The 136,131-nt window shown below is 46.3% G+C and overlaps 1 protein-coding gene across 1 annotated transcript; it reads left to right on the plus strand.

Moving 5' to 3' along the window:
- The first annotated feature begins 36,904 nt into the window (after positions 1-36,904).
- On the plus strand, positions 36,905-121,034 carry HSPA12A (heat shock protein family A (Hsp70) member 12A). The gene is made up of 12 exons (XM_040361505.1): positions 36,905-37,039; positions 78,592-78,680; positions 80,344-80,468; positions 83,706-83,892; positions 87,346-87,450; positions 89,522-89,638; positions 99,531-99,681; positions 105,759-105,845; positions 108,166-108,270; positions 110,452-110,710; positions 116,075-116,178; positions 119,516-121,034. Exons 1-12 carry the CDS (start codon positions 37,012-37,014, stop codon positions 120,148-120,150), a joined length of 1,992 nt encoding a protein of 663 aa, XP_040217439.1. The 5' UTR covers positions 36,905-37,011; the 3' UTR covers positions 120,151-121,034.
- Positions 121,035-136,131: the final 15,097 nt, after the last annotated feature.

Here is a 136,131-nt window from a genome sequence, read left to right on the forward strand (position 1 = left end):
TGTTAAAGTAAACCGACCATTAAAATTATAGACTGATCATTTGTCAGTGGGCAAACATACAAAATTAGCAGGGGCAATTGTTAATGGTGGTGATGTCAGAGCATCTTGGGGTGTACTGGACTTCATCCCATCCAATCCTCATTATTTATACTACAGAGAAGGACCAGCAGCCAGGGGAAATAAATTGATTGGATAAGGACTGTAATTCAATCAATCTATACAAGGATCAGCGAGTTGATGTCGTCACAATTGGTCAATGTTGTCATTAATGTTACAATATAATAGATTCACTCTGAGTGGCACCATGATGAATCTTTGTCCAGAGCACCTTTCTGTGATAGAGTCAGGGATATATAGAGAAGGTCACACAATAACCTGTTTTCCACTGCTAATTACTCAATACTGACAGCATGAAAATAAAAGGGAAAGCCATTACCTGGATAATTGACGATATAAAGAGCAGGCACACCACACATCAAAAGATTGCTTTTGCAACAGCATTGTATTCCACATATTTAAAAAGCACTTTAATAGTACAATAGGTACAGATATCCTAGTATGGCGTGTTACAACGGACATCAGACAAGAAGAGTGTCTCCTACATTGTTTATTCCAGTTTATATTCAGGAGAATACATGCATGCATATAAACAAAGTCAGCGCAAATCTTATAGCAGCTCATGGTGCAAACACACAAAAAAAGAGTAATATCCGGATAGTGTAATGGGGAGGATAGCAGAGCCAGACTCTGCTGAGAAGAGAGGAGGAACCCAAATAGAAGCAAAAAGGTATGGACAGCCGCACTCCGATAAATGTAAAAAACAATAAAAGCCTTTAATCCAGTAAAAAAAACACTGCACAAACAGAGAAACAGCAAACGGCGGGATGATATAGCTGACGTGTTTCACATTGTTATACAATGCTTAGTCATAGCCATATCCGGATAGGGTAATGGGGAGGATAGTGTAATGGGGAGGATAGCAGAGCCAGACTCTGCTGAGAATAGAGGAGGAACCCAACATTTGGGGGGAAAAGAACCCCCCAGAGCCATGGTGCCCAAAGGCCCTCTATGTGCGGTCCACTGTGGGCTTGGCTGGGTCCATCACCTGTTGGTCAATAGGGGAGTGGAGGGGCAGAGGGGTGCAGTGCACTGGAAAACTCTTTGTGATCCAACATTTGGCTTCGCGGCAGCCCCCCCCCCACTTCTCAATTTCAGGTGGCAGCACCCCCCCCCCCCCCTGTTTCTCTGCTCCAGGGGGCCCATGCCTGAAGCTGTGTAAGGGGCCCCATAATTCCTGATGGCTGCCCTGAAGCCACTATTGCATCCCCTGACACCAATGCTGGGACTATTATTGCATCCCCTTACAGCAATGCTGGGGGCTATTTATACATCCACTGACACCAATGCTAGGGGTTAATATTGCATCCAATGACATCAATGCTGAGGGTTATTATTACATTCACTGACACCAATGCTGGGGGTTAATATTGCATCCACTGACACCAATGCTGGGGTTATTATTGCATCCACTGACACCAATGCTGGGGGTTATTATTGCATCCACTGACACCAATGCTGGGGGTTATTATTGCATCCACTGACACCAATGCTGGGGGTTATTATTGCATCCACTGACACCAATGCTGGGGGTTATTATTGCATCCACTGACACCAATGCTGGGGGTTATTATTGCATCCACTGACACCAATGCTGGGGGTTATTATTGCATCCAGTGGCACCAATGATGGGGGTTAATACATTACCTTTGCAAAACAAAACACCCCCTGACCACAATATAAATTGAGGGGATGGAGGCTGTCAGTGTATTTTGGGGATCCAGAAGCAGCAGCAGCGCACAATATGGACAGAACTGCTAGAGGGAAACATTGTATATAAGATATTACGCGTCTCCCAGCGTCTTGTATTATTTAATCATTAATTTACATTACACAGAAAAAGTGTAAGGGCGGAAGCGGAGAGGTCCAGGTAACCTGCCAAGGATTACCGCCCTTATAATTAACTCCCCAGGATGCAGCCTGAGCGCCTAATCCCCTCCGGCCTCAGTCACCTGCTGCATGTTATGGGAATTAGTGTACAATGTGCAGACTGCAGTGACTCCGCAATCGGCTGCAATGCAGACTGCGCCATCTAGTGTCCACACAGGGAAACAGCCTGGCAAGAACTCTCAACCTACACAACTGAACACATAGGGCCAGATTCAGAGAGACTTACGCCGACATATCAGTAGATACGCCGTCGTAAGTCCGAATGTGCGCCGTCGTATGTATGCGCTCAATCTTAAAATGAGATACGCCTGCATTTTGCCAAGATACGACCGACGTAAGTCTCCTACGCCGTCGTATCTTGGGTGCATATTTACGCTGGCCGCAAGGGGCGCTTCCGTTGATTTACGCTTCGAATATGTAAATGAGCTAGATACGCGGATTCACGAACGTACTTGCGCCCGTCGCTGGAATCTACGTCGTTTACGTAAGGCGTTTTTCCAGCGTAAAGTTAAACCACCAAAAAGCTGGTCTAAGTCGTTTAGGGCAGGGATATGCAATTAGCGGACCACTAGCTGTTGCAAAACTACAAGTCCCATCATGCTTCTGCCTTTGGTAATCATGCTTGTGGCTGTCAGAGTCTTGCTGTGCCTCATGGGAGTTGTAGTTTTGAAACAGCTGGAGGTCCGCTAATTGCATATCCATGGTTTAGGGTATGAACGTCAGAAGTGCCGTCGGATTTTACGTCGTTTACGTAAGTTGTACGTGAATGGGGCTGGGCGTAAGTTAGGTTCACGTCGTATGCATTGAGACCTCGTATCGTAGGGAGTATTTGCGACGCGATTCTGAGCATGCGAGCGCATGCGCCGTTCGGCCATGCATTCACATGGGGTCACGATTCATTTCAATAAAACACGCCCACTACCAGCCTACTTTGAATTACGCGGGCCTACGTCGGCCCATTTACGATACGCCGCCGTAACTAAGGGAGCAAGTGCTTTGTGAATACTGTACTTGCCTCTCTGTTACGTCGGCGTAGCGCATATGAGATGCGCTACGCCCGCTTAAACATACGCCGCTCTACGTGAATCTGGCTGATACAGTGTACAACCAGTTTATAACAACTCACTAGGGAGGGGCATACAGGGGTGGCAATTACTTACACGTGCGTTAAAATTTTTGAAAAATCTTTATTCTTTTATATAGCGCTGACATATTCCGTAGTGCTGTACAGAGAACACTGAGCCAGACACATCAGACTCTGTACCCAAGGAGCTTACACTCTGATGTCCCACCACAATCATACAACATTATTATTCATGGATATAGCTCCGCCATATACCGTAGTGCTGTACAGCCAAAACTCGGCCATTCACATCAGTCTCTTCATCAGAGGAGCTTACACTCTAATAGATCCCCCCCTCCCCCCACCACAGTTACTGACTATTATTGTTCTGATATATACTGCAACGCTGTAAATATAACTCAGTCATTCACATCAGTCTCTGCATCAGAGGAGCTTACACTCCAATCTCCCCATCAGTTACACACTATTATACTTTTATATAGCGCTGACATATTCCATAGTGCTGTACAGACAAAAACTGAGCCAGTCACTTCAGGATCAGCACCAGAGAAGCTTACACTCTAATGTCTCATTACAGTCACACTCAATTATTATACAGCTTTATAGCTCCAACGTATTCTGCAGTGCTGTACAGAGAACACTGAGCCGTATACATCAGTCTCTGTACCCAAGGAGCTTACACTCTAGTGCCCCACCACTATAGTCACTAGGGCCGAAACAACTAATCGATTAATCGACAACTAATCGATTATGAAAATTGTAATCGATTAATTTCATAATCGATTAATCGGCCAGTAACATATTGGGGTTAAAAAAACTAAAATTTGCCCTTTATAGTACAAAAAAAATTGCTCTTTTTGTACTAATTTTTGTTTTTTTTAACCCCCATTATGTTACTAAACATCTCAGGTCTGGATTCACACCTCTTTGTTTTTTGGTGCTTTTTGCAGAAACACACTACAGTTCATTTACATGTTTTCCTATGGGACACGTTCACATCCATGATTTTTTTTCAGCTGCTGCGTATTTGGAAAGGGCGAGGACTTTTTAACGCAAAACGGTGCTATTTTGTTTTTTTTTGCTTAAATATACTTCAATGGAGAAGCTGCAGAAAAGCATGTAATGTGTTTTTGCGGCAATTTGTGTTTTGTAATCTGCCCAACAACAAATTGGCCCAAAAAATGTTTAAAATGCATTTTTTTTTTTTTTTTTAAGGCTATTATCCGATTAATCGAAACAATAATCGGCCAACTAATCGATTATGAAAATAATCGTTAGTTGTAGCCCTAATAGTCACACACCATTATTATACTTTTATATAGCGCGGACATATTCCGTAGTGCTGTACAGAGAACACCGAGCCACTCACATCAGTCTCTTCACCAGAGAAGCTTACACTCTAATGTCTCAGCACAATTAGAGGAAATATTCTGATGTCGGATAGTTCTAGGTAACTTGGCAGATCTGGCAGAGGCTTTATCCACTTCAGTCCTGGACCATTTGGCTGCCCAATGACCGAGTCACTTTTTGCGATTTGGCACTGCGTCGCTTTAACGGACAATTGCGCGGTCGTGTGACGTGGCTCTCAAACAAAATTGACGTCCTTTTTTCCCCACAAATAGAGCTTTCTTTTGGTGGTATTTGATCACCTCTGTGGTTTTTATTTTTTGCGCTATAAACAAAAATAGAGCGCCAATTTGAAAAAAAAATGCAATATTTTTTTATATCTTTTGCTGTATTAAATATCCCCCCCAAAAAAATATATAAAAACTTTTTTCCTCAGTTTAGACCGATATGTATTTTTCTACATATTTTTTGAAAAACAAAAAGCATTTATTGATTGGTTTGCACAAAAGTTATAGCATCTACAAAATAGGGGATAGTTTTATGGCATTTTTATTGTTTTTTTTACTAATAACGGCAGCGATCAGCGATTTTTATCATGACTGACATTATGGCTGACACTTTTGGCGTTATTTTGGGACCATTCACATTTATACAGCGACCAGTGCTATAAAAATGCACCGATTACTGTGTATATTTGACTGGCAGTGAAGGGGTTAACCCCTAGGGGGGAGGGGTTAAGTGTGTCCTAGGGAGTGATTCTAACTGTTATGGGGCGTGAGCGACACGTCACTGATCGCTGCTCCTGATGAGAGGGAGTAGATGATCAGTGTCCTGGTGGAACAGGGAGATGCTTGTTTACACTGGCCTCTCCCCGTTCTGCAGCTCTGTGACCCGATCGTGGGATACCGGTGGACATAGAGTCCGCGGGTGCCGCTGGCATGGAGCTGCACGGCGGCAAATTCAAAGTGACGTAATTATATGTTGATTTGCCTGTCCGTGCCATTCTCCAACGTATATCCACGAGAGCCGGTCCTTAAGTGGTTGAGGCCGGGTTCACACTGATACGACACGACAGTCATCCAACTTTCATCCTACTTTGCTCTGTGACATTGGTCCTACATCCATCCGACTTTCATGAACAGGATACTACTTTGAACTGACTTTGTGATAGTCTGACTTGTCTCTTGACCAATAAAAACAATCCCAGAGTGAGATAAATTCCTTTTACTGCTGCTGTAATCACATGTCAGATGTCAAAAGTCGGATGGTAAGGACAAGGATCCTACTTTGGTCCGACTTCAATGATATTCAATGGGCTGAAGTAGGATCAAAGTCGGACCAAAGTAGTACAGGGAGCATTTTCAAAGTCGGACCGACTTGTATCGGTCCAGTTAAGACAGCTCTCATAGGGAAACGTTGATTTTCACACGTCATGCGACATGAGCTCCCAATGTCGGAGCGTTTGTTGTACCAGTGTGAACCCGGCCTAAAGCAGTATTAAACCTAAAAGCAGATGTTTTATTGTAGCTTACCAATTATTAGATCGGGTGGCTGCATTTGTTTTTCTTTTGGCTTTCTTTCTTTTATTTTCACCTGGTGATCTGACCAGTAAGGGCTCTTTCAGACGTGCGGATCCCGTAAAGATCCGATTTTAACCATCCGCTTGCTCAGCGGGGATCGCTCCGTTGATCCCCGCTGAGCCGGCAGATGACAGGGCGGTCCCCGTACACTGTGCAGGGACCGCCCTGTCAGATCTCCGCTCTCCTTTATGGGGGCATCGGATGAACACGGACCGTCTGTCAGTGTTCACCCGATCCGATGACGGATGGAAAAATAGGATTTTCAAATCTGCTAGTACATCCAACACTCCCCTCCCCCCAAAATAACAATCCTGTCTGCTCTGCCTCCCTGGGCTCCTTCATCCAGAGTGGGGGGAACTTTATTACAGGAGGTGTGTTACCGGTCAGATCACCAGGTGAACACAGAGAAAAAAATTCAATAAAAGGGAAAAAAAAAACGAATGCAGCCACCACATCTAATGATTGGTAAGCTGCAATATATTACATTTATGGTTTGGGGTTTAATATCACTTTAACTCTTCTTTACTGTATCCAAATCCTAAATGCGAAGTAAAAAAGTATGGCGTTTTACTTTAATGTATATTATAGGCTCTCCAGTACTGTAGTAGTCATGATAGTTAAAGGGGAGTTCCGTGTCTGGTGTTCTGGTGTCCTCATCTTAACTAATGATAAATTAGTAAAAACCTTTGGGGGGGGGGGGTTTTGTAGCACCCCATTATAAACCTTCTACATTACTTTGTTTGTTCTTTATATCTATGTATACAATGTTTTGCAGTGACATTCATTATGTGTGCACAACACAGGAGATGACAAAAGCGGCTTGTCTATTGTACATTGCTGACAATGACAGGTCCTCTTGTTTGTTTGGGACACAATGGCCCTTCAGTATTTGGCCTCCTCCTGGGACCTCTGGCCTGCACCGATCAATATGTTTATCAGACTTTTGTCCATACGGCAGCTGACTCCTCTTCTGTGCCCCCTCCATCCTCATTCTTACCCCAGCGCCAGATGTGACCGTCATTTCAGACTCCCGGAAGTGCAGCACTACGGCATTCTGGGGCTTGTGGTTTGGCGCTAGAGGGATTTCGGCTAAATTGGTTTTGCCTGCATCTATTTTTAGTTAGGTGGGGCTACTTAGATGAAATATGGAACCAAAGGATGGATCTATCTTTAGGAAAATATTTTCCATTTTGCTTTGCAGGCTCCCCGACATCCCCAAGCCAGCCCTAGCCGTCGCAGCCAAAACGCGGCATACAATGGAGGCGTGAATTGGGCCGCGGTAAACGCAAGGGTTTTACAATGCCGAAACTTGGAAATAATATTTGTCCTGTTGGATTGTGGTGACGGGTCCTCTAGACCTTCTATTGTAGTTGTATGGTCCTCTGACTGTACAATAGATAGGCAACAAATGGCAATCCTGACAATATACAGCAATGGTTACAAAACACTGAGCTGGCGCCTCTTAGAACAGGGGTCTCCGAACCTTCTAGGGGCCAGTTTACTGTGCTTCAGACTTTAAGGGGGCCGGACTGTGGCCATTGGGAGTAGAAAAGGTCCACTGTTGGGGCTCAAATTCCTCCCAATGAAGAGGCACAATTTATACCGAATGACACCAACAACGGGGCACATTTCCTCCCAATGATACCAGTAATGGGGCCCAATGATGGGGCACAATTTCCTCCCAATGACACCCATTTAAAAAAAACGTAGAAGCAAGGCCAACCATCTAACACATACAAATGAGAAACTTAAAATTACAAAACGGACATCTGGAGGTATGAACTTTTTTTGTATTCTTTTTCATCATACCCTTTCATTATATTTAATGCTGATCCTTTTTCATTTTTGTGATACAAGTTTTTATATGTGACCCTTGGGGTTGACCATGTGATTTAGTCTACACTATTTAAGCGGTTTTGTGTCACTTACGTGTTAACCATGATTAAGGCCTGATGGCCAAAACGTGTCAGGTTTCTTTTTGACTGTTCAAATGCAATAATAAAACAATGTTTTAGCCGACTTCCATGGCACCAGCCTTTCTCCTTTTTTCCCCCATTGTTGAGGTCAGTGGGAGCAAATAGTGCCCCATCCTTGGCGTCAGTGGGAGCAAACAGGGCCCCATCCTTGGCGTCAGTGGGGGCAAACAGGGCCCCATCCTTGGCGTCAGTGGGGGCAAACAGGGCCCCATCCTTGGCGTCAGTGGGGGCAAACAGGGCCCCATCCTTGGCGTCAGTGGCAGGCATAGTGACCCATCCTTGGCGTCAGTGGCAGGCATAGTGACCCATCCTTGGCGTCAGTGGCAGGCATAGTGACCCATCCTTGGCGTCAGTGGCAGGCATAGTGACCCATCCTTGGCGTCAGTGGCAGGCATAGTGACCCATCCTTGGCGTCAGTGGCAGGCATAGTGACCCATCCTTGGCGTCAGTGGCAGGCATAGTGACCCATCCTTGGCGTCAGTGGCAGGCATAGTGACCCATCCTTGGCGTCATTTGGAGGAATTGTACCCCATCATTGGTGTAAATGGGCTGCATTGTTGGTGTAATTGGGAGAAGTTCTGCCCCTTTATTGGTATCAGTGGGGGAAATTATGTTCCATTGTTGGTATCAGTGGATGAAAATTGTGCCCGAGGGCCAGATTAAAGCAAGTAAAGGGCTGCATCTGGCCCCCGGGCTGCAGTTTGGAGACCACTGCCTCAGTACTTTGGGGTGCCATTCAAAATTAACTCAAAATAACGGCACCATAACACACATAACAGGGGCTTGTCCACAATGCTGCGTCACCAAAACGCTTTCCTCAAACCACATCTTTTTTTTTTTGTTTTGTGGTTTAATGCCTTGTGGTAAAATGTAATACCGGACATGCTTTGTGTGCATTTTACATGCGTCTTCTTCCTGCAAGCGCAGGGCAAATATTGACACGTGACTTGAAACGCATTGCCATGGACTATAATGAAATGCACATTTTTACCCAAGTGAACCTTTGATGCAACAATCGGGATTTTAAAAAAATGCTATGAGAAGCGTCATTGATTCTAATGGGAACGAATATTCATGCGTTGTGATCCTGTGAATGGACCCTGAAAAAGCCCCATGTGTGCTGCGATTTCCAGCAGAGCCGATCATCCATTGGGACAGATTGCAGCAAATACACCAAGGACGCAATGCCGCCGCAGACGCAATGCCGCCGCAGAAAACAAACCCCATGCTTTATAGACACGGCTGAGAATTTAAATACATTTTTACTTTTCATTCTACATTTTAGATTATGATTTTCAAGCCATCGACAGAAAAACGATATAAAATGCCCACCCTCAACCAATCACAGTTCACCTTTTATCAGATAACAGCCAATCAGAGCATCTTTCTCCAAATCGCACAGAAGCGCGTTGCAGAGGAGTGAACGGGCCCCATAGACAATAACGGATCTCCTCTCCATGTATAATAACAGCCATTATTATAATAGAGTCACCGGTGGTGAATAATATCAACCTGTAACATTATCTGTTCTGTGAACTGCTGCACATCCTGTGCTCTTTTCCTGGAGACAGGTCCTCCCTAGGGGTGAGCTCAGGAGTAGCTGTGCAGCTCTCAGCCACTAGATGGCAGCACTGCACTGGAGAAGAAGGCTGGGATGGAGAAGCCCTGTGCATTGGGGTCTTGTGTGGAGGGCGTGGGGGGGAGTTAATAAAATTCACAAATCTATGTTTGATCTTGTTGCCAGAAGCTGTCAGAAACATGCAGATTTTCCTGTAAATATGGATCCTTATTCTGCTGTGTCAGCTCTGTGAATTGCAATGGAAGATAGTGCATGTGTAAGGTAATATTCACACAAGTGTGCTCGCCGCATTATATGCAAATACTGACCATGTATGTCCAGGGTTGGCGAGATTTGGCAGCAAACAAACTGGCCGCAGGTAATCAGGATAGGATGGAAGGAGGGATAGATGGAAAAAAGAATAGAAGCTGGAAGGATGGAAAAGTAAGGGAGGGATGAAAGGAGGAAAGGATAGAAAAACCAAGTACAGAGGGGAGGAAAGAATGGAAGCAACTGGAAAAAGAAAGGAAGGGAAAGAAATGTGGAAGGATGGAAAAGTAGAAGGGAGGGATGAACGTATGGAAGGAGGAAAAAAATGGAAGGATGGAAGAGGGAGGAAAGGGAAGGACGGAAGAGGGAGGAAAGGGAAGGACGAATGAGGGAGGAAAGGGAAGGACGAAAGAGGGAGGAAAGGGAAGGGAAGGACGAAAGAGGGAGGAAAGGGAAGGGAAGGACGAAAGAGGGAGGAAAGGGAAGGGAAGGACGGAAGAGGGAGGAAAGGGAAGGGAAGGACGGAAGAGGGAGGAAAGGGAAGGAAAGGACAGGACGGAAGAGGGAAGGAAAGGACGGAAGAGGGAAGGGAAGGAAAGGACGGAAGAGGGAAGGGAAGGACGGAAGAGGGAAGGGAAGGAAAGGACGGAAGAGGGAAGGGAAGGACGGAAGAGGGAAGGGAAGGACGGAAGAGGGAAGGGAAGGACGGAAGAGGGAAGGGAAGGACGGAAGAGGGAAGGAAAGGACGGAAGAGGGAAGGAAAGGACGGAAGAGGGAAGGAAAGGACGGAAGAGGGAAGGAAAGGACAGAAGAGGGAAGGGAAGGAAAGGACGGAAGAGGGAAGGGAAGGAAAGGAAAGGACGGAAGAGGGAAGGGAAGGAAAGGACGGAAGAGGGAAGGAAAGGACAGAAGAGGGAAGGAAAGGACAGAAGAGGGAAGGAAAGGACAGAAGAGGGAAGGAAAGGACAGAAGAGGGAAGGAAAGGACGGAAGAGGGAAGGAAAGGACGGAAGAGGGAAGGAAAGGACGGAAGAGGGAAGGAAAGGACAGAAGAGGGAAGGAAAGGACGGAAGAGGGAAGGAAAGGACGGAAGATGAAAGGAAAGGACGGAAGAGGAAAGGACGGAAGGGGAAAGGAAAGGACGGAAGGGGAAAGGAAAGGACGGAAGAGGGAAGGAAAGGACGGAAGAGGGAAGGAAAGGACGGAAGAGGGAACGGATGGAAGAGGGAGGGAAAGAAAGGACGGACGGAAGGAAGGGAGGACCGATGGAAGAAGGAAGGGAGGACCGATGGAAGAAGGAAGGGAGGGAGGACCGATGGAAGAGGGAAGGAAGGGAGGACCGATGGAAGAGGGAAGGAAGGGAGGACCGATGGAAGAGGGAAGGAAGGGAGGACCGATGGAAGAGGGAAGGAAGGGAGGACCGATGGAAGAGGGAAGGAAGGGAGGACCGATGGAAGAGGGAAGGAAGGGAGGACCGATGGAAGAGGGAAGGAAGGGAGGACCGATGGAAGAGGGAAGGAAGGGAGGACCGATGGAAGAGGGAAGGAAGGGAGGACCGATGGAAGAGGGAAGGAAGGGAGGACCGATGGAAGAGGGAAGGAAGGGAGGACCGATGGAAGAGGGAAGGAAGGGAGGACCGATGGAAGAGGGAAGGAAGGGAGGACCGATGGAAGAGGGAAGGAAGGGAGGACCGATGGAAGAGGGAAGGAAGGGAGGACCGATGGAAGAGGGAAGGAAGGGAGGACCGATGGAAGAGGGAAGGAAGGCAGGACCGATGGAAGAGGGAAGGAAGGCAGGACCGATGGAAGAGGGAAGGAAGGCAGGACCGATGGAAGAGGGAAGGAAGGGAGGACCGATGGAAGAGGGAAGGAAGGCAGGACCGATGGAAGAGGGAAGGAAGGCAGGACCGATGGAAGAGGGAAGGAAGGCAGGACCGATGGAAGAGGGAAGGAAGGCAGGACCGATGGAAGAGGGAAGGAAGGCAGGACGGATGGAAGAGGGAAGGAAGGCAGGACCCATGGAAGAGGGAAGGAAGGCAGGACCGATGGAAGAGGGAAGGAAGGCAGGACCGATGGAAGAGGGAAGGAAGGCAGGACCGATGGAAGAGGGAAGGAAGGCAGGACCGATGGAAGAGGGAAGGAAGGCAGGACCGATGGAAGAGGGAAGGAAGGGAGGAAAGGATAGATGGATGGAAGAGGGCGGGAGGGAAGGAAGGAAGGAAGGAAGAGATGAAAATATAAAAATGCATGAAGGATGAAAGAAGGAGGTATAGAAGGAGAAAAGGAAGGGAGAGGAGGAAGTGAAAGTGAAAGATGGAAGAAGGAAGAAAGGCGGTGGGCGGAAGGTAGGGAGGGAAGGATGGATGGATGGATGGATGGATGGATGGATGGAAGAGGGCGGGAGGGAAGGAAGGAAGAGATAAAAATGCATGAAGGATGAAAGAAGGAGGTATAGAAGGAGAAAAAAGGAAGGGAGGAGGAAGTGAAAGTGAAAGATGGAAGAAGGAAGAAAGGCGGTGGGCGTAAGGTAGGGAGGGAAGGATGACAAAATGGAAGGATGCAAGAAGGGGGTATAGACAGATGAAAGAAGGGAGAGGTGGAACGACAGAATAGAAAAAGGGAAGGTGGAATGGAGGGAAGGATGAAAGCAGGAAGGGATAAAAAGGAAGAAGCAATGCATAGGAGGAGGAAAGACAGACAAAAGGGAAGACCAAAGGAAAGGGGGGGCATAGAAGGGGGGATGGATGGAAGAAAGTAGGGATGAAAGGAGGGAAAGATGCAAGAAGGAAGTATAGAAGGAGGAAAGGACAGAAGATGGAGGAAGAGATGGAAAAATTGAAGGATGGAAGAAGGGATGAAAGAAATGATGTAAGGGTGAGTGGACAGAAACATGGAAGGATGGAAGGGAGGATAGATGTAAGGAGGGAAGGAAAAATAGAGAGGGGAAAAATGGAGGGAAGAAAAGAAGCAAGAAAAGTACAGAAGAAGGAAAGGTTGGAAGGCGGGAATTATTGATACAGAAAATGTAATGTCCAATCTGTGCCATGTGAGCTCATCGGAATCCATTATATTCTATGGATGGAAGCCGAAGGCCAACCTTTCCTTACAATAGAGAAATTATTTCTGCTCTTGTCCTCATGCATGCAGGGCGTTAGAAAAAACGAGCTGCAAAGCCACTACCGACACCAGGGGAAAAAAACGTCTTTTAGCCACATTAGCATTTAATTACGTTTCTCTGCCTCATCTAATTTTCCACTCTTACCACAGAGCATGACATATCCAAATCAATGGTTCACTATGACAGCCTTCTTAACTGACTTTCAGCCCATTGATTTGAATTGTAAGCTCCTTGAGGGTAGGGACTGATGTGAATGTACAATGTATATGTAAAGCGCTGTGTAAATTGACGGCGCTATATAAGTACCTTAATAATAAAAGTTGCATCCATGACAGATCATCATGATCTGACTTGTGCAAAAAAAAACACCACGACGTGGGGTCCAATCCAAAATGCATACCTGAACCTTATCTGAGCAGGCAGGTCAGAAAAGGGGAACGATCATTACCAACCTACTCGTTTCCTTCGTTCCCCCCAAGACCTCCTGCTCTCTAGTTCCCTCATCACCTCCTCCCATGCTCACCTCCAGGACTTTTCCAGAGCCTCTCCCATCCTCTGAAATCCCTACCCCAATCTGACTATCTCTTACTCTGCTGTACTTTTACTTTCTCCATCAGATCATCCCCCACAGCTATTACCTTTTGTACCACCCTCCCTCCTAGATTGTAAGCTCTAATGAGCAGGGCCCTCTGATTCCTCCTGTATTGAATTGTATTGTAACTGTACTGTCTGCCCTCATGTTGTAAAGGGCTGCGCAACCTGTTGGCACTATATAAATCCTGTATAATAATAATAATAAATAATAATAATACCAGGCCACATGGCCTCAACATGGTTCCCATGATGACGGAGACACAGGCCTCTTCCCAACAACCTTGTGCAGTGGTTGTGGGGGTCTGTGGGAAGCTTATCGAAATCTGACCAGATCCTGTCCCCCTCATGTGAATGAAGGTAACTTGTACCCCATAGCGGGAGAAGACCGGAGAAAGAGGGCATGTTCAAGAGTTTTAACAAAGGACTTGTCAAAACCGTCTCTTGTTTTGATTTACACTACACTGCCCTTTCTTGGGGTGAATGTGTAAGGGTCCAATGAACCCCATACTCATTCACATGGGGGGGCGATATCTGGGGGCCCCCCCTTGTTAAAGGGGACTTTCAGATTCCACAACCACTGCCCAGGGTTGTCGGGAAGAGGTCCTTGTCCCCTTCAACATGGAGACAAGGTGCTTTGGGGATGGGGGTGCAGAGCCCACCTTGCCCCGAAGCACACTCCCCCCCCATGTTGAGGGCATGTGGCTTGGAGGGGACCTCATGCCCCTCCATTTCCTGACCTGCCGCATGCTCGGATAAGGGTCTGGTATGCTCTTGGGGGGGGGGGGGCCTACACCATTTCCTTTTTTTTATTTTGGTGTTGGGTTCCCCTTTAATTTCTCAGAGCACAACAGTCGCATGTCACAAGTCAGGTCATGATAATCTGACTTGGATGCAACTTCCATTCAAATCAATGAGCTTAAAGTCGGATCAGTTAAGACGGCTCTTATAGGGAACCATCGATTCGTTTTCCTTAAACCTTTATTTTACATTTACTTTTTTTTCATAGTTACTATTTGGCATTCATTGTAATTTTCTCTGTCCAAATTCTACGAGATGAATCCGGGTGACCCCGATCTAGAGATGAATCCGGGTGACCCCGATCTAGAGATGAATCCGGGTGACCCCGATCTAGAGATGAATCCGGGTGACCCCGATCTAGAGATGAATCCGGGTGACCCCGATCTAGAGATGAATCCGGGTGACCCCGATCTAGAGATGAATCCGGGTGACCCGATCTAGACATGAATCCGGGTCAGGTAGGATGGCTCACTTTTGAGGCGGCGTAGCGTATCGCATATACGCTACGCCGCCGTAAGTCAGAGAGGCAAGTGCTGTATTCACAAAAGCACTTGCCTCCTAAGTTACGGCGGCGTAGCGTAAATGGTCCGGCGTAAGCGTGCCTAATTCAAATGAGGATGAGGGGGGCGTGTTTTATGTAAATTACTTGTGACCCGACGTTATTGACGTTTTTTACGAACGGCATGCGCCGTCCATGGACATATCCCAGTGTGCATTGCTCCAAAGTACGCCGTTCCGACGTGAACGTAAATTACGTCCAGCCCGATTCGCGTAGGACTTACGCAAAACTACGTAAAAAGATAGGCCTGTTCTGACGTCCATACCTTGCATGGGCTGCGCCACATAGGGAGCAGCTTTATCTTTACGCCTGCGTATCTCTAACGTAAACGGCGTAACTAATTGCGACAGGCGCACGTACGTTTCTGAATCGGCGTATTTAGTCATTTGCATATTCTACGCCGAACTCAACGGAAGCGCCACCTAGCGGCCAGCGTAAATATGCACCCTAAGATACGACGGCGTAGGAGACTTACGCCGCTCGTATCTTAGCCTAATTTAAGCGTATCTGGTTTCCAGAATACGCTTAAATTTACGACGGCGTAGATTCAGAGTTACAACGGCGTAAACCTATATGAATCCACCTAAAAGTATCTTTAGAACTGGCCCCCTGGATATTAGGACTGGTCAGATGTGTATAGGGGAGACATACGAGTCCCAGCTGGAAGCTCTCGCAGTGCCATAGTCCTCCACAGATATGAACTCTGATACAGACCCTCTCTGTGTGTATGGAATGTGTCAGCCGTCTTCTAACAGATGACAGTCTTACATATTGGGGGTGGGGGGGGGGGCAGATACCAGAGCCTTCTGCTCCTCCCTGGAATGCAAACATCCACCTAATGGATTGCAGGTTTCTTGGGAAAGAGTCTCATGGCTGGGAATAGCTCAGATTCCATCCAATCAGCTCAAACATCCAGAAATAGTAGTCTCGGGACTCCTCTCAGGGCCCATTTAGGACTCATTCACATGAGCGGTGATGAGTTGCGTTGACTATTGCGGAGGATCAATACCAAGACACAGACAAAAACAATTGTTTTCTACGTGCCTTGTTCACATCATATACACACATGATGTCCCCAAAAAATCCCAGAGTGCATTGCTCTAAATGACGTCGCAAGGACGTCATTGGTAGCGACGGGAACGTAAATTACGTCCATCCGTATTCGCGAACGACTTACGCAAACGACGTAAAATTTCAAAACTCGGCGAGGGAACGACGGCCATACTCAACATTAGCTACGCCTCATATAGCAGGGGTAACTATACGCCGGAAAAAGCTGAACGCAAACGAGGTAAAAAGTAAGCGCCGGGCGGTCGTTCGTTTCTGAATCGGCGCAACTCCTCATTTGCATATTCCTCGTGTAATAATACGGAAGCGCCACCTAGCAGCCGGCCTGGAATTGCAGCCTAAGATCCGACGGTGTAAGTCACTTACACCTGTCGGATCTTAGGGATATCTATGCGGAACCTGGTTCTATGAATCAGGCGCATAGATATGACGGCCGGACTCAGAGATACGACGGCGTATCAGGAGATACGCCGTCGTATCTCTATCTGAATCCGGGCCGTATTGTACATTCATATCAGTCCCTGCCCTCAAGGAGCTTACAATTTAGGGCCCCTAACTCACACTGTTGCTACTTTGAAATCACACTTCACTTGAAGTAACAAGGTCAGTGCGATTTCAGCTGCTACTTGATAGACGTGTGTGTGGCTTCATACACAGATGTCTATTGAAGTCGCCCCTGAAATCGGCAAAAGTAGTGCAGGAACTACTTTTGCAAATCGATGCAGCGCCGCAAAATCGGTGTCGCACCAATTGGAACATTGCCATTGCCTCCAATAGGCTGTGACTTGTCATGCGATTTGATCTCTTAAATCACTCCTATGTGAACCTAGGCTCATACACACACATACATACTAGGGCCAATTAACCTATCAGCGTGTCTTTGGATCAACCCTAATGTGATACAGTGTATTTACTAAAGGCAAATCCACTGTGCACTGTTGTAGTCGCTGTAGATCTGAGGGAGACGTGCAAGGAAAATAAAAAACAGCATTTTAGCTTGCACATGTGATAGAGACTCATTAAAATATAAAAAGAAATTAAAAGAATATAAACCGATAAACATTTAGTGGTTCTAATAAAAGAATAAGCTCAACTTATCAAATAGGAATTTTTCCCTAATCCACCACACATGATTGGATGATTGAAATCAGCAGAGCTTCCCCTCATTTCAGATCTTGCCATCGGATCTACAGCGACTGCACTTCCAAGTGCACAGTGGATTTGCCTTTAGTAAATCAACCTCAATGCCCTTTGCACCGCACTGTTGTACACAGAGTTGAGTGATGTGCTATTCTGTGACATGTTACTAAAGTTAAAAAAATAAAAAAATAAACAGTGTTTTGTAACAATGCATTGCACGCCCCCACACAATGCACACAGCATGCATTATACCGAGCGATGAGATGAGACATGTGCTGAAACACATGTCTGTTGGCACAGTGCGTTGAGGTGCCATTCAAAATAAATGGCATTACACTTTACCAATGCATCCTCTGTGCATTGCGGTAATGCAAGCAGCAACGCATGTGTTACCACCGTGCATGTTGTGAACAGGCCCTTCGTTTTTGTTGCTGTGCGTTCAGTTCATGTACATTGTGACGCACGTTAACCACTTAAGCCCCGGACCATTTTGTTGCTAAATGCCCAGGCCAGGTTTTGCGATTCGGCACTGCGTCGCTTTAACAGACAATTGCGCGGTCGTGCAACGTGGCTCCCAAACAAAATTGGCGTCCTTTTTTCCTCACAAATAGAGCTTTCTTTTGGTGGTATTTGATCACCTCTGCGGTTTTTATTTTTTGCGCTACAAACAAAAATAGAGTGACAATTTTGAAATAAATGCAATATTTTTTACTTTTTGCTATAATAAATATCCCCCAAAAACATATATATAAAAAAAAAAAATTTCCTCAGTTTAGGCCGATACGTATTCTTCTACCTATTTTTGGTAAAAAAAAAAAAACGCAATAAGTGTTTATCGATTGGTTTGCACAAAATGTATAGCGTTTACAAAATAGGGGATAGTTTTTTTGCATTTTTATAAAAAAAAATGTTTTACTACTATTGGCGGCGATCAGCGATTTTTTTCGTGACTGCGACATTATGGCGGACGCTTCGGACAATTTTGATACATTTTTGGGACCATTGTTATTTTCACAGCAAAAAATGCATTTAAATTGCATTGTTTATTGTGAAAATGACAGTTGCAGTTTGGGAGTTAACCACAGGGGGCGCTGTAGGAGTTAGGGTTCACCTAGTGTGTGTTTACAACTGTAGGGGGGTGTGGCTGTAGGACTGACGTCATCGATCGAGTCTCCCTATAAAAGGGATCACACGATCGATGCAGCCGCCACAGTGAAGCACGGGGAAGCCGTGTTTACACACGGCTCTCCTCGTTCTTCAGCTCCGGGGAGCGATCGCGATGGGGCGGCTATAAACGAATAGCCGCGACGTCGTCCCGGATCGCTCCCCGCAGGAATCCGCCCGCCGCACGCAGCGGGGGGGGGGGGGGTCCCGATCGGACCCCCGACCAGTGGAAAGGCGGGGACGTATATATACGCCCATCTGCCTGTACGTGCCATTCTGTGGACGTAAATAGGCGTGCGGCGGGCGTTAAGTGGTTAAAGCACATGATTGTAGCGTCACCACAAGGAAAAAATATAAATGGGGCCTCACTGTATCCTCTATCCCCCTTCACACACTGGTCTTCTTCTGGATATACTACAATGTCTGGGTGTGACCTGACATGGGGTAAAACAAAAAAAAAAGGCACATTTTAGAGGCTTTGCGCTGCGTCCTGTACCTGAGCGGATGTAGTCAGAGACCGACCATGCATGCCCAATGGTAACTGAAGACCTGGCAATACACTGTGCAGAGCAAAATGCAGCCAATAAACAGGACGATAATAATGCCCGATAATAAAAACAGAGATCTCAGCGGTGTCTATGGCAGCCACACACCATTGAATAGCTGTAGACCGAGGTCCTACCCTAATAAATGGGAGTACCAACGCTGAGCCTTATATACTATTACAGAGACTGACAGACAAATAACTCCGGGGTGACTCTCGCTCTTTAAAGTGTAATTCCACTTTTATTTGGAGAGAAACAATTCCTCCCCCATCACTTCTATACATTGCAAGATATTTAGCAAAGTCTCACCTGCTTCTGCTGATACCGACACCTGACTCCAGTCACTTCCTGCTTCCTGTGTGGGCGGGTCTGTTATAATCACATGACTATTCCTAGTGCTGGGAATCAAAGGAAACTCAGGCAGCCAATCACATGAGCTGGAAGCAACGCTGATAAAGCAAAACAGGGAAATACACTATGGGCTAGATTCAGAAAGAATTTACGCCGACGTATCTATTGATACGCCGCGTAAATTCAAAGCTGTGCCGGCGTATCTTCTTTCTGTATTTAGAAAGCAAGATACGCCAAAATTAGGCTAAGATCCGACTGGCGTAAGTCTCTTACGCCGTCGTATCTTAGGGTGCATATTTACGCTGGCCGCTAGGTGGCGCTGCCGTCGATTTCAGCGTAGAATATGCAAACGAGCTGGATACGCCAAATTCAGAAACGTACGTGCGCCCGGCAGATTTTTTTACGTCGTTTGCGTAAGGCTTTTTCCGGCGTAACGTTACTCCTGCTATATGAGGCATAGCCAATGTTAAGGATTGGACGTCGTTCCCGCGTCAAATCTTTTAAATTTTACGTCGTTTGCGTAAGTCGTTCGCGAATAGGGCTTTGCGTAAATTACGTTCACGTCGAAAGCATTGACTATTTGCGACGTGATTAGGAGCATGCGCACTGGGATACGTTAACGGCCAGCGCATGCGCCGTTCGCGAGAAACGTCATTTACATGGGGTCATGTTTTATTTACATAAAACACGCCCACCTCTTGACAATTTGAATTTGACGCGCTTACGCAGACAGATGTACGCTACGCCGCCGTAACTTAGGGTGCAGGTTCTTTGTGAATCTAGCCCCAGCCTCACAAAGTTACGGCGGCGTAGCGTATCTGAGATTTTGTAAATTTATGGCGCAGGTTCTTTGTGAATCCAGCCCCAGCCTCACAAAGTTACGGCAGGCTTTCTGAATCTAGCCCTATGGGGGTTATTTATGAAAGGCAAATCCACTTGGCGCTACAAGTGCAAAGTGTACTTGAAATTGCACTTGGAAGTGCAGTCGCTGTAGATCCAAGGGGGACAGAGGCGGCTCTTTAATTAGGCACATTAGGCGGTCACTTAAGGCCTCGCATTTACAGGGGCCTCATGGCCGCCTAACTTGCCCAATGCATTACCCCAGTTTTGAGTGACAGGGGACCTTAACGCTGCTGCGCTATGAGCCCTGACTCAGGAGCGGGGCCGCCAGTGTCCCTAGCAACCAGTGAATATCGGTGACACCACTCTTTGTGACGTCAATGACCTCAGTGATGCCCTCATCACCGGGTGGCCCCCGTCCCTTTGTTATTAAAGAGCAGGATCTGGGGGGGGCGCCTTGTTAAAGGGGGCTTCCAGATTCCGATAAGCCCCCTGCCCACAGACCGGCCAGGGTTGTGGGGAAGAGGCTCTTGTCCTTGAATTATTTTTCCCATCATGGGCGAGTGGGGCCCCATGTTAAGTTTTGCCTAAGGCCTCACAAAGCCTAGAGCCGCCTCTGAAGGGGGACATGCAAGGAAAATAAAAAACAGCATTTTAGCTTGCACATGATTGGAGGATAAAATCAGCAGAGCTTCCCCTCATTTCAGATCTTCCCCTCAGATCTACAGCGACTGCACTTCCAAGTGCACTTGTAGTGCAAAGTGGATTTGCCTTTCGTAAATAACCCCCCTATATTACCAAAAGTACTGTCTTTACACACACATGAACGTTAATGGCATCCCAGTCTTATAGCTAGATTCAGGATGGCGAGCGCATACTTGCGGCGGCGTAGCTTAAGGCATTTAAGCTACGCCGCCGTAAGTTAGCGAGGCAAGTACATGATTCACAATGTACTTGCCTGCTAAGTTACAGCGGCGTAGCCTAAAGCGGGCGGGCGTAAGGGCGCCTAATTCAAATTTGTCTGAGGGGGCGTGTTTTATGATAATGAGGCTTGAACCGACGTGATTGACGTTTTTTTGAACTGCGCATTGCGGCGGGCGCCTACATTTCCCAGTGTGCATTGTGGCTAAGTCCGCCGCACGGGCCTATTGATTTCGACGTGGACGTAAACGACGTAAATCCCTATTCACGGACGACTTACGCAAACGACATCAAATTTTCGAATTTCGACGCGGGAACGGCGGCCATACTTAACATTACTATTCCATCTATTTGATGGAATAACTTAAGGCCGCTAATGCGTTACGTAAACGGCGTATCTGTACTGCGTCGGCCGGGCGTACGTTCGTGAATAGGCGTATCTACTGATTAACGAATTCTACGCCGACCGCAATGGAAGCGCCACCTAGCGGTCAGCCTAAAAATTACACTTTAGGATACGAGGGTGTAAGACACTTACGCCGCTCGTATCTGATCCTAATTTAAGCGTATCTGGTTACCAGAATACGCTTAAATTAGCGCCAACGCAAATTCTGACTTAGGCTGACGTATCTACTGATATGCCAGCCTAAGTCTCTCTGAATCTGGCTATTAGTCCGTAGGGTTCAATATTGAGCTGGCCCTCCCTTTGCAGCTATAACAGCTTCATCTTCGTCGACAGAGTAGACCCCTTTCACACTGAGGCGGTTTTCAGGCGTTTTAGCGCTAGAAATAGCCTCTAAATAGCACCTAAAAACCGCCTCCCATTCCAACATGAGTGCGCACCAGTGCACAAAGCAAGGTCCATAAAGACATGGATGAGCCAGTTTGGGGTGGAGGAACTTGACTGGCCTGCACAGAGTCCTGACCTCAACCCAATAGAAGACCTTTGGGATGAATTAGAGCAGAGACTTCAAGCCAGGCCTTCTCGTCCAACATCAGTGCCTGATCTCACAAATGTACTACTGGAAGAATGGTCAAACATTCCCATTGACACACTCCTAAACTTTGTGGACAGCCTTCATAGAAGAGTTGAAGCTGTTATAGCTGCAAAGGGTGGGCCAACTCAATATTGAAGCCTACAGACTAATAGCTAGATTCAGGTAGAGTTAGGTCGGCGTATCAGTAGATACGCCGACCTAACTCGGAATCTGCGCCGACCTATGTTTAAGTGTATTCTCAAACAGAGATACACTTAAACCTATCTAAGATACGACGACTTGCACCATCCTATCTTAGGGTGCAATATTTTGGCTGGCCGCTAGGTGGCGCTTCCATTGCGGTCGGCGTAGAATATGTAAATCCATAGATACGCCTATTCACGAACGTACGCCCGGCCGACGCAGTACAGATACGCCGTTTACGTAACGCTTTATCAGGCCTAAAGATATTCCATCAAATAGTTGGAATAGTAATGTTAAAGTATGGCCTCTGTTCCCGCTTCGAAATTCGAAAATTTTACGTCATTTGCGTAAGTCGTCCGTGAATAGGGATTTACGTCACTTACGTCCACGTCGAAATCAGGCCCGTGCGTCGGACTTAGCCGCAATGCACACTGGGAAATGTAGGCGCACGGCGCATGCGCAGTTCCAATAAAACGTCAATCACGTCGGGTCAAAGCGTATTAACATAAAACACGTCCCCTCAGCCGAATTTGAATTAGGCGCGCTTGCCCCCGCCGCATTTACGACACGCCGCCGTAAGTTAGGAGGCAAGTACTTTGAGAATACAGTACTTGCCTCTCTGACTTAAGGCGGCATAGCGTAAATACGCTACGCTACGCCGCCTTAAAATTAAGGCAATCTCTGTGAATCTAGCTAAATGACTGGGATGCCATTCAATTTCAAGTGTGTGTATAGGCAGGCGTCCCAATACTTTTGGTAATATAGTGTATGTCACAAGAGACACAGAGAGGCTGCCACTGCTGAGCTCAATAAAAAATGCTGCCTGCCTGGCTGTCATGCTGATCCTTATGCTTCAGTACTTGAATCTCTAACCTTCAAAAAATATAAAAACAGCCAGGCAACTAGTGTAGCCCCCTGGATTTGGTCAGGGAGCTCCTCACCAAATTCCTTGCCAGGAGTAGCTACTGTAGATAGTTCTTAGATATCCATTGATTTCTCCCTAAGTTTTGCCTTGTTGTACTTCTCTCTTCTGCCACTAGGCGGCCGGGTACTTGGTGGCATTAGATGTGAGAAGGACATTTCAAGGTTGAGTTATAAGTATATGGGATATATCAGCCAATGGGCAGGGGTTTTCTTGGATCCCTTGGCCTGCTGGGAGAGCCTATATATTTGGGAGAGGTCAGGTGATCTATGTTCTTCTGTGCCACCCGGAACCCTGTCTGGGTGGACATTTGTCATCTGTCTGCCAGGCTGTCGGAGGGCCTATCCAGAAGTAGGGTTGGGAGTGCGGCTTGCAGTCCAACCAACACTGACGGTTCTGCCGGCCGGAGGACCAGTGGTGGTCGAAGGTAGAAGGGAAGCTGTTACCACTAAGGGACCAACTACCTTTACCAGGGACCACAGTGAGTAACTGAAGCAAGTAACTTCAGGCGGTGATCAAGCCAGAGACCCAATCAGTGGAGGTGATGCTGGCAGAGCAGCTTTGTGTGTCAAGCCAAGAACCGAGCCAGTCAGCAGGGGTGAAGCTTGAGTTCAGTAAAAGGTGTAGCAAGCAAAGTTTGATGTGCAAAAACCATTGCAACTAATCAGAACTCCGCCATTGTGGGAGGGGCAGAGACACAAACTACTGCAGGAAATATCCCCATTGTGGGAGGGGCAGAGACACAAACTACTGCAGGAAATCTCACTATTGTGGGAGGGGCAGAGACACAAACTACTGCTGGAAATCTCACCATTGTGGGAGGGGCAGAGACACAAACTACTGCAGGAAATCTCCCCATTGTGGGAGGGGCAGAGACACAAACTACTGCAGGAAATCTCACCATTGTGGGAGGGGCAGAGACACAAACTACTGCAGGGAAATCTCACCATTGTGGGAGGGGCAGAGACACAAACTACTGCAGGAAATCTCACCATTGTGGGAGGGGCAGAGACAAACTACTGCAGGAAATCTCACCACTGTGGGAGGGGCAGAGAAACAAACTACTGCAGGGAAATCTCCCCATTGTGGGAGGGGCAGAGACACAAACTACTGCAGGGAAATCTCATTATTGTGGGAGGGGCAGAGACACAAACTACTGCAGGGAAATCTCATTATTGTGGGAGGGGCAGAGACACAAACTACTGCAGGAAATCTCACCATTGTGGGAGGGGCAGAGACACAAACTACTGCAGGAAATCTCACTATTGTGGGAGGGGCAGAGACACAAACTACTGCAGGAAATCTCACCATTGTGGGAGGGGCAGAGACACAAACTACTGCAGGGAAATCTCACCATTGTGGGAGGGGCAGAGACAAACTACTGCAGGAAATCTCACCATTGTGGGAGGGGCAGAGACACAAACTACTGCAGGGAAATATCCCCATTGTGGGAGGGGCAGAGACACAAATTACTGCAGGGAAATCTCACCATTGTGGGAGGGGCAGAGACACAAACTACTGCAGGGAAATCTCACCATTGTGGGAGGGGCAGAGACACAAACTACTGCAGGAAATCTCACCATTGTGGGAGGGGCAGAGACACAAACTACTGCAGGAAATCTCACCATTGTGGGAGGGACAGAGACACAAACTACTGCAGGGAAATCTCACCATTGTGGGAGGGGCAGAGACACAAACTACTGCAGGGAAATCTCACCATTGTGGGAGGGGCAGAGACACAAACTACTGCAGGGAAATCTCATTATTGTGGGAGGGGCAGAGACACAAACTACTGCAGGAAAGGAGATAAAGGGCCATATTCTGAGTAAGGATACGATGGAGTACCTCAGGATACTCCATCTCTCTTTTTTGGCCCGTGTATCTATGCGACTGATTCTTAGAATCATTTTCGCATAGATACACTTAAGATCCGCCATGTGTAAGTCACTTACACTGTCGGATCTTAAATGTAATTACGCCGGCCGCCGCTAGATGGCGTTTACGTTCAGGTCTCATTTGTTTATGCAAATGAGCCTGATACGCCGATTCCCGAACGAATTTGCGTTGCGTAACCGTCGCTAACGTCGTTTGCGTAAGCGTAAACTTACCCCTGCTATATGAGGGGTAAGTTTACGCAAGTCCCACATAGGCCATGTTAAGTATGGCGTCGGGTCCGCGTCGTGTTTTTCCGTCGGCTACGTCGTTTCCCTAAGTCGTTCTTGAATACGACTTTACGTCAATGACGCACACGTCGGCGTCATTGACGTTTTACGCCGAGAACTGGAGCATGCGCACTGGGCTATTTTAAGCCCGGCGCATGCGCAGTTCGTTAGAATCGGGGGCGCGCTTAATTTAAATAGAAGCCGCCCCCTTGGAGATACACGTGGCTACGCCGGGCCAAATACACTCCGCCGCCCCAAACTACGGAGCAAGTGTTTGGGGGAATACAGCACTTGCTCCTGTAGGTTGGGGCGGCGGAGTGTAAATGGCTTACGCGCCACCCGCGGGAAATCTAGGAGAATATGGCCCATAGTGATTTTTTTTATTCATTTTTAATAATGACTTCCTTTTTATACACTGTTGCATTTTCCTGTTTGACACCCCCAGTGCTCTGGGCATACTTTGGTCTGTAATGATGTTTATTTGTAAAACAAAACTTATATATAAATAATAAGAACAGGGGGGGTTCGCGCTGATTGTTTATCAGCGCAGCCCACCCTGGACCACCAGGGAAGGGCAAACAAAAAAAAAGGGGGCAAAAAAAAAAAAAAAAGTCCGGAAAAAAAAAGCATTAAAAAATAAAAAAGATGCCAATCAGTGCCCACAAATGGGCAATGACTGGCAACATGGGTAAATCAGTGCCGCCCCACAGTGTCCATCAGTGCCACCCCACAGTGTCCATCAGTGCCACCCCACAGTGCCCATCCATGCCCAGTGCCCACCTATCAGTGCCCATCTGTGCCACCCATAAGTATCCATAAGTGCCGCCCATGAGTGCCCATCTGTGCCGCCTATGAGTGCCCAGTGCTGCCCATGAGTGCCCATCAGTGCCGCCCATGAGTGCCCATCAGTGCCGCCCATGATTGCCCATCAGTGCCACCTATGTGTGCCCATCAGTGCCACCTATGTGTGCCCATCAGTGCTGCATACCAGCGCCGCCAATCAGTGCCACCTCATCTGCGCCCGTCAGTACTACTTCATCGATGTCCATCAGTGCCATCTCATCGGTGCCCATCAGTGCCGCCATATCAGTGCCCGTAATTGAAAGAGAAAACTTACTTATTTACAAAAAAATTAACAGAAAAAAATAAAAACGTAATTTGTTTTCCAATTTTTCAGTCTTCTTTTAGTTGTTGCGCAAAAAAAAAAATCGCAGAGGTGATCAAATACCACCAAAAGAAAGCTCTATTTGTGGGGGAAAAAGGGTGACAATTTTGTTTGGGTACAGTGTAGCATGACCGCGCAATTGCCATTCAAAGTACGACAGTGGTGAAAGCTGAAAATTGGCTTGGGCGGGAAGGTGCGTAAGTGCCTGGTATGGAAGTGGTTAAAAAACATAATTAAACATAATGTTTATTACTTTCTGCTATAATATATATCCCCCCAAAAAAATGTATAAAAAAACATTTGTTCATCAGTTTAGGCCAGGGGTCTCCATACCTTTCAAGCAAAGGCCAGTTTACGGTCTTTCAGACTTCAGGGGGGCCGGATTCTGACCAGTTGGGGTAGAAAATGCCCCAAGGCCGAGCATCAGTGAGAATAAACATGGCCCCAGTGTTGATGGGTAGTAGGAGGAGGAATAGTGCTCCATCATTGCTATTTGTCTAAGAAATAGTGCCCCATTGTTGGTACCATTGGGAGGAATAGTGCCTCATATCATTGGGAGCAATACTGCCCCAAGGGCCGGATGAAAGCTAGCAAAGGGCCACATCCGGCCCTCGGGCCGCAGTTTGGAGACCCCCGGTTTAGGCCAATATGTATTCTGCTACATATTTTTGGTAAAAAAAATAAGCATTTATTGACTGGTTTGCGCAAAAGTTATAGCGTCTACAAACTGTGGGATAGATTTATGGGCCGAGATTCTCAAAGACTTACGACGGCGTATCTCCAGATACGCCGTCGTAAGTCCAAATGGGCGCCGTCGTATCTATGCGCCTGATTCATAGAATCAGTTACGCATAAATTCTGCCAAGATACGAGCGGCGTAAGTCTCCTACGCCTTCGTATCTTGGGTGCATATTTACGCTGGCCGGTAGGCGCTTCCGTTGATTTCCACGTCGAATATGTAAATGAGCAAGATACGCCGATTCACGAACGTACGTACGCCCGTCGCAATTAGTTACGCCGTTTACGTAAGACATACACCGGCGTAAAGATAAAGCTGGTCTCTAGGTGGCGCAGCCCATGCAAGGTATGGACGTCGGAACAAGCGTATCTTCTTACATCGTTTACGTAAGTCGTACGTGAATGGGGCTGTGCGTAGGTTACGTTCACATCACAGGCATTGAGCCGGCGTATCTTTGGGCATAAATACGACGTGATACTGAGCATGCGCGCGCATGCGCCGTTCGTTCGGCCATGCATCTACATGGGTTCAAGCTTAATTTAAATACAACACGCCCATGACCTGCCTACTTTGAAATACGCACGCTTACGCCAGCCCGTTTACGCTACGCCGCCGTAACTAAGGACGCAAGTGCTTTGTGAATACAGCACTTGCCTCTCTAAGTTGCGGTGGCGTAGCGTAAATAAGATACGCTATGCCTGCGCATAGTTACGCCGCCCTACGTGAATCTGGGCCATGGACTTTTTTTTTTTTTCTGGTAATGGCGGGGACCCGTGACACCAATACAGTGATCAGTGCTATAAAAATGCACTGATACGGTATAAATGGCACTGGCAGGGAAGGAGTTAACACTAGGGGGAGATCAGAGGGTTCCATTTTTTTTAGGGGGGTGCTTACTAAGTGTAAGGGGCAGTGTCACACTGAAGGAAAAGAGAGGTCCGTGATTCAGCTTAGCTGATTCACAAGATCTCTCTTTCTCTTTCTGACAGATCCGCCATTTTGGCTTGTTTACACAGGCTGATCCGTCTCTACTGTGAGCGATCAGTGGGTCATGGCCGCCGGACCTGCTGATTGGCTCCAGCTTTGTCCAATCACAGCGGGAGTGGCGCGCCCCCTAAACTGCGCTCATGAAATCACGTACAGGTACGTGATTTTTTTTCGCAGCTGGCCCGTCCTGCCGCAGTAAATGTAAGTGGGGTGGTCCAGAAGTGGTTAAAGCGGAGATCCAGCATTTAAAAAATAATAATTTAAAGTCAGCCGCTACTAACACTGTAGTGGCTGACTTTTAATAAGGACACTTACCTGTCCAGGGTGCCCACAATGTCGGCAGCCGAAGCCGAGCAATCGCTCGGGTCTCGGCTGCCCCGCTGCCATCCTCGGTGAGGGAATCCGGAAGTGAAGCGTTGCGGCTTCACTGCCCAGTTCCCTACTGCGCATGCGCGAGTCGCATGGCGCTATGTGAATGGGAGGATGTCTCCTGGGACACACACAGGTCCCAGAAGACACCGCTCCCCATTTCCCAGCACGAGGAGGAGAAGAAAGAAGGCCGCGGCGGACGAGGAAGTGGCAGATTTGGACGATCTGCCTAGTAACAGCCACATCTGGTAAGTATTAAAAAAACTTTTTTATTTTTTTCAGGGTGGGCCTCCGCTTTAGAGAGGAAGTAAAGTGTTCCTGTTTAATTGTTCCTACAGGTGAGTCTATAATAAGGCATTTTAGGTAGGTACTGTAACTATCTCCTAAACCGAGATATTTACTATATACGCCGCCGCCATCGGCACATGCGCACTAAAGAAATTCAGTTTCTTCAGGATCCTGTGCCATGACTGGCGTCATCGCGGCTCTGGCCAATCACAGCGCGCGAACCCGGAGGAAACACTGGGGAAGATGTCAGCCGCGGTGTGCGGGCGCCGCTGAGAGAGCTTTGTTCTAAGGTAAGTACTTCATAATGAGCTAGTATGCAATGCTTATTATGCCTTTGTCTTGCAGGGTTTTTTTTATTTTGGGTTTACATCCTCTTTATGTTCACTCTGTGGGCCATTTATGTATTTATATTATAGTGATCATATCCGCCTCTAATGTATGACTAAAGGCAAAACTTTTTATTTTTTGTTAGTTTTGGAGAGAGTGAGAGGGATTAGAACACCTGTCAGTTTTTATTGCTGTCTGTACTCCCAGTAGGGAGATTCACCTTCTCTGTTTGCCCTGTTTACCGAAAGATACAGGAAATAACACATTTTGTGTTGTCACCAGAACAGGAATAGAGGGCAAATCTTCCAATGGAGACCTTGGGCCAGATCCTCAAAAGAGATACGGCGGAGTAACTGCTGTTACGCCGTCGTATCCCTGGTCCTAACTATGGAACTGATCCACAGACTCAGTTTCCCATAGTTAGGACGAAGATCCGACATGTGTAATTGAATTACACCGTCGGATCTTAAGGATGCAATTCTAGGCCGGCCGCTAGGTGGCGAGGCCATTGCGGCCGGCGTAGAATATGCAAATGACCAGTTACGGCGATCCACGAACGCTCCGACGGCCCGTCGCTAGAAATCTACGTTGTTTACGTCGAGTTCCGCCGCGTAAAACTAGGGCTAAGCCCTAGTTCTCTTAAGCCATGTTAAGTATGGCCGTCGTTCCCGCGTTGAATTTTAAATTCTACGTCATTTGCGTAAGACGTCCGTGAATGGCGCTGGACGCCATTTACGTTAACGTCTAAGCAAATGACGTCGGAGCGACGTCAGTTAGCGCAATGCACGTCGGGTAAGTTACCCGACGGAGCATGCGCAGTACGTCCGGCGCGGGAGCGCGCCTAATTTAAATGGGACTCGCCCATTTGAATAGGAACGCCTTGCGCCGGACGGATTTAAGTTACAGCGCCGCAAATTTCCAGGTAAGTGCTTTGTGGATCGGCACCTAACTTGGGAGATTTGCGGCAGTGTAACTTAACTCTGAAAAGTTAAGTTGCGCTCGGCGACTGTGGATCTGGCCCAGTATTTCTGCTGACAGCAAGGGATTCTCTCACTTTGGAGACTTCCTGTTTTGGCTATAGGACGGGAAGTGAAGGGAAATTTCCCCAATGGGATACAGATACAAATTGACAGTTTTAATTCTCCCTTAAAGCCGAACTCTAGGATCAGCAAATATTATCTAAATACATACACCATGGGGCAGATCCACATACATCTGCGCCGGGCGCAGCGTATCTAAGATACACTACGCCGCTGTAACTTACTTTGCTTTGGTTTGAACCCACAACGAAACCACGCCATAAGTTATAAGTTATGGCGGTGTATTTCTCGCGGCGTAAGGGCGCGGAATTCAAATTGCTGTGGTGGGGGCGTGTTTTATGTTAATACGTCGTGACCCGACGTAATCAAAGTTTTTTTTTAACTGCACATGCGCCGTCCGTGGGGGTATCCCAGTGCGCATGCTCAAAATTAAACCGGAACCAGCCAATGCTTACGACGGTGACGTCATTCTACGCAAAGTCCTATCCGCGAACGACTTACCCAAACGACGCAAAAAATTCAAAATTGTACGCGGGAAGGACGGCCATACTTAACATTGAGTACGCCACCATATAGCAGCTTTAACTATATGCCGGAAAAAGCCGAACGCGAAGGATGGAAAAAAATGTGCCGCGCCACCTAGTGGCCGCCGAAAAATTGCATCTAAGATACGAAGACGTACGCCTGTCGGATCTAGTCGAGATGCCGTTGTATCTTGTTTTGAGGATTCAAAACAAAGATACGACGCGGAAATTTCGAAATTACGCCGGCGTATCAATAAATACGCCGGTGTCATTTCTTTGTGGATCTACCCCCAAGTGTATTCTTCCTGGAATCTCGTGTGCTTAGTGTATTTCTTCCAGATCTGTGCAGTAATCCAGTGTGAGACTTTTCCTGTAATAAAGACCACTCACTGCAGCTCTCTCTCCTTGTGCAGGGTGACAGGTCTTGTCTCCGCCCCCTCCTGTAGTTTTCTACAGGCAACCTGTAGTGGGTGGCGCCTGCTGGGCTCCTCCCACAGCTCTGCTCTCTGCACAGGCTGTACATAGCCCAGTGATGATGTCACCACTTCATTTGTAAAGGTAATATCTGGATTTGTAAAGGCAGTTGATGCACACGAAGTAGCTTTACATCCAATGTGCCTATTGAAAAATATATTTGAAGGAGAACTTTTGAGGCCAGAGCTCAGCTTTAACCACTTCACAACCTCCCTGTAGCAGTATTTCGGCTACAGGATGGCCGCTGTGTGCAGAATCACATATATACACACACACACACATTATGGCCCGGATTCAGAAAGCACTTACGCCGACGTATCTTTATATACGCCACGTAAGTGCACGGATGCGCCGTCGTATCTATTCACCTGATTCCTAAAGCTAGATACGCCTGAATTCTGGCTTCATCCGACCGATGTAAGTCTCCTACGCCGTCGTATCTTGGGCGCATATTTACGCTGGCCGCAAGGGGTGCTTCCATTGTTTTACGTGTCGAATATGCAAATGACCGAGATACGCCGATTCACGAACGTACTTGCGCCCGTCGCTGTAATCTACGCCGTTTCCGTAAGGCGTACGTCCGGCGTAAAGTTAAGCCTCATAAAGCAGGGGTAAGTCATGTTAGGGTATGGATGTCGGAACAGCTGTCGTATCTTACGTCGTTTGCGTAAGTCGTAGGTGAATGGGGCTGGGCGTAGGTTAAGTTCACGTCGAAGGCATTGAGCCGTCGTATCTTAGGGCGTATATGCGACATGATTCTAAGCATGCGTGCGCATGCGCCGTTCGTTCGGCCCCTCATTTACATGGGGTCACGCTTCATTGTAATACATCATGCCCACTACCTGCCTACTTTGAATTAGGCGGGCTTATGTCGGTCCATTTACGCTACGCCGCCGTAACTTAGGGAGCAAGTGCTTTGTGAATACTGGCCCGGATTCAGAGAGCAATTGCGCCTGCGTAACCAATGCTAAAGTATACCCGCCGTTCCCGCGTCGTGAAATTTGAATTTCACGTCGTTTGCGTAAGTGATTCGTGAATGGCATTCACGTTCACTTTGAAACAAATGACGTCCTTGCGACGTCATTTGCCGCAATGCACGTCGGGAAAGTTTCCCGACGGCGCATGCGCTTTACGATCGGCGCGGAAACGCGCCTAATTTAAATGATTCCCGCCCCCTGCAGGATCATTTAAATTGCGCGCGCTTACGCCGGGCAATTTTGCCGGCGCGCCCTCGCAATTTACGGAGCTACTGCTCCGTGAATCGAGGGCAGCGGCGCAAATTTGCGGGGGCGCAGGGCAAAATCGTTGCCCTGTGCCTCCGTAATTTATGCGCAATTCTTACTGAATCTGGGCCACTGTTCTTGCCTCTCTATGTTACGTTGGCGTAGCGCATATGAGATGCGCTACGCCCGCTCAAAGATACGCCGCTGTACGTGAATCTGGGCCTATATATATAGGCACACACACATACAGACGTGATCCCACACTTCCGGGTAGCAGACGTAATTGTGCACCATCGGCAGCTCGCTCCTGCTGTTATTATGCACAGCAAGGGTCGATCAGCGGGTACCGTAGACTCGATGTCTGCCGTCACCCGCTAATTGTTCAGTACAGTAGCAGAACAGCAGTCTGCCTATGTAAACAAGGCAGATTGTCGTTCTGTCAGTAAGGAAGGCATGGATCATGTGTTCCTGCAAAGCAGGACATGGATACATTTCTTCTTTTAGTAAAAGCACCTCCCACACAGTACACAAATACTGATCAGGCACACAGTTAACTTTTTGATCACCCCTAATGTTAACCCCTTTCCCACCAGTGGGGTGGATTCAGAAAGCAATTGCGTCTGGGTATCCATAGTTACGCAGCGCAATTGATTAGTGGCGCCGGCGTAACGACTTTTCTGTATTCAGAAAGCTTGTTACGCCGACTGCAGCCTAAGGCCTCATACACACGACCGGATCTATCCGCTGGGATTGATCCGCGGATCAGTTCCAGCGGACAAATACGGTCGTCTGTACGGCCCAGCGGATATTTATCCGCGGAGATTCGTCCGGCCGATCGATTTCAAGCGGATAGAAATTTCTTAGCATGCTAAGAAATCTATCTGCTTGAATCGTGTCCAGCGGATTGATCCGGTGGTCTGTAGAGACTCACCGGATCAATCCGTCCGCTCCCCTCCCTCGCATGCGTCGTAATGATTCGACGCATGCGTGGAAGTACTTACCTTCCAGCGTCGCGCACGTCGCCGCGTCATCGTCGCGGCGACGGCGCGACACGTCACCGCGGATGTATTCCGCGCGGATTTTGATCCGATGGTGTGTACAAGCCATCGGATCAAAATCCGGAGGAGGAATCTCCGCTGGAAACGGTCCGGCGGACCGTTTCCAGCGGAGATCCCCTCGTCTGTACGAGGCCTAAGATATGACTGGCATAAGGCTCTTATGCCGTCGTATCGTAGGCTGCATTCTTACGATGGCCGCTAGGTGGCGTTCCCGTAGTGGTCAGCGTAGAGTATGCAAATTGCATACTCACGCCGATTCACAACCCTACGCGCGCCCTGCGTACGCATTTTACGTAGTTTGCGTTCGTCAATGCTAAGTATACCCGTCGTTCCCGCGTCGCGATTTTTAAAAATTACGTTGTTTGCTTAAGTGAATCGTGAATGGCGCTGGACGCCATTTACGTTCACGTTGAAGCAAATGACGTCCTTGCGACGTCATTTACCACAATGCACGTCGGGAAAGTTTCCCGACGGAGCATGCGCACTACGTTCAGCGGGAACGCGCCTAATTTAAATGATCCACGCCCCCTACGGGATCATTTAAATTACGCGCGCTTACGCCGGCCATTTTTACGGAGCGCCCCCGCAAATTACGTAGCTACTGCTTCGTGAATGAAGCGTAGCGCACATGATTTACGGAGGCGTAGCGTAAAAACGGTACGCTGCGCCTCCGTAAGAGGGCGCAAATCTACCTGAATCTAGGCCAGTGTCATTAGTACAGTGACAGTGCATATTTTTTTATCACTGATCACTATATTAGAGTCACTGGTTCCCAAATAGTGTCAAAGGTGTCACTGTCTGATTTGTCCACTGCAATATCGCAGTGCCGCTATAAGTCGCTGATCGCCGCCATTACTAGTAAAAAAAAAAAAAAAATGAAATGACAATTCCATAAATATATCCCATAGTTTTTAGACGCTATAAGTTTTGTGTAAACCAATAAATTTCCACTTACTGGGATTTTTTTTTTACAAATATATGTAGCAGAATAAAAATTGGCCTAAAATTGATGAAGAAATTATTATTATTTTTTTTTTTAAATGTATTGGATATGTTTTATAGCAGAAAGAACATTTTCCAAATTTTTCAGTCTTTTTTTGTTTTTAGCGCAAAAAAATTGAACCGCAGAGGTGATCAAATACCACCAACAGAAAGCTCTATTTGGGGGGGAAAAAAAAGGACATTAATTTTATTTGTGTACAACGTCGCACGACCGCGTAATTGTCAGTTAAAGTAACGCAGTCCCGCTTCGCAAAAAATGGCCTGGTGATGAAGGGGGGGGGTAAATCTTCCGGAGCTGAAGTGGTCAAGCTGGCCAAACACTAGTAAAAATTTGTTAAATTTTCAAATCATTCGTGAAATCGATGTCCGTTTTCAACCATAGTGATGAGAAAACTTGAAGGCGCAGGGTGGAGATTTTTTATCGAACTACTGAACAGTGAAAGTCGTCTTCGTTCAGGAAATTGATTGCTGAACGCAAATGAGATTTTCGAATGACAGTCATCAAGTTGCGGAATCTGAGAGGGCCAGATTCACAAAAGAGATACGCCGGAGTATCTACTGATACTCCGGCGTATTTTCAAATTTGCCGCGTCGTATCTTAATTTGTGATTCACAAACAAGATACGACGGCTTTTGGCTAAGATCCGACAGGCTTACGGCTTCGTACGCCTTCGGATCTTAGGCTGCAATACTTCAGCCGCCGCTGGGTGGAGTTCGCGTAGTTTTCCAGCGTCGGGTATGCAAATTAGCTTTTACGGCAATCCACGAAGCTACTCGCGTGCGTTACATCTTCGCAAGTCGTTTTTTTCCCGTCGCAAAGTTAAGGCTGCTTTTTCATGCCTTAACTTTAGACAGCCCATGTTAAAGTATGGCCGTCGTTCCCGCGTCGAATTTAAATTTTTTTTTTTCGGCGTAAGTACAATACGCACGTCGCCATTCACAAACACGTCGGGGCGCCGTAATTTCGCGCAAAGCACGTCAGGAAATTTACTAACGGAGCATGCGCAGAACGTTCGGCGCGGGAGCGTGCCTAATTTAAATGGTACACGCCCCATTTGAATTAGGCGGGCTTGCGCCGGACGGCTTTACGTTACACCGCCGCAAGTTTACAGGTAAGTGCTTTGTGAATCAGGCACTTACGCTGAAAACTTGCGGCGGTGTAACGTAAAGACGATACGTTACGCCGCCGCGATTCTTTCTGAATCTGGCCCAGAATCTTCATATAAACGTTCGCTTGAAAATCTACTAATGTATGTTTTCTTTATTTATATCAGCCCACAGATCATACGATCCACACAAGCGAGGAGGACGGAGCGAAACCCCCCCCCCCCCGGCCGGGACATTGCATTATAATTCGGTGCTGTCAGAATACACTGATCATTGGCCCAGATTCAAGAAGCAATTGCGCCTGTGTAACCATAGGTTACACGGCGCAATTGCTTACTTGCTCCGGCGTAGCGAATGCTCCTGATTCAGGAACATCGCTACGCCGACTGCAGCCTAAAATCTGCGTGGCATAAGGCTCTTATGCCACGCATATCTTAGGCTGCATTCTAGCGATGACCGCTAGGGGGCGCTCCCATTGTGATCTGTGTATAGTATGCAAATTGCATACTAACACCGATTTCACAACGTTGCGCGAGCCCTGCGTACGCAAATTACGTAGTTTGCGTACGTCGGGTTTCGCGTAACGTTACACATCCTAATAGCAGGCGCAGCCAATGCTATAGGATACCCACGTTCCCGCGTCGCGAGATTTAAAATCTACGTCGTTTGCGTAAGTGATTCGTGAATGGCGCTGGACGCCATTCACGTTCACTCTGAAGCAAATGACGTCCTTGCGACGTCATTTGCCGCAATGCACGTCGGGAAAGCTTCCCGACGGAGCATGCGCTGTACGCTCGGCGCGGGAACGCGCCTAATTTAAATGATTCCCGCCCCCGGCGGGATCAATTACATTACGCGCGCTTACGCCGGGCAATTTTGCCGGCGCGCCCTGGCAATTTACAGAGCTACTGCTCCGTGAATCGAGGGCAGCGCAAAATATTTGCGTGGGCGCAGGGCAAAATCGTTGCCCTGTGCCTGCGCAAATAAAGCGCAAATCTACTTGAATCTGGGCCATTGGCTGCAGCTGCTGATCGACAAAAGTTTTCCAGCGTTGAACGATCGTGGCTCTGCTCCATGCCTCCTATCAGTTCTCTATAATATCTTTTTTTCATCTGGTGCCCCAAACTGACCCGCAGACAGAGTTTTCTCATGCCGGGGTAGAGGGCAGATAAGGTCTCTCCCTCTCTGGGGTCTATACCTCTTATATACACCAAGTATCCGTCTGTCTGTAGAATCTGCAGATTGGCATTGAGTGCTCTATGATGTATATAATGGTGTGATGAGACTATTGTGGGAGGAGGGGGGCAGGTCCAGCACTGCGGTGTGTGCAGGATGGGGGTCCTGGGACTAAGGATCAGGGGGCAGATCTAGCACTGCAGTGGGGGGAGAGGCAGGAAGGGGCGGATGCGGGGGGGTGTAGTGTGCTGGGATGAGAGCTCTGCGCACACGTCACACTCTCCTCTGTGCTGCAATGGCTCTAACTGGAGTGTGATCAGCAGCAGAATCCGCAGACGCAGCATCCAGCATGTCCGTCCGAGAGGTCCAGGCTGCAGGTAGGACTGTGCGGGGGCACAGCTGTAAGAGGGGGCATCTGAGGGGCAGAGCTGTAAGAGGGGGCATCTGAGGGGCAGAGCTGTCATTGGATAGAAGAGGGAGAACATCTGGAGGTGACAGCTGTCATATCAAGATGAAATGGGAATGGGGAGGTAGCTGTCATGTCAGAATAGAATTGGGGGGGGGGGGGTAGCTGTCATGTCAGGATAGAATGGGGGGATATATCTGTCATGTCAGGATAGAATGGGGGGATATAGCTGTCATGTCAGGATGGAATGGGGGGATATATCTGTCATGTCAGGATGGAATGGGGGGATATAGCTGTCATGTCAGGATGGAATGGGGGGATATATCTGTCATGTCAGGATGGAATGGGGGGATATAGCTGTCATGTCAGGATGGAATGGGGGGATATATCTGTCATGTCAGGATGGAATGGGGGGAAATATCTGTCATGTCAGGATAGAATGGGGGGAAATAGCTGTCATGTCAGGATAGAATGGGGGGATATATATGTCATGTCAGGATAGAATGGGGGGATATAGCTGTCATGTCAGGATATAATGGGGGGATATATCTGTCATGTCAGGATAGAATGGGGGGATATAGCTGTCATGTCAGGATATAATGGGGGGATATAGCTGTCATATCAGGATAGAATGGGGGGATATAGCTGTCATGTCAGGATAGAATGGGGGGATATATCTGTCATGTCAGGATAGAATGGGGGGATATAGCTGTCATGTCAGGATGGAATGGGGGGATATATCTGTCATGTCAGGATGGAATGGGGGGATATAGCTGTCATGTCAGGATGGAATGGGGGGATATATCTGTCATGTCAGGATAGAATGGGGGGAAATATCTGTCATGTCAGGATAGAATGGGGGGAAATAGCTGTCATGTCAGGATAGAATGGGGGGATATATATGTCATGTCAGGATAGAATGGGGGGATATAGCTGTCATGTCAGGATATAATGGGGGGATATATCTGTCATGTCAGGATAGAATGGGGGGATATAGCTGTCATGTCAGGATATAATGGGGGGATATAGCTGTCATATCAGGATAGAATGGGGGGATATAGCTGTCATGTCAGGATAGAATGGGGGGATATATATGACATGTCAGGATAGAATGGGGGGATATAGCTGTCATTTCAGGATAGAATGGGGGAATACAGCTGTCATGTCAGAATGGGGGAGGGGGGGGTAGCTGTCATGTCAGGAAATAATGGCGGTGGGGGATATAGCTGACATATCAAGATAGAATGTGGGGGAGGCAGCTGTCAGGAAAAATGGGGGTTGCAACTGTCCTATCAGGGTGCAACAGGGGAAACACAGCTGTCACATCAGGATTGGGGGGAACAGTTATTATGTAGGGTGAAACTTGGGGGACACAGCTGTCCTATCAGGTTGGAGTGGGGTGTCATAGTTGTCCTACCACAATGGAAAAAGGGGGGGCATAGTTGTCATATAAGGTGGAATGGGGGTGACAATTGTCCTATCGGGATGGACTGTGTGTGGGGGGGGGTGTTGCTGTCCTAACAGGATGGGGGGGTGTGGGGGTACAGTTATTATTTAGGATGGAGGGGTGGATACAGCTGTCCCATCGGAATGGAATAGAGGAGACATAACATTAATTACAACAGAATAAGGGGTGGGGGAGCCATTCTATAAGAATAAAATTTGGGGGAGGGGGCAGCTGTCCTTTTAAAATGAACTGGGGGACACACAGCGGATCTATAAGGATGGAATGGGGGGAACTCAGTTGTCATATAGAGTGGAAGGGGGGGATATCAGGATGGCATGGGGGGGGGGGGGAACACAGCCATCCTATCATACACAGATCAACCCAAAGGGTGCACCCGACGGGCCTAACAAGGGTGAAATGAGGGGGGACACAGCCATCCTATCAGGGTGAAATGAGGGGTGACACAGCCATCCTATCAGGGGTTGGAATGTGGGGGGGGGGAATCCTGTCAGGATAGAATGGGGGGGGGGAACTCAACTGTCCAGTTGAAATGGACTGGGGAGGACACAATTGTCCTAGCAGGATGTAATTGGGGGGTGGGGGGGATACAGTTGTCATATCAGGATAGATTGGAAGGGGTGCTGTTCAGTAATGCTGGGACTTGTAGTTCTCCTGTGCCCAGACACTGGGAAATGCCCACTCTGCCCTCTCACCCTTGCAGCTTACTGGGCAGTTTTACTTAAGTCCATCTTGCTCAGCTTCTCTGTAAGGTCATCCATATGAGGGGGGGGGGGGGGTTGTAAGTTTTGGGGGTCCCCCAGATTTTGTCATGTGACCTGCGTCCGCCATGACTCAGCGATGCAGTTTGGGGCTGCGGTTTAATTTATTGGCTGAGAAATGTCATCTCAGCAGAGCGCATCGCCCATAATGCCACAAGGAGCTGGTCGTGGGCCATCAGCGTCCCCCCCAGGGACAGATCTGGCGAGAACAAATGGCCGTCTGCCACATTGCTGAATGTAGGGGTCTAATGGGGTCCTATAGATCTCTGTGTATTTCAGTATAATTCATGTATAAATGACGGTAACCACAGACTAAAGATGGCCACACACCTGACAACCTGATTGTACAATCTCTGCAGATAGTGTTTGTCGGGCTGATTGGATACAAATAGAAGGATTGGTTGGGTTGAAGGTGGAACATCCTATAGAGATTGCACAATCAGGTTGCAGCATGCGTGGCCTTTTATCAGGATCGCTGTGATTGGATGATGATGTGGTTTGGGGTATCAGATCGCTGGTTTGCGAGAGATTCTTACCATCACTTACAGTATATTGTAAAAATATATTTACAATTTTCTTGAGAAAAGTTTTTCCCATTTTTTTTGATGCGATCGGTCCCGGCCCGGCAATCTGATTTCCAGAACGACCCGACGGGCATTTCTATCTATGAGGAGTATGAAGGGGGCTCAGCGGGGTTGGTCGGGGTTTTCAGGCCCCCGATGTGTGATAGAGGCAGGAAATAGTTCTCATATTTTCAGATGAGGATTGTGCCCAAGGCTCCATTCACATCTAGGCGTTTTCACGCCAGACGCCCGACGCTCGTGCCGCTGGAGGGGAGATTTCACATTGGTGTCTATGGAGATGGTTCACATCTCACGCCGAACGCCGAAACGCCTGCCGCCTGAAAAAAAGTCCCGGACCCTTTTTTTCAGGCGGCATTGGCGTTCGGCCATAGACAACAATGTGTTGTCAAAAAAAAAAAAACTGTTTTGTCGCGGCAAATCGCGGGTTAAATACGCCGCAATTTGTAGCGGCAAAATACGCCGAAATACGCCGCGTTACAGTGTGAATGCGGCCTAACATTGTGCTGAAGGTGTGACAGTTTTCACACTTTATATACTGCCAGTCAGTGCCCGAGGCGAGTCCAACCCGGCCTGGCATCATCCGCGAAATCACGCCAATGGATTACCACCAATGTAACCAAACTGTGCCGGTAACCATACTCACATCGGGATTCCTGAATTGACATTAAAGTGTATTTGTAGGCAGTTTTTTCTTCTCTGGTTCTGGAAAGGGTGGGTAAGGGTTAGAACCCCTGCCAGGATTCAGCCCCCGTTCACTTTGGAGCCACTTGTCATGCGATTTGATAGATCAAATCACATGACAAGTCGCACCATATTGTCAGCAATCGTTGCGACGCCAACCTTGCAGTGATTTTAAAAATGAGTTCCTGTACTCATTTTTCGGGTGCGACTTGAAGAGACCTCTATGCATGAAGCCGCACAGATGTCTTCAAAGTCGCACTGACACGTGGCTTTGAAATTATGCGATTTCAGATGAAGTCGCACGATTTCAAAGCTGCATTCAATGTGAATGAGGGCTTACTGCTATACAGGACTCCTTGCAATTGATTCACCCCCTTACTTCCTGTTCTGGTGACACACTTTCCACCAAAAAGGAAGTGAGGGAAACTCTTCAATGGCAACACAAACAGAAGTAAACGGCAGGCAAAATTTTTATTTTTTTGGCTCCTCTAGACTTGTGGTTGAGGGGCATGGCGCAAAAACATGTAGCTGGGCCGCATTTTTATTACCCCCACCTAACTGTCGCCAACCCCAAGCAGCAAAGTCAGCGGATGAAGGTGCCACAGCATAAGTGATCCTCCTTGTGGCATTCGGCGGCCAGGAGCGCTGCTGAATGCAACTTATTTAAGCGCATACGGTCGCACCGCAGCCATGCGCAATGCATGCGTGATGGTGTAGCACAGTGATGGCGAACCTTGGCACTCCAGATGTTTTGGAACTACATTTCCCATGATATTCATGCATTCTGCAGTGTAGATGAGCATCATGGGAAATGTAGTTCCAAAACATCTGGGGTGCCAAGGTTCCCCATCACTGGTGTAGCATATCACCTCCTCACTGCCTGTCAGTGCCTCTGAAGAGCCATCTGACCATAAATCGCTTTTCCGAAGTGCGCCAATCTTGTCACAAGTCTAAATTAAGCCTAAAAGAGGATTATAACCCCTGTCAGTTTTTTTACATGATGATTTGACATCATTAACTATTAAAATAAATGAAACAAGCATTCTTAAAATGAAACGTTTGAATGAAATTCTGCCAGTGTTCGCATTAGAACCCCTGTCAGGATTTTTTATAAATTTCTTTGTCATCTGTGTCTCATTGCAGAGAATTCTCCTCACTTCATTGGCCAGATTCAGGTAGGGCAGCGTAACTTTGTGCGGGCGTAGCATATGGTATTTACGCTACGCCGCCGCAAGTTAGAGAGGCAAGTGCTGTATTCACAAAGCACGTGCGTCCTAAGTTACGGCGGCGTAGCGTAAATGTGCCGGCGTAAGCGCTCCTAATTCAAATGAGGAAGAGGTGGGCGTGTTTTAGGGAAATTAAGCATGACCCCACGTAAATGACGTTTTGAACAAACGCTGCATGCGCTGTCCGTGGACGTATCCCAGTGCGCATGCGTCAGATAGAATTCCTAAGATACGTCGAACACTGCCTATGACGTGAACGTAACTTACGCACAGCCCTATTCGCGTACGACTTACGCAAACGGCGTAAAAAGATACGCTTGTTCTGACGTCCATACCTTGCATGGGCTGCGCCACCTAGGGAGCAGCTTTATCTTTACGCCGGCGTATGTCTTACGTAAGCGGCGTAACTAATTGCAACGGGCGCATGTACGTTCGTGAATCGGCGTATCTTGCGCCCGTCGCAATTTTTGCATATTCAACGCAGAAAAGAAAAGGAAGCGCCACCTAGCGGCCAGCGTAAATATGCACCCTAAGATACGACGGCGTAGGAGACTTACGCCTCTCGTATCTTAGCCTAATTTAAGCGTATCTGGTTTCCAGAATACACTTAAATTTACGACGGCGTAGATTCAGAGTTACGACCGCGTATCTACTGATACGCCGGCGTAACTCTCTCTGAATCTGGCTACCTGTCTCATAGTCCAAAACAGGAAGTGAGAGGAAATCCCTGCAAAGTGAAGGAATCCCTGGTTGTCATCAGAACTAGTGTCCCCATTGGAAGATTTCTCCTCACTTCCTGTCCCATAGTCCAAAACAGGAAGTGAGAGGCAATCCCTGCAAAGTGAAGGAATCCCTGGTTGTCATCAGAACTAGTGTCCCCATTGGAAGATTTCTCCTCTATTCCCCTTCTAGTGACAACCCAAATTTGGGGATTTCCTTCCACTTTTCCGGTTTCCAGACAAATAGGGTTAATCTCCCTAATGGGGACACACACAGCAATTAAAACTGACAGTAGTTCTAATCCCTCTCCACTCTATCCAAAAGTTAAAAAAAAAGTTTTGCCTGCAGTTATACTTAAATGGGGGATGCTAGAACCTCTGTCAGTTTTTATTGTTGTTCATTTTTCTGTTGCAGATTCCCCCCCGCTTCCTGTTTGGTAAAACGGTGTCACCAGAACAAAGGGTGAGGGGAAGTCTCTCGAGCCTCGGATAGCAGTAAAACCTGACAGGGGCTCTAACCCTTCCCCACTCCACCCTAAAATAGAAATAAAAAGATTTAGCTGTGGACATGATATCATCCAAACCACAAAATGATTCAAATCTGACTCAGCAAAATTGGTTTTGCTACTTGAACGCCTTATCTGGGAAGAGACCAATTGTAATACTTAGCCCCCATTCGCATTGGAGTGATTAGACAGGTAAAGTCGCATGACAAGTCGCATCTTGTTGCCGGCATTGGCAGTGTTCAAATTAATGCGACAACGACTTTGCGGTGCCGCATCGATTTGAAAACGTAGCACTTGCCTTACTTTTGGTGATTTTTGGTGCAAATTCAATAGACTTCTGTGCATGAAGCCGCGCAGATGCCTTCAGACTTGCACCGAGATGCGGTTTTGAACTTGTGCGATTTCAGGTGAAATCAAACGATTTCAAAGCCGCAATCAATGTGAACGGAGGCTTGAAGCATGGGCATCCGCTGAATTTTTTACAGAGGGGGGCGCTTCGGTAGTGGTGATACACAGTCGCATTTAACCCTTTCTTAAACCGATAACGCGGTCATCTGGCAGTGTGAAATAGCTCTTGAGATGATTCAGCTTCACTCCATGCCCATATAAATATAGCCTAGAGAATGTACAGACCCCCCTTCAGCACAGACCCCTCCATTCAGCACAGATGGACCCCCCTTCAGCACAGACCCCCCATTCTGCACAGACCCCTCCATTCAGCACAGATAGACCCCCCCTTCAGCACAGACCCCCCCATTCCGCACAGACCCCTCCATTCAGCACAGACCCCTATAATTCAGCACAGATGGACCCCCCTCCCCCATCCCATTCAGTACCTCAGATCAGCCATCAGCGCGGCACAGGCACAGCAGGTTCCCTCCCCCTGTGTACACATAAACACCGGAGGGGGAGGCAGCTTCACTCTATTCGCTGTGCCTGTGTGACATCCGGGCCAAGACCGCTCAGACAACCCACGGCCACTAGACTCTTCAACACCTTCTCAATTTTCCAGGGGGGGTCAATTGCCCCCCCCTTGCCCTATGGAGCGGATGCCCATGGCTTGAAGTATAACTAAAGGAAAACTTTTCTTTATTAAAGTTCTGGATAGAGTGGGGGCGGGATTAGAACACCTATCAGGATCTTATTGCTGTCTATACCCCCTGTTAGGGAGAGTCACCCTCTCCATTTGTCCTGGAGATTCACCCTCTCCATTTGTTCTGATGACGGTTATCACAAAAAGTGGAAGAAGATCTTACATTTTCGGTAGTCACCAGAACAGGAATAGAGAGGAAACCTTCAAATGGGGACACCAGTTCTGGTGTCTACTGGGGATTTCCTCTCATCTCCTGATTGGCTCTGGGACAGGAAGTGAAGGGAAATCTCCACAATGGGACACAGATGGCAAATAAAATAACAAAAACTCCTTTACTCTATGAAAGAAGACAATAACGTTTTTTTTCCTGAACTTCTACTTTCATTTGAAACATAAAATTGCTAAAAACTGACTCCGTAAATTTGGTTTTGCCACTTGATTGCCCATTTGTAACTGACATAGTGATGCCTAGAGTGGAGCGATCAATACAATTCTCATACATCGGTGATGTCAGCATTACCAAATCACATTATTTTATCGATTGGAAAAGTTTGACTTTTTCATAATTGATATAGAATATTGTTCCCGTTGGTCTGCCTTGGCATCAGTCCCGGGACAGAGTCGTCCAGTGCCCAGGGCAAGGATCCAGAATTGCACCCCCTCCCTCACTGTTAATACATGTCATAGAATGGGTGTACCACCCCGCGTCTGTTCTGTGCCCCAATTCTCATCTGCGTCCAGGGCAGCTGACCCTTCTGCCCACTCATTGTCCCAGCCCAGCTTGGCACATTAAATCACATGACCTCTAGCTACCAATCACTACAGAGGGACCATTGTGTCCAATCAGCAGTGAGATCAGGTCACCAGAGGTCTATATACAGGAGGCTCATTATCTTTGTCTGTACCATAAAAAGACAACTGATAAGGGACCCCAAAATGTCATCAATTATAGACGATCTTTCTTCTGTTACGTAAAGGAATTTTATAAGATTTCCTGTGACAGAACAGATGTCCAATTCATGAGAAATATACTAATATAAAGGACATGATGGATGGACTGCCATAGGACATAGAGACCCCAGGGGTGGACTGACAACTCATGGGGCCCCCGGGCAATAGAAGATTATGGGGCCCCCGGACTTACAGATGGCCACCACGCCAGGAGGCAGTACAGAGGCAGGACAGCTAAAATCTCAGGATTTTCACATCAAAAGCATGTCAGTTTCGGAAATATTAGGGACAGATGTAAAAAAAAACACACATTTTTACATACTGTCCCTGGTTTTATTGAGCCTGGCAACCCTGATGGGGCCCCCTAGTGGCATGGGGCCCTCGGGCAGTGCCCGAGAGTCCCAATGGTCAGTCCGCCCCTGAGAGACCCCATCCTTCCCATATCACAGAGGGACTTATCATTAGAAGATGTCCCCACCATTCCGACTATCCTCCCATCATTCGCATAGAGGACCAGCAATAGGCACTGCTATCCGTTTCCATATACCGGCCGCCATCATCACCAGGTCACACATCGCTCCACATTCCAGTGATTATTGATGGCAAAGATTGATTCTAGGGTTGGAAAAATAAAATAAATATCTCTGAAGACAACATTACAAATTTCCCTTGTATTTCCAGGGTGGCGTCTGACATTAGATGAGGGCAATAGAAAGACACTTGACAGGCCTAAGAGGGGGGCGAATGTGAAGGAGAGTTGGGGACCTGGGTACAGCAGAGGGAAGGGGGATGACTGGGGTACAGTGTAGGGGCACAGAAGGAAGGAATTGGGGTAAAATAGAGGGATAAAGGGGAGATTGGGGTATAATAAAGGGACAGAGGGGGAGGGGTTGGGGTAAAATAGTGAAACAGAAGGGGGGATTGGGATATACTAGAGGGGCAAAGGGGGGACCGGGGTATAATGGAGGACAGAGGGGGGATTGGGGCATAATAGAGTATAGTGTGGATGTTGGGGTACAATAGAGGGACAGAGGGGGGACTGGGGTATAATAGATTGACAAATTGAGGATTGGGGTACAATAGAGGGACAGAGGGAGTACTGAGGTTTAAATAGATTGACAGAGAGGGGATTGGGGTATAAGAGATTGACAGAGAGGGGATTGGGGTACAAGAGATTGACAGAGAGGGGATTGGGGTATAAGAAGAGATTAACAGAGAGGGGATTGGGGTATAAGAGATTGACAGAGAGGGGATTGGGGTAAAATAGGAGGACAAAGGGGGGATAAGAGTACAATAGAAGGCCATAGGGCGTATGAGGTATATTAGAGGGACAGACGGGGGATTAGGGGACAATAGAGGGACAGACGGGGGATTATTATTATTATACAGGATTTATAAGATGCCAACAGTTTGCGCAGCGCTTTACAACATGAGGGCAAACAATGCAGTAACAATATAATTTAATACAGCAGGAAACAGAGGGTCCTGTTATTTAGAGCTTACAATCTAGGATTAGGGTACAATAGACAAACAGATTGAATATTGGGGTACAATAAAGGGACAGAGGGGGAATTGGGGTATAATAGAGGGACAAAGGAGGGATTAGAGTACAATAGAAAGCCATAGGGTCTTTGAGGTATAATAGAGGGACCGACTGGGGGTTAGGATAAAATAGAGGGACAGAGGGGGGGATTGAGGGACAGAGGGAGCATTGGGGGTATAATAGAGGGACACAGGGGGGATTGGGGTACAATAAAGGGACAAAGGTGACATTATGGCTATAATAAAGGGACAGAGAAGGGTTTGAGGGTATAGTAGAGGGACAGAGAGGGGATTGGGATACAATAGAGGGACAGAGGTGGCATTGGGGGTATAATAGAGGGACACAGGGGGGATTGGGGTACAATAAAGGGACAAAGGTGGCATTATGGCTATAATAAAGGGACAGAGAAGGGTTTGAGGGTATAATAGAGGGACATAGAGGGGATTGGGGTACAATAGAGGGACAGAGGTGGCATTGGGCATATAATAGAGGGACAGAGGGGGGTTTGGGGTATAATAGAGGGACAGAGAGGGTATTGGGGTTGAATAGAGGGACAGAGGGAGCATTGGGGGTATAATAGAGGGACACACGGGGGATTGGGGTACAATAAAGGGACAAAGGTGGCATTATGGCTATAATAAAAGGGACAGAGAAGGGTTTGAGGGTATAATAGAGGGACAGAGAGGGGATTTGGGTACAATAGAGGGACAGAGGTGGCATTGGGTGTATAATAGAGGGACAGAGGGGGGTTTGGGGTATAATAGAGGGACAGAGGGGGGATTGAGGGTACAATAGAGAGACAGAGGGAGCATTGGGGGTACAATAGAGGGGGGATTGGGGTATAATAGGCCATAAGTGGTCTGTGGTATATTAGAGGGGTTACTGGGGTAGGTTGAGGGGATTTAGGTATAAAAGAAGGGAAATTCTATTCTGGGTGATGGGCATGGGCTGTTAGGTGCTCTTCTTTGCCTGTCATGGCCTGCTGGGAGTTGTAGTCCCCAGAGTCCAGCGGGTTCTGGTCTGCACAGCCCTCAGTGATTTGTGTCGGGCAGATCTCTGCATTATGATAAGCTCACTTCTTGCACTGCAGCAGATTGTACTCATGTCTCGGCACGCTGGCTGGCAGCACGCTGGGCGAGGAGGAAGGGGCTGCAGGCGGACAGAACATTATGAATCAATATTATAACTCTCCAGAGATTTCATGGATATAAAGTGTCCGGCTGCCTCTCCTCCTCCAGCACATGTCCTGCTGGCTGCAGGGAGCCTCCCAAATATACTGCAGTGTGCTGAGTCTGTAGCAGAGCCACGCAGCGGAGGGAGTGCTGGGGGATGGGGGGGGGGGGATTCTGCATTCTGGGGGTCCCAGAACTGCAGCAAGTCTATGTGTGGCCCCCAACATTCAATATTCATTATACAATACAGAGTCACGGCATGCTTAACCACTTCATGGTCATTACAGTAAAACCTTGGTTTGAGAGCGTTTTGCAAGACAAGCAAAATGTTTTAATACATTTTGCCTTGATATACAAGCGATGTCTTGATATACAAGTAGTGTCATGTCACAACTGAGTATAAAGAAGAAGAGAGGAGCCTCTAAGTGTAGCAATATGGTTACATTTAATGAAGGTACAACATTTAGCAACTTATTGCTACACTCAGAGGCGCCTCTCTTCTCTTTTATACCCTGTAAAAAAAATGCTTTGATATACAAGTGCTTTGGATTACAAGCATGTTTCTGGAACGAATTATGCTCGAAATCCAAGGTATTACTGTATCTGTCTGTCTCTGGACAATTTGATGGCAAAGCAGCAATTAGATCCCATTGCCAGTTTTTCTCACAATGCTCTAGCAAAGCGAGGTTACGTTCACCACGTTTTTCCATTGAAGCTCGCTTCATAACTAGCTTCTGGGCATGCGCGGGTGTAAAAACGTTGTTTTAAACGACGTTTTTTGCTACACACAGTCAATTTCTGTGAAGTAAAAAACGACGTTTTGAAAAACGACACATAAAATTGAAGCATGCTTCAATTTTTTTTGTCGTTTTTCAGAAGACATAAAACAACGTTTTCCCCCACACACGGTCATTTAAAGTGACGTTTTTAAAAACTTAATTTTTTCCATCGCAGAAAACGATGGTGTGTACGCGGCATAAGAGTTTCAATTTGTATGCAGTCAGGCAGGCCCATACACTACATGGTTTTGGTAAATCTAAAGGAAATCAGACAAAAAAGTTGTATAGTGTGCATGGGATCTTATACAAGCTGTACACTCACTACTTTACATTGTAGTAAAGTGTCATTTCTTCAGTGTTGTCACATGAAAAGATATAATAAAAAAATTACAAAAATGTGAGGGGTGTACTCACTTGTGTGAGACACTGCAGCTGTTGGTTTCACCATGTCCTCTCTGGGAGGGTCGGCCTCCTTATAACCACCTGGTGCACTCTCAGTGTTCTGATGAGGGAAGCTGCAGTCCCTATAGACATAATTTAAAAAAACAACTTTGCCTACCTTCCCCATTTCATTTTTTCATCCCCTCTAAAGATGAATTGAAATTCACATATTTACCACCCATAAAAAATCCAGCGTTGACCTGCTCTGATCCACGTCCCGCTGCCCTATGCTGGATCCTGCTAAGCCATTTTCTTTCCTGATGCCATTGGGAGCCAATCAGCAGGAGGTTTTTGGAGTGTGAATGGAACCTTTAGTCAAAACTTTTATAAATGGGAGTGATCATTGTCCAACGCACCCCCTATGCCGGGCACATTACCTGCCCCAGAACCGTCTTGAAGGCTCATTCACACTAGTAGGTGGATTCAGAAAGACTTAGGCTGGCGTATCAGTAGATACGCCAGCCTAAGTCTGAATCTGCGCCGACGCAAATTTAAGCGTATTCTGGTAACCATATACGCTTAAATTAGGCTAAGATACGAGCGGCGTAAGTGTCTTACACCGTCGTATCTTAAAGTGTAATTTTTAGGCTGGCCGCTAGGTGGCGCTTCCATTGCGGTCGGCATAGAATATGTAAATGAGTAGATACGCCGATTCACGAATGTACGCCCGGCCGACGCAGTACAGATACGCCATTTACGTAAGGCATTTTCAGGCGTATAGTTATTCCATCAAATAGCTGGACTAGTAATGTTAAGTATGGCCGTCGTTCCTGCGTCGAAATGTGAAAATTTTACGTCGTTTGCGTAAGTCATCTGTGAATAGGGCTGGACGTAATTTACGTCCACGTCGAAACCAATACGTCTGTGCGGCGTACTTTGCCGCAATGCACACTGGGATATGTACACGGACGGCGCATGCGCCGTTCCTAAAAACCGTCAATCACGTCAGGTCAACCCATATTGACATAAAACACGCCCCCTCAGCCTATTTTGAATTAGGCACCCTTGCGCCCGCCGCCGTAATTTAGCAGGCAAGTACTTTGTGAATCATGTACTTGCCTCGCTAACTTACGGCGGCGTAATGTAAACACGATACACTACGCAGCCGCAAAGTTAAGGCGGTCTTTCTGAATCCACCTATAGGAGGTGCATGTGAGCGTGCATGTTTTTATTTTTTATTTTATGTGCGTTCCTGCGCATCACGTTTTAGGGAAGCCTATTCATTTCAATGGGATGCCCCATGTGCATAAAATGCCTAAAAAAAAAGATGCAGGAGCAATTTATAAAATTGTGCGACATCAAAACGCATGCTACCATGCCTTTTGCCGGTTTTACATGTGCATGTGCTTGCTAGATGCGTGAGGGTGCCATTATTAATTAATAGCACAAGTACAAATCTGCAAAAAGCAGAGCAATTATTATTTTTTCTTGGTGCAGGAAAATGCACAATTTTGCATGCGTTTCGCACCACATCTGCATATGACAGAAGGGCACAGACCGATTTCATTGAAATGCGTTTTGCCCATCGCTGCTCTCACGCTGTCTCAGGATACAGGCCTGGAGACGTCCGGGCGACCTTCTCCTCGCTATGAAGGTCAATGTGACAGCAGCACTCTGCAGCTGTAATGTGAGGATGGCAGGAAGTGATCCATCTTCCAGGGTGACCTTCCAGAGAGATGCTACACAGCCGGGGCCCCTCCAGACAGACCCTATAGAGGGCGGGGGCCCGGCTGGCACTATGGAGACTTCCATCACTTATCTGGGGACAGATGGCTTACAAGGCGATTCTGAACAGGAACAGAGCACCTCCGCTCCTCAGGGGCCCCCAAGGGCCTTTGTCAATGGACTCGTGTTGGGTTTTGCTTTCCCATACAAGTCCATGGGGATTATAAACCCGCTTGAAGCAATCAAAGAGAAAGTCGTCAGTAGGTCAGTCACAGTGAATTCTGAACCATCTTAAAGCGGAGTTCCGGCCACAATTCACTTTTTATATATAAATACCCCTGTAATACACAAGCTTAATGTATTCTAGTAAAGTTAGTCTGTAAACTAAGGTCCGTTTTGTTAGGTTGTTACAGCATTTAGACACTTTATAAAATAGAAATTGACTGGGGCCATCTTAAGTGTGGGCATCATGAAGCCAGACTGTATGACTTCCTGGATTTCAGCCTTGCAGATCAGGTTTCAGCACCTGTACTGTCCAAGTCACATGATTCTTTGAGACTGGGGAGTGCACAGACTCCTGGAAAGTTACACCCACTACATTCCCAGGAGTCTGTGCGGTGTAGGTTAGGAAGCTTAAAGCGGGGGTTCACCCTTAGAGGGCACTTTTTCCCCTTAGATTCATGCTCGTTTTCTCTAGGGGAATCGGCTATTTGTTTTAAAATATGAGCATTACTTACCCGTTTACGAGATGCATCCTCTCCGTCGCTTCCGGGTATGGGCTGCGGGAATGGGCGTTCCTTCTTGATTGACAGTCTTCCGAGAGGCTTCCGACGGTCGCATCCATCGCGTCACGATTTTCCGAAAGAAGCCGACCGTCGGTGCGCAGGCGCAGTATAGAGCCGCACCGACGTTCGGCTTCTTTCGGCTACGAGTGACGCGATGGATGCGACCGTCGGAAGCCTCTCGGAAGACTGTCAATCAAGAAGGAACGCCCGCTCCCGAAGACCCATACCCGGAAGCGACGGAGAAGATGCAGCTCGAAAACGGGTAAGTACTGCACATATTTTAATACAAATAGCCGATTCCCCTAGACCGAACGAGCAGGAATCTAAGGGGAAAAGGGGAAAAATTTTATAAATGGGTGAACTCCCGCTTTAAGCACCTAGGTACAGGAAGTGGGAAGATTAACTATTCCGCCTAGCAACAACACTTTGAAGGCATCTAAAAAAAAAAAATTTTTTCTTAAAGGACTAATGATATTTTTTTAAAACTACTGATGTAATGTTATATTTATGGGTGGAACTCCACTTTAAACTGATGTCACTGAAACAAGCCTGTCTGAATAGGTCCTAACAGAGCCCACAGCAACCAATCAGAATCCTTGATTAATTGATAACCATGGGCTCATAGGTGTGCACAGCCTATTACATTTGGGCGCGCACCCCGAAGCTCAAACACACGTGCCTTTCTCTGCAGCCTCAGTTGCACTGGACAGTGAATAAATAGGAAGTGCTCTGTGCTTAGCCGCTTCCTGTTCATTCACAAATTGAAGCATCGTTTACTATGCTTCAGTTATGAATGAACACAGTGAGTGAGTGTCTTCATTTAGAAAAGGAAGGGGCCAGTAAATGACATTTTGACTAGCACTTTCCTACGCTCTCCATCATGAAACATCCCCGTAGCAGCCAAGGGAAGAGGAGGGAAGTCAGCAGCATTGCAGGAGGGGGGGGGGGGGGGCGACGACAACATGGGTGAGCCCAGGCAGTAGGGGTAGTTAGCACTGCACAGATAGGTAGATTCACAAAGAGTTAGGCCGGCTTATCAGTAGATAAGCCGACCAAACTCACAATCTACGCCGCCGTATGTTTAATCGTATTCTCAAACAGAGATACGCTTAAACAAAGCTAAGATAGGCCGGCTTGCGCCGTTCTATCTTGGCTTGCAATTTTTTGGATGGCCGCTAGGTGGTGCTTCCATTGCGGCCGGCGTAGATTATGTAAATGAGCTTTTACGCCTATTCCCGAACGTACGCCAGCCCGCCGCAGTCGAATTACGTCGTTTCCGTAAGGCCTTAGGCGGCCTAAAGTTATTCCACCTATGAGGTGGAATAACAATGTTAAAGTATGGCCGCCGTTCCCGCCGCGAGGTTCGAATTTTTACGTCGTTTGCGTAAGTCGTCCGCGAATTGGCCCGTACGGCGTACTTAGCTGCAATGCGCCCTGGGAAATGTAAGCGCCCGGCGCATGCGCAGTGTAAAAAAACGTCAAAAAAACGTGAGGTCAAGCCTCATTACCATACAACACGCCCCCCTCCAACCAATTTGAATTAGGCGCCCTTACGCCCGCTCGTTTGAGGCTACGCCGCCGTAGATTAGCAGGTAAGTAGATTGAAAATCACTACTAGCCTAGCTAATTTACGGCGGTGTAGCCTAAACAGGCTAGGCTACGCCGCCCTAATACACGATAGAATCCAGGGCCCGCGCAAGCTTGTGAATCAGAGGTAGTATGCAATTTGCATACTACACGCTGATACACAATGGGAGCGCCCCCTAGCGGCCCCCGCAAGAATGCAGCCTAAAATCTGCGAGGCATAAGAGCCTTATGCCGCGCAGATTTTAGGCTGCAGCCGGTGTAACGAGGTTCCTGAATCAGGAGCACTCGTTACACTGGAGCAAGTCAGCAATTGCGCCGTGTAACCTATGGTTACACGGGCGCAATTGCTTTCTGAATCTGGGCCACTGGCAGGAAAGGGGCGATCAAAGGGTGAAGTGTGTCCCTAGGGGGTGCTTTCTAACTTTGTAGGGGATGGACTGGCGTTATTTGAATTGTGACGTACTTCTCACCAAATTGAAACTTCTGCGGAGCTACAACTCCCAGCATGTCCTGGCCAGCTCACAAATTCTGCAAATGCAGCTAATATTTTTTATTTCTGTAAATTGGATCAGGCCATAGCTCAGTCCACAGGGTTGTCCATATCTCTCAGTGATCTGGTTGGCTGCATGATACAGCCCGTATATTCACAGCCAATCGCAGAGCGTGTCTCCGTTATGCTGTGATCAGCATATCACAAAGTCTCCAAGATCACCCTTACCCCACAGACTATGTTCTGGATTTCAGCTGCTGCAGGATATAAATCAAACATGTTTAATGGCTGCGCAGCTCATTAATAAAACATCACCACCACCCCGGAGACACGCGGTGTGCATGTGGCTGTATCTACTGTCTGCGCCAGAGACTTATTTACCACGGAGGCACAACAGGCAGATATCCACTGGTTGCTGTGTTCGGGGGGAAACCAGAAGTATTTTACAATATAAGTGAACTGTTTCTCTTTGTTCTTCTTGGTCATTGCTGGCTTGTATTGGTTCCGAGGGTAAAGATGTTCCCACACGGGGGCCAGGGACTAATCTGGGTTACTTTAGCACAGGCTGGCAACTCACCAGAACAACTGCCATCTCAACATGGATGGTGAAAGAAATACATTTACTGTATTGATCACCAGGATCCTCCAAGGTCTGTCTGAGTTCCTCGAAATGCCCCCATTGGTGCCCCTCAGTAGGGGATATCACCATGGGCGTCCGCTCCATAGGGCAAGGGGGGGGCAATTGACCCCCCCTAGAAAATTGAGAAGGTGTTAAAAAGTCTTGCGGCTGTGGGCTGTCTGAGCAGTCCTGGGCCGGATGTCACACAGACACAGCGAGCACAGTGAAGCCACCTCCCCCTCAAGTGTTTATGTGTACACAGGGAACCTGCTGTGCCCATGCCGTGCTGATGGCTGATCTGAGGTACTGAATGGGATGGGGGGGGGGTCCGTCTGTGCTGAAGGGGGGGGTTGTGCTGAATGGGGGTCCAACTGTGCTGAAGGGGGGGGCTGTGCTGAATGGGGGGGCTGTGCTAAAGGGGGGGTCCCTCTGTGCTGAATGGAGGGGTCTGTGCAGAATGGGGGGTCTGTGCTGAATAGAGAGGTCTGTGCTGAAGGGGGGTCCATCTGTGCTGAAGGGGGGTCTGTACATTCTCTAGGTTATATTTATATGGGCATGGAGTGAAGCTGAATTATCTCAAGAGCTATTTCACACTGCCAGCTGGCTGCATTATTTGGCCGCTAGCATGGGTGCTTTTAACCCCTGCTAGCGTTTGAAGTAAGGGTTAAATGCGACTGTGTATTGCCGCTGCGGAAGCGGACGCCCATGGATGTCACCCAATCACAATCTGGAGTCTCTCCCATGCTGAAAAGGGCTGTTTGTTCAATCCTCAAGAACCCCGCCAACATTCCCTTCCATACACGTCTTAAATGTTGCTGCTTATCTGGTCATCTTGCCCCAGCTCCAGAATTATCACCAGAATAATCCCAGCATGGATAGTGACAGAATTTAATTTTCTATGTCGATCACCTCCAGGAAGTCTACGATTCTCCGACATCTGTCTGTGCTCCTCCAAATGCCCTCATTGGTCCCTCTAAGTAGGGGATGTCACCCAATCACAATCCAGAGTCTCTCCCATGCTGGACAGGACTGTCTGCGCAATCCACAAGACATAAAGTAGAACCCCGGAATTCCCTTCCATACATAGGGCACGCTATAGAACCTTCTATACAAAGGGCACGCTATAGAACCTTCTATACAAAGGGCACGCTATAGAACCTTCTATACAAAGGGCACGCTATAGAACCTTCCATACAAAGGGCACGCTATAGAACCTTCCATACATAGGGCACGCTATAGAACCTTCCATACATAGGGCACGCTATAGAACCTTCCATACATAGGGTACGCTATAGAACCTTCCATACATAGGGCACGCTATAGAACCTTCCATACATAGGGCACGCTATAGAACCTTCCATACAAAGGGCACACTGTGGAACCTTCCATACATAGGGAACGCTATAGAACCTTCCATACATAGGGCACGCTATAGAACCTTCCATACATAGGGCACGCTATAGAACCTTCCATACATAGGGCACGCTATAGAACCTTCCATACATAGGGCACGCTATAGAACCTTCCATACATAGGGCAGGCTATAGAACCTTCCATACATAGGGCACACTATAGAACCTTCCATACAAAGGGCACACTATAGAACCTTCCATACTTAGGGCACGCTATAGAACCTTCCATACTTAGGGCATGCTATAGAACCTTCCATACTTAGGGCACGCTATAGAACCTTCCATACATAGGGTACGCTATAGAACCTTCCATACATAGGGCACGCTATAGAACCTTCCATACAAATGGCACGCTATAGAACCTTCCATACATAGGGTACGCTATAGAACCTTCCATACATAGGGCACGCTATAGAACCTTCCATACATAGGGTACGCTATAGAACCTTCCATACATAGGGCACGCTATAGAACCTTCCATACATAGGGCAGGCTATAGAACCTTCCATACATAGGGCACACTATAGAACCTTCCATACTTAGGGCACGCTATAGAACCTTCCATACATAGGGCACGCTATAGAACCTTCCATACTTAGGACATGCTTTAGAACCTTCCATACATAGGGCACACTATAGAACCTTCCATACTTAGGGCACGCTATAGAACCTTCCATACATAGGGTACGCTATAGAACCTTCCATACATAGGGCACGCTATAGAACCTTCCATACATAGGGCACGCTATAGAACCTTCCATACTCAGGGCACGCTATAGAACCTTCCATACTTAGGGCACGCTATAGAACCTTCCATACATAGGGTACGCTATAGAACCTTCCATACATAGGGCACGCTATAGAACCTTCCATACAAAGGGCACGCTATAGAACCTTCCATACATAGAGTACGCTATAGAACCTTCCATACATAGGGCACGCTATAGAACCTTCCATACATAGGGCACGCTATAGAACCTTCCATACATAGGGCACGCTATAGAACCTTCCATACATAGGGCACGCTATAGAACCTTCCATACATAGGGCAGGCTATAGAACCTTCCATACATAGGGCACACTATAGAACCTTCCATACAAAGGGCACACTATAGAACCTTCCATACTTAGGGCACGCTATAGAACCTTCCATACTTAGGACATGCTTTAGAACCTTCCATACATGGGGCACGCTATAGAACCTTCCATACATAGGGAACGCTATAGAACCTTCCATACATAGGGCACGCTATAGAACCTTCCATACATAGGGCACGCTATAGAACCTTCCATACATAGGGCACGCTATAGAACCTTCCATACATAGGGCACGCTATAGAGCCTTCCATACATAGGGCACGCTATAGAACCTTCCATACATAGGGCACGCTACAGAACCTTTCATACATGGGGCACGCTATAGAACCTTCCATACATAGGGCACGCTTTAGAACCTTCCATACATGGGGCACGCTATAGAACCTTCCATACATAGGGCACGCTATAGAACCTTCCATACATAGGGCACGCTATAGAACCTCCCATACATAGGGCAGGCTATAGAACCTTCCATACATAGGGCACGCTATAGAACCTTCCATACATAGGGCACGCTATAGAACCTTCCATACATAGGGCACGCTATAGAACCTTCCATACATAGGGCACGCTTTCGAACCTTCCATACATAGGGCAGGCTATAGAACCTTCCATACATAGGGCACGCTATAGAACCTTCCATACATAGGGCACGCTATAGAACCTTCCATACATAGGGCACGCTATAGAACCTTCCATACATAGGGCAGGCTATAGAACCTTCCATACATAGGGCACGCTATAGAACCTTCCATACATAGGGCACGCTATAAAACCTTCCATACATAGGGCACGCTATAGAACCTTCCATACATAGGGCACGCTATAGAACCTTCCATACTTAGGGCACGCTATAGAACCTTCCATACTTAGGACATGCTTTAGAACCTTCCATACATAGGGCACGCTATAGAACCTTCCATACATAGGGCACGCTATAGAACCTTCCATACATAGGGCACGCTATAGAACCTTCCATACATAGGGCACGCTATAGAACCTTCCATACTCAGGGCACGCTATAGAACCTTCCATACTTAGGGCACGCTATAGAACCTTCCATACATAGGGCACGCTATAGAACCTTCCATACATAGGGCATGCTATAGAACCTTCCATACATAGGGCACGCTATAGAACCTTCCATACATAGGGCACGCTATAGAACCTTCCATACATAGGGCAGGCTATAGAACCTTCCATACATAGGGCACGCTATAGAACCTTCCATACATAGGGCACGCTATAGAACCTTCCATACCTAGGGCACGCTATAGAACCTTCCATACATAGGGCAGGCTATAGAACCTTCCATACATAGGGCACGCTATAGAACCTTCCATACATAGGGCGCGCTATAGAGCCTTCCATACATAGGGCACGCTATAGAACCTTCCATACTTAGGGCACGCTATAGAACCTTCCATACTTAGGGCATGCCATAGAACCTTCCATACAAAGGGCACGCTATATTCCAACAGCAAATGTCCGATAGTGCCTACACATAGTCAGAATATCCGACTACAAGCTCTCATCGAACATTTGTTGGCGGAAATTCCGATCGTGTTTACGCGGCGTTACACCTTGATGATGATATTCTCAGCTATTGCATATACATATATATATATATATCTTGGTTATGGTATAAAGCTCAAATGTCTTGCATTACTGTTATACCTGGGGTCCAATGCTTCACCAACATGTACACTATATTACCAAAAGTATTGGGACACCTGCCTTTACACGCACAAGAACTTTAATGGCATCCCAGTCTTAGTCTGTAGGGTTCAATATTGAGTTGGCCCACCCTTTGCAGCTATAACAGCTTCAACTCTATTACACTATTCCTCCCACTGACACCAATGATAGGGCACTATTCCTCCCTCTGACACCAATGGTGGGACACTGTTCCTTCCACTGACACCAAAGGTTGGGACACTATTCCTTCCACTGACACCAAAGATGGGGCACTATTCTTCCCACTGACACCAATGATGGGATACTATTACTCCCATTGACATCAACAATGGCGCACTATTCCTCCCACTGACACCAAAAATGTGGCACTATTTCTCCTACTGACACCAATGATGGGACACTATTCTTCCCACTGACACCAATGATTGGGCACTATTTCTCCCACTGACACCAATGATTGGGCACTATTTCTCCCACTGACACCAAAAATGTGGCACTATTTCTCCTACTGACACCAATGATGGGGCACTATTCTTCCCACTGACACAAAAAATGAGGCACTATTGTTCCCACTGACGCCAATGATGGGACACTATTTTCCCACTGACACCAACGATATGGCACTATTATTTCAACTGACACCAGCAATGGGGCACTATTCCTCCCACTGACACCAATGATTCTGCACTAATAATTCCCCTAACACCCAAGAGGGGACATACTGGACACAGTCCGGCCCCTCTTAAATCTGAAGTACAGTAAACAGTCCCTTTGTTTAGAAAGTTTGGAGACCCCTGCCCCAAAGCATTATTACTGTCTCCAAGGGGTGGAGAATCGAGTGTGACAAAACCAAGTTGTATGTGGAGCACCAAAATAAATTTGGACGGATCCACTTTATTGAAAAGATAAAGCCAACTCATTTGGTGGGCTTTAAACTCGCCGCTGCCTTAGGCCCTGTACACACGAGAGGATCGATCCGCTGAAATTGATCCGCGGTTCGGTTTCAGCGGATAGATCCGCTGGTGTGTACGATCCAGCGGATATTTATCTGCGGATATATTTCGGGCCGACCAATTTCCAGCGGATAAAAATTTCTTAGCATGCTAAGAAATCAATCCGCTGGAATCGGCTCCAGCGGATCTATCCGGTGGTCTGTACAGACTCACCGGATCGATCTGTCCGAACCCATCCCTCGCATGCGTCGTAATGATTCGACGCATGTGTGGATATCCTTATATGACAGCGTCGCGCACGTCGCCGCGTCATCATCGCGGCGACGGCGCGACACGTCACCGCGGTGTGAATTCGGCGCGGATTTCGATCCGATGGTGAGTACAATCCAGCGGATCGAAATCCTCAGAGGATTTATCCGCGGAAACGGTACGTGTGTACTCGTGTGTACCCGGCATTAGGGCTGTAAAAAATATAACAGCAGTATATAAAAGCTGAAGTACAGCCTTCCCTTTAGGCTGCGTACACATCCGATGAGAATGGTCTGATGGACCAAACTGATCGTGTGTGGGCCCCATCGGTTAGTCAAAAAAATAGGAACTTGCTTTAAAATTGAACCGATGGACGCCTAACCGATAGGTCAAAACCGATCGTTAGTATGCAAAAGCATCGATTAAAAACCCGCGCATGCTCAGAATCAAGTCGACGCATGCTTGGAAGCATTGAACTTCGTTTTTTTCAGCACGTCGTTGTGTTTTACGTCACCGCGTTCTGACACGATCGTTTTTTTAACCGATGGTGTGTAGGCACATCAGACCATCAGTCAGCTTCATCGGTTAACCGATGACACCAATGATTGGGCACTATTCTTCCCACTGACACCAAAAATGTGGCACTATTTCTCCTATTGACACCTTCGGACTGTTCTCATCGGATGGACTGATCGTGTGTACGCGGCCTTAGTCTTGAATGCATACTCCCAGCCTGAACGGCCTGTTTCATTATTAGATTTCAATTATAAAGGGGCAGCATCACATGTACGTTGCCTAGGGCGGTTGGCATGCTAATGCAGTCTTCCTAGATACACTCACTTGTTCAGACTAACGCCCACTCATCAAAGTATTTTGATATTTGCAGAACTCCTCCTAGGAGCCAAGCCATTGCTTGCATCAAGGGTGAGAGCTCTATTCTTGACTAGAGTACTGAGGCAGGGTGCTCTGATGTTATAGGAAGCTATGTACAGCACCCTGCTGAGCCCTCACATGTATATTCAGCCCCCCGGAGTCAATACTTTGTAGAACCTCCTTTCACTGTAATTACAGCTGCAAGTCTTTTTGGGAATGTCTCCACCAGCTTTGCACATTTAGAGAATTATATTTTTGCCCATTCTTCTTTGCAAAATATCTCAAGCTCTGTCAGATTGGATGGAGAGCGTCTGCGAACAGCAATTTTCAAGTCTTGCCACAGATTCTCAATTGGATTTAGGTCTGGACTTTGACTGGGCCATTCTAACACATGAATATGCTTTGCTCTAAACCTTTCCATTGTAGCTCTGGCTGTATGTTTAGGGTCGTTGTCCTGCTGGAAGCTGAACCTCCGCCCCAGTCTCAAGTCTTTTTTGCAGACTCTTATGCCGCGTACACACGATCGGAAATTCCGACAAGAAAAGTCAGATGTGAGCCTTTGGTCGGAAATTCCGACCGTGTGTATGCTGCAACGGAATTTTTCTGTCTCAAATTTTCAGACGGGAAATATTCTTTCTAGGATACTCCGATCGTCTGTATGCAATTTCTGACAGAGAAAAATCCTACGCATGCTCGGAATCAAGTTGAAGCGTGTTCGGAAGCATTGAACTTAATTTTTCTTGGCTCGCCGTAGTGTTGTACGTCACCGCGTGCTTGACGGTCGGGATTTGGTGTGACCGCGTGTATGCAACGCAAGTTTGAGCCAAAATTCCGTCTGAACAAATCCACGGTTTTCTTGTCGGAATTTCCGATCGTGTGTACGCGGCATAACATGTTTTCTTCTAAGATTGCCCTGTATTTGGCTCCATCCATCTCACCAAATCACCCCCATCCTATTACATCCACCCTGTCATCCCATCCCATTAGCCTCATTTTGTTACCTCCATTACCCCCATCTCTTTAAATACCTCCATCCCATTACCTCAGTTCTGTTTCTCCATTGCCCTACTTCCATTCCATTACCCACACCCTATCACCCCCATCCTGTTCCCCCTGTCCTGTCATCCTCATTCGGTTACCCCACACTGTTACACCCATTGTGTTTCTTCCATCCACTTACCTATGTCCCCTTACTACAATCCAACTACCACCATCCCAATACCTCAATCCTGTTACCTCCATTTCCTTACCCATGGCCCATAACTCCCATCCCGTTACCCCTGTCCAATTGTCCTCATCCTGTTACCCCACCCTGTGACCTACATTCTGGCACCCTATTTTCTTACTTCCATCCTCTTGCCCCTGTCCCCATCCAAATACTGCCATCCCAAAACCACAGTCCCATTACCTTTATTTCCTTACCCCTGGCCCATCACCCCCAACCCGTTAAATGTCCAATCATCCTCATTCCATTAGCCCACCCTGTCACCTCAATCCTGTCACCCCATACTGTTACCCCTAGTCTTTTACCTCCATCCCATTACAATTGTCCCCTTACTTCCATTCAAATATCTCCATCCCATTACCCCATACTGTCACCCTATACTGTTACCTTCATTCTGTTACTTCCATCCTTTTCCCCCCGTCCCCTTACCTCCATCCAACTATCACCATCCCAATGTCCTGTTACCTGTTTTCTAACCCATGGACCATAACCCCTATCCCGTTAAGCATGTCCAATCACCGTCATCCTGTTACTACTGTCATATCACCTTCATCCTCTTACCCTACCCTGTCACCTCAATTCTGTTGCCCCATACTGTTACCTTCATCTGATGACTCCTGTCCCCTTACTTATTCAAATACTCCCTTCCCAAAACCACAGTCCTCTTACCCCCCCCTTTTTTTTTACTCTCGTCCAATTACCTTCATCCCCAGGGCCGCCATCAGGGGGTACAGGCATTACACCTGTAAGGGGTCCAATGGTCCCCAGGGGCCCGGTCGCCCACCCCACCCCCCGTCTGACTTTAGCAACTCGCGGGAGGAGAGACAAGAGAAGACTTGACTTTGTTTTGTTCGAACCAACCCCCTGTCCCGCTTACCATCTCGCGGCAGGAGAGAGAAGAGATGGCACTTTCATCACCACAACCAACCCCCCCCCCCCCCGCTTATCATCTCTGCTCCAGGGGGCCCCCCAAATTTGTGATGGCTGCCCTGCTCATCCCATTACCCCACCCTGTCCTCTTTCTTCCATCGAACTACCACTACAGTATCTTAATACCCCAATCCTGTTACCTTTGTTTCCTTACCCATGGCCCATAACTCCCATCCCGTCACTCTTATCCAAGCACCCTCATCTTTTTACTGCTGTTCTATTACCCTAATACTTTTACTCTACCCTGTCACCTCCATTCTGTTGCCTCATTCGGTTACCCCTTTCTGTTACCTCCATCCCATTACTCCTGTTTCCTTCTTTCATCTAAATACCCCCAACCCAAAACCACAGTCCTCTTACATCTGTTTTCTTCCTTCAGCACCATCATCCCCAGCCATATGATCACTCTTATTCCATTAACCCACCACATCACCTACATGCTTTCACCCAACACTGTTACCCCCATTCCATTACCCCCATCACCTACTTCCATTCAAATACCTCCTTCCCTTTACCCCATCATATCACCTCCATCCCGTCACTTAATCCTGTTACCCCCATCCCCTACTTCCATTCAAATACCTCCTTCCCTTTACCCCATCATATCACCTCCATCCTGTCACTCAATCCTGTTACCCCCATCCCCTACTTCCATTCAAATACCTCCTTCCCTTTACCCCATCATATCACCTCCATTCCGTCACTCAATCCTGTTACCCCCATCCCCTACTTCCATTCAAATACCTCCTTCCCTTTACCCCATCATATCACCTCCATCCCGTCACTCAATCCTGTTACCCCCATTGCGTTACCCCCATCCCCTACTTCCATTCAAATACCTCCTTCCCTTTACCCCATCATATCACCTCCATCCCGTCACTTAATCCTGTTACCCCCATCCCCTACTTCCATTCAAATACCTCCTTCCCTTTACCCCATCATATCACCTCCATCCCATCACTCAATCCTGTTACCCCCATCCCCTACTTCCATTCAAATACCTCCTTCCCTTTACCCCATCGTATCACCTCTGTCCTGTTACCACCATCTTGCTGATTTCATGGGATTATTTTGGGATGCATTAGATGTCCTTTGTCCTCCCTAACATAATGTGATTGCTGATTAATGATTTCCCGGTAGGAATATTATAATGGGCGTTTTATTGTCGGAGTGTTATTACGGGCAGAGCGCTTTATACGGCCCTCAGTGATTGGTAATTACAGCTCTGATTTTTATTTTCGGTTGGCCTGTGTTTTTGTTCCGGTCATCAATCAGTGATTGGATAAACAGAGTGACAGGACACAGAGGAGATTCTTGTCTTCCTCGCTGTGAAATAAGTGTTTGCTCTGTTGTTTGCTGATTATATATTTTGTGCAAAACAGTTCTCATTGCGTGATTTACATAATTTAGGGCTAAGAGCCAATGAAAGTCCCTCTCTGGTCTATACATATGCGCGTCCTGTAGATTACTGCATATACAATTTCTTGAAAAATAGTACTTACTCTTTCATTCTAGTTCTTCCCACACATCATTTATTGTGATGGGCGCATTTGCCGCTCCCATTGATTTTCTATGCACATATGCAAATGAGGGAGATACGCCGATTCACGAACGTACTTGCGCCCGGCGCATAATATACGCGGTTTGCGTAAGTCGTACGTCCGGCGTAAAGTTATTCCCCATATAGGAGGTGCAACCCATGCAAAGGTATGGACCAGGGAACACAAGCCGTCGTCTCTTTTGCCGTTTACGTTGTACGTGAATATGACTAGGCGTAGGTTACGTTCACGTCGTAGGCAGTGATTCAACGTATCTTAGGCAGTTGTTTCAACGTGATTCTGAGCATGCGCACTGGGATGCGGCCACGGGACAGCGCATGCGCCTTTCATTTTAAGTACTTCTATGGCGCTTGGCCCATCATTTGCATGGGGTCAGGCCTCATTAGCATGGCTCACGCCCACTTCCACCTACGCTGGCTTACGCCAAGGAAACCCAGCGTATCTTTAAGAGCGAGTGGGAGCAAGTGCTTTGTGAATCCAGTGCTTGCCTCTGTGCGCTGCGTCGGCGTAGCGTATATTAGCATATACAGATAAATATGCGCCGATGTCTGGGAATCCGGGCCTCTGAGTTTAGATGCACTTTAATGTTATCTATCTGCACTTGGCAACAATGATTTACACGCCTTCCACAAACCCTGAGGGCCGAGGAAAGGATTTCTCTTTCTCTAGGCACTAATACATAGGCAGAATATGATCATACCGGTGTGCGCATCACCGACCGCGGCTGTGCCAACCTCACCATCTTTCTGTCAGTGATATAGGAAAGGCCCACCATTTCCAAATGTACTAAAGTCATGAAGACGGTGATGAGCCTGGCATAGGAAGAGGCCAGGGATGTCATTGCCATTGTCATCTCCACAATTATTGGTATGCAAGCTCCATACATCAAAGCCAATATCATGCCCTCTGAGGAATTGGGGAGGACTGACAGATGGAGCAGCAATGTCAGCTAAAGGGTTAATGTTTTGTCTGTGCCCCAAAATACCCCCCTGGGAAAGTGATCATTAATCTGACCCCGGATGAGGCCCCAACAGACTGACCCTCCCCCTCCCGGTCATCTGGGCAACAAAATAAGAGCCGCATATTGCCTGTCTGACTAACCAAATATTACTCATGTATGTAGCTTATCTACTACATACATGTATTATTTATATATTAATGCAGTATATATATTGAAAAAAGTAATATTATGCAAGAGTGACATCACCGATCTCCACTTATCAGTTATATTATACAAGAATGACATCACTGCTCTCCAGATATAAGTAATATTATACAAGAATGACATCACCGCTCTCCAGATATAAGTTATATTATACAGGAGTGACATCACCGCTCTCCAGATATAAGTTTTATTTTACAGGAGTGACATCACCGCTCTCCAGATATAAGTTTTATTTTACAGGAGTGACATCACCACTCCAGATATAAGGTATATTTGAGATATCACCATATACAGTTATAATGTATCCAGTAGATCCTCGGTCTCCAGGCTGTACTACGCAGCAATCAGAGGCGCTGAGCTCTGGATAATGTACAGAATATATACAGGAAATAACTGTGGGTGGAGGAGGGGAGGGCGGCGTATAAATAGAATGTGTGAATGTAGTAGGTGGGATACGGTGGAGCGATGTCTATATCTGAACAATGGGGGCTCATTAAAGCAGCATCGTCCTCTGTGCCCCCCGCTGTGCTCCTATTGGTCAGTTCCTGTTGGAAATAAACACAGTGGGGTGGATTCAGTAAGCAATTGCGTCTGCGTAACCATAGTTACGCAGCGCAATTGCTTAGTTGCGCCGGCGTAACGACTTTTCTGTATTCAGAAAGCTTGTTACGCCGACTGCAGCCTAAGATATGACTGGCATAAGGCTCTTATGCCGCCGTATCGTAGGCTGCATTCTTACGATGGCCGCTAGGTGGCGTTCCCGTAGTGGTCAGCGTAGAGTATGCAAATTGCATACTAACGCCGATTCACAACCGTACGCGCGCCCTACGTACGCATTTTACGTCGTTTACGTTCGTCGGGTTCCGCGCAAGGCTGCTCCTGCTATTAGCAGGGGCAGCCAATACTAAGTATACCCGTCGTTCCCGCGTCGCAATGTTTGAAAATTACGTTGTTTGCGTAAGTGAATCGTGAATGGCGCTGGACGCCATTTACGTTCACGTTGAAGCAAATGACGTCCTTGCGATGTCATTTGCCGCAATGCACATCGGGAAAGTTTACCGACGGAGCATGCGCACTACGTTCGGCGCGGGAACGCGCCTAATTTAAATGATCCACGCCCCTACGGGATCATTTAAATTACGCGCCCTTACGCCGGGCAGTTTAAAGGAGCGCCCGCGCAAATTACGTAGCTACTGCTTCATGAATGAAGCGTAGCGCAGGTAATTTACGGAGGCGCAGTGTTAAAATGGTACGCTGCGCCTCCGTAAGAGGGCGCAATTCGTAACCTGAATCCACCCCAGTATTTCCACTGTTGTTTCCGAACATCACCCTCATCCTTATTCATCATCCCTTACTGATCATTATGGAACCCGGCTTCTCCGTCCTTATCTGTTTTGATGGATCGGAGTCACTGACCCGAAATGAGGATGCGGCAATTGAAACCAGAACCCTATCAGCACCAGTCCAGGTCACATGAGCCGGAGGATTGGTAGCCAGGCAACTAGCATTTTCAATAGGAGCACAGTAATGCGATCCCTTGTATTTGTGGTGATCCTGCCATGGAGGTACTTGTTCAGGCACTTCCTGGTATAGGGTGGCAACGCTCTATCCCTATCTCCCGATTATGCTCCTGCGTTGTCACTCTGCCTCCAAAACTACCATTGATAATTACAACACCTTACTTACCAAAAAGAATGGGCTCGGGCGTGTTCGGATCGAACCTGCCAGGAAGCCGGTGTTCTGTTGAGAAGTGCCCCCCCATCCATCGAATAGTGCCCAGGACGAACTGCGCATATGCCCGTACGTCATAGCACAACATCTGATTTTACGATCAGCTGGGCTGACGTAACCATGGCGCATGCGCACATCGTAGGAGGTATCTCTGGATGGGAGATACCATTTCATGGGCACAACTGAAACCTATACAAATAGCGGGGGGGGGGGGGGAGACCACAGTTCTCAGATTGCGCCACACTGTTGCGGGGCGGCTTTACAGTGTGCCGATGGTCCAGTTTTGTCTGTGTTGGAGGACGGGTTTGCTGTGTTTTGAACGTCCGGTTTTGCCTGTGTGAAAGCGAGAGAACTACGGTTTCCCCCCTCTGTTTGTATAGGTTTAAATTGTGCCTGTGAAATGGTATCTCTCATCCCCATCGAGAGATACCTCCTACGATCTGCGCATGCGCCATGGTTACGTCAGCCTAGCTGATCGGCAAATCAGCTGTTGTGCTGTTCCGTACGGCGCATGCGCAGTACATCCAGGGCACTTCTCGATAGAGGCCACTTCTCGATAGAACACCGGCACTGCACACCGCCAATCATAGGCAGCGTGTGTATGTACAGCTGCCGGTCAGGAAATGCCTCACTGCCTATGATTGGTGGTGTGCAGCAGGGCTCAAGTCCTGCAGGAACGCATGGGAACGGAGTTCCTGCACTTTTTTCACAGCAGGAACTCAGTTCCCTTTGCAGGACTAGAGCAGCCGAGCCGCCTGAGCCAATCCTTCACTAAGTGGTAGACACGTGCACAGCAAAAATTTTCGTTTATTTCTGTTTCGTTTCTGTTCGTTTATCGTGATTCGTAACGAGTCGTAATTTCGTAAGACGTTAGTTATCGTATTCGTACTCTTTAGTATTTTCGTAACACTTTTTTTTCCGTTTTTTTCTGTTAGTTTATTTTTTGTTGAATCGAGATTAGTATTTTCGTTATATTTTGTATTCTGCCGCGTTCGTATTTTTAAAATGATTTTATTCGTTCCTTAGTTTTTACGTTGGTTTTATTTTCGTTGTTTTGCTATTCGTATTTACATTATATTTTCCATCATGCCGCGTTGGTATTTTCGTAAGAAATATATTTTCGTTGCTTTATGATCATTCGTATTTTCGTGTCTAATTTCCTTTGATTGTAAAAACGTACTTTTGTAGATTTTATTGCATTAGTAATTCTGTTAGAATACATTTTACGTTTATTCGACACACTACTCGTCGTAATTTTGTAATTCGTACTTTACTGTGATTGACTTGACTGTCTTAGTTGGCACACACACCCTGTCTAGAATGAAGTCTGACGTAGAAGAAAACTAAAATATGTCAGATATTACAAATACAAATCTAGAAATGAGATGCACTGCAGTCTAAACACAGAAAAAGACACAAGGAGCCAGGAGGTAATGAGAAAGAAGCTCATTGGGGGAAGGAACAAACCTCTTCAGAGGAAAGGGACAGCGCTCAGTGGCTATTGGTCAATGTCCAGAAATATTTCAGTACTAACGAAAGCTAATTTACATTATTTCGTATTTTCGTTGTTTTCATTTCCGTTTTCCGAAGATTCGGAATTTATTTTTCGTTAGTTTTGATTTTCGTTTTTTAATTCTTTGTTCGGCATTTCGGTTGTTTTCTTTTCGGTCTTCGAATATTAGTAAGTTTGCATTTTCGTTCATTTTGTTTTTCGTAATTATTATTTTTTTTGGGTTCGGTATTTCTTTCATCTATCGTATCTTCGTTGTTTTTCATATTCGTTATTTTGAAAATATCGTTATTCGTTATTAATTGCGCTAAACAGTTCGTTCATTCGTATGTTAACGAATCAACTAAAATAACGAAAATTGACGGAAAACATATTCGTAACTTGCACATGCCTACTAAGTGGCGATGCCCAGCTCGAGTCACTGTCAGGGGCAGGCGAACCTTAGTAATCCTTTATGTTACTGGCCGCTTCCTGTATATGGATTCATCAGGTAGTGGGCGGGTATTCCGTCACTTCCTCGATGCCGCAATGTCTCCTGGGAGCTTTTGTCATTGTTCCCAGGAGACATTGCGGAGGTCTGCCGCGAGTTATCGCGGAATTTAGAAAGAACTTGCGGTTTAATAATTATGCATATGAGCTATAATTTTTTATTTTTTTTGGTGGGGGAGTGGATCTTGGGTGGGAGTTCCCACACTTTTTTCCCCAGGACTTGACCCCTGGTGTGCAGTGATGGCTTCCTGGCGGGTTCGATCCGAAAACACCCCTGAGCCCATTTGTACCAACATTTCAGTCTCCAGGAATCCGTTAACCCCGCCCCCAGTCTTCCTTGGGCCCGCCAACTTATCAAAGTGGTCTTCCATATAATACACAGTGCACAGAGCAAACAAAATGTCATTTGGTTAGGCTACGCTTCCACTATTGCGACCCCAAAGTCGCACGGTTTACAATGTGACTTTAAGTGCAGCCTTGATCAAACTTTACAGTCTCTGGATCAAAGTTGCATCAGAGTAGTGCAGGAACCTTTTCAAAGTCGCATAGATTGAAACGGGTGCCGTCGTTGAAATCAATGGGCTGTGACTTGTCTTTCGACTTTATATGTCCAAAGTCACATGACAAGTCGCACAAGTGGAAACGGAGCCTTAGGGTTTTCATCTACTTAACCACTTGACATCCGCCCGCCGTCAAATGACGGCGGGCGGAATGCTCTATTGTTTCCGACAGGACGTCATATGACGTCCTGTCTTTTAAAGCCTCTAGGGCGCGTTACATCACCCGTCACGTCACTGGGAACACAGTGCGCGTGCCCGGCGGCCGCGATGGCCGCTGGGCACCCGCGATTGCCCAGTAACTGTGCAGGGACGTGGAGCTCCATATGTAAACAGAGAGCTCCACGTCCTGTCAGGGAGAGGAGACCGATCTGTGTCTCTTGTACATAGGGACACAGATCTGTCACCTCCCCCAGTCACCCCCTCCCCCTACAGTTAGAACACACCCAGGATACACATTTAACCCCTTCCCCGCCCCCTAGTGGTTAACCCCTTCCCTGCCACTCACATTTATACAGTAATCAATGCATATTTATAGCACTGTTCACTGTATAAATGTGAATGGTCCCAAAAATGTGTCAAACGTGTCCGATGTGTCCGCTATAATGTCGCAGTCCTGAAAAAAAAAACGCAGATCCCCGCCATTACTAGTAAAAAAAAAAAATCATTATGTCCCCTATTTTGTAGGCAATATAACTTTTGTGCAAACCAGTTATTGCGATTTTTTTTTTTTACCAAAAATATGTAGAAGAATATGTATCGGCCTAAACTGAGAAAAAAAATATATATTTTTAAAAAAAAATGGGATATTTATTATAGCAAAAAGTAAAAAATATTGTGTTTTTTTTCAAAATTGACGCTCTTTTTTTGTTTATAGCCCAAAAAATAAAAACCGCAGAGGCGACCAAATACCACCAAAAGAAAGCTCTATTTGTGGGGAAAAAAGGACGCCATATTTGTTTGGGAGCCATGTCGCATGACCGCGCAATTGTCAGTTAAAGCGACGCAGTGCCGGAAGCTAAAATCTCGTCTGGGCAGGAAGGGGGTGTATGTGCCCAGTAGGCAAGTGGTTAAACGGCTTGAAGCAAACCGGGTGCGAAAGTAACATGGCGGCTGCCATTGCTGAGCTCTCCTAGATTGACCAGCTGCCTGGCTGTCATGGTGCTCCCCTGGCATCAGTGGTTTGTCAGTGACCCGGATATGCAGACATTGTCCTCTGTTGTCACCAGCAGGGAACCTGCTCTCAGAAATGCCACACAGCCCATCGCTGGAGTATGTGTACATGGGAAGGGGCTGCAAAGAAGCTGCAGGAGATCAGCAGCACTGAGAGGTAACAAAGGATAAAACAAAGGAAAAGGAAGTTGCATTCAAACAATAGACAAGTGTTTATAATACCCGGAGCACAGAGAAAACTGACTCCAGCGGGAGTCGGGAAACGATGGCAGGGGTCCGGGACGGGAAGGGTTAATAGCAGCAGATGGAAAGCGTTCATTCATTATGGGTGGAACTTGTAACCCCACCGCTCCCAGCGGACGGACGCAGGACAAGCCGGGATCTGTGTGTCGCCGGGACAGATGAGACAAATATCATTTATGTCTTTTCCTGTCCTCGCTCCATGACACGGATCCTCCATACGCGGGAAGTCGGTGTCCTCGGGAACGCCATCTGGGTCGTGAATGCGAAATGTCCCTCTGCCGCTCAGAATATTCTTCCCCTGGTTATAGGGGGGCCCAGTGAGGGTATCATTGTCTTCTGTCTGAGATAATCGCATCAAGATCGCAGACCTGACACAATGCAATACCCAGAGAGGCAAACGCCAACCTAATCCACTGCCACTGTATAGAGTAGACCACCATTGTACGATGCTATATATGAGTGGTCTCCAAACTGCAGCCTGGGGGTCAGATGTGGCCCTTCATTTTCCTTTTATTTGGCATTTGGGGCACTATTTCATCCACTGATACCCACTATGGGGCCTAATTCCTCCCCACTGAACCCCATTGAAGGGGTACACTTCCTCCCAGTGACACCAACAAATGGGCCCAATGACACCAATGATGGGGCACACTTCTGCCTAATGACACCAATAATTGGGCCCAATGATGGACCACACTTCTTACTAATGACACCAATAATTGGGCCCAATGACACCCATGATGGGGCACACTTCCTCCTAATGACACCAACAATTGGGCCCAATGATGGAGCACACTTCCTTCTAATGACACCAACAATTGGGCCCAATGACACCAATGATGGGGCATGCTTCCTCCTAATGACACCAATAATTGGGCCCAATGATGGACCACACTTCCTCCTAATGACACCAATAATTGGGCCCAATGATGGACCACACTTCCTACTAATGACACCAATAATTGGGCCCATTGACACCCATGATGGGGCACACTTCCTCCTAATGACACCAACAATTGGGCCCAATGACACCAATGATGGGGCACACTTCCTTCTAATGACACCAACAATTGGGCCCAATGACACCCATGATGGGGCACACTTCCTTCTAATGACACCAACAATTGGGCCCAATGACACCTTCAGAAGAACTGCATTTTACTTGCAGACAGGGTTGCTGTTAGAAACCACAGGACTCAGTGCAGACAACCTGACAGGGGGCCCCATACAGCCAATGCTGCAGTTATGACTGAACACAGTGAGTGATCGGTACAGATCACTCACTGTGTTCATTCCAGAAAAGAAGGGGCTGGTAAATATGACATATTTACTGGACCCTTCCCCCATTCTCCATATTGAAGGATCCTATTGGGTGCTTGCAGCTGCCGGTGGGAAGCCGGAAGCACTGTGGAGGTGTTGTGGGGATCAGTGTGGCGTTGGGGGCAATTACTGGAACCGATCCCCTGTATGGCTCTTTGTGCAGCAGCTGAAAGCCAATGGGAGGGAGAGGAGAAGAAGCCAGCTTTCAGCTGCTGCAGAGAGAGCCATACAGGGGATTGGTTCCAGTAAGTGACCCCCATTGTCGTGCCAATAACCCTCCCTGCCCACATCTGATTCCCCTGCCCCCCTGCTGGCCCAGGCCCTGTACAGGAGGATCAGTGGTACCCCCTTATCCACAGCCCTTTTTGCAGATGCCAAGTAGACCGGATTGCCTGGGACAGTCCTTTATCTTGGTCCCCAGTCTGGAAGATGCTGTGTCCTGGGTGATGCACCGTAACAGAGTAAGGCTTTCAGCACAGTGATCAGGGGCCACAAATAGGCGGGCCCCAAATAATTAGAGGTAGGGTTTGAGTGGGCCACACTGTTAATCCCTGATTCACTGACCCTGAACAAGCATGCAGCAAGTGAAAAATGAAATTTAATCTGTATATTGATTTTCTGGGTGATGGCCCAGAGTTCTGAGCCCAGAGGGTCAGTGTGACAGCCAGTAAACTGGTATTTTTAGTGGAGTTTGGCAATTCCACCCCTTTGTCGTTTCTCCCCAGACAAGTTCTATTTATTCTGGAATCCTCTGCGCCATATGTGATGATTCTGCCGACATCAAAGAGCCCCAGAGAGCTAAAATAAGATATGTGAGAGGCTGAAAGGGCCGCTGTGTGATCGCATCTCCGCCAGCTGGAGCCCCACAATCATCGATCTCCACCCACAATGTTCAGGGAATCCGGGGGTTCCATTATTTCCAGGGATTGATCGGCGGGGACAATCCAGCTGAAATGTCTGTGGTTAGTGTTGTCTGCAGCACTGGAGTCTGATCAGCTTTGCCGTGAGCCGCCTATTAGGGCCCCATTTACTCAGCATTGACAGAGCAATTCTAATTCTGTGTTATCCTACAAAAATGTAAAAATATACAGATCAGGCTGTCCCCTGATACATTGTTGCAGTGTATACAGATTGCACTGTCCCCTGATACATTGTTGCAGTGTATACAGATTGCACTGTCCCCTGATACATTGTTGCAGTGTATACAGATCAGGCTGTCCCACAAATACATTGTTGCAGTATAAATAGATCAGACTGTCCTCTGCATACAATGTTGCCGTATACAGATTAGCACAGTTGGAGAATCTGACTACCCAGGTACATATCTTGTGATCATGTGATTGGGTCGCTGTTAAGAGTCAGATGATGGGATCACTGTAAAGGGTCAGATGAAGGGATCGCCTATAAGGGTCAGATGAAGGGATCGCCTATAAGGGTCAGATGAAGGGATCGCCTATAAGGGTCAGATGAAGGGATCGCCTATAAGGGTCAGATGAAGGGATCGCCTATAAGGGTCAGATGATGGGATCGCTGTAAAGGGTCAGATGAAGGGATCGCCTATAAGGGTCAGATGATGGGATCGCTGTAAAGGGTCAGATGAAGGGATTGCCTATAAGGGTCAGATGAAGGGATCGCCTATAAGGGTCAGATGATGGGATCGCTGTAAAGGGTCCGATGATGGGATCGCTGTAAAGGGTCAGATGATGGGATCGCTGTAAAGGGTCAGATGATGGGATCGCTGTAAAGGGTCAGATGATGGGATCGCTGTAAAGGGTCAGATGATGGGATCGCTGTAAGTGGTCAGATGATGGGATTGCTGTAAATGGTCAGATGAAGGGATTGCCTATAAGGGTCAGATGAAGGGATCGCCTATAAGGGTCAGATGATGGGATCGCTGTAAAGGGTCCGATGATGGGATCGCTGTAAAGGGTCAGATGATGGGATCGCTGTAAATGGTCAGATGATGGGATCGCTGTAAAGGGTCATGATGGGATCGCTGTTAAGGGTCAGATGATGGGATCGCTGTAAAGGATCAGATGAAGGGATCGCTGTAAGTGGTCAGGTGATGGGATCGCTGTAAATGGTCAGATGATGGGATCAATGTAAAGGGTCAGATGATGGGATTGCTGTAAAGGGTCAGATGATGGGATCGCTGTAAAGGATCAGATAATGGGATCGCTGTAAAGGGTCAGATGATGGGATCGCTGTAAAGGGTCAGGTGATGGGATCGCTGTAAAGGGTCAGGTGATGGGATCAATGTAAAGGGTCAGTTGATGGGATCGCTGTAAATGGTCAGATGAAGGGATCGCTGTAAAGGGTCAGATGAAGGGATCGCTGTAAATGGTCAGATGATGGGATCACTGTAAAGGGTCACATGATGGTATCGCTGTAAAGGGTCAGATGATGGGATCGCTGTAAAGGGTTAGATGAAGGGATCGCTGTAAAGGGTCAGATGAAGGGATCACTGTAAATGGTCAGATGATGGGATCACTGTAAAGGGTCAGATGATGGGATCACTGTAAAGGGTCAGATGATGGGATCGCTGTAAAGTGTCAGATGATGGGATCGCTGTAAAGGGTCAGATGATGGGATCGCTGTAAAGGGTCAGATGATGGGATCGCTGTAAATTGTCAGATGATGGGATCGCTGTAAATGGTCAGATGATGGGATCGCTGTAAATGGTCAGATGATGGGATCGCTGTAAGTGGTCAGGTGATGGGATCGCTGTAAAGGGTCAGATGAAGGGATCGCTGTAAAGGGTCAGATGAAGGGATTGCTGTAAAGGGTCAGATGATGGGATCGCTGTAAAGGGTCAGATGATGGGATCGCTGTAAATGGTCAGATGATGGGATCGCTGTAAAGGGTCAGATGATGGGATCGCTGTAAAGGGTCAGTTGATGGGATCGCTGATTACGAAAATAGCTAAGTTATATTCCACATGGACAGGAAGTGGCAGTCAGGAATGGAATGTGAAATATCTTATTTACACACAGAAGAATGTTGAGCTGTACAAGAGACTCCCAGAGAGCCGCCACTTATCACCCGTCTGATCTCCCTTCTGCAGGGTTCTGAGTGATGGAGGACAGTGATAGGTCAGTGCAGGAATTCCTCTCTCAGGCCTCGTACACACGACAACACATCGAGTTCCTCGTCGAGTTCAGGGATGAAGCCGCCGAGGAGCTCGGCGGGCCGCCTTCTCCCATAGAACAACGAGAAAATAGAGAACATCGGGCCAAAAGTGTACAGACGACAGAGTTTCTCGACAGAATCCGGCTCTGACCGAGTTTCTCGCCAAATTCTGCCGAGAAACTCTGTCGTGTGTACGAGGCCTCATAGTAAAAAAAACATCACAACTCCAAAAGAGTAAACCACCAAATCTGCTACTGAGACACTTTCTTCTACAGATCCTGATTTGTTTCTTGATATCCAGCAAGTTGAATTGCAATATCACAAAATATCTCTGGTAAATCGCAGTAGTGACATCCCACCTGCTGCAACCCTTTTAAGGGGGGTCCCACTCTTACCGATGGATTGGGCAATGCTAGTACAACCCCAAAAAGGGTGGGAACATCTAGAAACCTAAATGGTGTTCTAGGTGGGAACACCTAGAACCCCCCCTCCCCTTGGTTAGAGAGGGGGCGGAGTTGGGAACATGACTCCCATATTATGGTCAGAGAGGGGGTGGAGCTGGGAACATGACTCTCTTATTATGGTCAGAGAGGGGAGGAGCTGGGAACATGACTCTCCTATTATGGTTAGAGGAGGGGTGGAGCTGGGAACATGACTCTCTTATTATGGTTAGAGGAGGGATGGAGCTGGGAACATGACTCTCCTATTATGGTTAGAGGAGGGATGGAGCTGGGAACATGACTCTCTTATTATGGTCAGAGAGGGGGTGGAGCTGGGAACATGACTCTCTTATTATGGTCAGAGAGGGGTGGAGCTGGGAACATGACTCTCCTATTATGGTTAGAGGAGGGATGGAGCTGGGAACATGACTCTCTTATTATGGTCAGAGAGGGGGCGGAGCTGAGAACATGATTCTCTTATTATGGTCAGAGAGGGGGCGGAGCTGGGAACATGACTCTCTTATTATGGTCAGAGAGGGGATGGAGCTGGGAACATGACTTTCTTATTATGGTCAGAGAGGGGATGGAGCTGGGAACATGACTTTCTTATTATGGTCAGAGAGGGGGTGGAGCTGGGAACATGACTCTCTTATCATGGGCATCCGCTGAATTTTTTTCAGAGGGGGGCGCTTTGGCAGCGGCGATACACAGTCACATTTTACCCTTTCTTTGACCGCTAGGGGGGATAAAAGTGCCCCCCCCCCACGTTAAAATGTAAAAACACCCCACTGTGCCCCCTGCATCTTTCAATATCTCTTTGTCACTACTGTGTACCCCCTCTCCACAACTGTACCTCTGGACCCCTTTACATTACACATCACCCCACAGCTCTGGGCCCCTTTACATTACACAGCACCCCACAGCTCTGGACCCCTTTACATTACACAGCACCCCACAGCTCTGGACCCCTTTACATTACACAGCACCCCACAGCTCTGGACCCCTTTACATTACACAGCACCCTGCATCACTGGCCCCTTTACATTGCACAGCACCCTGCATCACTGGACCCCTTTACATTAAACAGCAACCTGCACCTCTGGACCCCTTTACATTACACATCACCCCTTTCCCTTGACTGAAACACTACACTATATTGACAGTATATTTATTTCAGGTCTAAAAGAGGAACCTTTTGGAATGAGGGACAAATGGATTTGATTCCAGAAGAGGGACAGGCACTCTAAATAAGGGACAACTAGAGGGGAGCGCTGCAGTCACCGCCTAAATCGGCCCCAGGGCCAGTTCGGCCCTGCTCCTGGCTCTCCCTGGCGATTCCAGGGGGGGGCAAATGACCCCCCTTGCCCTATGGAGCGGACGCCCATGTCTCTTATTATGGTCAGAGAGTGGATGGAGCTGGGAACATGACTCTCTTATTATGGTCAGAGAGGGGTGGAGCTGGGAATGTGATTCTCTTATTATGGTCAGAGAGGGGGCGGAGCTGGGAATGTGACTCTCATATTATGGTCAGAGAGGGGGGCGGAGCTGGGAACATGACTCTCTTATTATGGTCAGAGAGGGGTGGAGCTGGGAACGTGACTCTCATATTATGGTCAGAGAGGGGTGGAGCTGGGAATGTGATTCTCTTATTATGGTCAGAGAGGGGGCGGAGCTGGGAACGTGACTCTCATATTATGGTCAGAGAGGGGGCGGAGCTGGGAACATGACTCTTTCATTATGGTTAGAGAGGGGGCGGAGTTGGGAACATGACTCCCTTATTATGGTTAGAGGAGGGGAGGAGCTGGGAACATGACTCTCCTATTATGGTCAGAGGAGGGGAGGAGCTGGGAACATATATCTCTCATTATGATTAGAGGAGGGGTGGAGCTGGGAACATGAATCTCTCATTATGATTAGAGACAGGGTGGAGCTGGGAACATGACTCTCTTATTATGGCCAGAGAGGGAGCGGAGCAGGGAACCTGACTCCCTCATCATGGTCAGAGAGTGGGCGGAGCTGGGAACGTGACTCTCTTATTATGGTCAGAGAGGGGGCGGAGCTGGGAACATGACTCTTTTATTATGATAAGAGAGGGGGCGGAGTTGGGAACATGACTCTCCTATTATGGTTAGAGGAGGGGTGGAGCTGGGAACATGACTCTCCTATTATGGTCAGAGGAGGGGAGGAGCTGGGAACATGAATCTCTCATTATGGTTATAGACAGGGTGGAGCTGGGAACATGACTCCCTCATCATGGTCAGAGAGGGGGCGGAGCTGGGAACATGACTCCCTCATTATGGTCAGAGAGGGGGCGGAGCTGGGAACATGACTCCCTCATTATGGTCAGAGAGGGGGTGGAGCTGGGAACATGACTCCCTCATTATTGTCAGAGGAGGGAAGGAGCTGAGAGCGTGACTCTCCTATTATAGTCAGAGGAGGGGAGGAGCTGGGAACACGACTCTCTTATTATGGTCAGAGAGGGGGTGGAGCTGGGAACATGACTCTTATCATGGTCAGAAAGTGGGTATGTACAGTATATTGAATTATGACTCCCTTATCATGGTTAAAAAGGGGGAGGAGCTGGGAAAATGACTCCCTTATCATGGTCAGAGAGGGCTAGATGCGATAGGTAAGAGGTATGGTAGAGTCACTGAGCATGCTGGTCCCATGAGCTGACAGTCTGTCTTTGTTCTCTGTTGCAGAGAGGGTCTCCACCTCCGCGTACTCCTCACCAGCGCGGAGTCTGGGGGATCCAGGAATTACGCCGCTCTCCCCGTCTCACATCGCTGCGGTAAGTCACTGTTTTTGTGGTTTGTGTCCATACATTCTCCTTGGTGAGAAGCTCACAGTGTGCACTGAAAGCCATTTCAGTAGAGAAGAGGGAACTGAAGGGAAGGCTGGAGGTCAGTGAATGTGCTTTATACGGCTCCTTTCTCTGATGGAGTACATTGGAGCGCCCTCTATGCATAGGTCTTCCTGCCTTCCTTGGAATCAGGTCAGGATTTTTTCAGGTTGAATTTAATGGTCCTAACAATTTACATCTATGCATGTCAGGAACGCTCGCAAATCGCACGATTTACCGACGTGCTGCCCTTTAGGAAACACATGTGGGTGCCATTAATTGTTATGCGCACACCACGCCTGAGCCCCATGTGGTTTGGCGCGGAGTGATTTTTAAAATCACGCCCTAGCGAGTAGGGTAGGCCATTGAAATGAATGGGCCCCCCTACACACAATACATAAAACTTACGCATGCATCCTTCCGCAGTCCGCTGCCTGAAAAAAAAAAGAGAATTATTGGTTGGAAGGTGTTTAAGTAGACCTGTCATCAGATATTTTTTTTTCATCATCTCTTCCTAAGGTAGCGTCACTGTCTGGAGGTTAAGGCCAGCTTTATAATGATAAAGCCGGTGGAGATTTTCTGACAAATGATATTGCTGCTGTATATTGTGACATGTCGGCTTGTATAATTAGTGACAGGTCCACTTTAACCGCTTGCCGACCAGCCGCCATCATTATACGGCGGCAGGTTGGCACGGCTGCGCTAATAGCCGTAGGTGTACACGGCCACTTTATAAGCTGTAGTGGGCGCACATGTGACGCGACGCCGGTGGCCGCGATCTCTGCAGAGAGCCAGAACAGGGATCTGTCAATGTAAACAGACAGATCCCCATTCTGTCAGGAAAGTAGAGAGAGAGATCTGCTGTTTTTAGCATTTAGGAACAGCGATCTGTCTCCTCCTCCAGTCAGTCTCCTCCCCCCACAGTTAGAAACAAACATAGGGAACACATTTAACCCCTTGATTGCCACCTAGTGTTAACCCCTTCCCTATCAGTGACATTTATACAGTAATCAGTGGATATTTTTAGCTCTGATCGCTGTATAAATGTCACAGGCCCCAAAAAGTGTCCGATCTGTCTGCTGCAGTCCCACTAAAAATCGCAGATCGCCGCCACTAGTAATAAAAAAAATATATATAAATCTATTCCCTATCTTGCAGATTCTATAATTTTTTTGTGCAAACCAATCAATATACGCTTATTTTGCCAAAAATATGTAGAAGAATACACATTGGCCTAAACTGATGAAGAAATCATTTTTTTTTAAAAACATTTTTATTGGATATTTATAATAGTAAAAAGATTGTCACAAATTTTTTGTTTATAGCAACAAAAAATAAAAACCACAGAGGTGATCAAATACCACCAAAAGAAAGCTCTATTTGTGGGGGAAAAAAGGAAGTCAATTTCGTTCGCACGCCCGCACAATTATTAATTAAAGTGACGCAGTGCTGAGTCGCAAAAAATGGCCCGGTCATTAAGGGGGCAAATCCTTCCTTAAGTGGTTAATAAGGAGGAGGTGATACAGCTTGGTGATGGGGGAACACCGCAGGGGTATAGATAGGTGGGATGGCGGTGATTAAGGGGTTAACCTTTCCCGATTTGCTCTTACAGGACTCAGATGCCGGCTCGGTGGATGAACAGAACTTCTCGGTGGTGGTGGCCATTGATTTTGGCACGACTTCCAGCGGATACGCCTTCAGCTTCGCCAAGGAGCCGGAATGTATTCATATCATGAGGTAATAACTGCAGTGCAGCACCGGCGAGGGCGGGGGGAGGGGAATTCGTACCATCTGCAGCCGGCAGGACAGGACACAATTGGTGTCACATCACTGCTGGAGCGGAGAGGGAGGGGCGCCACGTGTCTGTGATTGCTCTGCGGTTACTAGATGAGGATTCTTTATCATGACTTTAACATCAGCATTTAACTATTGGCACCATTCATACTTGTGCGCTTAAAAACGCGGTATGCAGTTTTCAAAAATGCATATTGCATTTTAAAGCAAATTGAACTCAAAGCATATGCCTTTCAGATGTGTTTTGCATGTGTTTTCATCGCTTGGCACATGAAGAAAAATTTGAATGCGACTCAAAAAATGCACCAAAAACACACGGTGGTGCTTTTTTTTTGGTGCGTTTCCATTGGCAATATTGGAAAGATCCCTTCAGTAGATTCCGGAATGCCATAAGAGACTTGACAAATGTCATTCAAAAGTACTTTAAAATGTAATTTGCATTAAGGCTGCATTCACACCTAGGCGTTTTGTCGCCTGAAGCGCGATGCTACAATACGCTGGAGGGGAAAAATAACATTATACCCTATGGAGATGGTTCACATCTGCACGCCGAACGCCGAACGCCTGAAGCTCAAACAAGTTCCGGACCCTTTTTTGTCGCGCGTATCGGGCGGTTTGGGCGTATTTGAGCGTTTCCATTTCCCATAGAAAGTAATGGAAACGCTCGATTCAAACGACTTGCGCGACAACAAGCGTTTGCTACGGCGTTTTGACGCTTTAATCAATAGAACTTTTCACCCAGGCAGAAGATTAAAAAAATCTACCAACATAGCAACAAGTGATGAAAAGATGATCATTTTTCCTATTGGCTAAAATAAAAAACGTCGAAGTAAAAAAACGTCGGACGACGCTGTATGCAAACGCGCAAATAAGCATGAATACGCGCGACAAAACGCCGGAAAAAAACGCCCAAAAAAACGACCGACGCTCAGGTGTGAATGCAGCCTTAAAGAGCAAGATGGCGGCAACGGCATTGAATGTGACGAGCGCATGCTCATCGTAGTCGATGATGTCACCGCGGTCGTGCCATTCAAAAGAACGGTGGTTCTTTTGAATGGCCCGTGTGTACACTCGGCCAGCAAGAGAATCTTGTCAAGAATCTCATCAGGAAAAACAACAGATTTTTCCTGACGAGATTCTGGGGCGTGTGTACAGGGCTTAACTTAACATTCCCCTCTGGGTGATCTATGTACATTACAAGAATTATTACAAACTTTGTTGCAGATTCCTACTTTTTGTTATTCTGAAGAAATAGCTGTCTGCTTGTCTGTGTCCATGACCACTCTAAATCTGTATGTGAGCGATTTTATAATTATCAATCCGCTGCTGCACCTGCAGGGCTCTAATGAGGAACGTGGAAAGGCCTGAATCCCTTTAGACGTGATTTCCCATTGGAAATATCTCACCAAAAATGATATTTTTGCTGCAGGGGATGCCTGAAATCTGATTTGTACCTTAGGCCCCTTTCACACTGGGGTGGGAGGTGCGCTGCATGCTTGTTGTTGGCCAGGCAAGTAGCATTTTTCATAGGTTAAGCTTACTATAGCTATGTAGGCTTTTGGAAAATTTCTAGATGGTCATTGGTCACAAAGCACTTTCCACACTATTAGGTGGATTCAGAAAGAGTTAGGCCGGCGTATCAGTAGATAAGCCGACCTAACTCGGAATCTGCACCGACCTAAGTTTAAGTGTATTCTCAAACTGAGATACACTTAAACCTATCTAAGATACGACGGCTTGCGCCGTCGTATCTTAGGGTGCAATATTTAGGCTGGCCGCTAGGTGGCGCTTCCGTTGAGTTTGGCGTAGAATATGTAAATGCATAGATACGCTGATTCACGAACGTACGTCCGCCCGTCGCAGTAAAGATACACCGTTTCCGTAAGAGATACGCCGCCTAAAGATAAACATGCCCCCTAGGTGGCGTAGCCAAAGTTAAGTATGGCCGCCGTTCCCGCGTCGAAATTTGAAAATTTTACGTCGTTTGCGTAAGTCGTCCATGAATAGGGCTGGACGTAATTTACGTCCACGTCAAAACCAATACGTCCTTGCGGCGTACTTTGCCGCAATGCACACTGGGATATGTACACGGACGGCGCATGCGCCGTTTGTAAAAAACGTCAATCGCGTCAGGTCACCCCCAATTAACATAAAACATGCCCCCTCAGCCTAATTTGAATTAGGCGCGCTTACACCGGCCCCATTTACGCTACGCCGCCGTAAGTTAGGAGGCAAGTACTTGCCTATCTAACTTAAGGCGGCGTAGCGTAAATACGATGCGCTACGCCGCCTTAAAGATGCGGCGGTCTTTATGAATCCACCTCTATGACAGGAGGAACATTGTGATCTTGGCAGAATGCAGAAACATATAGCGGAGAGGCAGAAAATGATATGGCCTCTGTGACCCTGTGATAGGACAGTGATCACTCTGGCCACACAAGGAAACTGATTTTATCCGGTCACGGACGGTTATGGATGGGTAGGGAAGGTGCAGTCAGTCTGGTGCAGGAACAGGGATGGGGCCCTCACCCACCTTTCGCTGATCGATTAAAAGCTTTTCAATGGCCCCATTGTCTGGCCACACTTCCGACTAATCAATTTCCTCAGATTTATTATGTCCCTCTGGCCATTAAAGAAACAATTCATAATAAAATCTTCCACATCACCCAAACCTGCCTGCAAGGGGCACCAACTGCCCCAGTCCAAGGCAGTTTCCACAGTGGTGACCAAAGCTGCAGGTTGGCTGATGGATGATAGAGGTGAGAGGTGACAGGTGCTCTTTTCTTGTGACCCCGACATGGAAAACACAAGACGATTAAAGCAAAACGCCAACAAAAACACATAAAAAAGGGCCAAAAATTATGTCAATGAAATAGCAAATTTTGTTTTTTATGTCTTAGCTTTTATTCATCAGAAAAACCTTCAGTTTAGGATTTTATCCTAAGCTAAGAAATGTGACAAGTCACATGTGTGAAAATATAGACCCTTATCCTTGTGTAGAGCTTTGTGAATTTAGTCCGTATTAAATATTCCTGACCTGAGCAACAAAACCTTCTGTAAATCTATATTAATATTTTGCTTAAAAAAATGTCATCAATGTGCAGAGAAATGAGCTCCATCACTTAGGAAATTGACCATATGGTGTCATAGACTGATGGGAAATTCTTACCTTGTCTGCAGGCGGTGGGAGGGCGGAGACCCCGGAGTATCCAATCAGAAGACCCCAACCACAATACTTCTTATGCCGGACAGAAAGTTTCATAGCTTTGGGTTTGCCGCCAGAGATTTCTACCATGACCTGGACCCCAGCGAGTCCAAACACTGGCTGTACTTCGAGAAGTTCAAGATGAAACTGCACAGCAGTACCGTGAGTGTTCCATGACATGGACGGGGGGCACCTCTACATCTGTTCTACTTTATACCCATCTACTTCATCCATCCCCATATACTTCTACTCTTCACCCATCCCCCCATATACTTCTACTCTTCATCCATCCCCCCCTATACCTCTACTCTTCATCCATCCCCCATATACCTCTACTCTTCATCCATCCCCATATACCTCTACTCTTCATCCATCCCCCATATACCTCTACTCTTCATCCATCCCCCCATATACCTCTACTATTCATCCATCCCCCATATACTTCTACTCTTCATCCATCCCCATATACTTCTACTCTTCATCCATCCCCCCTATACCTCTACTCTTCATCCATCCCCCATATACTTCTACTCTTCATCCATCCCCCATATACTTCTACTCTTCATCCATCCCCCATAAACCTCTACTCTTCATCCATCCCCCATAAACCTCTACTCTTCATCCATCCCCCCATATACCTCTACTCTTCATCCATCCCCCCATATAACTCTACTCTTCATCCATCCCCCATATACCTCTACTCTTCATCCATCCCCCATATACCTCTACTCTTCACCCATCCCCCCCATATACCTCTACTCTTCACCCATCCCCCATATACCTCTACTCTTCATCCATCCCCCATATACCTCTACTCTTCATCCATCCCCCCATATACCTCTACTCTTCATCCATCCCCCATATACCTCTACTCTTCATCCATCCCCCATATACCTCTACTCTTCATCCATCCCCCATATACCTCTACTCTTCATCCATCCCCCATATACCTCTACTCTTCATCCATCCCCCCATATACCTCTACTCTTCATCCATCCCCCATATACCTCTACTCTTCATCCATCCCCATATACTTCTACTCTTCATCCATCCCCATATACTTCTACTCTTCATCCATCCCCCATATACTTCTACTCTTCATCCATCCCCTTATACTTCTACTCTTCATCCATCCCCCCATATACCTCTACTCTTCATTCATCCCCCATATACCTCTACTCTTCATCCATCCCCCCATATACCTCTACTCTTCATCCATCCCCCCATATACCTCTACTCTTCACCCATCCCCCCTATATACCTCTACTCTTCATCCATCCCCCATATACCTCTACTCTTCATCCATCCCCCATATACCTCTACTCTTCATCCATCCCTCCATATACCTCTACTCTTCATCCATCCCCCCATATACCTCTACTCTTCATCCATCCCCTTATACTTCTACTCTTCATCCATCCCCCCATATACCTCTACTCTTCATTCATCCCCCATATACCTCTACTCTTCATCCATCCCCCCATATACCTCTACTCTTCATCCATCCCCCATATACCTCTACTGTTCATCCATCCCCCCATATACCTCTACTCTTCACCCATCCCCCCATATACCTCTAATCTTCATCCATCCCCCATATACCTCTACTCTTCATCCATCCCCCATATACCTCTACTCTTCATCCATCCCCCATATACCTCTACTCTTCATCCATCCCCATATACTTCTACTCTTCATCCATCCCCCCCATATACCTCTACTCTTCATCCATCCCCCCATATACCTCTACTCTTCATCCATCCCCCCATATACCTCTACTCTTCATCCATCTCCCCATATACCTCTACCCTTCACCCATCCCCCATATACCTCTACTCTTCATCCATCCCCCCATATACCTCTACTCTTCATCCATCCCCATATACCTCTACTCTTCATCCATCCCCCATATACCTCTACTCTTCATCCATCCCTCCATATACCTCTACTCTTCATCCATCCCCCATATACCTCTACTCTTCATCCATCCCCCCATATACCTCTACACTTCACCCATCCCCCATATACCTCTACTCTTCTTTCATCCCCCCATATACCTCTACTCTTCATCCATCCCCATATACCTCTACTCTTCATCCATCCCCCCATATACCTCTACTCTTCATCCATCCCCCATATACCTCTACTCTTCATCCATCCCCCATATACCTCTACTCTTCATCCATCCCCCATATACCTCTACTCTTCATCCATCCCCCATATACCTCTACTCTTTATCCATCTCCTTGTATTCCTCTACTCTTCATCCATCTGCCATATAACTCTACTGTTTGTCCACCCCCATATATCTCTCTTCTTCATCCACCTATAAATAACACTACTGTTCATCCATTCCCATATACCTCTATTCTTCATCCAACCCCATATAACTCTCCTCTTCATCTATCCCTTAAATATCTCTACTCTTCATCTGTTCCCCATATACCTCTCCTCTTCTTATATCCTCATATACTTCTCCTCTTCATCTATGCCTCTCCTATTTATCTATCCTCCATATAACTATACTCTTTATCCATCCCCATATACCTATCCTCTTCATCCACTTCCATATACCTCTCTTTTTCTTCCATCTCCCATATACCTCTACTCTTCATCCATCTCCCTGTATTCCTCTCCTCTTCATCCATCCCCATTTACCTCTCCTCTTTATCCACGCCCATATACCTTTACCCTTCATCCATCCCTATATACATCTTCTCTTCACCCATCTCCATATACCTCTACTCTTCATCCATTCCCCATATGCCTCTACTCTTCATCCATCCCCCCATATACCTCTACTCTTCATCCATCCCCCCATTTACCTCTACTCTTCATCCATCCCCCCATATACCTCTACTCTTCATCCATCCCCCCATATACCTCTACTCTTCATCCATCCCCCCATATACCTCTACTCTTCACCCAGTCCCCATTTACCTCTACTCTTCATCCATCCCCCCATATACCTCTACTCTTCATCCATCCCCCCATATACCTCTACTCTTCATCCATCCCCCATATACCTCTACTCTTCATCCATCCCCCCATATACCTCTACTCTTCACCCAGTCCCCATTTACCTCTACTCTTCATCTATCTCCCCATATACCTCTACTCTTCATCCATCCCCCATATACCTCTACTCTTCATCCATCTCCATATACCTCTACTCTTTATCCATCCCCCCCATATAACTCTACACTTTATCCATCCCCATATACCTCTACACTTTATCCATCCCCAAATAACTATACTGTGCATCCATCTAATTATACCTCTACTCTGTATCCATTCACCATATACCTGTTCTTTTCATCCATCCCCCATATACTTCTACTCTTCATAAATACTTCAATACCACTCCTATTTACCCCCCCAAGTATTTCTAATCCTCTCCCATATACCCCTAATCTTCATCCATCACATCTACTGTATCCCCCTGAGGGAATTACTCCTTTCCAATCCCCGCCCACTGCGCATAAAAAAAAACATTGTGGCAGTTTAGATGTACAAAGTCTTATTGTAATATGAATTATGAAGAAGAAATATAATTTCAGATATATTAATCTGACTCTGCACACATCATATAACAGCTTTTTTCCCCCCACACAGGATCTCACTATGGAAACCGATCTGATTGCCGCCAACGGCAAGAAAGTGAAAGCTCTGGAGATCTTCGCCTACGCGCTGCAGTACTTCAAGGAGCAGGCACTGAAGGTGAGAGGCGACCCCCTCCATATTGACATTACTCCAGGTAATAGGGGGGGGAGGGGGTACCCCCATTTCCTGGCTACCCTATACTTTCAGTGCAGTTGCTCCAGAGCTTAGTAAATGAGGGGAAGTTCTGCTGACTTCCATCATCCAATCATGTGCAAGTAAACAAGGCCCGGATTCACGTAGCTCCGCGCATTTTTACAGCGGCGTAGCGTATCGTATTTACGCTACACCGCCGTAAGTCAGAGAGGCAAGTGCTGTATTCACAAAGCACTTGCCTCCTAAGTTACAGCGGCGTAGCGTAAATGGGGCCGGCGTAAGCGCGCCTAAGTCAAATGAGGATGAGGGGGCGTGTTTTATGTAAATGTTTGGTGACCCGACGTGATTGACTTTTTTTACGAACGGCGCATGTGCCGTCCGTGTACATATCCCAGTGTGCATTGCTCCAAATTACGCCGCAAGGACGTCATTGGTTTCGACGTGAACGTAAATTACGTCCAGCTCCATTCACGGACGACTTACGCAAACAACATAACATTTTCAAATTTCGACGCGGGAACGACGGCCATACTTAACATTGGCTACGCCACCTAGGGGGCAGCTTTATCTTTACGCAGCGTATCTCTTACGGAAACAGCGTATCTTTACTGCGACGGGCAAGCGTACGTTCGTGAATTGGCGTATCTAGTCATTTACATATTCTACGCCGAAATCAACAGAAGCGCCACCTAGCGGCCAGCCAAAAAATGACACCCTAAGATACGACGGCGCAGACCGTCGTATCTTAGCTAGGTTTAAGTGTATCTCAGTTTGAGCATACACTTAAGCTTACGGCACAGCTCTATTGGCAGTATGCGGCTGCTTAGCGTCAGGACCCGGCCGCCGAGAGGCCCCATATTGGCGTGTGCTTGGTGCCAACAGGTTAAACACTTTTCTGCAGAATAAAAATGCTCTGGACTGCATCTGGTGTGAACCGGCCCTCAAATTTCGGATTTCCCATCACTTTCTGTCTCGGTGACAATAGTGGACAAATAAAGAGGGTGAACATTTTTGTCTGGATATACACATTAAAGCTGAAGTTTAATCTGCTTATATTTTTCCCTCCCTGGTTCCTGTTTTCACCATCATCAACATGCTAATAATAATTTTTTAAATAAAATCTTTCCTTAAAGCGGAGTTCCGCCCAAAAATGAAACTTCCGTTTTGGTTATGGTGACCCCCTGACATGCCACATTTGGCATTTTTTTTTTTTTGGGGGGAGGAGCGGGGTACCCTGTTTTTACAGGCACCCAGCTCCCACACCCTCCCCTGGCGCTGCGGCACCGAAATGAAGTTCACCTTTCCCCCCTCCCTCCCTGCAATCTTCTGGGACATGTCACAGGTGGGCGCCCACAGTTAGAATTTCGGCGCCACAGAGAGGAGAGGAGCGGGGCTTCCTGCACCTGCATCACTGTCATGCTGAGCCTCTATGATTGAACTGAAGAACTGAAATCCAATGAATGAAAGGGGCAGGCAAGGGACAGTCAGGCTGGGGAGTAAAGTGCTAGATCAGGGGTCTCCAAACATTCTAAACAAAGGGCCGGTTTATTGTCCTTCAGACTCTTCGAGGGCCGGACTTTGGCCAGTGGGAGTGGAAATTTTCCTGGCATCATTGTTAGTAAACATCTGGTATTAGGGGGAAGAATAGTGCCCCATTGCTGGTATCATAGGGAGGAATAGTGCTCTATTAGTTGTGTCAGTGGGAGAAATGGTGCTCCATTGTCTGTGTCAGATGGCAAAATAGTGTCTCGTATCAGTGGAAGGGATAGTGCCCCAAGGGCTGGATAAAGGCAAGCAAAGGGCCGCATCCGGCCCTCGGGCCGCAGTTTGGAGACCACTGTGCTAGATGATGTTGGGTGTCCTCCAGCCAGGAAATAAGGTGGGCTTTGACTTGCTGCAGCTTCTAATACACACTGTCAGAAGCTATTTTTTTAGTAATGATTCATGATGACTCTATACATATGGGAAATAAATTAAACATTGGGTTGGGGTCCACACATCATTCCAGACCTCACCCTCTCCCCTCTTCCCATAGGAGCTGAGTGACCAGGCCGGGTGTGATATGGAGAACAGTGAAGTCCGATGGGTCATCACCGTCCCCGCCATCTGGAAGCAGCCGGCCAAGCAGTTTATGCGACAAGCGGCGTACAAGGTGAGTCCCGGATGACTGTGTAGCGGGGGGCGGGATAATCTCCTGTCTATGCTCCCACCACCAGGAGAGATGAATGCCACCATGTCACGTGTAATGTGCTGACACCCCATAATAACCAATCACATTTCATGAAAAATATAAAAGTTTTTTCTCTCTCAACCGCTATATTTTATATTCAGGAGCTGGAGTCCGGTGCTCTGGCTGGGGTGTTTAACTCCCAAGGTAGTAGATAAAAGCCAACAAGTGCTCTTGTGAAAAAAAAATCTTTATTGGCTACATGTATTAAAGCATGATACAAAAGATGCTAACGTGTTTCTGCTTTTGCAGAGGAGTGTGGCGTGATCTTCCTCCGTTCCCCACCCAGTAGTAGCCGGCAGAGCCGTTTGAAGGAATTTGGGGGCCCCAAGCAAAATGGACATGGAGGCCCCCACCAAGCCCCCCCCCACACGCACGCAAAGCCTCCCATGTTCTTTTTACTCCCTCATTATGTTCTTTTTACGCCCCCTACCGGGTCCATACCGTGTGGCAGGAGATTCAGTTTCCTGTTCCCGGCCGGACTGACAGAAAGTGAGCACTTCCTGTCAGTCCGGCCAGGAACAGGAAACTGCATTCCGGCCGGAGTCTGGACTGACAGGAGGAAGGATGAGGAGCTCGGCCACGCTACAGAGAAGGGGAAGTGACGACTCAAGGCAGCAGTACTGCAGGCTCTCTATAGAGCACTCAGGCGGCTGCAGCATATTGGGAGCGCGGCAGGGGCCCTTTTTGGGGCCCCAGGCCAGCTCGGGGGCCCCAAGCAATTGCTTGGTTTGCCTGCCTTGTAGCGACAGGCCTGGTAGCCGGGGCCTGGAGAGTAAGACTTGACAGGCTGTGAGGCGGGCGGCTGCGGCGATGGGCAAAGATTCGCTGATTGCCGCCACTAGTAAAAAAAAAATATGTCCCTGGATTTAATTTAAAAAATCTGGTCACCTTACCTAGTGGTAGATAAGGGAAGGGAGTGTAGGGGGAGGGGGTGAAGGGGAGGATAGGGGTGGGGATGCTGTTGACTATGGGTTGTCCAAGGATGATATGGTGTGGTTGGAGGATAAAAGGAATGGGAAAAAAGAAGGTACAGTTACCTTAAGTCCTGAGGTTTTGCCTTTGGCGAATACATTTAAGGTACTGTCTGATGATGATGATAATGATGATGAATGGGACTTGTTCAGTTCAGCATCCTCTATGGATGATGAGTGCCAGGGGGCAACTAAGCGCGCTGGTTCTCCAGGGAGAGGGAGTAGTCAGGCTAGGGAACAACTGCCTCAACTACCCTAATGGCAGTTCCCACCCATTTTATATAAAAGGCTCCATGCATGGTGATGTTCTTTAGTCTGGCTCTCCCGTAGGGATTATGTTGTGCGCAATTTGGTTTGCATCGTTTATTATGTTCTTATGTTTTTTTGTATAGTCATATTCAATTATTTTGTAAATATGTTTTATTTATTATGGTTTTATTGTATATAAGTTGTTGTTTGTAAGATTTTTTCAATAAACAAACTTAACCCCTCATAAGCGGCACAGCGGGTGTCCAGACCCAGGACCTCAGCACAGGGATGGTGGGAACCCCTCATAAAGGGCACAGAGTGTGTCTAGACCCAGGACCTCAGCACAGAGATGGTGGGAACCCCTCATAATGGGCACAGAGTGTGTCTAGACCCAGGAACTCAGCACATGGATGGTGGGAACCCCTCATAATGGGCACAGAGTGTGTCCAGACCCAGGAACTCAGCTCAGGGATTTCACCAGCAGAGCTTCTGAGAGACAGAAAAAAACATCGGCCCGGATTCACAAACAGCGGCGCATATTTATGCCGCCGTAGCGTATCTTCTTTACGCTACGCCGACGCAGCGCAGAGAGGCAAGCACTGGATTCACAAAGCCAGTGCTACCAAATCTGCGCTGGGTTTCCTAGGCGTAGGTGGAAGTGGGCGTGAGGCATGCAAATGAGGCGTGACCCCATGCAAATGATGGGCTGAGTCTCAGACAGATATACGTATAATGAACGGCGCATGCGCTGTCCCGTGGATGCATCCCAGTGCGCATGCTCAGAATCACGTCGGATCTACTCCCTAAGATACGACAGATTACTGCCTACGGCGTGAACGTAACCTACGCCCAGCCATATTCATGTCCAACGTAAACAACGTAAAATACGACGGCTTGAGTTCCCTGGTGCAGCCCTTTGCATGGATGCTGCTGAGTTACACCTCCTTTATGGGGCATAACTTTACGCCGGACGTACAACTTACGCAAACCGCGTATAGCATGCGCCGGGCACACGTACGTTCGTGAATCGGCGTATCTCCCTCATTTCCATATTTGAATAGAAAATCAATGGGAGCGCCAAATACCTCCAGCGTAAATATGCGCCCACTCTACCCCGGCGTAGGCAAGTTACGTCGGTCAGATGAAGCCTATTTTCAGGCGTATCTTAGTTTGTGGGTCGGCGCATAGATACGACGGCGCATATTTGCACTTACACGGCGTATCTTGAGATACGTCGGCGCAAGTGCTTTGTGAATCCGGGCCATCAGGTTTAACTTTTCAGCATCCAGCAAACGCTGGAATATCGCTGTCAGTTGGAGGTGGAGTGAATAGGGTGGATCTTTATGTCTCTGCTTAGTCTGCTCACCACTATCTCAGCATTTTTGCAGTCACAAAGCATCTGCCAGCAACTTCTCTCATCTCCACCATCCTGCTTACCTATCTGACCACCATAAATAAAGTGACCACAAATATGCTGATCTCAGTGATATGATCAAATTCTGCTATTTTATTGGTTGATAATGGAGCTGCATCCTGTCCTTATTATGCGGCTCTCCCTTTGCCAGGAAATCTCTTCGAGGTGCTCAGCCACCATCCGATACATTAACCCTGGTCTCAGGTGGAGGATATAAATGGATTAGCAGAGATTTATCATCCACTGGCCGCAGAGTCTGCGAGAGACTCGTCTGTAATCTAATGTACAGACCACTATTAACAGGCCATGGTTACTGGGGAAGCTGGCAGATAGTTTGCGGCCCCTGGGGGCCCCTTCGGCCATCACACAGCTGCAAAGGAAGTTTCAAGGAGAGATATGATGGAGGAGGATGTACAGTGATATAATGTATATCACAGGAGGGACAAACATGGAAAATGCGGCAGTCAGATTCATACTATGTAGCCCCCTTCTCCTAAACAGGGGTATTGGGGGGCGATTTCCTAAAACTGGAGAGTGCAGAATCTGTTGCAGCTCTGCATAGAAACCAATCAGGTTTCAGGTTTTTTTTTGTCAAAACTTGATTGAACAAGCTGAACTTAGAAGTTGATTGGTTACCAGCTCAGTCTGATTGGCCCAGATTCTCGTAGAATCACGTAAAACTGTGCGGGCGTAACGTATCTCATTTACGTTACGCCGCTGCAAGTTTTACAGGCAAGTGCTTTATTCACAAAGCACTTGCATGTAAAGTTGCGGCGGCGTAGCGTAAATCACCCAGGGCAAGCCCACCTCTTTCAAATTAGGCGGGTAGGGGGCGTGTAGTATTTAAATTAAGTGCGTTCCCGCGCCGAACGTACTGCGCATGCGCCGTCCGTAAAATATCCCAGGGTGCATTGCTCCAAATGACGTCGCAAGGACGTCATTGGTTTCGACGTGAACGTACTGTAAATGGCGTCCAGCCCCATTCATGGACGACTTACGCAAACAACGTACATTTTTTAATTTCGACGCGGGAACGGCGGCCATACTTAACATTGGTTGCCCCTCATATAGCAGGGGCAACTTTACGCCGGGCAAACCTAACGTAAACGTCGTAACTTCACTGCGTCGACCGCGCGCACGTTCGGGAATTTACGTATCTAGCTAATTTGCATACTCGACGGGGAAAACGACGGAGGCGACACCTAGCAGACAAAAAAAAAATTGCATTTAAGATCCGACGGCGTAAGAGCCTTACGCCTGTCGGATCTAATGGATATCTATGCGTAACTGATTCTAAGAATCAGTCGCATAGATACGACGGCCCAGATTAGGATTTACGACGGCGCACATGGCGTTGCGACGTCGTAAGCCCTTTGAGAATCTGGGCCATTGTATACTTTTTCACCTGTTTTTTCCCTAAGCTTAAATTTGCTTGTGATTTCTCACTGTTGCCAGTAGATGTCACTGGTATCACTGGTCATAATATGAGAATTCACAAACAAATCTAAGTTATGAATATTTATATTGCTTTAGCCAATCCAGTAGGAGGTTTATGTCACTGGTGCATTCTGGGGGAGGATATAAATGTAGCACTACCCCTGGAGGACCTTCTGGTTATTTTTGGGTGGCACGTTACCTCTATATTCTCGCTGTCCAGGGTAAAAGGAGAAGAATTTCAATGTCCACACAATGCACTTCTTTTTCTTGGATTTATTTTGCAGAACTTTATAAAAGAAGGATGAAGGGTGGAAGGGTAGGTAGGTTCAGGTGCATAATCACAGATAGGAAACACTCCTGTTTCCAGCAAACAGTTCTCCCCGCCACTCTAGCCAGAGTGGGTATTGCTCACCTGGATAGGTCCCTCTCACTGGCCTAACAGCTGGAATGGCGCACAAAGTAAAGTACAGTCTCTACCACAGACCTTCCTTTATGAGGAGACACTTTGGTCCGGAATGCTCTGCCACAGGATTCAGCACCCGGATCTCTCTAGCTTAGCTTTAGTAGAACTTTTGGACCTGACAGGTGACACAGTCAAGCCTCTCAGTGCACGGTGCATCATTCGATGAAGTTTCCAGGCCTTCTCCCAAGATACCAGCCTCTTGCATGGTCCCCTAAATGATAGGTCCTCCCCTGGCTTCCTTCATCAAGTGGCTTCTTCCCGCAGGACGGACAGCACAGGATTACCTTTGCAAGGCAGGCCCCTGCCAAACTACTGGGCCCACAAACAAAGTCACATCCCCGGGCCAACGTGGTCCCGGAACCAGGACACGCACCTCAGGCCAGGCGGGCCACGAGGCGTGTGGGACGACAGACCCTGCACTAATGGCGTCTGTCCCTTAAGTAACCCTCCCAGTCATGCACAGCGAGCAACCACTCCCACTGATTCGCCGCCGAGGGGAATACCCAATACACCTTGACCTTGCTGCTGACACCCTTGTCCTGGGGGGATAAATTTAAAGCTGCTCCTGTTCAACAGGAGCAGGGCGCTACATAAATATTCGGGACAGGCCATGTGCTCTTTCTTCCTCTGAGCTGAGGCCTAGGGAGGTGCTGCTGGTCGGAACTCATCCTTGGGGTGAAATGCTAGCCCACCCCCTACCTCTGGAGGTGCTATCCTGCCATTGGGGTGTCAGAAGGGTGCTGCATTACATACTGTAGATACCAACTTTCCCAGATTTTTTAGGACAGTTCACCAAATTAGTCCTGGTAATGCTATGTCCCTCCCCCCCCTCCGGTGTCACATTTGGCACCTTTCAGGGGGGAGGGGGTGCAGATAACTGTGTAATACAGGTATTTTGCTCCTGATTCTGGGCATAGATACCCGAGCAACCCGTGCGTATCTGCGCCACTTCCTTCGTCCTCCCAGCTGTCTTCTGGGAGACACACAGGTCCCAGAAGACAGCAGGGACCAGTGGGATCACGCAGCGTGACTCGCGCATGCGCAGTAGGGAACCAGGAAGTGAAGCCGCAAGGCTTCACTTCCTGATTCCCTTACCGAAGATGGCGGCGGCAGCACCCGAGAGCCGAGCGATACCGCGGGCACCCTACACAGGTAAGTGTCCTTATTTTAAAAGTCAGCAGCTGCAGTATTTGTAGCTGCTGACTTAAAAAAAAAAAAAAACGGCGGAACTCCGCTTTAAGTTGAAATGGTCAAAGTATGCCCACACCATGGGCTATAAACTGCTTTAGCAGTATAGGTTGCAGGTCCCAGGGCGCCTGCCTCTTGTGCCTGTCCCTCAGGCCAGCCCCGGTGGCAGGATGAGCATGCAGGAGCAAAGCTGAGCGCAGACCTCACCGCTGCAGTCACCAGGAGATATAAGATACCGCTGTGTGACCCAAGCCTCCACCTGTATCCCAAGTATCACTACTTGACGGAATCATCCCTCCAGACATAATGTTACATAGTACAAGTCTGCTTACTTATATAACAAGTCATCACAATGATCAGAATCAATTTTTACATTTTTTTTATTTTCCTCCCTTGGTGAAGAGCTTAATGGAAGCCTCTGAGAATCCCCTGAGTGGCCCCAGCGTCCATTTCTCATTAGGCGCTGGAAGAGGCTTTTATTATCCGGATTTATGCCGCGTCTCCCTTTCAAAGCCTCATCCGCATCAAACAAGCCTCACATTGACAGACCCCTCCAGACAGGAGCCAAACGGGGACTAATGGCTTGTGAGAGCGCCGCAGACAATGAGCGCACTCTCTGCGCTGGAAGCTTCCCCCGGATGTAATGCGCTCCGAGCGTGTCATGAACACAATGTGACACTTAATTCCCCAGATGTAAACAAGACCAGCGCCGTTTCCACCGTCTCTGACAATGACCCTCGAAAACCTCTTACGCCAGACGCCAATTACAGGCTCAAGATTACTGCGTGTTTTTACTTTATCCTGAAAATTGTAGAAAGGAGAGTGAAGAGGTAAATTGCTTAACTGCTAAAAGATATCAATAATAATATGGAGAAGAGTGTAAAGAGCTCCACAATGGGAGTTCACAGAGCCAGACATGGACTGCGGGGTCTGCGATTCAGGGAGCGATCTCGGCACGATACCGCGAACGATTCACGTGTACTCAGCTGATGACATCTAAAGGTTCCTTCATACTATGTGTGGTGACCGGTGTTCTGACGAGAAATGCCCCGTCGAATAATGCCCGCCCGGTACTGCGCTTGCGCAGTACGGAGCTACCGAAGGGCTCCGAACATCCAAATTTACGATCAGCTGTAGACGGCGCCTGCGCACAATAGCCGACATTGTGCCACACGCTCCCGATGCTCGTGCAAGTCTGCAAGGGGCATATTTTGTAATGATTGGCAGTGCTGTTTAGATGGGGGCGGAATTTTAGACGAAACTCAAACGCACCTCCTAAACAAATATTAGCTAACACAAGCAATAGCACTCCCCATCATTACAAAATACGCCCCCTTCTGTAGACATCCGCCCCTCACACGCGCCCATCATGAAGAAATCGGCACCTTGCAGACTTGCACGAGCATTGGGAGCGTGTGGCACAATGTCGGCTATTGTGCACAAGCGCCGTCAACAGCTGATCGTAAATTCCGATGTTCGGCGGCTCCGTACTGCGCAAACGCTGCACATGCGCAGTACCGGTCGAGAGGCGGTCAGGAGGCATTGTATTGCCTCCACACCACATTCTTTAACTCCTTGAACTCCACACTGCACACAGTTGTAGGGCACTTGTTGCCATCCAGTTAAATGGGTCACAGTCAGTGCGTGCTACACACTGACACCCAAAATTAGAATATTTTTTTTTTTCAAAATAGTCAGTCTTTTTTTTTATAGACCCACAAACATAAATAAAAAAACGCAGAGGTGATCAAATATCACCAAAAGAAAGCTCTACTTGTAGGAAAAAATATAGACATACATTTTGTATTTGGGTACCGCATCGCACGACCGCACAATTGTCAGTTAAAGCGGGGGTTCATCTGAAAAACTAATTTTTAACATTAGATTGAGGCTAATTGTGGGAAGCACAATCGGGTGTTTTTTTTTAAATCAATGCAGTACTTACCGTTTTAGAGATAGATGTTCTCCGCCGCTTACGGGTATGGTCTGCGGGACTGGGCGTTCCTATTTGATTGACAGCCTTCCGACTGTCGCATACAGCGCGTCACGAGTTGCCGAAAGTAGCCGAACGTCGGTGCGCAGGCGCCATATAGAGCCACACAGACGTTCGGCTTCTTTCGTCAACTCGTGACGCGCTGTATGCGACAGTCGGAAGGCTGTCAATCAAATAGGAACGCCCAGTCCCGAAGACCATACCCGGAAGCGGCGGAGAACATCGATCTCTAAAACGGTAAGTACTGCATTGATTTAAAAAAAAACACCCGATTGTGCTTTCCACAATTAGCCTCAATCTAATGTTAAAAAATGTTTTTCGGGTGAACCGCCGCTTTAAAGTAAAGTAACGCAGTGCCGTATCGCAAAAAATGGCCTGGTCATGAAGGGGGCAAATCTTGCAGAGCTAAAGTGGGTAATTGAGAGAAGTGCACATTATAGTCTGGTTAAAAAAAGACACAAGCCCATCTCGTTCAATCAATGGAGGGATATTCTTTGTTCATATTTCATGTCTGAGGTTTACAATCACTTGCTAACCGATGCATTACTGTTCAAACCGCACACATTTGCATATGCACCCCCCCCCACACACACACACACACACTTTATAGAGATCTCCCCCCACCTCCTGCACAGTGACCTCTAATGTCTTGTGATATTGGGCCAGATTCAGATAGGAGATACGACGGCGTATCTCCTGATACGCTGTCGTATCTCTAAGGCCGACCGGTCGTATCTATGCGACTGATTCATAGAATCAGGTTACGCATAGATATCCCTAAGATCCGACAGGTGTAAGGGACTTACACCGTCGGATCTTAGGCTGTAATTCCAGGCCGGCCGATAGGTGGCGCTTCCGTGTCTTTTACGCGTCGAATATGCAAATGAGCATTTACGCCGATTCAGAAACGAGCGACCGCCCGGCGCTTTTTTTTTATGTCGTTTGCGTTCGGCTTTTTCCGGCGGAAAGTTACCCCTGCTATAGCAGGGGTAAGTGCGGCGTATCCTATGTTAAATATGGTCGTCGTTCCCGCGCCGAGTTTTGATTTTTTTTCGTCGTTTGCGTAAGTCATTCACGAATACGCCCGGACGTAATTTACGTTAACGTCGAAACCAATGACGTCCTTGCGACGTCATTTGGAGCAATGAATGCTGGGAAAATTTGCGGACGGCGCATGCGCTGTTGGATCGGCGCGGGGACGCGCCTGATTTAAATAGTCCACTCCCCCTAGCCGCGGAATTTGAATTCCGCCGGGGGATTTACGATACGCCGCCGCAAGTTTTGAGGTAAGTGCTTTCTGAATTAAGCACTCGCCTCAAAAACTTGAAGCGGCGGATCGTAAATCAGGTTACGTAGATCTAAAGATCCGCAAACCTATCTAAATCCGGCCCATTGTCTCTGCACTGCTTACTGATTTATTTCAGAGATTTTTCAGCAATGATGTGGTCTGTCTATACTCAGAGGAGCACATAGGTCATTGCTGACCTCTGCTGAAAATGCTTTCCTTCTGGCTATAGTCGCTGATTTAATGGCTTCAATATATTTTTAAGTCGCTGAACCAGAACAAGCATGTTGACCACTCTGACAATCAGATTTCACTTGCAGCATGCAACCTTATACAGGTTTGGTTAAATAGTCCACTCCCCCTAGCCGCGGAATTTGAATTCCGCCGGGGGATTTACGATACGCCGCCGCAAGTTTTGAGGTAAGTGCTTTCTGAATTAAGCACTCGCCTCAAAAACTTGCGGCGGCGGATCGTAAATCAGGTTACGTAGATCTAAAGATCCGCAAACCTATCTAAATCCGGCCCATTGTCTCTGCACTGCTTACTGATTTATTTCAGAGATTTTTCAGCAATGATGTGGTCTGTCTATACTCAGAGGAGCACATAGGTCATTGCTGACCTCTGCTGAAAATGCTTTCCTTCTGGCTATAGTCGCTGATTTAATGGCTTCAATATATTTTTAAGTCGCTGAACCAGAACAAGCATGTTGACCACTCTGACAATCAGATTTCACTTGCAGCATGCAACCTTATACAGGTTTGGTTATGTGATGTCATAATGTCCTGCTCTAATTACTGCCCTTTTCCATTGACAGGCCGGGCTGGCGTATCCTGATAACCCTGAGCAGCTCATCATTGCATTGGAACCCGAAGGAGCGTCCATCTACTGCCGAAAACTGCGCCTTCATCAGATGATCGACCTCAGCAATAAGGCCGCCATTAACGGGGTCAGCCCTACTGATCCAGGTCTGTACAGCACCACAATAACTCTTAAGCTAGGGTGACCAGACATCCCCGGTTTCTGGGGACAGTCCCCCGGATTGAGCACACTGTCCCCAGATCAAGTCTGTCGCCGGCTTTGTCCCGGGATTGGATTTGAACAGGGGCTGGGGCAATTTCAAAAACAGAAAAAACAATAAAAAAAATAATTGTGAATGAATTACAACCCCCCCCCCCACTCCTCCGCACCTACTATTATAGGGGGGTGTATTTTTCCCATTATCTGTTCCCGTTTCTGATGATCATGTGCTGGTCGGAGCGGAGGCACTATTTTTTCAGTTTCGGGGTGCATGTTCTTCTGCTTTGGATCAAGTCCCGGCCATCCGCCTACCTATCTCCTAAGTATCTCCTTGCCTTCCCTAACTACCACCTCAGTGCCATCCCCCCCAGCTTGAATCTTCTCTCACCCCATATGCCCCAGCACAAACCCCCCCCCCCCCCAAAGAAAAAAAAATGTTGAGTACAAATGATCTTTCCCCATTCCAAATCCCCCCCCTTCCAGCACAGAATATCCTCCCCCATCCTGGCACAAATCCCCCCAATCATCCCCACTAACACAAATCCCCCCCCAAAAAAATCAATCTCTGCCATATTACTTGTATAGCATAAATCATCTTCCCCCTCCCAACACATCCCCCCCCCCCAATTCACCACTCCTAGCACACCTCCCTACATTTCCCCTCCCAGAACAGTTTTTACCCCCTTCCACCCCCCCCCCAAATTCCCCTTCTCAACACAAATACCCGCCCCCCAAAATCACCTTGTGTTGCCCCCCCACCTCACATGATACCACAGTGTCCAGGGCAGCAGCCCCTCCTGCCACCGCTTGTCCCTGCCCTGTACCACCTATACGCCTTTCACTGAACCCAGGATCATCTTCCATTCTGCCTCCTTTTCCCTCATTTTGGGGTTTACATAAAATTCCAGCTTCTAATGCTACTGCTGATTGAAAATATATCGCTAGAAATTAGCCGGTAACCTCCTTATTTTTACAAGGGGGCTTCCAGATTCTGATAAATCCCCCACCCACTGACCCCCAAAACCTCCAGGTCAGGGTTGCAGGGAAGATGCCACTAAAGGGTCTGGTAAGGAATTTGGGGGGACGTTTTTTTTTTTCCTCGTTGACATTCATACTAGACCTTCATCAGGGTTAATGGTCTGGTGTGTTTTTAAGGGGACCCCAAAACATGTTTTTTTTTTTGGTGGACGGAGAAAACCAACATCGGCACAAACTGTTGGTGCTGTATAAAAATATTAAATGATAGTGAGCTGGCTCCAATTATTGTGCAGTCCCAGCTCTGGGTCCCATTAGTATGTGCAGAGCGCCATCTGCTGTTCGAATAGCAAATCTACTGTTTAGCAGTAAAACGGTACACAAGTAAAAATGCACTAAGTGGTATTTATACTATTAGCTAGATTCAGAAAGAGTTAAGCCAGCGTATCAGTAGATGCGCCGTCGTAACTCTGAATCTAAGCCGCATATCTTTAAGTGTATTCTCAAAATGAGATACACTTAAATCTAGCTAAGATACGACGGCCTGCGCCGTCGTATCTTAGCTGTCTATTTAGGCCGGCCGCTAGGAGCGTGAACGCTGATTTACGCCTAGAATGCGTAAATCAGCGAGATACGCCTATTCACGAACGTACGCTTGCCCGTCGCAGTAAAGATACGCCGTTTACGTAAGGCGTTTTCAGGCATAAAGTTATTCCACCAAAAAGCTGGCCTAGCCAATGTTAAGTATGGACGTCGGTCCCGCGTCGAATTTTAAAAAAAATTTAACGTCGTTTGCGCAAGTCGTCCGTGAATGGGGCTGGACGTAATTTACGTTCACGTCGAAACCAATAAGTCCTTGCGGCGTAATTTGGAGCATGCGCACTGGGATACGTCCACGGACGGCGCATGCGTTCGTTCGTTTAAAACGTCATTTACGTGGGGTCATGGTTTATTTACATAAAACACGCCCACCTCTTCACAATTTGAATTAGGCGCGCTTACGCCGGCCCATTTACGCTATGCCGCTGTAACTTAGGAGGCAAGTGCTTTGTGAATACCTTTTTATATGGGCAGGTAAAACGGCAAGATTACGGAGAGAAATTTTAACTTTGCCCAAGGAGAGGGGTGGAGTGGGCTTCCCGGACCCAATAGGTTACTATGACGCAGCACACATGTCAAGGGTGGTCGAATGGTGCATCCAGGAGAAGCACAAACCGTGGATACTCTTAGAACAAAAAATCACAAACATCCCCCTAGAAGGAATGGTGTGGATACAAGAAGTAGACATACCAGGTGAGGTTAAGAAACACCCAACAATAGGGCCCACCCTGCGCGTCATGAAAAAATTAATCAGGAAAATGAAACTCTCGCCTCACCCAAGCCCACTTACTCCGGTCTTGGGAAACCCGAAATTTCAAATAGGGATCCTAGATCCACACTTCAAGAGGTTAAAACGTTTAGGCTGGAGTAGAGTAATACACTTTGAGGGGGAGAGCCTAGGGGCAAGAAGAGAGGAAAGAGAAGAGGTTATTAAAAAAGAACTCTATTTACTTAGACAAAAAACGGCCACCAGAGCAATAAACCCAAAAAGGGGACCGCTAAGAGACCTTTCAGGATTTGAGGAAATGTGTCTGAAGGGAGATGAGACATGGTCTCTCTCTGAGGTATAGTCTCTGGGTAGAAATGGGAGCACCAAACGACTTACCATTTATACGAACTTGGGAAAGAGAGTTGGAAGTGTTTTTTCCCGAAAATCAGAGAACAAAAATTTTCAAATTTACGCATAAAGCATCACTGGCCACCAGATACCAAGAGGGGGGGTATAAAATCTTAACCAGATGGTATAAAACCCCTGTAGTACTAAACCGGATATTCCCGGAAGTTTCAGATAGGTGTTGGCGATGTGGCAAGGAGAAGGGTACTATGCTACATGTTTTCTGGACATGTGTAAAGTTAAGGGACTTTTGGAAAATGGTCATGGACACAGTTAGAGACATCACAGAGGTTGACTTGGGAAGTAACCCGGCCACTTATCTTTTATTAGATATACCATTGTCCACGGCAAGGTTCAAGAGGTCCCTGATAAGACATTTTCTGGTTGCAGCAAGGGCATGTATTCCAATCCTATGGAAAAGTACCAATATCCCAAATAAGCAACAATGGCTAGGTAGAATATCCGAAATCCAACAAATGGAGAAGCTTACCATGGGTATAAGAGAACAAGAGGAGAAGTATAGATTGACATGGTCACCGTACATAAGATACAGAGAGGGAGTTCTTTGAGGGAGGGGGGGGGGTGGGGGAGGAGGCGACAATCGGGAAAGATATGGTTCTTTTTTTTTTTTTTTTATGTTTGGGAGAAGGGAGGGAGGGGAGGAAAGGGGTTACTAGGCGATGAGTTGGATACTGGTAGATGAGTTATAAGTTTGGGTTATTGACAATGTGTGGTTGTTAATTTAAACAGTAATATACAGAATTTGGAAGTGGCCAAGAAGACTTGGCCACTGTGATGTAGCAACATATAGAAGCCATGTATGTTTGTAAATGTAACAACTTACTATGGATATTTTTGGAAAAAAAAGATGTAAAATAAAGAATTTTAAAAAAAAATACAGCACTTGCCTCTCTGACTTACAGCGGCGTAGCGTATATGCGATACGCTATGCCTGCACAAAGTTAAGCCAGTCTTTCTGAATCTGGCTATTTGTGCCTGTACCTGCAATCTGTCAATGAAAATGTCTCAGTGGTAGAAAAGAAATCATAGGTTTTAATTACATACTGTAATTAAGTCAGGAAATTAAATTGGAGATAATTTTATTGAGAGGTAACAGATTCCAGAAGGTGTCTTATTATTTATCAGATTTTGTTACTTATCTACATTGTGACCTTATTTTCCATACTTCTCTTTTGCATTTTCCAAATACAATCCTGAGCAGAGAGCTGCTGACTGTCATGTAAACGTCTCTCTGCTCTGCCCCCTCCTTGTTTACTGGACTGCTAAGCTGTGGAGGGGCGGAAGCGGCCAGCTCAGGCTCTCAGCGGCTTGCTACGAGGCTGAGCCGGGTGTTGGTCCAGAGACCTAGGTGGATCCGACTCTATGGTCATGATGACACAGAGCCCAGACCAACTCTGTAAAATCAGCAGAGAACGGACTTCAGCCCGCTCTCTACTGAAAATGGGCAAACAAGCTTTAGTTGTACTTCTCCTTTAAGTGACAGTTAAAACTAAACTCCAGCCATCCTTTCAAACTTACACAGTTGTAAAGGCTCCTCTCCTGGGCTGAAATTGCTTACTCTTGTTTCACTGCACACTTTGAGGGTCTCACAATGTGCATTAGAAGCTGCAGCAAGCCTGATGGAACCTGCCTCATTTCCTGGCTGGAGGACGCCCAGCATAACCTTCTCTGGCCTGCCCTTTTCATTCAATGGATTTCAAGTGGTTGAAAAGGCAGTCTATGCATGAAGGTAAAATTCCTTCAGTGTGCAGCTCCCTCCTCAGCCCCCCCCCCCCGCCTAATACTTACCTAAGCCCGATCTTGAAACAGCGATGTGCACGAGACACAAGGCTTTTGCAGATCTCTCCCTCCTGATTGGCTGAGATGCAGCCGCAGGAGGGCTCCCGCTGCTGCCAATCACAGCCAGTGAGGTGGCAGGAGGGGGTGGGGCTGAGCTGCACTCTCTGTGTCTTAAAGCGGGAGTTCACCCATTTATTTAATTGTTGCCCTTTTCCCCTTAGATGCATGCTCGTTTGGTCTAGGGGAATCGGCTATTTGTTTTAAAATATGATCCGTACTTACCCGTTTTCGAGATGCATCTTCTTCCGTCGCTTCCGGGTATGGGTCTTCGGGAGCGGGCGTTCCTTCTTGATTGACAGTCTTCCGAGAGGCTTCCGACGGTCGCATCCATCGCGTCACTCGTAGCCGAAAGAAGCCGAACGTCGGTGCGGCTCTATACTGCGCCTGCACACCGACGTTCGGCTTCTTTCGGAAAATCGTGACGCGAAGGATGCGACTGTCGGAAGCCTCTCGGAAGACTGTCAATCAAGAAGGAACGCCCAGTCCCGCAGCCCATACCCGGAAGCGGCGGAGAGGATGCATCTCGTAAACGGGTAAGTACGGCTCATATTTTAAAACCAATAGCCGATTCCCCTAGACAAAACGAGCATTAATCTAAGGGGAAAATGTGCTCTCTAACGGTGAACCTCCGCTTTAAGCCTGGTACACACGGTCGGACTTCAAACAAACTTTCCCGTGGATTTTTGTCCGAAGGGAGTTGGCCAGGCACACCCATAGCATACACACGCTCGGACTTTTCTGCAAACTTTCCTAAAACTTCCCCCAAATCACATGTTTTTTCTGCTCTTTACCGCCACCCTTTGGTCAACTTCTGCTATTGTTGGTTGATTTTAACATTGGTTCTGGGCATGCGTATTTGCACTTCGGACAATCCGATGGATTTTTGTACACACGATAGGACTTTGTACCATTGGACTTTTGTTGCCAAAAAGTTTGTCCGTTTGCAGAGCCAACTTTTGTCCGATGAAAACCGACACGGTCGGATTTTTTGGAAAACTTGCTCATTTTGAAGTTTGTTGGCAAAAAGTACGATCGTGTGTACAGGCCTTTATGGATGTGAGCTCGCCCAAGTGCCCCAACAGCAAGCGGATTGCTATAGGGGCACTGGGCAAGGGGGGGGGGGGTGCCCAGAGCGCTGGTGGGGGGTCTCAAGAAGAGGAGGATCTGGACTGCTCAGTGCAAAAACATTACACAGAGCAGGTAAGTATAACATGTTTGTTATTTTATTTATTTTTTTATAAAAAAAAATCAGTTACAACCATTCAGTTCTTTCGATCATGGAGGCTCAGCATCACAATCATGTTCCCTATTGCTGCTGGGCACAAATCAGAGTCTACTACTGAGTCCTCAGACAGTGTCATATTTCCTTGCAGTGAGATAAAAGGAAAATAAAGCTGCCATTTTGTGTTCACTTTGCTTTCACTGGGAGTATACATTGAAGGTGCTGATGTTGTCTCTTCTCTCCTGTGTACTCAGCTAAGGACCACACGCGGAGGAACCGGCAGAGCCGAGTTTTTATGGTGGAGAACGTGATTGGAGAGTTATGGTCGGAGCTGGAGGAAGGTAAATCATCGCTCACCTTCCCTGACAATGGCGAGTATAATGATGCCACTACTCACCAAACAAACCCACACCGGCTTCTGGAGGTCGGAGCCAACTTTCCAGCATTTTCACCAAGTTCAGATTTCCTACCTGAAATGTATGTAGGAGCTGCAGTACAGGCGCCAGTTGTGCACCTCCTTGTCATTTACAAGGCCCAGAAGGTGGTCCGAGGGGCTGAACTGTGTGTGCACTGACCTGAACCCTGTGCCTAGATACCTTTGATAACGTCCCCCCATGCCTGGTTTTATAATGGGTTACTTGGGATGAAGTAACATTTTGGAAATTAAATCATAAAAAGAGAATGTCTGTATATCCAGGCAAGGATGGCACATAGGAAGCCATTATAGTAACAATAAAAATGAAATGTGTTTTTGCATATAATGCAGCTCTCCTGTTCCGGGACATACAATGATTTATCCAAGCAGAATAGACCAGTGTTTCTCAACTCTAGTCCTTAACCACTTGACCACTGGGCACTTAAACCCCCTTAATAACCAGACCAATTTTCAGCTTTCTGTCCTCTTACATTTTGAATGGCAATTACTCAGTCATACAACATTGTACCCAAATGAAAATTGTTGTCCTTTTTTCCCACAAATGGAGCTTTCTTTGGTGGTATTTAATCACCGTTGTTTTTTTATTTTTTTGCGCTATAAAAGAAAAAAGACAGAAAATTCTGTAAAAAAAATAATAATTTTTCTTTGTTTCTGTTATAAAATTTAGCAAATTTGTAATTTTTCTTCATAAAATGTGGCCAAAATTTATACTGCTACATATCTTTGGTATCATTCAGATATCCCTGCACAAAGTCAAGGACGTCATATGACGGCTGGCGGGCAGGAAGTGGTTAAAACGCATTTTTCTTCCAGAGTATTTTCCGGGTATTGCACAGTATTGTGCGGGGGTATTGCACAGTATTGTGCGGGGGTATTGCAGAGTATTGTGCGGGGGTATTGCAGAGTACTGGCAGGGGTATTGCAGAGTACTGGCAGGGGTATTGCAGAGTATTGTGCGGGGGTATTGCAGAGTAATGTGCGGGGTATTGCAGAGTATTGTGCGGGGGTATTGCAGAGTACTGGCAGGGGTATTGCAGAGTATTGTGCGGGGGTATTGCAGAGTACTGGCAGGGGTATTGCAGAGTATTGTGCGGGGGTATTGCAGAGTACTGGCAGGGGTATTGCAGAGTATTGCGCAGGGGGTATTGCGCGGGGGTATGGCAGAGTATTGCGCAGGGGTATTGCAGAGTATTGCGCAGGGGTATTGCAGAGTATTGCGCAGGGGTATTGCAGAGTATTGCACAGGGTATTGCAGGGATGGCTGAGCAGGGATGGCTGGATTTGTGACTGCAATAGTCACAGATCCAGCCCACAGCGCTGCTGACACCTGCTCTCTCCTCTCACACTGTACCGATCGGTACAGAGAGAGGAGGGAGGAACCGGCGTCATCAAATGACGCTGGTTTGTTTACATGTGATCGCTCCGTCATTGGACGGAGCGATCACGTGGTAAACGGCCGCTATCAGCAGCAATTTACCGTGATCCGTGATGACCCGGCAGTCACGGACATCACTGTGTGCGCCCCAGGGGGCGCGATTTTGGGAGGACGTCAATGTACGCTTTTCCAGAGTTAACGAACCGCCCTGTAGACGTGAAACTGAAACTGATCAAATCACCTGTGCAAAATAATAGAAAGCCTGAAAACATGACCTGTTGGGGTGCCTTGAGCACTGGAGTTGAGAAATACTGGAATAGACTGTGAAAAATATAAATAAAATGGAAGTGTATTTAGCTCAGCCACACTGTACGGCAGGTGTAATGATTTATGCTGAGGACACTTGTTAAGATAAAAGGAATGTGTTAATAGCTCAGGTAGCTGTGTCCAATTGATGTGTCACATGCATCGCTCCCAACTGTCCCTGATTTTGAGGGACTGTCCCTCATTTTGGTCTGATCTATATAGTTGTATATAAAATGCACTATCAGAAAGTGTTTCCCAGTGCTAAACCCTTCAAACACTTTCTAAATTGCTGCATTTGTAAATTCTTAAAGCCAATATAAAGGAATAATAGTGGTAAAAAGGCACCTGTGGGTTTAACCAATCATTTTTTGATACAATTCTTCCTTAAGGGTGGAATGGCAGAGAGGGCGTGTCCTATGTCTACATACTTTGACTAATAGGTGTCCTTCATTCCCATCTCAGAAAGTAGGGAGGTATGCATATATAGGAAACGGTGTGAAATTGTTGGCGTTTATTGGACATCTTTGTGATTTGCCCCTTCTAGGTGACAAGTATGTGGTGGTAGATTGCGGCGGAGGAACTGTAGACCTTACGGTGCATCAGATTCGCTTACCCGAAGGTCATCTGAAGGAGCTCTACAAAGCGTCAGGTACAGAGCATGGAGAGATCCATGTGGGAAAAGTATGTGGGGGGGGGGGGTTAATAAAGAAATGTTTTATGGTGGGTTTACTACATTAATATGTCATTTTATTCTACATTCTAAACATATCCTTTGCTACGTCAGTTTGTCGTCTACACTTGATTGCCAAAAGTTGGTAAACTTTGAATAAAAAACAAAAAAGAATAACTAGACCGCATGGTGCCAGGAGAAGCTGAGCTTAAAGGGTCACTAAAGGAAAAACTTTGTTTTGCTGAAATGACTGTTTACAGGGTATAGAGACATAAAAGTTAAATTACTGATTCCTTTTAAAAATGATTAAAAATAGATAAAAAATCAATCATATAATGTGCCTCTAGTTTCACTTTCGTTTTTAAACTGGTTTCATGTTTCTGTGAAGTAAAGAGACCCACAGAACAAAAACAAACAAATCCAGGGCAGTGTTTTGTTTTTAAAAATGAATCTGATTGGTTCTGAGGAGTTTTACACACACAGCTTGGACCACAGTGAAAAGCTGCCATGAGATTTTTCATAAGGAGCCAGACAAGCAGGAAGTGTGGAGATCAGAGCAGAATTACAGCTACTTCAAAGCAAAAACGAACAATGAGGACATGAAACCAGTACTGCAGTAAGGTAAAGGAAGCTATTTAGCTAAAAAAATATCTTCCTTTAGTGATCCTTTAATTCTTCAAGTAAAAAAAAGCCACTTATGAAATCCAGACTTGATGATGTGGACGATGCAGCCCTTTTAGGATTGGGGAATCTTCCAACCGTACAAACAAATAAAACAAAGGGAGCAAACGCCTAGTGTATTATCCACAGCACTTTATTAAAATATAAGGAAAATAATATATAATGGCAGAGGAATTGTGAATAACAATGTTGTAATGAACCCAGGAACCCAAAGGTCAGCCCATCGATGGAACTCCCTTGATTCAAATGGATGTCCTAAAACCAGCTGACGCATTTTGGGGGATACGCCCCCTTCCTCAGAACAAGTCTTGCTCCAAGGAAGGGGGCATGTCACCAAAAACAATGTCAGCTGGTTTTAGGACATACATTTGTACTGGGGGAGTTCCATCAATAGGCTGACCTGTTGGCAATGCAAAGGGCCAGATTCTTAAAAGGCTTACGACGGCGCAACGCCATTTGCGCAGTCGTAAGTCCTAATCTGGCCCGGCGTATCTATGCGACTGATTCTTAGAATCAGTTACGCATAGATACCCATTAGACGCTTTCAGATCTTAAATGCAATTTTTTTTTCCCGCCGCTAGGTGTCGCATCGTCGTTTTCCCCATCGTCTGTGCAAATTAGCTAGTTACGCAAGATTCCCGAACGTACGCGCGGACGACGCAGTGATTTTACGAAGTTTCCGTAAGCATAAAATTGCCCCTGCTATATGAGGGGCAAGTTTACGAAGGTCCGTCGTATGCCATGTTAAGTATGGCGTCGGGTCAGCGTCGGCTTTTTCCGTCGTTTACGTCGTTTTCCTAAGTCGTCCGCGAATACGACTTTACGTCAATGACGCCGACGTGAGCGTCATTGACATAAAGTCATTTTCCGTCGTGAGCTGGAGCATGCGCACTGGGCTATTTTTCCGCCCGGCGCATGCACAGTTCGATCGGCGCAGGGGCGCGCTTAATTTAAATACAAGCCGCCCCCTTTGAATTACGCGGCCTTACGCCGGGCCATTTACACTACGCCTCCGCAAATTACGGAGCAAGTGCTTGGAGAATACGGCACTTGCTCCAGTAATTTGCGGCGGCGTAGTGTAAATGGCTTACGCTACGCCGCCGCGGATTCTACGAGAATCTGGCCCAAAATGTATATCTGGACTTGAAAATGATGGTGCGGTGCATTAGTTCTAGATGGATCCAACTTCAGTGACAGTTATATGCCTACTGCAAATAAAAAGAATGACGCACGTATTTAAATAATAATTAATATATTATTTAGATTATGAATTTAAATGCTATAAAATGTTGCAGATGGGATCTGAGTGAGCAAGCAAAGGTAAGATATGATATTTCCTCGGATAGCTGTGCTCTCATCTCTGTAATAATGAAACTATAATTATCATTTTCTAACAATAAAACTTGTGAATAGAATATTGAATAACGGTGACTTTTCTACCACATAGAATATTGAATAACAGTGACTTTTCTACCACAGGGGGGCCTTATGGTTCTCTCGGGGTTGACTACGAGTTTGAGAAGCTCCTCTGTAAAATATTTGGAGATGATTTCATCGATCAGTTTAAGGTGAAGCGCCCGGCTGCCTGGGTAGATCTCATGATTGCCTTCGAGTCCCGCAAAAGAGCCGCCGCGCCGGACAGGACCAACCCACTAAATATCACCTTACCCTTTTCCTTCATCGATTATTACAAGAAATTCCGGGGCCACAGTGTGGAGCATGCACTGCGCAAGAGCAAGTAAGTCCACCTGTCTGTGTTGTAGGAATGAGGCATTTCTTGCACACAATTCCCTGTTACCGAAAGATTAAGGATACGCCACTCCTGTACAGACCAAAAATATCTATTTACAGCAAAATATTTTATAGGGGATCTTGTCAGAAGCCAAATCACTATTTTAGCTTTCATTCAGAAACGAGTATAGGTGTGCGTTGCAGACACTTGAGATTTGTTTCTTTACAAATTAAAATTCAGATGAAGGCTGTATGATTCAGAGATTCGGATGTATCCAAATTACAAATTGAAATTCAGATGAAGGTTGCATGATTCAGAGATTCGGATGTATCCAAATCTCGAAATCACAGTGGTAACAAATTTGAACTAATCCGAAGTAAACTATACCAAAAACAACAAATTGATTTGTATTCATTCCGATGAAATGATGTGATGGTTTGGGTCTTTTGGTAATGTTTGTAGCCTCCGAAATAATGTAACGACATAACGAATGATCCAAATTGATCCGGGTCCATTCGTTTTTATGCTAGTGAGCGTAGCATGAATTTTCTAATAAGATTCTTTTGTTATTGGGGCTGAACTTGAGAGATCATTTGTTCAATTTGCATGTCAGTTGGAGATGGGGAAATTAATTAAACTTAATAATATGACAAATTAAGGCGTATTAATTTGGATTAATTTGTTTTATAAGGATAAGAGAGGCACTACTGTGTCACTCTCATCCAAATAAAACAAATTAATCCAAATTAATTTATTCATCATGTTATTAAGTTGAATTAATCCTTTGACTCTTGGATAATCAGAAAAATTATTTTTGCATTAACATTTCTCATTAATATTAAAAATGCACTACATATGAAATGGAAACATATTGCAAGAAATACAGTAAAGTCTAAAAGTGAAATAAGATGAATCCTACTTATTGGTTTGGATGGAGATGGATCCATCAGACTCTCCGAATAATAACATAGCAAATAAATCCGAAATTCGTTCCATTCATTACTTTCAGATGCATGTGACTCCAGTCAGTTTAGTCCAATTAGATCATTCCATTTCTCTTTGTAGGTTGAACTAGCAGGGATGACACTGAGTGCAGAAGTAATCTCCCCAAATAACAAATCAACACGTTAAAACAAATATAGGCAATCTTCAGAAATAAGGACCGAAAACTTGAACTTCCGAAAATACGAATCGTTACGGAACAACAAATATATACTCTTCCGAAATAACTAAAACGGGGGATGGATTCCCTTAATTTGCATAGATTTCCTCTCACTTCCTGTTTGGCTATGGGACAGGAAGTGAAGGGAAATCTCTGCAATGGGACAGGGATGGTAAAAAATTAAAAGCAAGCCCCCCCCCCCCCACAGTTGCAGAATGCCAACCGCCCACATACTGGAAGCAGTGCGGACAATTTATGGGGGTGCTAAACTAATTTGCCTAACAGCGTAGCGCAGGCCGGCGGGGGCACTGTCCGTGCTGCCCCCCTGCAAAGTGCTGCCCTAGGCCTGGGCCTTGTTGGCCTAGGCCAGGATACAGCATTGGCACTACCCCCGAAGGAGCTGCTGGTTTAGATTTGGGCCTGCCGTTACCTTACTGTTCCTTGCACTCGTCTCGGGGTTCTCCTTGAAGAGGTGGTTAAAGAAAGAAATGTCTGCGCCAAACACCCAGTCTCTTTTTCTCCCTCCTATAGAGAGGGTTTTTATTAAAGTAAACTTCAGAAAACAGGGTTGGAGGTTTAGGGGAGATTCAGGCATCTTACTTGCGAATCACAGATATTCTCCCAGGTCCAGAAGAACAACTGTCTCCACGCTGGACTCAGCGACCACCGGATAGGCCCACCCTTACTGGCCTAGCAGCCGGGTCAAAGCTCGTTCAAAAGATAGTCTCTGCCACAGACTTGGTGAAAGTAGAATTGGTTCAATAGTCTCTGCTAGGCCGACAGCTGAGAGGGTCAGGGAAATCTTTGGAGGGGGTGACAGAGCACCGCACGGCATGTCTCATGATAATTGTCCATTTTGGAAGGAGTACTAGTTGTTGTCAACTATACTGTGGTTGGGTCCTTTGGGAGGGAGCGAGGGCACCCGTCTCTTAGCTCAGTGCTAGGGTCGGGAGTCGGCAAGAAGGTTTTATTTATATTGTGTAGGGGGGACCAGTCATGCTTGGACTTCATTTAATTACGATCCGTCTCATTTCATTTGACCAATGTTGAATATGTCTACTACAAGCATTTGTCCCCCCCCCCCCCCTCATCTCCCCCCCCCCTTTTTTTTCCCCACCTCCCCCCTTCCCCTCTTTCCACTTTTCCTTTGGTCGGGTTTTGTTTTGTACACCGGTCCCTGTGTTTTGACCGGTAACTGTTGGTCGCGTTTGTGGCCTGTTATTGTATATGTGTCTTGAAAATTTCAATAAAAATAATTTTACAAAAAAAAAATAGTCTCTGCTAGGGATGAGCTAAACACCACCCCGTTCGGTTCGCACCAGAACCTGCGAACAGACCAAAAGTTTGTGTGAACTTTAGAACCCCGTTAAAGTCTATGGGACTCGAACGTTTAAAATCGAAAGTGCTAATTTTAAAGGCTAATATGCAAGTTATTGTCCTAAAAAGTGTTTGGGGACCTGGGTCCTGCCCCAGGGGACATGTATCAATGACTTTTTTTCCTTTGTGCAGAGACAGTTCTAAGCACGGGAAACCTGCGATATTTCACAGGCATACTAGACACCCCCCCCCCCTAGGTACGAAATGTAAAGGAATATTTCACTTTTATTGTTTCACTTTAAGCATTATTAAATTCACTGCTCCCGAAAAAAACGTTAGTTTTTAAAACTTTTTTTTTGCATTGATACATGTCCCCTGGGGCAGGACCCAAGTCCCCAACACTTTTTAGGACAATAACTTGCATATTAGCCTTTAAAATTAGCACTTTAGATTTCTCCCATAGACTTTAACAGGGTGTTCCGCGGCTTTTCGAATTTGCCGCGAACACCCCAAATTGTTCGCTGTTCGCCGAACAGGCAATGTTCGAGTCGAACATGAGTTTGACTCGAACTCGAAGCTCATCCCTAGTCTCTGCCACAGACTTGTTAACCCTTGCTGGGTTAACTTCTGAAGAAAAGAACACAGCTAAACTTTGATCCGGATGCATCCTCCAATTGAGTCCTCAATTGCTTGATCCCTTCCAGCAGGCAAGGCGACACAGGACCATCCCTGGATCAGTAGGCCCCAGCAGTTCCTGGGCCTACATCTCAGTAACGGAGCCTCGGGCCAACGTGGCCTGAGGCGGGAACCGCCAATACATCCCTGAGGCCAGGAGGGCCTCAGGTGCGGATCAGGCAAAACCGACCCCGCAAAATGGTGTCTGTCCCTCAAGTATCCTCTCCCAGAATGCACAGCGGGTTGACCACGCCCCCTGAGCCACTTCTGAAAAAGGAATACCCAATACATTCAACCTGTTGCATTTCAAACCTTGACCAGTAGTGACAGTGACACCTAAAAAAAAATATGCAACCCAGCTGAACTGAAACGAAACCACAATTTAAATACAATCTTTCTGAGCCAAACTATTGCTCAAACAACTATAATTTTAACATATAGCACCCACTCATTGGGAGCAGGGTGCTACATGTATGTCAGCCAGGCAACTAACATTTCTGGAAGGAGTTTAGCAATGATAGCCCTGTATGGAAAGTGATGGTGAAGCGCTGTGAACTAATAATAGAAGGGGGATCTCAATACCTATATATATTGGAAGATACTGCGCAGGTCTAATATGTGAAATAGTGATGACACAAGTTCAGAGCTGGGCGGTCCCGGGTGTTAGTTACTGTTATAAGAGTGGCGAGTCAGCACGTCGCTCGTACCCCTGGAAGAAGTCATCTGTGTGACGAAACGGCGTAGGGAGGAGCGACGTGCTGACGTCATCACGATCCACGCTGTCTACCCGGAAGGACGAGCAGACAGCAGAGCCGGCCGGCTATTATTATTGATCGCACTTTTTAACCGACATACATGTGAGTGTATTACCTTTTACATTAAACACTTTTTTAAACGATATCACACCATGTCAGTGTTTTTCTCCTCTGGGTCACATCTATGGAGAATGTTGGTCTGACATAGAAGATTGGTGAAACAGGAGAGAGAGTGGCAGCTTATCCAGGACCTTTACTGACCTATATGTATACATGCCTGAATTATTTCTTGCTCTGGTAAGCAGTTGGCACATAAGTGGTGGAGGATTTGTCATCTGAGTCACAAGATTGTACCTGGATATTTAGTCTCACCCATTCGGAGAACTTTCTGTCACTCCCTGCAATCTTCTGTGATACATCTTATATGGACTCTTGCACAACCTCTTTTTTAGTTTTAATGCACTGGGGTTTTGTGTGCCCATAACATAATTGATGATTTATGTTGATTTAATTTGCAGCGCAGCTTTTCTTTTTAAAATTGGATCTCAATACCTAACAAGTAGGTAACCCTAAAGTGAAATACATAAATAAATAAATAAATAAATAAATAAATAAATAAATACTAGGTGACTATTACAGGGAAAGAAAGGTGAATAAACAACATATAATGTGAACATAAAGTGACATGAATGTACCAGGCTGGATAAACCTTTTTCACGTATTTCTGTTATACATTGTTTCTGTACACAGTTATTTTAGTTTGTGTAAGCTAATGTTTGGTTCACATCCCTGCACCTTTACCACTGTGTTTCTGGTTTATCCAGCCTGGTACATTCGTGTCACTTTATGTTCACATTATATGTTGTTTATTCACCTTTCTTTCCCTGTAATAGTCACCTAGTATTTATTTATGTATTTCACTTTAGGGTTACCTACTTGTTAGGTATTGAGATCCCCCTTCTATTATTAGTTCACAGTGCTTCACCATCACTTTCCATATTTGCATTTTTGTCTGTGTAAGGCAGACTTTAAGGTGATTGCAGCAGTGCCCCCCGGTGTCCAGTACAGATAGCGCAAGAGTACTACTATTTCCTTCAACGATAGTCCTGTACTGTCCTCATGACGGGAGAAAGGAATGGTGATAAACATGTTTCCTGTTAAGCTGGCATTGTGTGCTCCACTATATTGCATGTTGAGCACCCAACACTTTTCATGATCCAGAATTCCAATCATGATATCCAGGGATTCCACCCCCACATTACCCACCCCCACATTACCCCCCTTTTCCTGCATAGACCCAGACACGGCATGTTATCACAGCTGGCACATTTATGTATAAACAGTCTCAGGTATAATCAGGGGGCCTCCAGCTCAGAACTATGTAAAAAATGTGACCTTGAATATTTAATGCTTTGTGCAGATATTGCAAAATTCTTTGCTGACACCTCTTCTCTCACACAGTGTGGATTTTGTCAAGTGGTCCTCGCAGGGAATGCTGAGAATGAACCCCGACGCAATGAATGCCCTATTCAAGCCAACCATGGACCACATAATTGAACACATGTGTAAGTCCGGGGCAATGTTAAAGGAGGGAGCTAAAATAAAAACAAATGTTAAGTTCAGCTACAATCATTTTTATGTGTATTTAAAGCGGAGGTTCACACAAAAAGTGAATCTCTGCTTTTCCGATGTCACATTTGGCACCTTCTAGGGGGGTGCAGATACCTGTATAATAAAGGTATTTGCACCCACTTCTGGGCATGGATATCCGCAGAATCTGCCACTGCCTGCCCCCCCCCCCTGCTGTCTTTTGGGAGGTAGAAGACAGGAGGGACCATTTTGATTGCACAACGCGGCTCGCACATGCGCAGGAAGGGAACAGGGAAGTGAAGCTGCAAGTCTTCATTTCCTGATTACCTTAGCGAAGATGGCGGCGGCAGCATCCGAGGACCGAAGGCACGCGTCGGCCTCGGGAGCCGACATTGCGGGCGCGCTGGACAGGTATGCAGCTGCAGTATTTGTAGATGCTGGCTTTAAAAAAATAAATAAAAAATTTGGCGGTCTTTTGCTTTAGGGCCCTTTCACAAAGGGCGGATCAGTAATGATCCGCCTCCGTGTGTCCGTCAAGCTCAGCGGGGATCCTCCGTAAAATCCCTGCTGAGCCGTCGGCTGACAGGGCAGTCACCGCACACTGTGCAGGGACCGCCCTGTCTTTCCTCCGCTCTCCCCTATGGCATACCTCCCAACTGTCCCTGATTTCGAGGGACTGTCCCTGATTTGGAGCAATGTCCCTCATTCTCCTCATTTGTCCCTCATTTTGGTCTGATTTATATAGATGTATATAAAATGCACTTTTTATCTATCAAAAAGTGTTTTCCAGCACTAAACTTTCATCTGATTTCTAAATTGCTGCATTTGTAAATTCCAAAAGCCAATATAAAGAAATAGTAGTGGTAAAAAAAGCACTTGTGGGTTTAACCAATCTTATTTTTGTTGTACAATTCTCCTTTAAGGGGGCGTGGCAAGGGGTGTGTCCTATGCTGGCATACTTTTGCTGATAGGTGTCCCTCATTCCCATCTCAGAAAGTTGGAAGGTATGCTATGGGGGGATCGGATGAACACGGACCGTATGTCCGTGTTCACCCGATCCGATCCGCAGACAGAAGAAAAATAGGATTTTCTTCCATCCGGAAAATCGGATCTTTGCGGAGGCGGGTGATTACGGGTGTCAGCGGATGTTCATCCGCTGACACCGGCAATCACATAGGGACCAATGTATGTCCCGTTTTCATCCGCAACGGATGGATGAAAATGCGGACATACGATATGCACGTCAGAAAGGGGCCTTAATAATTTTTTTTTTTTTTTAGTTCATACATTTTAAACTGTTGATTTTATATCTGTTTTTACCATATATATATATAAGATCTTTAATAAACATTTACTATTTGAAATTCGTGACACAAGATTCACAGACCACTATAGGTTTTCTAAACAGAAGCTGTTTGCCTTCAGACTGTTTCTCTATTTTTGCAACTCTGTACTGCTGTCTGATGGCAGCTAGAAGGAGGGGTCACTGTGGAGGGCTAAGGATCACTTCTCCGCCTTATTTAGTTATATGTGTTAAATTTTTCTTGCGTGCCTCATAATATTGATTTTTGTGTTATTTTGAAAATAAAAGTTAAAATAGAACTATAGGAAAAATATGAATCGATACATTGTTTGGCATAACAAGTTACACCTATGTTTATTTTTTATTTTGTCCTTCCAACTACAAATCCTGCTAAATACTTGTTGATCCTGCCAGAGCTCTGTGCTGTATATAATTTCCTGTTAACCACTTGCCGACCGCCGCATGTATATGTACGTCCACAGAATGGCACGTACAGGCATATGGGCGTACAGGTACGTCCTTGCCTTTCCGCAGGTCGGGGGTTCGATCGGGACCCCCCCGCTACATGCGGCGGTCGGATTCCCGCGGGGAGCGATCCGGGACGACGGCGCGGCTATTCGTTTCTAGCCGCCCCTCGCGATCGCTCCCCGGAGCTGAAAAACGGGGAGAGCCGCGTGTAAACACGGCTTCCCCGTGCTTCACTGTGGCGGCTGCATCGATCGAGTGATCCCTTTTATAGGGAGACTCGATCGATGATGTCAGTCCTACAGCCACACCCCCCTACAGTTGTAAACACACACTAGGTGAACCCTAACTCCTACAGAGCCCCCTGTGGTTAACTCCCAAACTGCAACTGTCATTTTCACAATAAACAATGCAATTTAAATGCATTTTTTGCTGTGAAAATGACAATGGTCCCAAAAATGTGTCAAAATTGTTCGAAGTGTCCGCCATAATGCCGCAGTCACGAAAAAAATCGCTGATCGCCGCCATTAGTAGTAAGAAAAAATAAAAAATTAAACTATCCCCTATTTTGTAAACACTATAAATTTTGCGCAAACCAATCGATAAACGCTTATTGCGATTTTTTTTTACCAAAAATAGGTAGAAGAATACGTATCGGCCTAAACTGAGGAAAACATTTTTTTTTATATATGTTTTTGGGGGATATTTATTACAACAAAAAGTAAAAAATATTGAATTTTTTTCAAAATTGTCGCTCTATTTTTGTTTATAGCGCAAAAAATAAAAACCGCAGAGGTGATCAAATACCACCAAAAGAAAGCTCTATTTGTGGGGAAAAAAGGACGTCAATTTTGTTTGGGAGCCAAGTCGCACGACCGCGCAATTGTCTGTTAAAGCGACGCAGTGCCGAATTGTAAAAACGCCTTTGGGCATTTAGCAGCATATTGGTCCGGGGCTTAAGTGGTTAAAGGATGGCAACGTTGGGCTGCCTTGTGAGAAATGGCAGCGTTGCCACTCTTACATCAGCTTTGTCTGCAAGGACTACAGCGCGACATGCCAATACTGGGGAGGTGCGAATAATACTGTTGTCTCAATCTATTAGAATGTCCATCGGCCACAAGCACAACCACTTTTCTTACATGCAAGCTGGCTCCCCCCACGGCAGCTGGTAACAACCAATAGCTCACACCTGATTTGCATAGGGTGCAAGGGAGCTGGAGATTATCTTTGGCCTGCACTTTATATTGGGATGACTTGCAAGCTCAGGATAGTCCAACCCACCAGGCTAGTTCCACCCACCATTGGCGCCATTTCTAATAAGGACAGACAGTCTGGGCTGGGCAGTGGAAAGTGCAGAATTATAATTATAGAAAGGTAAGTGAATTTTGTTTACATAGGTAATTCTTAAATGCTTTTAACTTTCCCTTGGCAGTGCTAGTGGCTTCTGTTATAGTATGCCTGTAGTTGTATTTTAATTTAGGAAAGGATCACTGGGGTTTTTTCTTATTAAATCCTGACGAACATGTTTTTTTTTTGTCTTTCAGCCAACCTGTTCCAGAAGCCGGAGGTAAGCGGAGTAAAGTTCCTCTTTCTGGTTGGCGGGTTTGCAGAATCTCCATTACTCCAGGTAGCTGTGCAGCAGGCATTTGGTAATCAGTGTCGCGTCATCATCCCCCATGATGTGGGTTTGACCATCTTGAAGGGAGCTGTCTTGTTCGGCCTGGATCCGGCTGTCATCAAAGTTCGCCGCTCACCTATGACGTACGGAGTTGGAGTCCTCAACCGATATGTGGAGGGGAAGCACCCAGCGGAGAAGCTTCTGCTGAAGGATGGCACGCGGTGGTGCACAGATGTGCTGGATAAATTCATTCTGGCTGACCAGTCGGTGGCTCTGGGGGAGACGGTGAAACGCAGCTACACGCCAGCCAAACCTTCCCAACTGCTCATCATCATCAATGTTTACTGCTCTGAGCAAGATGACGCCAACTTCATTACCGACCCCGGCGTACGGAAGTGCGGCACCTTGAAGCTTGACCTGACTGGAGTGGACAGCACGCCAGTCCCAACACGAAGGGAGATCCAAACTATCATGCAGTTTGGGGACACTGAGATTAAAGCCACCGCCCTTGACATCACCACCTCAAAAAGCGTAAAAGTTAGCATCGATTTCTTAAACTAGAACTCCACCTTCCTCTAATCCCTGTCGGCGCTTGCCCAGCTTCCGGAGAAATAGTCCCAGCTCTTCTGTATCCTGACAGTCCCGGGACCCGATTATATCATGCAGCTAATTTTTGGGATTAGCGCCATCCTCCAACCATCAGCATAAGAGAACCTGGAAGCCATTTGGGAGTTTTAATTCCTCAGTTGTTGGAGGTCAGCAGGTTGACCACTGGTGGTGCTCTCCTTCATGCTTCTCTTATATTGCTCAACCAGCAAACATCTAACCCAGGCGTGTCAATGTGTATTTTATACATTTTGCTGCCTGCGGTCCTCTGACTCCTCATATGTCTCAATGAATGAGGCCCAAACGCGTTGTACAACAGAACCTGTGAAGACTAACATACAAGAAATGCCAAGGCTGACTTGCTTGTTAATGGTACCGGCTCTGGGAGTATCCTCCTCATCCTGAACCCACTTTACCACTTATTAATTTGAAACAAGGACCCAACTATTTTGAAAAGTCAATGTGCCCATTTTTCATGGTGCTGGTCAATGACTCTCTGAGTTGTGAAACTGGGGGTGAGGATGAGGTCTGAGAGCCTGCTCTTAAAAAGTCAATGGCAGCTTCCATATTGGTCCTCATAGGTTTCCTTTACGGTTCAAAAGCCATTAAGAATTTTTTTATTTTGTTGCTGAGAAGATCAGAAAATATTCTGTGGCCCTTTAAGTGTCTCCAAGTTGCAATAATCTGGCACACCAAAAAGAAAAAACAAAGGGAGCATTCACACCTAGGCATGTATACCGTATTCCACATCTCCATTTGTTTGTCTGTGGGGGTTATTTACTAAAGGCAAATCCACTTTGCACTACGAGTGCAAAGTGCATTTGAAATTGCACTGAAAGTGCATTCGGAAGTGAAGTCGCTGTAGATCCGAGTAGGGTATGCAAGGAAAATAAAAAACAGCATTTTAGCTTAATAATAAAATCAGCAGAGCTTCCTCTCATTTCAGAGCTACCCCTCAGATTTACAGCTACTGCACTTCCAAGCGCATTTTCAGTGCCTTTGCAAATGCCTTTAAATAACCCCTTATGTGTGTTTTATTCACTTTCTGTGAGCATTCAACATACATGCACGATTCCAAAACTACACAGGACCCCATTTTTCCATCGCAACACAGGTACAAGTATGTGTGCCATATTAAATAGAAAGGTCATGTTTATATACAATTGTTGATGCATCGCTGTGTTTTGAAGGCCAATAGGATATGGAGGTGCACATAAAAATGAATTATGAATGTAGAATAAGTTTGACCAATGTGTATTGGCACATGAAAATTGGCGCTATAATGCATCCCCTATAGGTGTGAATGTGGCCTGAATATGTTTTAATAATATATACTGATAGTTTCTGTGGCAGATAAAACTACTCTATATGTGTTATATTTTAGCAGTTAGGTCTTGTAGGATTCTGATGAGCAAACATAACCAATAGGGCACCCTGCCTCATCTAGATTTACCTAAATATTTCTTTCTCCACATTTTCCCAGAAGGAGATTTTTGCTCTCCAGTGGCAAATGAAAACACAAACTGGATGCCAAAGGAAAGTTAATTACAGCAATAGAAATTTGCAATTTGCAGGGTCTGTGATATTTCAGTAGAAGGTGGTGTCTATTTGTTTGGCTTCTTATGTCTCATGGAACCTTCACTGGGGAGGTCTCCTTATCACAGCTTCAGAAGCGATGGTGGGACTGGAGCCCTTATAATGGACAGTTGTGAAGTCCCAGGAGCCCAGCACAGGGATGATGGGAACCCTTCATAATGGGCACAGTAAGCGTGCAGACCCAGGAATTCTCCAAAATCCACCAAATACTGAAATACCACTTCTGAATGTAAGGTAATAATAATATTGCATTATATGTGCGCTGTGGGATAAAATTCCTCAAACAGGACTTATTATTTATTATGACCCCTCTTTTACTAAACTCCTTTCTACAAGACACTTGGGGGTTGATTTACATAGAATTTGCATAGTCATTCACCCAATTAAAATGCATGTGTTCTGTACGAATAGGGCAATAACATGTATGCAAATAGGCCTTTTCCTGTGCTGTTTGAATGTAAATCATCAATTTTAAAATGAACATACTGCATTTGGCCACTAGATGGCAGTACTTATCATAGGAATTTCTAGTGAGCAGATGCGATTGGCTAGGTAAATTCTTTATAGATCAACAACAAAATATAATTTTTTTTAATATAAGACCATATGCATATTAAGATTTAAAATGACACAAGCTGCGCCCAGGAGTTCATTACTAATCTACCATCTTCAAGCAAGTATAATAGGTTATGTCAGATCTTTTTATATAAGATTCCCTGTAAGAATACTGTATAACCAAAGACACATTGCACATCATGCATACCCCGAGCAAACAGATTGTATACAATTACTGACATCTAATGGGAGATGAACTCTGATTGGTTAAAATGTTAGAGATTTTTGTCTGTCCTTTAAATGACCAGTAATCCTAAACTATGAGTTGTTTGTTAATTATATAATAAGCTGCAAACCCATTTCACAGATATGAGTGTACAGCCTAAACTAAAGATGCTCCAGCAATGTCTTCCATTAAAGTTACTAGACAGGAATCAGCCATAAAAAAACAAAAATGCAAATTCAAGGAGACGAGTCCTGGAAAAAAAACAAAAACCTTCCAGTAGCTGAGCCTTGAAAAAGATAATACCCCCATCCAGGAGCCGAGTCCTTAAAAACAAAAACAAAAAAAAGGAGTCCTGGAAAAAAAACCTTCCAGTAGCCAAACCTTGAAAAAAAAGAGAAAACTCCCTCCAGGAGTCCTGAAAAATAAATACAAATAAAAACATTCCAGGAGCTGAGCCTTGAATAGAGAACATCCCTCCAAGAACTGAGCTTTGAAAAAGAGAATAATCCCTCCAGTAGCCGAGCCTTGAAAAAGAGAATATCCCCACCAAGAGTTGAGCCTTAAAAAAAAACCAGAATAACCCCTCCAGAAGCTGAGCCCAGAAAAAAAAAGAATACCCCTTCCAAATTTTGAGTCTTGAAAAAGAGAATATCCCCACCAAGAGTTGAGCCTTAAAAAAAAGAGAATAACCCCTCCAGAAGCTGAGCCCAGAAAAAAAAAAAGAATACCCCTTCCAAATTTTGAGTCTTGAAAAAGAGAATATCCCCACCAAGAGTTGAGCCTTAAAAAAAAAAAAAATAACCCCTCCAGAAGCTGGGCCCAGAAAAAAAAAGAATACCCCTTCCAAATTTTGAGTCTTGAAAAAGAGAATACCCTCTCTAGGAGCTAAGTCCTGGGAAAAAAAAAGAGAAATAAGCCTTGAAAAGAGAATATCCCCTCCAAGAACTACGACTAGAAAAAGAGTAAACCCCCCTCCAAGAACTAAGCCTTGAAAAAATAAATACCCCTTCCAGTAGCCAAGCTTTGAAATAGAGAATATCCCCTCTAAGAACTAAGACTAGAAAAAGAGAAAATCCCCCTCCAAGAACTAAGCCTTGAAAAAATGAATACCCCCTCCAGTAGCCAAGCTTTGAAATAGAGAATATCCCCTCCAAGAACTAAGACTAGAAAAAGAGAAAATCCCCCTCCAAGAACTAAGCCTTGAAAAAATGAATACCCGTCCAGTAGCCGAGCTTTGAAATAGAGAATATCTCCTCCAAGAGTTGAGCCTTAAAAAAAAGAAAACAACCCTTCCAGGAGCTGAGCCCAGAAAAAAAGAATACCCCATCCAGGATCTGAGTCTTGGAAAAGAAAATACCCTCTCCAGGAGAGCTGAGTCTTGGAAAAGAGAATGTCTGTTCCAGTAGCTGAGCCTTGAAAGCCTGAAAATTTGACCTGTTGGGGCGCCTTGAGGACTAGAGTTGAGAAACACTGCTCTAGTAGCTCAACCTTTCCAGGAACTCAGCTTTGAAAAAATAATACTTCCCACCAGGAGCTGGGCTTAAAAAAATAAAAAAAACCCCTCCAGGAGCTGAGCTGTAAAGACTAGCCCCTACAGAAGCTCAGCTGTACAAAAGAAAATTTCCACCTCCTTGAACTCAACCTTAATTAGAAAATAACCCATCCATCACCATAGGAATGTTATATTTGTCTCATTAGATTTAGACACAAGCTTTTGGAGCACTTATACAGGATATACCGGTACGTAGATTTATTGTTGTATTTATTTAGTATAAAAAGAACCTACAAAAGGGGTTGATTTTTTTTCTGATTCATTATTTCCATCTGACCTCTAGGCCCAGTCACCATTGTGTAAATTAGAGCCACGAACCATGGCGGATGACGAACCAATCCCGACTTTAGCTGCTACTAAAACATAGGCACTCCACACACATTCAACCAATACTTCAACTGTGCAATAAAGCATGACCCCCCCCCCTTTCTATAGCACTCTCCTCCTCCCGGGGGCCCCTACAGATACTCACGGTACTCATCCCAAGACTCTATAACTTGCTTACTGTGCGCCACATAGCTTCAATAGTGCAAATGCTTCAACACCGTCCTCACTGACCGTAAAGAGAGAATGTATTTTGGCTGGAAATCCGGCCTTAATGTATGGCAATGCCTCTGAAATTCAGGATTTTAAGAAAAGAAGCTAGAGAAAAATGTAAACCTTAGAGCTCCAGTCCACCCAAAACTAATATATTTTCTTCTATGCCTTTGAGAGATGTGAAACCCCAGATCCCCACCTCCCTGTGGATATTGTCTCTGTCTTTTGATTGTCACTTTCCTTCCCATGGAGTTTGTACAAAAATAAATGAAGAAGGCAGTGGATGGAGCCTGACAATCTTTCTCTATTTTGGGGAGGAGCCAGAGCCTTAGGGGAGGGGCTACTGGGTGATTTGAGCTCCTGGTACCCCAGTTAGTGGGTGGACTTAGCATTTTAAGGTTAGGTAATCTCTTAGCTATTGAACCCTGGTCCTCCAGACTTTGCCGGACACTTTGGCCAGTCATATGCTTGAGGTACGGCCATGGTAGTCAGACACTTACCGCGTAACCCTTAAGGGGCTCACTGGAAGATATTTAGTAATAATGTAGAAAAACAGTAACCCCCAAAACTTAGCCCAGTAGAGAACACTCCAGGCTTATGAATGCTACATTTTGATTGGCTGCTGTCGCATACTAAACGCTTAATCTTTATTGATGCTCCGCCCGTTCTTTTACAGAACATGCAGATTGTTTAGCTGATGTATTTTTAAGAATTTTTCAGGTTTTGTGAGCCAAAGGAACCTTTTTATTTGCCCTCCCCGAGCCTTATGGGGCATTTCTATTATATATAATTTTGTGTATATATATGTAATGATTGTATAATGTACATATGTTTATTTTTACCGCTATGGTTTTATGCTTTGTATGTTTTCTCTCCCCACTGTCCTGGTTATCACTCATGATATTGCGTCATTTGAGACGTGGTATTGGGGGGGTCTATTTACAACTGTGAAATTCTGCAACTCCGGATTTTTATTAAGATGAAATTTTCAGCCCGTTCAGGGGTGACGTTGACACTTTGAATGTCCGACTGACTGTCCATTTTCTGTGTCGCACACAGCCCTGGGAGGGCAGTACAAGCCACAATATGGTCTCTCTTGTTTATTTAACACACAACCGTGCCTGTAAAGTTTACATCAGAGCCCGCATCCCCTGACTTCCTGCAAACAATAAATACACAATTCAATGTGAAACGCTCCGTATTCCTGTGTCTGTGCTATCTGCTAATTGTATGGGTGTGTGATTGTGTGTGCCGCTGATCTGCTGTTATATTTAAAGATTTAAGACCCCATGCACACGAGACGCTAGTAAACTCGAGTTCAGAGGCATTTGGGCATTTTCAACTGCCCCTGAACACATTTAATGTTATCCTATGTGTCCATGCACCCATTCACGTTTTTTGGCGTTTTAAAGCAGTTGGGTTTAGGCTCGTTTTTTCAGAAGCAAAATTTTGGGTTCAGACGCAAAAGTTTTTGCGTTCCAAAGCTTTGGGAGGGTCTACAATGTCTTTGTTGTAAAAGCTGATAGCCGCAAACGTGGTAAAACGCAGCTAAACGCGGCAAAACGCAGCTAAACGCGGCAAAACGCCACAAAATTTGTGGCAAAAATGGGCGTTTTAAACTTGAGTTTACATGTGTTTGCATTTGCTTCTCGTGTGCATGGGGCCTTAAGCCCCGTACACACGACCAGTTTCCTTGGCAGAATTCAGCTTCCGACCGAGTTTCTGGCTGAATTCTGCCGAGAAACCCGGCCGTGTGTACACTTTCGGCCGAGGAATCCGACGAGCAGCTCGACGAGGAAATAGACATGTTCTCTATTTCCTCGTTGTTCTATGGGAGCTCTCGGCCCGCCGAGCTCCTCGGCGGCTTCAGGGCTGAACTGGCCGAGGAACTCGATGTGTTTGGCACGTCGAGTTCCTCGTCCGTGTGTACGGGGCCTTAGAGTTCCACATGCATAGAGAAGCAGAAGGTTGGGGCATTATGGGTCAGAGAATTGTCAAGGTGTGACCGAGGGCCTCCTTGATGATGGCGTTACCATTGAGATGGTTGGTTTATGGCGTTTCCTTAGCCAGCTTTCCCAATGTTGTAGAGTTCCAGGTTATATCATTATAGAGCAAGTTCCTATTCTTTGTTTCTATTCTCTTAGCTAATTTGTAAAAAAAAAAAAAAAAAAAAAAATTAATTGAGGAGCAAGCAACTATTTTTTTTTTCACTCTTTGAATTGAATGTTTATAAAGAAAAAAAAGAAAGAAAAGAAGACAAAATTAAGAGTTGTGTTATATCATGGGGCTCTCAAATGCTAAGTTACAAACCCAAATCTAAATATATCAGTTGTATAACTGATGCATTTAAAGTTTAGAGTTAAGAGTTAATCTGGCCCGCTTTTTTTAAGTTTGGCACAAAAAGGTATAAACAGATATCATCACTGCTGACTTCTGCTGAGCGTAATATTGAGGCTTGTCGTGTAGAATTCTGCCTCAGGGTACTCTGTGCTCCACTGGGACATATCTATTAAAATATGATAAAAGTACTTTTTTTTCATATTAAAGTCTATCTTCCATTTATCATTCCATTAATTTTTTTTTTTTTTTTTTTCTTTTTTTAAAGTGTATTTTGTGCGTGTACTCGAGAGAGGAGCCGGACTGCAGGAGTTTGGGAGTAGGCAGGCCTCCCCCAGAGGCAATCTGCCACCTTTCTCCATGCCCCGGGTGGCAATGGCAGGTGTGTGAGGGGGTCCTCCCACACAGCCCGCCCTACCTGCTCCGCTTTGAAGCCCAATGGGGCAGAGGGACTCCCTATAAGGGAGTGAGAGGATTAGCCCGCTCAACCAGCCCCGTTAGTCCTTCGCCTCTCTTTTTAGAGACCGCGTGGTCAAAGTGCGTGCATGTTAACCCAATTTCGAGTGTGTGTAAGTGTGGTGGTTTTTGTGGGAGGGGGGTGGGCGTACTAAGCGCAGGCTTACCTCGCATAGCACACCCACCGGGAGCCGGGCTGAGACCACCAAACTCAATTCACATGTAGCCGAGACCGGGATCCGAACCCCTAGCTGCAGAGGTGAATGGCTTGTCAGCGCAGTGCCAATCGCGTTGAGCCACCGCAGCTCCATCATTCCATTAATTAGCTCAGAGACTAATAGGGATAGGAATTCAGTCTAATGATAACATTTCAAACTGCTGGCAGCGATACAGTGTTGGTAGAGTTGAGTGTGCTGTACATAAATTTAGACTGCTTCTGCCATGCACTTTTAAGGAACACTTCCAAATGGCCATCTCTAAGGTAAGGTCATCGCTCAGTAACCGTGGCCTCAATCAAGATACAGAATTGTCATAGTCTTTTCTTCATTGGTATGCATCACCGGTTCTGTACTGTTAGGCCTCGTACACACGACCGTGGAACTCGTCGGAAAACACACATCGCTTTCCTCGACGAGTTCCTTGTTAGGCTTGTCGAGAAACTTGACAAGCTTTCTTTGCGTACACACGGTCTAGACCAAATCTCCTCGTTCTCAAACGCGGTGACGTACAACACGTACGACGGCAGGGGAAGTTCGATTCCACTGACACAACCCTTGGGGCTGCTTTTGCTAATCTCATGTTACTGCGTGTTAAGTAAAATTTTGGTAGGAGACGATTTGACCCTTTTTTCAGTCTGTTACAGCGTGAAAAATGTGTTATCTCCATTACAAACGCTACTTTTACCAAAGGTGCGCTCCCGTTTCATACTTTATTCTGAGCATGCGCGGGTTTCTAAACATACACATGAACGTGTTTCTCGTCGAAAACCAGCCCGGCGAGGAAATTGAGACTCCCGTCGAGGAAAAAGAGAACTTTTTCTCTTTTTTCCTCGTCGAGTTCCTCAACAGTTTTCTCGATGAAAAGCATACACACGACCGGTTTCCTCGGGAAAAAAAGCTCTGCCACCAAGTTTCTTGATGGATTCTGTCGAGGAATGTACGAGGCCTAAAGCCATTTAACTTGGTGATACAGAGATCCACCATAACTTTTACTCTCAAGACATGGAAATAGTCACTAGAAGGAGCTATGAGACGCTATAAAACAAACGTCAATGTCTGCAATCGCAAGCTTTGCAGCCATTTTTGTAGGGACCTTCTTGTATTTTCTAGGTGATGACTTGAGAGCCTGTAAGCTGTGGTCCTCAGCCATCATTTTAGACTTGGTTAAGACCTTTGTATGGAAAGCTTCATGTTGAAAATACAACTGTTTTTAATGCATGGTTCATATTTGGTGATATGCAACCCTGGAAGACTCTACAGTATCAAGCAAAAGGGGCCTGACATAGGAATTACTTAAAAAAATGGCTAAAGTCTGTCAATGCATTAACTGACACACCAGCTCAAAGGTAAGATCAGGCTCCCAGTGGGAGTGACTACTTTATATTTGATGGATGGAAAGAGGCGGTACTCCTGTGGGTTCAAGGAGCTCAGGGCAGCCGAAGCCCATTTGACCTCCAGTGGTTCCTGTGTGCTTTGGCTAGGATTAGCTCCTAATTTATAAAAATCTGCTAAAGCCATGGAATGTAAAGTTATCTGTCCCAACCCCACTCTAGGAACACATGGACATTTCCTGCAACAAAGATTCACAACTGAAACTGTGCTGATACGAGATTGCAGTAGGGTATGCTTGTAGTTTTAGAGCAGGAGGAGGCTGGTTGTTGTGGTGGGAAAGAAAAATGCTTCTGAGATCTTTTCTAATGACACAGGTCCAGTACAGATTTGTTTTCATTGTCGGCATACAAACCCTGATGAAGGGGGATCTATGAGATGCTAAAAACGCATTTGATTTTTACTTTTGTATCTAATAAAACCCATACTGGACTAAATCATTCTCTTTCTTCCAATACCCTACAAACCCTTTCTAGGGTCTCCTTGGGGTACCCTTTCTGAAAAACTTTCAGGAGTTGGATGCTTCTAGTCTAACCAATGGGTCACAGAGAAAAACACTGTCAATCATTCCTCAGCCCAGAGCCTTGCAAGAATAATAAATACACGTAGGATAAATCTAGTAAGAAAAACACTTACATTGAATCGGCACTTCCTGATTGAGCAGTCATTGATCCTTGACAAGCATCAGGTGATCCAGGAGAAAGTTGACAGCCTTGAAACTTTCCCACATATTAGGTCAAAAATGTGATGAGTATCTCTGCCACTTTGTCTGTGTGCAGCTGCGGGGTGGTATATGTCTCAGTCGCTGCTGATTGGCTCAGTTCAGCCAAACCCAATTTTGGACTAAACTGATGTTCATCACTACTCCTGAACTGCTTCTGACCTCATCCCTTTTGCTTCAGGCTTTTATTTGAGATGCTTCTTACCTCCTCCACTGTTGCTTTTGACTAACTCCTGAGCTGCTTCTGACTTTGTTCTGAGCTGTTTCTGACCCCATCCTGAGATGCTTCTGACCTGCTCCTGAGTTGTTTCTGACCCCTTTCTGAGCTACACCTAACATTCTCATAACCTACTTTGTCACCTGTTGACTTGTATGGATGGAAAAACCCTTCTAATGCTAACCATTATATGTGTATAAAATCTCTAACTTAATTTATGTGTAATGCAATGCTCCATTTAAAGTGGACCATGCACCTGAGTGACAAGGTCCCCTTGATTAAACCACTTCATTACTGGGCACTTAAACCCCCTTCCTGCCCAGACCAATTTTCAGCTTTCAGCGCTGACGCATTTTGAATGACAATTGCGCGGTCATACAATGCTGTACCCAAATTATATTTTTATCATTTTTTTCCCCACAAATAGAGCTTTCTTTTGGTGGTATTTGATCAACTCTGCGGTTTTTATTTTTTGCGCCATTTACAAAAAAAGACAGAAAATAAAAAAAATAAAACACCAAAATGTTTTACTTTTTGTTATAATAATAATATCCCAATTTTTTTTTAAAAAAAAATATTTTTTTTCCTCAGTTTAGGCCGATACGTATTCTTCTACATATTTTTTGTAAAAAAAAAATCGCAATAAGCGTATATTGATTGGTTTGTGCAAAAGTTATTACGCCTACAAAATAGGGGATAGATTTCTGATTTTTTTTTTTTTTACTAGTAATGGCGGCGATCTGCGATTTAGTTTTTTTTTTGTCAGGCCTGCAATATTGTGGCGGACATATGGGACACTTTTGACACAATTTTGGGACCATTCACATTTACACAGCGAACAGTGCTATAAAAATTCATTGATTACTGTATAAATGTGACTGGCAGTGAAGGGGTTAACTCTAGGGGGGCAAGGAAGGGGTTAAATGTGTAAACTGGGAGTGATTCTAACTGTGTGTGGAGGGGGACTGAGTGGGGGAGGTGACCGATGCTGTGTCCCTATGTACAAGGGACACAGCATCGGTCTCCTCTCTCCCTGACAGGATGCAGAGCTCTGTGTTTACACACACAGATCCACGTCCCTGCTGTAACCGCCGATCGCGGGTACCTGGCGGACATCGCGCCCGCCAAGCACGTGCATCGGCTTCTCAGCGATGCGCCGGGCACAGCTTTTCCCCGCTGCGCGCCCCCAGCGGCGCGCACGGGGAATGCAAATAGGACGTCCAGGGACGTTCACCCGGCACTTGAGAGCCGCGCTGTGGACGTCTTTCGTCTACAGCACGGGTCTCAAGTGGTTAAGGTGCCTTCTCTCCTAAAATGTCTGGAAATTGCAAAAACAAGGTTATATCATATACAGTACTTACCTTTTCCCGGCTTGCTCAAAAGCCTCAGCAAAGGTGACCTCATCCTCTTCCCAGTTGGATCTCAGAGAATTTTTATAGCCCCATAACCCATAAGAAGACTATCGGATAAGATTTTTCGAGCAACTATAACAAAGTGCCAATAAATACTATTTATAGACTAAGCATTTCAACACACTCCCAATATAAATATGCACAAACATATAATACAGTAAAATTATGCTGCGCTGTGTTAACATTTAAAATAACATAAAAAAATAAATAAAATACACATGCTTTTCTCATAAACATAAATAAACATACCACTGCTCTCTTGACGTGCGTTTTTTATATATCATATGTGATCATCTGAACAAATAAAGTGCTCTATAAGTGCCGATAATTAAACTCCAAACTGGTTAATGTTCCTCTGAAGAGATAAACAATCCAATTCCATTGAACGGATAAGGAGTGTGATCACCTCAGATCGTGTGACCTCACATTTAAGTTTGGTCAAAACCAGCTTTTTAGTCTCCCAGGACTAATGCCGCGTACACACGACCGTTTTTCGGGATGTAAAAAATGACATTTTTTTTTAATGTCATTAAAAACGATTGTGTGTGGACTCCAGAGCATTTTTCACGACGTAAAAAATGGGCATTAAAAATGTAGAACATGCTTTAAATGTTCACATCATTTTTAACGTTGTCATTTTTAACGTCTTAAAAAATGGTCGTGTGTGGGCTTTAATGATGTGAAAAAACTGTGCATGCTCAGAAGCAAGTTATGAGACGGGAGCGCTCGTTCTGGTAAAACTAGTGTTCCTAATGGAGATAGCACATTCGTCACGCTGTAACAGACTGAAAAGCGCAAATCGTCTCTCACCAAACTTTAACTAACACGAAATCAGCAAAAGCAGCCCCAAGAGCTTTGCTAGAGCATTTTTTTTTTCACGATCGTAAAAATCAAAACCCATCTTTTCTGAGGGCAAAAGTTCAGTTAGAGAAAGGATAGAGGCGATTCAGTTTGCATGTGTTGCGCTATATAGGTTTCTCACTCACTCATTCACTATGCAAGGCAGGCTTAACAATAATCGGGTTAAAAAAAAAAAAATTCTAGACCATTAAAAATGGTCGTGTGTACGCGGCATAATAGAGTATATCTTCCTCCTTCCCATCCTCTCAGTGTTGCTCTGTAAAAATATGCAAAAGAAAGGAGCTCCAAATATCTTAAAATATATCTTTAAAACCATATAGTTATTAAAAATTCATATATCACACTCACATTTGGTTGGTGCTCCAGTGCACCAACTATATACAGTGTATTTCATATATGAATCCAAGGCACTGCAACAACTCCGAGCAACAGCTGATAGACATTGAGAGGATGGGAAGGAGGAAGGTACGCTCTATTAGTCCTGGCAGACTAAAAAGCTAGTTTTGACCAAACTTAAATGTGAGGTCACACGATCTGAGGTGAGCACACTCCTAATAGGGTAGCATTGAGCTTCACGTACGAAGTGAATACAGTGAATCTCTCGCGCTACTGTGAGTATATGAAAAAATGTGTAGAGGTACAATAAATAACTAAAGCTGCTGAATCTCGTAACGTTCACCGGACATAAACAATGGATATATATAAATAAATGATTAGCGCTAAAGTCAATACATACATATAAATAGTGCTAACACCATGTGATGTGGTGCTAATAAATCTAGCAATAAATCTACTTCACGTACAAAGTACTGTGAAGCCAAAAAGTTTAAAGTCAATATTTTGCACTGAAGCACTTATCCGCTCAATGGATTTGGATTGTTTATATCTAGAGAGGAACATTAACCAGTTTGGAGTTTAATTATCGGCACTTATAGAGCACTTTATTTGTTCACCTGAGCACATAGGGCCAGATTCTGGTAGATCGATGCATCTTTGCGGCAGCGTAACGTATCTCATTTACGTTACGCCGCCGCAAGTTTTACGGGCAAGTGCTTGATTCACAAAGCACTTGCCTGTAAAGTTGCGGCGGCGTAACGTAAATCCTCCGGCGCAAGCCCGCCTAATTCAAATGATCCGGGTAGGGGGCGTGGATCATTTAAATTAGGCGCGTACGTTTAGGAATTCGCGTATTTTGCTAATTTGCATACTCGATCGGGAAAATGACGTCGGCGACACCTAGCGGCGAAAAAAAAAATGCATTTAAGATCCGACAGCGTAAGAGCCTTACGCCTGTCGGATCTAATGGTTATCTATGCGTAACTGATTCTATGAATTAGGCGCATAGATACGACGGGCGGACTCAGAGATACGACGGTGTATCAGGCGATACGCCAGCGTATCTCTTTTGAGAATCTGGCCCATAGGATATAAAAAAAAATGCACGTCAAGAGAGAAGTGCCATGTTTATTTATGTTTATGAGAAAAGCATGTGTATTTTATTTATTTTTTTTATGTTATTTTATTTTAGATGTTACAACTATGCTCTCGACCCCGTCAGGGTTATCCTCGAACTCAACCTAAATGCAGGGATGGTATTCTCCAGGTATCTGGCTCACTATTTACACTTCTCGCAAATGTTTTCCCAACAGCTCTCTTTCTCTCTTCTATAACTCTTTTTTTCTCCTCCACTGTTCCCCTCTTGTCCTGTCCATGCCCTTTCTTGGGTTCCCCTTTACTTTTCCTTTTAGTTAGATTTATTAATTTTTTCCCTTTTTATTATTTTATATTATTTCATCATGAACAGTAATGACCTTTGATTCTGAATGTTTCCTGCAACGGACAACAGTCGATATCCCCTATATTGTACAGTTTATTGACATGAGTCAAGCTATGGGCAATAGCCGTTGGGCAGACTCACTATCCTAGTTTGTTACTTGTTGTCATACATGTGTATTTTGAACGTTGTTCTTGTTAACAATAACAATAAAAACGATTTCAACCCTAAAACTGGAGCGTGCAAAATCTGGTGCAGTTCTGCATAGAAATCAATCAACTTCCATTTTTTTTTTGTGAAAAAGCTGAAGTTGGAAGCTACCATGCAGAGCTGCACCATATGTTGCACTCTCCAGTTTTAGTAAATCAACCCCAATGCATCTAATATGTTTATATATTTGTTTATAAACATGGTTATTTTTTTTTATACACAGACCCCCAAATAATTAACAGAAACCAAAGGGTTTTTTCGGGGGTTAAGCTCCACCTCTTCATCAAGGCTTCCAGGATTTAGAAACAAGCTGAAGTTAGAAGCTGATTGGCTACCATGCACAGATGCGCTAGATTTTGCACGCTCCAGTTTTAGTAAATCAAACCCTTTGTTGGCAGGAGAGTGATGTCATCCTCTGCAATATGGAAGTCAGGGAAAGGCGAGTGTATTATCCACTTAAGGACCGCCTTCTGCACATATACGTCGGCAGAATGGCACGACTGGGCACAAGCACGTATATATACGTCCTGTACTTGTACCCAGCCGTGGGTCGCGGGCGCGCTCCCGCGACCGGGTCCGAAGCTCTGGGACCGGGACCACGGGTCCCGCGGACCCGATCGCCGCTCGAGTGCGGCGATCGGTCCCCGGAGCTGAAGAACGGGGAGAGCCGTGTGTAAACACGGCTTCCCCGTGCTTCACTGTGGCGGCTTATCGATCGCGTCATCCCCTTTATAGGGGAGACACGATCGATGACGTCACACCTACAGCCACACCCCCCTACAGTTGTAAACACTCACACAGTGAACCCTAACTCCTACAGCGCCCCCTGTGGATAACTCCCAAACTGCAACTGTCATTTTCACAATAAAGAATGCAATTTAAATGCATTTTTTGCTGTGAAAATGACAATGGTGTCAAAATTGTCCGAAGTGTCCGCCATAATGTCGCAGTCACGAAAAAAATCGCTGATCGCCGCCATTAGTAGTAAAAAATAAAATAAAAATAAAAATGCAGTAAAACTATCCCCCATTTGGAAACGCTATAAATTTTGCGCAAACCAACCGATAAACGATTATTGCAATTTTTTTTACCAAAAATAGGTAGAAGAATACGTATCGGCCTAAACTGAGGAAAAAAATAAATTATATATGTTTTTGGGGGATATTTATTATAGCAAAAAGTAAAAAATATTGCATTTTTTTCAAAATTGTCGCTCTATTTTTGTTTATAGCGCAAAAACTAAAAACCGCATATGTGATCAAATACCACCAAAAGAAAGCTCTATTTGTGGGGAAAAAAGGACGCCAATTTTGTTTGGGAGCCACGTCGCACGACCGCGCAATTGTCTGTTAAAGCGACGCAGTCCCGAACTGTAAAAACACCTTGGGTCTTTAGCCATCATATTGGTCCGGGGCTTAAGTGGTTATATAACAATTTTTCCCCCACAGATTCATTATTGCACAATTATATTGAATTTAAGCAAGGGGGGAGGGGGGCACATTGAATAAGCAGGCCTTGCCTGAAGAGCAAGGTCCATTTTTAAATTGTCTGTGGTAAGTAATTGTTGTAGGAGATGAAAAGGAAAGACTTGACCTTTGTCAGCTCAATGGCCGAACATGCAGCCTATTATATATAAAATATGTACACAAATACTGGAAACATATGTGCTCTTTTTCCTTTGAAACCGGCAAAACACTTTAAGCGATTACAGAGGCAATCAACAACTTGCTCCACTGATCTCATCCATTCTCCTCCTCTAATGGAATCTTTTCCAATCTGCGCAGACAATTCACACACAATACCGCTTCTTGTGTTGAGAAGACAGAGCGATCTCTCCTCTTCACGCGTTGCCACGCGCTTCCTTTCGTAAACATG

This window comes from Rana temporaria, chromosome 8 (assembly GCF_905171775.1).
Source record: "Rana temporaria chromosome 8, aRanTem1.1, whole genome shotgun sequence".
NCBI classification, from domain to species: domain Eukaryota; kingdom Metazoa; phylum Chordata; class Amphibia; order Anura; family Ranidae; genus Rana; species Rana temporaria.

Excerpts from the sequence above, each read along its gene's own strand:
- HSPA12A (XM_040361505.1), top strand. The coding sequence starts at position 37,012 with ATGTCCGTCCGAGAGGTCCAGGCTGCAG. Across the intron at positions 37,040-78,591 it reads CCGAGAGGTCCAGGCTGCAG|AGAGGGTCTCCACCTCCGCG; the intron begins GTAGGACTGTGC and ends TCTCTGTTGCAG. Across the intron at positions 87,451-89,521 it reads TCAAGGAGCAGGCACTGAAG|GAGCTGAGTGACCAGGCCGG; the intron begins GTGAGAGGCGAC and ends CTCTTCCCATAG.